This window comes from Eptesicus fuscus, chromosome 12, assembly GCF_027574615.1.
Source record: "Eptesicus fuscus isolate TK198812 chromosome 12, DD_ASM_mEF_20220401, whole genome shotgun sequence".
Lineage (NCBI taxonomy): Eukaryota > Metazoa > Chordata > Mammalia > Chiroptera > Vespertilionidae > Eptesicus > Eptesicus fuscus.
Window position 1 is genome coordinate 3,813,000 of NC_072484.1, and position 128,104 is coordinate 3,941,103.

The window sequence follows — 128,104 nt, forward strand, 5'->3', positions numbered from 1 at the left end:
GTCAGGTATGCCCATCACACACTTGGTTGGGGCAGCAGGGAGTTGAAGGCAACTGGGGGGGTCAGTGCTAGTCATTAGGACTGTCTATGTATATTCCAGCTCTTTCTCTTTCCATAGTCACATCATGGCCATGAACTTAAGTTAGGTGGGACCATGTGACACACTTTGGCCATCAAAGGTTTATATAATTACTAGTGGCCCAGCGCGCAAAATCGCACACAGTAGGCCACCCGCTGATTCCCGGGGAGCCGGTGGGAGCCGTGATGCTTCCATGGGAGGGAGGCAGGAGGGAGTTGCGCTGCTTCCACAGGAGGCGGGAGCAAGCCAACGCCCACAGGAGCCAGGGGGAGGGACCGAGCGGTGCTCCATACATGTCCTGGTGGCTGGTGGCACATGCAGCCCCGCCCACCTGCACACGCCTCGCTGTGCACACAGCTCCGTCCACCCGTGTGCACCTGCTGCACAGGCAGCCTCCTGCTGATCGGTCATTATGTGTGAGGGTGTGATGACCATTTGCATATAGCCTTTTATTATATAGCATAAATTGGGCACTATTTGTTGTTTTTTTTATTTTAAAATATATATTTTATTGATTTCAGAGAGGAAGGGAGAGGGAGAGAAAGTTAGAAACATCAATGATGAGAGAGAATCATTGATTGGCTACCTCCTGCATGCCCCCTACTGGGGATTAAGCTCGAAACCTGGGCATGTGCCCTTGACCAGAATTGAAGATGGAACCCTTCAGTCCACAGGCCGATGCTCTACCCACTGAGCCAAACCAGTTAGGGCTGGGCAGTATTTGTTACTGCAGTGTAATTCACTCTTTCTGACTGACCCCGTGGCCACATGTAGATGTTGGAAGCAATGAACTAGGCATGTACACAGCCTCATGAATAAATCTTTTTTAAAATATATTTTATTGATTTTTTTATAGAGAGGAAGAGAGAGAGATAGAGTTAGAAACATCGATGAGAGAGAAACATCGATCAGCTGCCTCTTGCACACCCCCTACTGGGGATGTGCCCGCAACCAAGGTACATGCCCTTGACCAGAATCGAACCTGGGACCCTTGAGTTCGCAGGCCGATGCTCTATCCACTGAGCCAAACCGGTTTCGGCCTCATGAATAAATCTTAAAAAACATTGCTGGGTTGGGGGGAAAACTGATAACATAATACCATTATGTCAATTAAAAATCATGTGCCCTATACTTTTTTTACATTTTCCAAGTTCACATACACAAAAAAGGATACACATGAAGCATATGCTGCCATTGGTGGACTAGAGAACACACTTAATTCAACTCTCTTCTCCTGAGGTCCAGCAAGGGGGAAAAGATTCATGCCTTGAATCTCTTTCCTGGAGACATCCAATAATACCTGTTCACTGTGCATCATTTTAGGGGGTTAAGCATATGTAAACAAATGTGTATACCACCCCCCCACACACACACACATGTGTATACCCCCCACACACACACACACACATACAGCCTTTCAAACAAACAGAAGCACACCAAAGAATACACCATTTGTTTGTTGCTTGCTTCTCAGGCCATTTTCGATGGTGAAGTTGAGAGATCCAAGGCATGGGACATTATCTTCCCCATTTTCTTAAGATATTTTACATTGAGTTTCAGTTACACATAACCAAATGAATCCTGACCAATGCATTCAAATGCCACTTCAGTGGTTTATTACATTTCCATATACTTGGAGCTGTTTCTGAAATTCCTGTTTTGTTTAATGTTCTATTTATAAAACGTTTCAACCTTAATTTTCAGAATTTCATTTCCTGTTCTTTTATATGATGGTTTATTCTTTCAGGTGAACTATAACCTAATTTTGCCACATTAAAAAGAAATCAGGGTGGCCCGGGCAGCATGGCTCAGTGGTTTAGTATTAAACTATGAACCAGGAGGTCATGGTCCTGGTCAGGGCACATGCCTGAGTTGTGGGCTTAATTCCCAGTGTGGGATGTGCAGGAGGTAGCCGATCAATGATTCTTTCTCATCATTACTGTTTCTATTTCTCTCTCTCCTCTCCCTTCCTCTCTGAAATCAATTTTTAAAATGTGGTGTGTTTTTTTAATCAGGGTGGTCTGAGGTTGCATTAAACTTAGAGGTTAGAGCCCTGGCTGGTTTGATTCAATGGTTAGAGCATCAACTGTGGACCAAAGAGTTGATTCCAGTAAAAGGCCTATACCTCGGTTGTGTATTCAATCTCCAGCCTCATTGGCGCTTGTGTGGGAGGCAACCAATCGGTGTTTCTCTCTCATGTCTATATTTCCCTCTCTCTCCTCTTTTTCTCTCTCCCCATCCCACCTCTCTTCCATTCTAAAAATCAATGGAAAAAAATATCTTCACTTTTTGGGTTAGGATTTTTAAAAAATAAAAAATTTAGAGGTTAGAGAGAATTGACAACTTTAACATGGAGGTCTCCTAACCAGGAACAAGCTCCATACTGTTTTCTATAATGGCTGATTTTTCATTTATTCAAATTACCTTTTATCTATTTCAGTGTTCAATCTAATGAATTTCTGTGCTTTCCTTGTCAGGTTTATTCTTTTTTTTTTAATTTAAACATTATTGTTGAAAGTATTACATATGTCCCTCTTTTCCCCCATTGATCCCTTCTAGCGCTCCCCTACCCTCCACCCCAGGCATTCACCACCATATTGTCTCTGTCCATGGGTTATGCATTATATACTTTGGATATTAACTCAAAGGTCTTTGGTGGATCTCTTCCCACTGACCCACCCTCCCCGGCCTTCTCTCTGAGATTCCACAGTCTGTTTCATGCTTCTATGTCTCTGGATCTATTTTGTTCACCAGTTTATTTTGTTACTTAGATTCCACATATGAGTGAGATCATGTGATACTTGTCTTTCTCTGACTGGCTTATTTCACTTAGCATGATACTCTTCAGGTCCCTTCATGCTGCCTCAAAGGGTAAGTGATCTTTCTTTTTTACCGCTGCATAGTATTCCATGCTATAAATGTACCACAGCTTTTTTATCCACTCACCTACTGATGTCCACTTGGGCTGTTTCCAGATCTTGGCTATTGTAAATTGTGCTACTATGAACATAGGGGTGCATACATTCTTTCTGATTGGTGTTTTGGGTTTCTTAGGGTATATTCCTAGAAGTGGGATCACTGGGTCAAATGGCAGATCCATATTTAATTTTTGGAGGAAACTCCATACTGTTTTCCATAATGACTGAAGCAGTCTGCATTCCCACCAGCAGTGAACTAGTGTTCCCTTTTCTCCACATCCTCCTCAGCACTTGTCATTTATTGATTTGTTCATGGTAGCCATTCTGACAGGTGTGAGATGATGCCTCTTTGTCATTTTAATTTGCACCTCTATGATGATCAGTGACTTTGAGTATTTTTTCATATGTCTCTTGGCTTTTTGTATGTCCATTTTGGAGAAGTATATATTTAGGTCTTTTGCCCATTTTTAAATTAGACTGTTTGTCTATCTTTTGTTAAGTTTTGTGAGTTCCTTATATATTTTGGATATTAACTCATTATCAGATGTATCATTGCCAAATATGTTCTCCTGTACAGTGGGCTCCCTTTTCATTTTGTTGATGGTTTCTTTTGCTGTGCAGAAGCTTTCTATTTTGATGTAGTCCCACTTGTTTATTTTCTCCTTAGTTTCCTTTGCCAAGGAGATGTATCTGTAAACATAATGCTACAAGAGATGTCTGAGATTTTGCTGCCTATGGTTTCCTCTATGAGTATTTGTTCTGGCTCTGTGAAATATAGTGTTGATATTTTAATGGGGATTACATTGAATCTGTAGCTTGCCATGGGTAGTATGGACATTTTAATATGTTGGTTCTACCAATCCATGAACATTTGTTTATGTATTCTTCTATCTCTTTTTTCAATATCCTGTAGTTTTCCAAGTACAGGTCTTTTGTCTCCTTGGTTAAGTTTATTCCTAATTATTTTAATTTCTTGTTGCAATACTAAATGGGATTGCTTATTTAGTTTCTCTTTCTCTGAATTCATTATTGGTGTACAAAAAGAGCCATTAATTTTGGGGTGCTTATTTTATATCTTGCTACATTGCCAAATTCACTTATTAAATCTAGTAGCTCTTTGGTGGAGTCTTTAGGGTTTTCTATGCACAACGTCATGTCATCTGTGAATAATAAGAGCTTTACTTCCTCCTTTACAATTTGGATGCCTTTTATTTCTTCCTGTCTGATCGCTGTGGCTAGGACTTCCAGCGCTATGTTGAATAAGAGTGGTGAAAGTGGACATCTCTGTCTTGTTCCTGTTCTTAGAGGAAATGGTTTTAGTTTTTGCCCATTGAGTTTTATGTTCACTGTAGGTTTGTCATTATGGCCATTATCATTTGAGATATGCTCCCTCTATTTCTACATTGCTGAGAATTTTTATCATAGGAGGTTTTGGACTTTGTCAAATGCATTTTCTGTGTCTATTGATATGATCATGTGAATTTTGTCTTTCAATTTGCTAATGTGATGTATCACGTTTATTGATTTGTGAATATTATACCAGTCTTGCATCTCCGGAATAAATCCCACTTGGTCATGGTGTATGATTTTTCAATATATTGTTGGATGCAATTTGTTAATATTTTGTTGAGGATTTCAACATCTATGTTCATCAGGGATATTGGCCTCTAATTCTCTTTCTTTGTAGTATCTTTATCTGGTTTTGAAATTAGGATAATGCTGGCCTCATAAAAAGACCTTGGAGGTGTTTCTTCCTCTTGGATTTTTTGGAATAGTTTGAGAAGCATAACTGTTAGCTCTTCCTTGAATGTTTGGTAAAACTCCCCTTGATGCCATCTGGACAAGGGTTTTGTTTTCTGGGAGTTTTTTGATTACTGCTTCTATTTCCTCTGTTATTATTGGCCTATTCAGGTTATCTGATTCTTCCTGATTCAGTTTGGTAGATTGTATTTTTCTAGGAATTTGTCCATTTTATCCAGATTGTCCAGGTTGTGGGCATATAGTTACTGATAGTATTTCCTTACAATCCTTTGTATTTCTGTGGTGTCATGGTTACTTCTCCACTTTCGTTTTTGATTTTATTTATTTGGGTCATCGCTCTTTGTTTTATGATGAGTCTGGCTAACAGTTCATCAATCTTGTTTATCCTTTCAAAGAAGCAGCTCTTGGTTTCATTTACCTTTTGTATTGGATTTTTAGTCTTTATGTTATTTATTTCTGCTCTAATCTTTATTATTTCATTTCTTCTACTTACCCTGGGATTTCTGATTGCTCTTTCTCTCATTCTTTAATTTGTAGGGCTAAATAGTTTATTGTTAATTTTTCTTATTTTTTGAGGTAAGCCTGCCGGGTTCTTGTTCCAGCATTACAAAGGGTTCAGCAATCTGAAGAAAGGCTGTGAGTAGATTAAATAAGAGTCCAAAGACGAAAGATAATTTTGAAAGGCATTGGGGGTCAGAGGAGCTTCAGCTAAAAGAGTCAAAGTTCTAAGTTCTTAGTTCTCCCTTCTCTCAAGACCCCTGCTTTTTATTAACACAATTTATCCAAAGGCAAGGTGGAGACACAAATTTCAAAGGGTAGGGTTTACAGAAGCATTGTCAGATTGGGGAATAGCCTACAGCTGTTCAGGTGTTTGGCCAACAGGAGGCAAAAACATGTAGATTGAGAAGCCCTGAGCTGTCTGGCAGCAAACAATCATCCTATTCAGGTTTGGGGGAAGTGCCTTTTAGCCATTCCAACAGGTGATTACATATGTGACTCAGCCCTTGTTGAGCCCCCAAGTTTCACCAATCTTTTGATGAAACTCTTGTAATTATGACATGCTGGTAATGGCTTCTGGCATCTCACCCTTTTTGATTTTTTAAATTTAACAAGAATGTATGTCTTAATATTTTTAAATTCAATGAAACGACAGAGTTCTATCAAGTCCCTTTAAATTGCTATCAGGCATTAAAGGAATTAGCCTGCAGTCAGTTTCTTTCTGGGCCAACAGTTCTCTGAGTCCCAATTTCAATGTCCAACAGTTCTTTATGTGTACATGCCAGCGATGATATGCTAGTTCTGGATGGTGGACAAATGGTGGCAATGCAGGTCCAACCCTCTCTGGTTTGGTCCTGGGCAACCTGCAGCGATGCACAGCTGCTGACTGCTAGCATGGCAAGGTGTCTTCACTATCTTCATTTCTGGACTGTTTCTACTCTGTTCTTGGGGGCCACTGCTATTTCTGTGTCTGGAGCAGTCCTGTCAATTCCTCTCTGGGATCCATTGTTGCAGGAATCCACACGGGTTTGGAGGAATTTTCTCGAAATATACAAACATATTCTCGACCAAAGATTAATAAAAGAATATTTTCTATAAATTAGACTTGGGATCCTTTTTATTTTTGCCCAAACGATTTTCCTTTGGCTTATTTTGACACCATGTATATTTTAATGGGTATCTTGTTATCAGCATTACAAATGAAAATTAATTTTCTTAAAGTAAAATTTAAAGCAATTAAGGCTTGATATAATTTTCTTACAGGATATTTTTCTTACAGGATAATATTCTACTACCCTCCCCCTTTTTTGATTTAAATATTAGTTGGCTTTTGGAAATTTTATAATGCAGTCTTGATAACTTTTAATTTTTTGTACAGAAATATGACTGCTCTGGATTCATTGCATGTTAAGCAATTTTACTATGAGATTAACTATCAGTAAAAAAATTAGTTAATACTTTAGGAATAGTTTCCTGCCTAGTACAATTAAGTTCTCTTGAATATTCACTTATTTCAATTAGCCAATTTAAGTTAATCTGAAATAAGGTTTATTTATTTATTTTTTTACTTCACTGTCCTAGGTTATGGACAATAAATGACATTAATTAAATTTCTGCAATTAATCTTTGAGTAACTTTACATAAGCTTTGACAGGGAGGCAAAAAACACAAATTATTTACTTTTCTTTATGAGGCCAAATATATTAACTTTTAATTACAGTTCTTAAATGTTTGAAGGAAACCTCTCTTTATTTCCTTCCAGAGTAATTTCTAGGCCAGCTTTTAAAGAGTTTCATTTAAAAATCTCTTTCTTTTTTACAACAAGCAACCTACAGGGCTGCTGCTTAAATACTGAGTCATGAGTCAGAATAGCTATATCACAAGTAACTTTACAATAAGTTGACTACTATTTACTGTCAGATTTAATACTTTAACAACAATCTTTGGTTTATCCTATAAATATTAGTGGAAGAGATTTTAAATTTTTCAAATTTCTCCTTTTTATTAAATTTAGAATTTTATTTTTAAGAGTATCTCCTTTGGCTTATTTGGATATACACAGGGATCATGGGAGGTCTCAGTAACTTTCTTAGATTTTACTTGGATTCGTTTACTTATAAAAACATTGGCTTCTCATACAACTTAATTTATATGAGACCTTGATTATATTTTACTAAGCTAATTTATCAAGTAATTTAAGTAGGTATCTTTATTTCAAAAGCAAAGCAAAGCAAATTTAGTAAACTTATACATCTGATTCACAATGCACAAATGCTGCCCCACCTCAGCCTGTTTAAAAATGCAGGCAGCTAGAGGCTTTTGTTAATAAAATTCCATCTTAAAATTCTGCTGTTGGATTTTAAGAAATATTTTGTTACTTAATTTGCCCTTCTTAGAGGCCAGACATTTAAAATATATGAATATAAGTAAAATATATTTATTAATTTTTATTTGACAAAGTTTTCCACGTGATTTCAAGTATCCTCAGTTATAGCCTTGAAATTTAACTTGGAAAGACCATCAAATATATATATATATATATATATATATATATATATATATATGTGATTTAAAGATTATAATACTTTTTATAATTATCTTAAGATATCAATTAAATTTTAACTGGTTATTATATTAAAAATTTTGGTTGGGATCACAGAAATAATCCTCTTTTTTAATTAGACCAATAAACAACATATTTTGAATTCCAATTATTTCAGAGAAAATACAAAAATCATTTTTTCAAAAATAAATTTTATACTTTAGGTATTTAATTACCACAACTATATAATTTCTCCCAATTTAATTTGAATCTTGAACTTTTAGAGCTGGCAAGTCAAATATTTAGATTCTTTAGATTAATAACACTTTATATTTTTAAGAATAAATTTTGAAAATACAAGATATAATCAATCAATAGCTTTAATTCTGTCCTCTAGATTTTTCATGAGGCAAATTTAGATTAATATTTCAGTATTATGTCATTTCAAAATACCTAGATATTTAATAAATTTTATTATTTATATAATTAAGCAAACTTCCAAAATTTTAAGCCTTCAAAAACACATTTCTAGATGGTGAAACAAGTTCGGCAAGGGCCTAGACAATTGACTTTAAACCGACCATATTTTTTCTGCTTGGGGAAGTAGAGAAGCAAACTTGTAGGTATTCAAAGGCAAAATTGTCACATTCCTTAAAGATGGCTGCTGGCAGAAACTGTCCTACCTGCTTGTTCTGCTGGGGGAAGGGCGACTAGCCCCTTCCTCCATTAGAAAGGTGCAGCTAGTTTTTACCTGGGCTACTTGGATCTTTATAATATATTTTTCAACAATTTTTTTATATTCAAATCCAATTCTAATTATTTTAAGGCTTTTTTTTTTTTTGGATAAATTCTATAGCAGAGACAATTGACTGATTTTCTTGGAGGCCTTAAATTTAACTTTTGAACACACTTCATTAGCATTTTTGAAAACGACTCTTTATTGTGGAAATACCAATCTTGTTGCTTGAACCTAGCCTGTATTTTTTCCCTGGGTCAAATCCACCATCTTTCTGAGGAAAAAAACAGTCTTGAGTTTTTATTCTGTAGCTCTTGTAAAGAGATTCCAGCTCAAAACTATCTAATATCCGAAATCGGACGATGCGTGCATTTTGTTTTAAGCTAGCTTCTCTCTCCATGAGCACAGAAATCCCAGATGCATTTCTAAATTTATTTATGGTGAGAAGGAGACTTTAAATTAGCATACTGGGAGAGTGGGCTTCCATATTGCATTGCCACATGTCTCCCTTCCCCCACCTCCTGCTTGGTTTGGGGGAAGCTTCAGTAACAGACCTGGCTGCGTATCTTTTCATGCTTAATAGATAAAGATAGATTTCAAATTTTTTCCTATTTCACTTTCCAAAGTAATAACTAGCACCCAAGGTGAACTTGGCCAAATTTTGCATTTCCCAGCGAGTTCTTCTATATATTTAAACAAAGCTTTAAGTAGTCCTTTTTCGGGAGAGCTGATAGCTCTGCCCTTTCCTGCCACCTTTGAATCTCTGTGATTATATCTTGTATTTTTAAAATTTATTCTTAAAAATATAAAGTGTTATTAATCTAAAGAATCTAAATATTTGACTTGCCATCTCTAAAAGTTCAAGATTCAAATTAAATTGGGAGAATTATATAGTTGTGGTAATTAAATACTTAAAGTATAAAATTTACTTTTGAAAAAATGATTTTTGTGTTTTCTCTGAAATAATTAGGAATTCGGCATCAGAGGTGGATTTGGCAGCGGGTTTTCATTTCTTATTACAGGTTTTAGATTCCAAATACAAATTAGGATTTTAATTTGAACAAGAAACCACATTAAAGATGACCACAGCACTCTTTTTTCAGCCTGATTTTTAAAAGTACCTTTTGATATTCCAATTTCTTTATAATTTTGCCTTCTAACCAAATTTTTCCCCATTACAATCTGACTTAAACACAAAGTATCTCCCAAGCACTTGTGGAGCCACGGGCTTCCAAAGCTGACATGGGCTCTAGGCACAGTTAATCTTACCACCATCGCTGGTGTTGTTTCCGCTCAGGCGAATCCTTCTTTATCCAAATTGTCCATATTTTGGGCCCCATTAATGTTGGTGCTGCAAGGTTCAGGAAGTCCCAGTTCGAGTCACCATTAATGCCGGGGTTCTTGTTCCAGCATTACAAAGGGTTCAGCAATCTGGAGAAAGGCTGTACATAGATTAAATAAGAGTCCAAAGACGAAAGATAATTTTGAAAGGCATTGGGGGTCAGAGGAGCTTCAGCTAAAAGAGTCAAAGTTCTAAGTTCTTAGTTCTCCCTTCTCTCAGGACCCCTGCTTTTTATTAACACAATTTATCCAAAGGCAAGGTGGAGACACAAACTTCAAAGGGTAGGGTTTACAGAAGCATTGTCAGATTGGGGAATAGCCTATAGCTGTTCAGGTGTTTGGCCAACAGGAGGCAATAACATGTAGATTGAGAAGCCCTGAGCTGTCTGGCAGCAAACAATCATCCTATTCAGGTTTGGGGGAAGTGCCTTTTAGCCATTCCAACAGGTGATTACATATGTGACTCAGCCCTTGTTGAGCCCCCAAGTTTCACCAATCTTTTGATGAAACTCTTGTAATTATGACATGCTGGAATTGGCTTCCAGCATAGGCCTGTAGTGCTATGAACTTCCCTTTCAGGACTGCTTTTCCTGTGTCCCAGAGATTTGAGTTGTGTGTTCATTTTCATTTGTTTCCAGGAAGTTTTTTATTTCTTTCTTGATCTCCTTGGTAACACATTCATTTTGTAATAAAATGCTATTTATCCTTTATGTGTTTGAATGTTTTTGTGTGTTTTTACTGTGGTTGATTTCTAATTTCATTCCACTGTGATCTGAGAAGGTTCTTGATATGATTTCAATCTTCTTGAATTGTAGAGACTTGCTTTGTGTCCTGACTTGTAGTCTATCTTTGTGAATGATCCATGTGCACTTGAAAAAAAAAAGTATATTCTGCAGCTTTGAGGTGAAATGTTCTATAAAGGTCAATTAAATCCATCTGATCTAGTGTGACCTTTAGTCATTTTTTCCTTGTTAATTTTTTGTCTAGAAGATCTATCCAGTGAAGTCAATGGGGTGTTAAAGTCCCCTACTATGACTGTCTTGTTGTCAATCTCTCCCTTAAAACCCTTTGGTAGATTTGTATATATTAGGTGCTGCTATATTGGGTTCATATATGTTTGCCAGGGTTATATCTTTTTGTTGGATCAATTCCAATCCTGCTTTTACTTCACATTATGAAATCCTGAAAAGATTGCTATAATGAAAAGAAGAAACAAAGAGAGAAACCCTAGCATACAGAATTAAAATGGCAATAAATAAGTACCTATCAATAAAAACTCTAAATGTGAATGGCTTAAATGTTCCAATCAAAAGGCGTAGAGTAGCTGAATGGATACAAAAATATGACCCAACTATATGCTGTCTACAACAGACCCACCTCAGAACAAAAGACACACAGAGAATGAGAGTAAATAAATGGAATAAAATTTTCCATGCAAATGGTAAAGAAAAAAAGCTATAGTAGCAATATACATATCTGACTAAATAGACTTCAAATTGACGACCATTACAAGAGGCAACAAAGCTCACTACATAATGCTAAAGTGATTAATCCAACAAGCGAATGTAACCCTGGTAAACATATATGCACCCAATATAGGAGCACCTAAATATATAAAAATTATCTAGAGAACTCTAAGGAAGAGATTGATAATATTACAGCCATAGTATGGAACATCAACATCCCTCTGACTTCACTGCATAGATATTCCAGACCAAAACTTAACAAGGAAACAGTGACTCTAAAGGATAGACCACATATTAGGACATAAAAAAAGTCTCTACAAGTTCAAGAAGATTGAAATCATATCAACTGTCTTCTCTGATCACAGTGGGATGAAATTAGAAATTAACTACAGTAAAAACACCCCAAAACATTCAAACACAAGGAGGCTAAATAGCATGTTATTAAACACTGAATGGGTTACCAATAAGATCAAAAAAGAAATAAAAAAACTTCCTGGAAACAAATGAAAATGAACACACAGCAATCCAACATCTCTGGGATGCAGTAAAAGCAGTCCAGAAAGGGAAGTTTATAGCACTACAGGCATACCTCAAAAAACAAGAAAAATCATTAATAAGCTATTTAACCCTACAACTTAAAGAACTATAAAGAGAACAACAAGGAGAACATAGAGCAAGTAGAAGGTAGGATATAATAAAGATTCAAGCAGAAATAACTGACATAGAGACTAAAAACATAATACACAAAAAAAAAATCAATGAAACCAAGAGTTCGTTCTTTGAAAGGATAAACAAGATTGATGAATTGTTAGCCAGGCTTATCAAGAAACAAAGAGAGAGGACCCAAATTAATAAAATCAGAAATAAAAGCCAAGAAGTAACCACTGACACCACAGTAATACAAAGGATTGTAAGAAAATACTATGAACAACTATATGCAAACAAGCTGGAAAATGTGGATAAAATGGACAAATTCCTAGAAAAATACAATCTCCCAAAACTGAATCAGGAAGAATCAGGTATCCTGAATAGGCCAATAATAACTGAGAAAATAGAAGCAGAAATCAAAAAAACTCCCAGCAAAAAAAAAGCCCTTCTCCAGATAGCATCACAGGGGTGTTTTACCAAACATTCAAAGAAGAACTAACACTTATACTCCTCAAACTGTTCCAAAAATCCAAGAGTAAGGAACACTTCCAAGCTCTTTTTATGAGGCCAGCATTATCCTAATTCCAAAACCAAGATAAAGACACTACAAAGAAAGAGAATTATAGGCCAATATCCCTATGAACATAGATGCTAAAATTCGCAACAAAATATTAGCAAATTGCATCCAGCAATATATTAAAAAGATCATACACCATGACCAAGTGGGATTTACTCAAGGGATGCAAGGCTGGTACAATATTCACAAATCAATAAACATGATAGATCACATAAATAAATTGAAAGACAAAAATCACATGATCATATCAATAGATGCAGAAAAACACATTTGACAAAATCTAACACCCATTTTTAATAAAAACTCTCAGCAAAGTTAGAATAGAGGGAGCATAACTCAACATCATACAGGCCATATATGACAAACTTACAGCAAACATCAAACTCAATTGGCAAAAGCTGAAACCATTTCCCTAAAAACAGGAACAAGACAGGGATGTTCACTTTCACCACTCTTATTCAACCTATTACTAGAAATCTTAGCCACAGTGATCTGACAAGAAGAAGAAATAAAAGGCATCCAAATTGGAAAAGATGAAGTAAAACTCTCATTACTCACACATGACATGATATTTTTACATAGAAAAACCTAAAGACTCCACCAAAAAAAAACTACTAGATTTAATAAATGAATTTGGCAATGTAGCAGGATACAAAATCAACACGCAAAAATTGTCTTTTTTATACATCAATAATGAATTCTCAGAAAGAGAAACTAAACAAGCAATCCCATTTACCATTGCAATAAAAAATTAAAATAGTTAGGAATAAACTTAACCAGGGAGGCAAAAGACCTGTATTTGGAAAAGTATAGGACATTGAAAAAAAGAGGTAGAAAGAGATATACTAGTAAACAACTGGAAGAATATACCGTGTTCATGGATTGGTAGAATCAACATCATTAAAATTTCCATACTACTCAAGGCAATCTACAGATTTAACATAATACCTATTAAAATACCAGCAGCATATTTCACAGATCTAGACCAAATACTCAAAAAATTTATATGGAGCCAAAGAAGACCCAGAATAGCCTCAACAATCTTCAGAAAGAAGAACAAAGTTGGAGGAATCACAATACCACGTTTCATGTTATACTACAAAGGCACCCTAATCAAAACAGCTTGGTTCTGGCACAAGAACAGTCATACAGATCAATGGAACAGAACAGAGAATCCAGAAATGGACCCAAGCCATTACACTCAATATATGACAAAGGAGGCAAGAACCTACAGTGGAGTCATGACAGTCTCTTCAATAAATGGTGTTGGGAGAATTTGACAGATACATGCAAAAAAAAAAAAAAATGAAACTAGACCACCAACTTACACCATACATGTTGGGGAACACAGGAAGCTTGGTTGGGAAGTTGTAAGAAGCACATGCTGATAAAAGGGAAGTGTGTGGAAGGCTACGTGCCCTGTTTATCAGAATTCTGACTTAGGGGAGACTTAGGGGAGTGTCCAAGGCGGTACCCCTAATTATTCCTTGACCTTTCCAAACAAGTCTGTGCATATGCAGACCTCAGGTGTTTTCTGGAATCCTTATGCTTATAATCCCTGGATGCCCTTGCCTAGAGTACAATGTAAACATGTGTCCTCCCAAGATTACTCACCCTATGATCATATCTTAAGATAAAAATTCCAATAAAGGCCTAATGAGGCAGGCAATAGAGGCTGCTCTGGCTACTAAAGCCAGGGGCCCCTTAGCCCTCTCCTGCACAGTCAAACTGTGTCTGAGTAATCTGTTCAGCCATCATTCAGGGGCTGCTTGTCAGCTCTGGCAAGGTGGTGCGCCGTGTGAGGAGGACCAAGGAACCCAACGAGAAGCAGCAGGACCCTCGAAAATGAAGAGGAAGGAAATGAAAGTAACTGTGCAGTAAGTCATTGGAGCCCGCTTGGGATTTCCAAGTTCGAGGGAATTGTTTTTCAGCTAAGGTTCCACAATAGGACAGCAACTGTCCACTGAGTAACATCTCTCTGTTACTTAAAAAGTTATTAAAAGCAAACGATGCCTATAATTTATAATACTTGGTTCCCTGATGATGAAGCATTCGATGTTGATCTTTGGGAACAGGTAGGCAGGAATTTAAAGGGAAATCAGGCTCAGGGAAAACGAGTGCCTTTGTCATTTAATTCGAGCTACACTATGCCCACTTCATATTGAGGATCAAAAGCCTACAGAATGCCAGGAGGATTTACCACTGCCTCGCCTCCTGAAGTACAGCCTGTAAAGCCTGTAATACCCAAGGCCCCTGATCCTCCGCCTCCAGTGTGAGAAGGCTCAGCAAGAAAAAATATGGGAAATAATCATTTAATCCCCCAAGTCTTTTTTCTAGGATGATTAGACCTGTAGAAATGCCATCCAGCACGCTATAGAAACAGCAGTGTGGGGGCCACTTCCATTTTTGTATTAAAAAAAATTAAAAAAATAGTACTTTCACATTAAAGCCACTGAAGGCCAGTGAGTTATCTCTGTTACAAAATTTGCCAAGGACAATGCCTTGGGTAATAATAATTGGCTTTAAAATCTCAATGTTGTCAAGGCAAAATAAATATAACTAAAATGAAGGGTACATGATAAAGCTTTTTCAGTGGTAATTATATATGCCTAGACATAGTTTTCCAAAGTGTTTAATAACTTAAAAATTTGGAGTTTGCTGGATTAAATAGTAAAAATTATTAAATATCTAGGTATTTTCAAATAACAGGATACTGAAATATTAATTAATCTGAGTTTGCCTTGTATGGAGAATCTAGAGGATAGTTTGAATCTGTTAATGAATATCTTGTATTTTATTTGAAATATCTCTTAAAATGTTAATGTATTGCTAATCTGAGGAATGTTAATTACTTACATGCCACCTAAAAATTAAGGTTTCTAAGGGTTAAGAATTCTAGCTAATCAGAAATAAATTATGGTTCTGATTTAATGGAAACCATGAGGCATGGAGATGCATTTTGAAGGAAAAAGAAAGTGGTTTCTAGAACTGGTTATTTCTGAAAGTTGTAAGGTTTCTGAAGAAAGATTTGTGAAAGCTAAAGAAAGATCTGTGAAAGTTGTAGAATTTTGTGAAGAGAAATGTTCAAAGGAAATTATGTAAATGATACAGGCCAGTAAGCCAGGACAAGTAGAATAGGGAAATTGAGAAGGTTAAACAGCAATTTGGAGCCATCTAGTAAATCCTATCTTCCCTAAACCAAGGACACTTAAGAGTAAATGATTTGCATTTTGCCTTCCTCACCAGAGGGTATAACCAGATGGTACATAGCTTATATCAATGTACTCAGTAAGACTGATAGCAAAATTCCAATTAGTGTCATTTGCTGACCACACCCAAGAGCAAATGAAGTTAGAAACTTTTTCTTGACCTAGAATTGGCTTTAGATCATCCCAATAGGCCCTGGAATGCTTCGAGTATTTGTTTTCTCTCTCCTGAAGGAAAATATTCTGCTTAAGGTACATGGGAAGCTTTGTCAAATAATAACTATATTATGCTTTTATTCATAGCTCTATTGTTATTCTGGAATATTGTGTTTTACAGAAAGGACAAGATTCTGTTATTTGAAAGTATTGCTGATTCTTAAACTTTTTGTTTTTCAAATATAAGGAAGCATTTTTAAACCAAGTTGGTAAATTATATACTCTCCCCACCTGTCCCTCCAGAATTTGGCAATTCTTAATACATGGCAATACATTTCTTTGCATGAATTCAGTAAGACCTGTTTCCAATTATAGCTATATTAGCCAAGATAAACTGATAATGGGCCTGCCTATAGCAGCCTTGGCTTCACTGCGTTTTGCAGAACTTGGTCCATCCAGCATTCCACAGGAATCCCTTACAATCCACAAGGGCAGGCCATCATTGAACGTGCCCATGCTACCCTGAAGGGCATGCTAGTAAAACAAAAAAGGGGGAATATGGGACTCAAGAACCCTGCTATAATATTATCTAAAATACTCTTTACTTTTAATTTTTTTTTAAATCTGAATTATCATTTGCAATCCTCTGTAGAACGGCACTTTACCTCAATATCCCCATCTCAGAAACCACAAGTTTTGGGGCGAGATGTGGATACTAATATCTAAATGAATTATTAACATGGAGAAGACAATATGTGTGTTTTTCTACCCCCACAGGGCTGCTGTAGATTCCAGCTCGCCAGATTAAACCCTACCATGGCATGGCACAGGACCGATCCTCTTCTAGAAATGAAGATCTGAGCCTGGGGACTCTGCAGCACTGAACCCTGGAATAACCTGGGTAATGATGAAGAAGCTGATGGCAGAGGCTGAGCAGTTATTGGAGCATACTCACACTCCACGCGTCCCAGATAACTAGCCGTTGCTGTTTTTGTTTTCCTTATAGTCTGTAAAATTGGAACTGGAGCAGTTGTGCGCTTTGCAGACACTGACATTCCAAAGCAGAAAGTTCACTACCTCCCTCTGTCTTCTACATTCAGCAAAACAAAAAAAGGGGGAGTTGATGGGGAGCACAAGAGACTTGGTTGGAAAGTTGTAAGGAGGATATTCTGATAAAAGGAAAGTGTGTGGAAGGCCACCTGCCTTGTTTATTGGAATCCCGACTTAGGGGAGGCTCAGGGGAGTGTCAAAGGTGGTACCCCTAATTATTCCTTGACCTTTCCAAACAAGTCTGTGCATATGCAGACCCCCAGGTGTTTTCTGGAATCCTTATGCTTATAATCCCTGGATGCTCTTGCCTAGAGGACAATGTAAACATGTATCCTCCCAAGATTACTCACCCTACTGATTACATCTAAAGATAAAAATTCCAATAAAGGCCTAATGAGGCAGGCAATAGAGGCTGCTCTGGCTACTAAAGCCAGGGGCCCCTTAGCCCTCTCTTGCACAGTCAAACTGTGTCTGAGTAATCTGTTCATCCGTCGTTCAGGGGCTGCTGGTCAGCCCTAGCTCATACACAAGAATAAACTCAAAATGGATAAAAGACTTAAGTGTAAGTTGTGAAACCATAAAAATCCTAGAAGAAACCATAGGCAGCAAAATTTCAGACATCTTTTATAGCAATATGTTTATGGATGCATCTCCTAAGACTAAAGAAATTAAGGAGAAAATAAACAAATGGGACTGCATCCGAATAAAAAGCTTCTGCACAGCAAAAGAAACCATCAACAGTTAATTGTCAACTGTTAACTATCCTGCACCCACCTAAGTAAAAGAAGTGTGTGTCTATCATTTTACTTTTTATCCAATCCCAGAGGTTTCCCCTGTCTGCTTTCTGCTGCCTCCCTAATCTATCACCAATGGATCTCCCAGTTAAGTCTTCTCCTTTGATTATAATGTATAAAAATAGGTGAAAAACGACCATTCCCCAGAGCATTATCCCAATCCATTGAGATTCTGCTTCCCTCCTGGCAATTGTTGAGAGTTTGGCTCAAATAAACTCACAAATATTTGTTATAGGTTTGAATGTTTTTATATTAACATTACTTGGCGTAGTCGGCAGGATTACATAAAAGCTCACCCAGCATTCTTCAGCAGACCCAGAACCGGTGCTAGATTCCAGCAAGGGGCCTATTAAGCTGGCCAATTCCCTGCCCATTGGGTGGACTTGGGAGAGTTGTCTCTTGGATCCAGGACCTTTCCTTGCTTTGGGTTGAGGGTCTGACTTTAACTGAGCTGTGTTTTAAAATCTTTGAGGTGGAACTAAGGCTAAGGGTTGACAGAACCCAGGTAAGCGTTCACAGAACTCAGGCTAAGGCAGGACTGGAGGGGAAAGAAAAGGGTGACTGGTTTTGATTGTGGCTTTTCAATTGCAATTGCTTTCTGAGAGTCTGAGCAAAATACCTTTGCTGTATAAATGAACTGAACTCATTCAGCTGTGAAGATAAAGGGGCACATCCTCTCTCCAGCCCGAATCTCGGGTGTTTTTAGGTGACTACCAATCTTTGTTGAGGTGTCAGATATGCAGGAGCCTCATAAGTAAATCCCAACTCAGCTGTAATTAATTGACTGGCTCCTCTAGGGGGCACCCATAAAGTTTGGTCTGCCAGGGCCCAGCCCCTTCCAGTTATTTTAGACAGCTGGGAGAGAAATTGAGGCCACACTTGACCCACTACATAACATGTCTAGAAAATTTGCGCAGACTACAGATATCCAAAAATAAACAAATAAAATTTAACATTGGAAATTGGGCCTCCAAGGCCAGAAACTCCCAGACCCCAGCCCTCATTTAATACTCCTGATAGGAAACCTTTACTTGTAAGTGCTTTACAGAAATGGGAAGATTTAACTAGAAAATATTAACTTAAAAAGGCCCAAAATGCAATTGTCTTTGGGTACCTCCATTAATATTTTGCTGCAGAAATTATAAAAATGCCAGCTTTGAATTTAAATTGAATGACTATATGGCAGGCATATCTTGATTTAGAAATTAGAAGCTTCTAAGGCAAAGCATAAAGAAAAAAATTCTTCCAAAAAAGATGGAAATGAATAAGAAATATTAGAGACTGTCTCAGAACTATTCTGAAGCTAATAAATGCCTACACCCCATTTCCCCCTTCCTTTCTGAGCTTCCTTGTCCCAATTTGCCCTTTCCTCTCCCTCCTTCCTTCCCCTTCCATCTCCTCTCTTACCACTCACTTGAAGAAAAATGAGAAGAGGGATTCTAACAGCTCCCTTTGGAAAAAGCTGGTCTCAGCTAGAGAGGAACCAGCAATTTTCCCGACTTTATCCAGGACCCTGATGGATTCACAAAATTTATCTGTTAGAACATGTAATCCTGGCTATTCTGACCTGTTCCAATGAATACACCTCCAGGTTTCTGAGAGCAAGGCCACAGAATCACACAGTAAGGTCTGCTGTGAAACTGTAGAGGAGTCTTTTGCGGTAAGAAGCCAGGTCACCATAAGAAAGATTGTTTAAAAAGAAAACCTGAAGTGTGATTTACAAAGAGAAAACAGAAGCAAACATAGGGCTGCTCCAGGACTATGGGAGGGTATTCCCCCTTCTCCTTACTAATATTTTTGGAGAAATGGAAATTAACTTAAAAGGGGAAGTTACTAAGGCCCTTGTAGGTACTGGGGCTACTTTATCTGTTCTTAACCTTGCCCATCTAAGTTTCCCTCTCCCTTGGAGTAAAGCTTCTGTACAAATGGTAGGGGTGTCTAATCAACCCATGATTGTTTTAAAATCAGAACCTGTCCCCTTTCAATTAGGGCATGTTAAGGGGCAACATATTTTACTGGTTAATTCGGTCCCAATCCACCTAATAGAGATTTGTAAAATCAGTGATGCCCACTATGAGGAGGTTTGGCCAATTAATGGAACCATTAAGTTTAATGCAACCCTATAGCTAAATTTGTTTTCAAATTCTCAGGGAAGTGAATGGAGAATGAGGCCTTCTTAGATCAATATGTCTTTTCCATACACGCAAGCCATTATTAGTCAGAAATGGCACTCAGCTATATGCTACCTTTAAACTAGATCTCTCTGTAATTGCTACAGAGCCTCAGAGAAAATATACTCAAATAGAAAGAAACATTTCAAAATGGGTGAATTAGTCCTTTTGCCAAGATTTGCCAATCCTTGAGGAATTAAAGTACTGTCCTGTTTTACTATGCAGTCTTTGCAGGGTCAGAGGTGTAGCTCCAGAATATCAAAGCCCACTGAATCCTTTTACATTCCCCCAAACCTCCCCTGTTCTGCTCAAATGCTCATAGATAACTGGCTTTCCAAAACCAAAGTCCCAGGACCTTTGAGATGCAAATACCAGGAACTCTGGTCTGGGCCATTTTTAAAATATAATCTCTGGAAGATAGCCACCTAAACAAATCACTTAACTTATTTCAACCATTTCTTTCTAAATTAGTAAATTTTAATTAAGGTTATTAAATTTCTAGATATTTTGAAATAACATGAAATACTGAAACATTGGTTGCTAAATAAGTCTTTACATTCTCTTGCTTTTGTCTTTATTGCCGAAAATCTGTAAAATGTATGTAAGCTTTGGATAGAATGTCTGGTGCTTGAAGGTGTGTTTCTTAAAAGTGAGAATTGTTCATAAACGTCAATCTAAAGAATGCTGGTCTGGAGCTCCAGTGGCGCAATCGGTTAGCGCGCGGTTCTTATAAGAATGCTGGTCACTTATTTTATTTTGGTTTATTATTTGAAATTGAGGCTTCTGAGAGTTAAAACTTCAAATTAAATTGGGAGGAATTATAAATAGAAGGCATGAGGTATGGAAATACATTTTTGAGGAAAAAATTCTTGTGTTTTCTCTGCAAAAGTTAGTAGTTATATTATGTTAAGGTCTTTATGTGTATGGTCTTTATGTGGTATGTGTTTGTCTGTGTATTACATGTGGTAAATTTTCAGCCTCCGAATGGCATTACTAGGATATAATCTTTTATTGGCCTAATTTAAAAACAAAAAGATTAAACACTTATATAAATTAAGCAGAATTCTGTGGTCTGGATAAAAATTTTAATATTAAAACCGGCTTAAATTTGATTAATGTCTTTTAGAGTTCTGACCATAAAATATATGTGTGTTTTTTTCTAGATTTGCAAAGAGTTTATGATATAATATTTTGGTTAAGTATATTTGACAATGTTTTTAAGTTTAAATTTTAAGACTTTAACCAAGAGATGACCTTGAGTCATTCCAATGGACCCTGGAATAACTCAAGGATTTATTCTCTCTTCTTAAAAGAAATAGTTTTAAACTAAATTAGGCCTATTTAATATACTTGAAATTACATGGGAAGCTTTGTCAAATAAAAATTAATAATAACTATGTTCTATTTATATACATACTAGAGGCCCGGTGCACGAAATTCGTGCACGGAGGGGGGTTGTCCCTCAGCCCAGCCTGTACCCTCTCCAATATGGGACCCCTTGAGGGATGTCCGACTGCCCGTTTAGGCCCGATCCCGGTGGGATCGGGCCTAAACGGGCAGTCGGGCATCTCTCTCACAATCCAGGACTGCTGGCTCCCAACTGCTTGCCTGCCTGCCTTCCTGATTGCCCCTAACCACTTCTGCCTGCCAGCCTGATCACCCCCTAACCACTCTGCTGCCAGCCTGTTTGCCCCCTACTTCCCTCCTCTGCCGGCCTGGTCACCCCTAACTGCCCTCTCCTGCAGGGTTGATCACCTCCAACTGCCCTCCCTTGCAGGCTTGGTCCCTCTCAACTGCCCTCCCTTGCAGGCCGGGTGCCTCCCAACTGCCCTCTCCTGCTGGCCATCTTGTGGTGGCCATCTTGTGTCCACATGGGGGCAGGATCTTTGACCACATGGGGGCAGCTATATTGTGTGTTGCAGTGATGATCAATCTGCATATTACTCTTTTATTAGATAGGATAGAGGCCTGGTACAGGGGTGGGAGCCAGCTGGTTTGCCCTGAAGGGTGTCCCAGATCAGGTGGGGGTTCCCTTGGGGGGTGGGGTGGCCTGAGCGAGGGGCCTGTGGTGGTTTGCAGGCCGGCCACACCCCCTGACAACCCAAGTAGAGGCCCTGGTATCTGGAATTTATTTTCCTTCTACAATTGAAACTTTGTAGCCTGGAGCGGAGCCAAGCCTAGGGCTCCCTCCGAGGCCTGCAGCCATTTGTGTTGGGGTTATAATTGAAACTTTGTTGCCTTAAGCGGGTGGGCCTGGCCAGGGTGTGCAGAAAGCTTTGCTTCCCCTGTTGCCAGCGGCAACCCTGGCCTGCTCTCTCAAGCTCCATTCTGCCGCCATTTGTTTGAATTTGTTTACCTTCTATAATTGAAACTTTGTAGCTTGAGTGGAGGCTTAGGCCTGGCAAGGGCAGGCAGAAAGCTTGGCTTCCTCTGTTACCTAGGAAACCTTGCTCTCTGTGGCTGCAGCCATCTTGGTTTGGGTTAATTTGCATACTCGCTCTGATTGGATGGTGGTCGTGGCTTGTGGGTGTGGCTTATGGGTGTGTCGGAGGTATGGTCAGTTTGCATATTTGTCTTTTATTAGATAGGATATTTTGTTAAAAATGACTGTTATATAGCCGAAACCGGTTTGGTTCAGTGGATAGAGCGTCGGCCTTTGGACTGAAAGGTCCCAGGTTCGATTCCGGTCAAGAGCATGTACCTTGGTTGCACACCCCAGTAGGGGGAGTGCAAGAGGCAGCTCGTTGATGTTTCTCTCTCATGGATGTTTCTAACTCTCTATCCCTCTCTCTTCCTCACTGTAATAAATCAATAAAAAAAAAAATGACTGTTATAGAAATTTCAGTCTGCTTCAGAAAGGAACTTGCAAAGATTCAGAGCCAAGGTCAAAGAGGAAGCTCTCAGGGATAGTAAGTGTCTAGTCAGGGACACCAGGCAAACCAAGAGTGGTAATTCCCTGTGGGGGTGTGTGCCAGTGATTCTCTGGATATTTGTGTTCCACATACTGAGAGTTTATGAATTATTTTCAATGCTCAATACATGCTTGCAATAGCCATGTGCCACGTTTTAATTTCTTTATTGATTAAGGTATTACGTATGTGTCCTTATCTCCCCCTTACCCTCCCCCCCCCACTCATGCCCTCACCCCCCTGTTGTCTGTGTCCATTGGTTAGGCTTCCTGTGCCACATTTTTAAATCGTACACATTATTTTTCTTTGTGTGCTGAAATTATATATTGAATCTAAACATATACAGATTTTATATCTCTGTCATTTTACAGTAATTATTATTTACCAAGAAATTGTTGTCTTGAATGTTATATCTTATATAAAAGCAAAGTTTTTTATCAATTGCATCATAATCAAATCTATAACCATGTCACTTTTTAATTTTGTCATTTATGGACAGCTGTTGCTTTACTCTGATGCATTTGCAGGTATATTATATCTTTAGAAAAATCCATGAAAAGGACTCTGACCTACTCTACTCTATGTCTAAGCAGGTCATATCTTTGAAGTGGATGAAGATTTATAGGACTTCAAGGAATAACTGATTTCAAAAAAGTACTGGAAAATAATCAGGATAAACAAAAACAACTATGGGACTAAACGAATTGAGAATAATTATTTTTATAACTGTTTAAAATATTGTTGATTTTTAAATCTTTTGTTTCCCAAATATAAGGAAAACTAAAAAGCAGACATTCTGCATTATAGGGACTAACAAATTAGTAACCTTCATTTCACAGTACTCCCAGGAGACAAAGATTCAAAGACTCCGACAACCCAGAGATTTTTTTGTCCATTGGGAAAGACATTAATGAAATACTCTCTCCAACAGTGTTAAAGGGATCTTACCTGGACATGGACATCTGCTCCTGTCTCTGACACTCGCCTTCATCTCAAGGATAAGAAGCCGCCAACTACAGAGGAGGTAGACAGCCATCCTAAGACATCAACAAGGCCTGTGTGCTCACAAATTGATGCTGCTCAAACCTTGTTCTTATATCACCTAATTGTTATTGATTGAATGTATATGAAATGATCTTTATGTTGTTATTATCCTAGTGGAAACCATATCTGTCTCCCTAGACCCCTTTCCCTATTAGACATGACAAATTTAACTTGGGTACCTGCTAATCTTTCCTACCTACTAGACAATTATATTCTGACTATCAGCTATGATAATGAAGTTAATGTTTTGTTGGCCACACACTGGTGGTCTTCCATTATTAATATCAGCTTTGGTACATTTTTTCAGGCTATATCTATTATAAAGGACCTACCTTGGACAAATCCCTCCATGAACACCTCCCTAATAATTCCCCTGGTAGAATTATATATGGATCTAGTCTAGATGAGTATTTTAGATGAATATTATTTAAGTATAGGAATAGATGAAATTAGCTGCCCAGAAGAAAAATTAGAACTTCTGGATAATAGTAGATACTTGTTTCCCCTCAGGTCCTTCCTTGTATAATATTAGACATTTTCTGTTCCTAATCAGTGTCACTGGTTTAACATTGTTACTTTTGTTTCTGGTATGAAAATATTATATTAGATGCACACAAAAAAACACACACACAACAAAACAAAACTTAAGGCAAGCAGCAAGAACACTCGGATTATGGTGGTTCAAAAATTAGAAATGATCCAGAATACTTTTTAACAAGGACATATAGGACCTGACTGCCTCCCATTTACCTGCCTTTTATTTTGAATAATTCAACTTTGAATGCCATCTAAGGTTATGGTCTTGCCCCAATCCCATTGGTCCCCCTGTTCAGCAAGATAGATACTGACATTGAGATATCCTTGGAATGAGCCTTCCTAGCACCATGAGACACAACACTCCATTATCCAACCAAAAGGCTGGTCAGCAATGCATCTTTGGATTGATTTATAACCAAAAGGGGGATGTGTGGATGAAAGGGGCCACATACTAACCTGACAAGCTCAAGGAAGGCTCAGTCTTGCTAACTCAAAGACTTAAAGTAACCACATAGGATGGTCTGAAATTAAACTTTAATTAAAAGCAGTTATGGTGGGTAGTCACCTCTAGGCCAGTATCTTCCCTGATGAGGTCAATCTTTACCTTAACTGAGCTTATAGTCTTTTTGCATCTACCATAATATATCATTAAAATGTCAGGGTAGCCTATAACTTCCCTTTTTTCTGGACCAATCAGGGCACAACCAAATGGGTCTGGGCACCAGGACAGTGACCATAAATTCCTTCATTGTTATTGTTATCATGTTAATTGTTGAGTGTTAACTATCCTGTACCCACCTAAGTAAAAGAAGTATGTGTCCATCATTTTACTTTTTATCTGATCCCAGAGGTTTCCCCCTCTTTGCTTTCTACTGCCTCCCTAATCTATCATCAATGGATTTCATGTAACCCACTTATGTCTTCTCCTTTGATTGTACTATATAAAAATAGGTGAAAAACCGCCATTCCCAGGAGCATTATCCCAATCCATTGATATTCTGCTTCCAGGCAATTTTCAACAGTTTGGCTCAAATAAACTTAGAGGTTTGAATATTTTTATGTTAATGGAACAGAGTGTGGAATCTCAGAAGGAAGACAGGGAAGGATGGGTGGGTTGTAGTTAATCAAGCAAAGACCTTGTATGAATATATGCATAACCCATGGTCTCAGACAATGGGGTGCTGAGGCCTGGGGTGGCGGGGGGAGAGATGGGAGCGGGCTGAAGAAAGTCAATGGGGCGGGGGGAAGGGGACATATGTAATACTTTCTAAAATGAAGAATTATAAAACAAAGAAAAAGAAAAGGAAAATACCAGAGTAAGTAGAAGGAAGGAAATCATAAAGATTCGAGCATAAATAAATGACATAGAAACTAAAAAAAAAAAAAAAAAACAATGAAACCAAGAGCTGGATCTTTGAAAGGATAAACAAAATTGATGAACTGTTAGTGAGACTCATCAAGAAACAGAGAGAGGACACAAATAAATAAAATAAAAAATGAAAGCAGAGAACTGACAATTGACAACATAGAAATACAAAAAATTGTAAAGAAATAATGTGAACAACAAGCTGGACAATGAGCATGAAATTGACAAATGCCTAGAAATATACAATCTCCCAAAACTGAATCAGGTATCCTGAATAAGCCAATAATAACTGAGAAAATAGAAGCAGTAATCAAAAAAATTTCCAGCAAAAAAAAAAAAAAAAAAAAAAAAGCCCTTCTCCAGATAGCGTCACAGGGGTGTTTTACCAAACATTCAAAGAAGAACTAACACTTATACTCCTCATACTGTTCCAAAAATCCATGAGTAAGGAACACTTCCAAGCTCTTTTTATGAGGCGAGCATTATCCTAATTCCAAAACCAGATAAAGACACTACAAAGAAAGAGAATTATAGGCCAATATCCCTGATGAACATAGGTGCTAAAATCCTCAACAAAATATTAGTAAATTGCATCCAGAAATATATTAAAAAGATCATACACCATGACCAAGTGGAATTTATTGAAGGGATACAAGGCTGGTACAATATTCACAAATCAATAAACATGATACATCACATAAACAAATAGAAAGATAAAAATCACATGATCATATCAATAGATGCAGAATAAAACATTTGTAAAATCCAACACCCATTTTTTATTAAAAAGAAATCAGCAAAGTGAGAATAGAGGGAGCATAATTCAACATGATAAAGGCCATATATGACAAACCTATAGTGAACATCATACTCAATTGGCAAATGCTAAAACCATTTCTCCTGAAAACAGAAACCAGATAGGGATGTTCACTTGAACCACTCTTATTCAACATAGTACTGGAAGTCCTAGCCATGAAGAAATAAAAGGCATTCAAATTAGAAAGTAGGAAGTAAAACTCTCACTACTCCCAGGTGACATGATATTGTACATAAAAAAGCCTAAAGACTCCACCAAAAGAACTAATAGATTTAATAATTGAATTTGGCAATGTAGCAGGATACAAAATCAATACCCAAATGTCAATGGCTTTTTTATACACCATAATGAATTCTCAGAAAGGGAAACTAAACAAGCAATCCCATTTAACATTGCCAAAATAATTAAAATTAAAATACTTAGAAATAAACTAAACCAAGGAGGCAAAAGACCTGTATTCAGAAAACTACAGGACGTTGAAAAAAGAGATAGCAGAAGATAAAAACAAGTAGAAGAATATACTGTGTTCATGGATTGGTAGAATCAATATCATTAAAATGTCCACACTACCCAAGGCAATCTACTGATTCAATGCAATCCCTATTAAAATACCAACAGCATATTTCAGAAATATAGAACAACTACTCCAAAAACTTATATGGAACCAAAATAGACACCAAATAGCTGCAGCAATGATGAGAAAGAAGAACAAAGTTGGAGGAATCACAATACTAGATTTCAAGTTATACTACAAAGCCACTATAATCAAAACAGCCTTGTACTTGCAGAAGAATGGCATATAGATAAATGGAAGAGCCCAGAGATCCCAGAAATAGTCCCAAGCCATTAAGTTCAATTAATATTTGACAAAGGAGGCAAGAACCTACAGTGGAATCAAGACAGGCTCTTTAATAAATGGTATTCGGAAAATTGGACAGACACATGCAAAAAAAAAATGAAACTAGACCACCAACTTACACCATACACAAGAATAAACTCAGGATGGATAAAAGGCTTAAATGTAAGTCATGAAGACATAAATATCCTAGAAGAAACCATGGGCACCAAGAATCTTAGACAACTCTCATGGCAATACTTTTACAGATATATCTCCTAGGGCAGTGATGGGCAACCTTTTGAGCTTGGTGGTCAAACTTCACCAAAAAAATGAGCATAACTCGGGTAGTGTGTCACTTTGAGGAAAAAACATTATTTCGCAAATGTTTCATCCTCAGGAGTAGCAAATGTTTCATCCTCGGCATGCGGCCGCCTTAGCGGCCGTGTGTCATCAGAAATGGCTATACGTGTCAGTGCTGACATGCGTGTCATAGGTTCGCCATCACTGTACCTAGGGCAAAGTAAACTAAGGAGAAAATAAACAAATGGGGCTACATCAAAATAAAAAGTTTCTGCACAGCAAAAGAAACCATCAGCAAACAAAAAGAGGTCCACTGTATGGGAGAATATAATTGGCACGGATACATCTGATCAAGGGTTTATATCCCACATATATAAGAAACTCATACAACATTAAAAAAAAAAAGGGAAGACAAATAATCCAATTTAAAAATGGGCAAAGGACCTAAATAGATACTTCTCCAAAGTGGACATATAGATGGCCAAGAGAAATAAGAAAAAATGCTCAAGGTCACTGATCATCAGAGATATGCAAATAAAATGACAATGAGGTATCATCAACTCACACCTGTCAGAATGGCTATCATCAACAAATGACAAGTGCTGGTGAGGATGTGGAGAAAAGGGAACCCTAGTACACTGCTGGTGAGAATGCAGACTGGTGCAGCCATTATAAAAAAACACTATGGAGTTTCCTCAAAAAATTAAATATGGAACTGCCATTTAACCCAGTGATCCAATTTCTAGGAATATATCCTAAGAAACCCAAAGCACCAAACAGAAAGAATGTATGCACCCCTATGTTCATAGCAGCACAATTTATAATAGTTAAGATCTAGAAACAGCCCAAATGCCCATCAGTAGATGAGTGGATAAAGAAGCTGTGGTACATCTATACCATGGAATACTATGCATCAGAATCTCTTACCCTTTGAGACAGCATGGAGGGACCTGGAGAGTATCATGCTGAGTGAAATAAGTCACTCAGAGAAAGACAAGAATCACATGATCTCACTAATATGTAGAATCTAAGTAACAAAATAAACTGATGAACAGAGTGAATCCAGAGACTTGGAAACATGGAACAGAGTGCAGAATCTCAGAGGGAAGGTAGGGTAGGGTAGGTGAGTGGGAGGTAATCAACCAAGGACCTTGTATGCATATATGCATGGCCCATGGACACAGAAAATGGGGCAGTGAAGGCCTGGAGCAATGGGGGGCAGAGGTGGGCTGGAGGGGGTCACTAGGGTAAAAAGAGGGACATATGTAATACTTCCAGCAATAAAGAATTATTACAAAATAATAATATAGAGTATAATGTAATATGATACAAATTACATATCATTTAATGCATAAAATTATATCTCACTATGTATATGTAACTATAAGTTGATGCAAAATATATAAGTATGTAATAATATAATATAACCACAAACTACATTAATCTATCATCCTATCTAATAAAAGAGAAACATGCAAATTGACTGTACCTCCATTACTCCCACCAGCCACGCCAACCAGCCAATCAAGAGGGAGTATGCAAATTAACCCAACCAAGATGGAGCAGCAGGAGGCTTGGGTTGCCCCCAGCGATGGAGGAAGCCAAGCTTCCCGCCCACCCTGGCTGACCCTGGCCTCTGCTCAAGGCTACAAAGTTTCAATTATAGAAGATAAATAAATCCCAGATACCTGCTTCCAGCTGGCCTTGGCCTCTGCTCAGGGAGGCGTTGAAAAAAAAGGAGAGGCTGGACAAAGCCATGGTGGCGGGGCCGAGGTAGAGGCGGTTAGAAGCCAAGAGGAGAGGGCAGTTGTGGGTGATCAGGCTGGTGGGGGACGGGGCTGTTGGGGGTAAGCAGACCAGCAGGGGGCCAGTTGGGGGCAAGCAGATCATCAGTGGGGGTCAGTTGGAGGTGATCAGGACAACGGGGGGGGGGGGGCGCAGTTTGGAGTGAGCAGGCCAGCAGCAGAGCAGTTGGGTGCGAGCAGGCCAGTGGGGAGGAGAGGTGGGGGCAAGCAGGCCAGCAGGGGGGGCAGTTGGGGGTGAGCAGGCTGGCGGGGGGGCATTTGGGGGCAAGCAGGCCAGCGGCGGGGGCCAGCTGGGGGCGAGCAGGCCGCCAGGCAGAGTGGTTAGGGGCAATCAGGCAGGCAGGCAGGCAGGTGAGCGGTTAGGAGCCAGCAGTCCCAGATTGCGAGAGGGATTTCGATTGCAGGTTTAGGCCCGATCCCTGTAAACCGGCAGTAGGACATCCTTTGAGGGGTCCCAGATTGGAGAGGGTGCAGGCCGTGCTGAGAAACATCCCCTCCCCTGTGCATGAATTTCGTGCACCGGGCCACTAGTAAAACATAATATAGTATTGTATAATGAATTATGTATAACTTCATATGTAATATATCACCTTATACATGCTTGATTATAATATATGAAATAATATGTAAATATAAATGTGGTAATATAAAAATATGACAATATTAAACACTTATAAATTTTGTTATATAGTGTTGTATAACATTAATTATATATAATTGAATACATAATATTTCACATATATCTGTAATTATAAACCATCTTACCTTATAATAGACAAATATGCAAATTGACCGCACCTTCGCTACGCCAACCCACGCCCACCAACCAAGCCACGTCCATCAACCACGCCCACCAGGAAACCGTTGCAGGGAAGCCCAAGGCCCGGAAAGCCGCCCCAGGCTTTCCCGGCCTTGGGCACCAGCGGGGTGCCTGCTCCAATCACAGGAGCGAGCCGACCTGGGGGTCGGCTGGCTCCTGAGATTGGGTAGCAGGGACGCTGGGTGCAGCCGAGCCCAAAGCCACTGCCCAAGGCCAAGACTGGACCCTGAAAGAAGGCAGAAGGCGGTGGCCACAGCCAAGAAAAACTGGTGCAGGCAGCCAGGTGAATGAAAGTCTATTGCACGAATCTTCGTGCAAACGGGCTACTAGTATTGTAAAAGTATGGGTACTAATGTATTATTAAAAATCTATAATATCATGTAATCTGATACAAACCGGATTTAAGCCTCTTCCAATTATTAAGAGTACTAAAGTACCTTGACAGGGTCTGGCCCTCAGCAGCATCAATTTGACTGCCAAGCTGTGGAATACAGGAGTAGGGAGGGACCCCAGGCCCGGCAGCTGTGGGAGCTTCTGCAGCGCTGCTCTCCTGACTGCAGTTCCGAGCATGTGAGTGGAACACAGAGCAGCCCCTGGCGCGCAGCGTGGGTGATGCACACGACACTCAGTGAATGTCTTCGGGGTTGTCCTCTGCCACGTAACCGTATCCTCCACAAGTCGTGTCCCCATCACCTTCTACGTTCTCATGACGTTAATTCCAATATTTAGCAATTGTTTAAACTGTCCTGGAAGCAAAACCTGACCTTCAGAGCAAAATGAGTTTGTCGTGATTGCGGTGGGCACTGTTTTGTTCTTCCCGGCCAAGAGCAGTAAGACTATTGCGGCTGTTGGATTCCTACCCAGACCCTAGGGAAGTGCCCAGGGCTTAGGAAACACCCAGAGGGCACCCACAGCTCTCAAGGGCTTTCCTGTCCCTGTGGGGCTGGGAGGGGCCGGCCCAGTGAGCCCCGTGGTAAGGGAGTGGTGTTGACCAGGTCACCATGCTCACCCTCTGCGTTCCAGGGCTAACACCCTCTCACCAGGGTCTGGGTCCTGTTAGCTGTGATTCAGTTCCTCTCCTACTTTGTAGAGAAGTCTGTCAAGGCTCAGGCTCAGGAGACAAAGTCTCAATTTCATTTTAAGAAGAACCAAATGAGCAGGAAGCACTAATCTACATTAATCTATCAGAAAATAGAACTAATGTAGTATAGTATAATAAACTGTATATAATTCAATGTGATGATCACCTTATACTGTGTAATTATATATGAAATATGTTATAAATAGCAATGCATAGTCATATAAAAATATACTACATTAATAATCTATAAAATAAATATAATTTATACTTTTATCTATATAAAATGCCCAACATGACAGCATTCTTCTAAATGTTACCAACTTGTTGAACCAGCTTTGACAAACCCAAACAACCATACATAAGAATAAACTCAAAATGGATTAAAGCCTGGCCAGAGGGCTCAGTTGGATGAGCGTCATCCCGTGCACTGAAAGGTTGCTGGTTCGATTCCTGGTCAAGAAACATACCTGGGTTGTATGTTTGATCCCCAGGTGGGGCAGGTATAGAAGGTAACCAATTGATGTTTCTCTCTCACATCAACATTTCATTCTCTCTCTTTCCTCGCCCCCTCTCTCTCCACCCCCATTTTCTCTTTATGTATGTCCTCAGGTGAGGATTAAAATGTAGATTAAAGACTTAAATGTTAGACTTGAAAACATAAGAATCCTAGAACAAAACACAGGCAGTAAAATCTCAGACATTTCTCATAGCAGTATATACAGTATATATTTCTCCTTGGGCAAGGGAAACAAAAGAAAAAGGAACACCAAACTAAGAAGGTTTTCACAGCAAAGGAAACCATCAACAAAATGAAAAGACAAGCCACTGAATAGAAGAATATATTCACCAATGATACATCTGATATGGGGGGATTAATATCCAAAATTTATAATGAATTTATAAAACTCAACATTAAAAATCAAACAATCCTAATAAAGGGCAAAGGGCCCCAGCCGGTTTGACTCAATGGTTAGAGTGTTGGCTCATGGACTCAACGGTGTTGGGTTTGATTCCAGCCAAGGGCATGTACCTCGATCACAGGCTTGATCCTGGCCTGGGTTGGGGCACATGTCAGAGGAAACCAATCAATGTATCACTCTCACATCAGTGTTTCTCTACCTCTGTCTCTCCCCTACCTTCCACTACTTCTAAAAATCAATGGAAAAATATCCTCATATGAGCTTTAACTTAATTAATTGATTAGTTAGTTAGTTAATTAATTAATTTTAAAAATACAGGCAAAAGACCTGTAAAAACACTTGTACAAAGGCACATAACGATGGCTAATAGACATATGAACAGATGCTCAACGTCACTAATCATCAGGGAAATGCACATTAAAACCACCCTGAGCCTGGCCGGTGTGGCTCAGTGGTTGAGCATCAACCCATGAATCAGGAGGTCAGAGTTCCATTTCTGGTCAGGGCACATGCCCAGGTAGTAGGCTTAATCCCCAGTGAGAAGCATGCAGGAGGCAGCCGATCAATGATTCTCTCTCATCATTGATGTTTCTCTCGCATCCTTTCCCTTCCTCTGTTTGAAATCAATAAAACTGTATTTTTAAAAAACCACAATGAGATATCACCTCACACCTGACAGAATGGCTATGATCAATAAATTCACAAAGAAGTGCTGTTAAGGATGTGGAGAAATGGGAACCTTAGTGCACTGTTGGTGGGAATGCAGACTGGTGCAACCACTGTGGAAAGAAGTATGGAGTTACTTCAAAAAATTAAAAATGAAATTGCCTTATAATGCAGTAATTCCACTTCTGGGAATATATCCAAAGAAACCGAAAACACTACTTCAAAAGAATATATGCACCCCTATGTTCATCGAAGCATTATTTACAATAACCAAGATGGGAAGCAGCCCAAAGGTGCATCAGTAGATGAGTGGATAACAAAGCTGAACATTTACACAATGGAATACTACTTGGCCATAAAAAAGAAGGAAAGCTTACCCTTTGCAACACCATGGAGCGACCCGGAGAGTGTTCTGTATATACCCGAAATAAGCCAGTCAGAAAGACAAACACCAGATGATTGCACTCAGATGTGGAATCTAATGAACAAAATACACTAACAATCAAGATGGAAACAGACTCATAGACACAGAACAGACTGACAGCTGTCAGAGAAGAAGGAAATTGCGGGGCTGGGTGAAAAGATGAAGGCAGTAAGGAGGAGACAAACAGCTCAGAGTCACAACGTGATGGAGAGTTGGGGGAGGTGGGGGAGGGTAAAGGATGATGGAAGGAGACTTGACTTGGGGTGGTGAACACACAGTACAGTATGCAGATGATGTGTTATAGAATTTCACACCTGAAGCCTATATTTTATTAGCCAATGTCACACCAATAAATTCAGCTAAAACTTAGAAAATAAAAATAAGGAATACAAAAGAAAAATGGACACAATTGCTTATTTTGAGGCATGGAAAGACACTGACTCTCAAAACTCATTTGAATTAAAACTCTCACAATGCAGGTGTGGGTTTCAGAAGATGCTCTGAATTATACCTGCAGAAGCCCTCGTCTTGATCGGAGATGTGAGTTAATTGTATGTCCAAATTTAAAACTCCTAATGGAAAAGAAAAAGTAAGTGACTTGTAAATTCAACACTTATTTGAGACAGTTTGAAACAAATCCTTTCTTTTTTGTAGAGAAAGAAATACAAGACTGAGCTTTTCCTTTCAACACAGAAAAGGGGTTTCTCCAGGGGGAACCTTGAGTGCATGAGCTGACATTGCCCCAAGTACACACCAGGGACTCCTCTGGTTTCTCCACTGCTGTTACTACTTATAAGTAAAGGCCTTGTCCTGGCCAGTGTGGCTCAGTTGGTTGGGTTTCATCCCATGCACAGAAAGTCACTGGTTCCGTTCCTGGTCAGGGCTCTTGCCTGGATTTCAGCCTTGATGCCCGGTGGGAAGTGTGTAGGAGGCAGCCAATCAATGTTTCTCTCTCACATCCCTGTTTCTCTCTACTCTCTCCCTCTCCTTTCCTCTCACTCTTTCAATAAAAAAAAAAAAGAAATAAAGAAAAAAATTAAAGTAAATAAATTAATAAATGCAAGGGCTTTAGGACAAATGATAAGGTACTACTGCTACCTTCATTTACTAAAGAAACTCTTATGAGAATATTCCCATTTCTATTTGATAATGAAGTGTTTATAGTTGTGTATGGAAGCAGTTTATGGAATTCTATTTGGGGTAATTTCTCAACCGGTTGCTCAGTGAGCTATCATTTTAGGGTTGAAGGCTTCATACTTTGTTATCATGAACTGTTGTTTGGGATTAACCTGTGTTACATTTTGATTTCCGGTTACCAATTAAGGAAAGGCCTCTTCTCCTTGTGAAATACAGCCTTTTCACTTGGACTCTTGTTCCTGGAGACGAATAACCACTATCCTGGCTGTTCCAGTGACTGTAATTCCATTTCTGGGAAATGCAAAAAACTTGAGTTTTTTCATTAAAACTTTCTGTCCCAATAGTCTGATTTCTCTGTCATATATATGTTGACCATTTCTCTCTCTTCTTTCACTATTTTCATTTAGACTCCCAGCCACACCCACACTGGAAAGCTTGTTAATTACCAGCCAATGTGCTCCTACTCTCCCCCTCCCCCACTCCACAGTATTATTTTGGAATATCACAATATTTTGTTTCTTTGCGTACACCTAAAAGATCACAAGTCCCTAAAAATATAACTAAAATTTTCCAAACATGCATAAAATGTTAACATTAATCACACATAAAATATTAACATTAATATTTTAAAAAATAGAATCAAATATCCAGTTTACTATTCAGATTTTCCTGAGAAACTATAGTTTTCTAAATTGTCGGTTGTTCAAATCAAAATTCCACATAAGCTGTATTTTGGAGGATGCAATCAGCAAAATATAAAATGTTCTAGAGGCAAACAACCCAGTTCTTTCAACTACTAAATTTTAAGGGGGATTTTGAAAAAGACAAGGGGAGAAGCATACAAATTAAAACAATTTTAAAAGACATTTAGACCAAATGCAGCATGAAGGCCACACCCACCGAGGGTCTCCTATGTTTTCTTCTGAAAGCTTTATTGTTTACTTTTCACAGGCTATTGATTTCCCCCATCTTGGTTGAGGTATCACTGACAATTATAAAAATGTTTACGTTGTACAGCTTGATGTTTTGATATATGTACACATTGTGAAGACATCACTGCAGTCAGGCTAATTAACACATTATCTCACATGCTTACCATATATTTTTTTTCTTTCTGGCAACAACACTTTAAGATTTACTTTCAACCAAAGAACTTATGTGCATATATACATAACCAATGGACACCGACAATATTGTGGTGAAGGCCTCTGGTGGGGCAGTGTTTGGGAGGAAGGGAGTAAAGGGAGAGAAATTGGGGCACACCTATAAGACTGTCAACAATTTTTTAAAATATATCTCCAAATGTATATTTGGAGATTAAAAGTGGTGGTGGGGTAAGTGGATGCAGCACGGACATGCTCCCAGGACCAAACTGGAATTACAATTAAAATACAGAAAAAAATCCTGAATAATCAACAGAAGACTCCCAGGAGAGAACCCTGATAACCGAGGACAAAAAGTGGAGACCATGTAGAGACTGGTGGGAGAGTCAGAGGGATGAAATGGCTGGCAGGCTCCCACAGAGAGCAATTGAAGTTCCTGAGAGATATCTCAGCTGTGGGGGGTTGCCACTGAGAACTCTGGGATTTCATCCCTAAGCAGGGCCCCCATCAGAGTGCACCAGAACTGAAAACGGTGTCCACATAACATCTAGCTGTGAAAAGCAGCAGATGGCTGGAAATTCAGGTACCTTCTTAAATGGCCAATGCACAAAATTTTCCATAGTCACCCCAGTTTCCTGTGCTGAGTCATTCCCTCACACTGCAGAATTCATAATCTCATGCAGACATTTTATTTTGTTGTGATCTATTAATTTTTTTAATTTTATTATATTGTTTAAAGTATTACACATAGTAGTACATATATCTCCTTTTTTTTTCCCCATTGACCTTCCCCCAGCCTCCCCTAACCCCTGTCACATGCCCTCATCCCACCCCCCAGTGTCTTGTGTCCATTGGTTGTGCTTATATGCATGCATACAAATCCTTCGGTTTATCTCTTTCCCCCACTCCCCAACACTCCCCAGCCTTCCCACTGTAATTTGACAGTCAGTTCGATGCTTTACTGCCTCTGTATCTATCTTTTTGTTCATCAGGTTATAATATTCTTTATTTTCCATAAATGAGTGAGATCATGTGGTATTTTTCTTTCATTGCCTGGCTTATTTCACTTAGCATAATGTTCTCCAGTTCCATCCATGCTGCTGCAAATGGTAAGAATTCCTTCTTTTTTTATGGCAGCATAGTATTCCATTGTGTAGATATACCAGTTTTCTAATCCACTCATCTGCTGATGGGCACTTAGGCTGTTTCCAAATCTTAGCTATTGTAAATTGTGCTGCTATGAACATAGGGGTGCATATATCCTTTCTGATTGGTGTTACTAGTTTCTTGGGATATATTCCTAGAAGTGAGATTACTGGGTCAAATGAGAGTTCCATTTTCAGTTTTTTGAGGAAACTCCATATTGATCTCCACAGTGGCTGCACCAGTCTGCATTCCCACCAGCAGTGCACAAGGGTTCCTTTTTCTCCGCATCCTCGCCAGCACTTGTCGTTTGTTGATTTGTTGATGATAGCCATTCTGACAGGTGTGAGATGGTACCGCATTGTCATTTTGATTTGCATCTCAAGGATAATTAGTGACTTTGAGCATGTTTTCATATGTCTCTTGACCTACCTTCTGTCTTCTTTCAAAAAGTATCTATTTAGGTCTGTTGCCCATTTTTTTTACTGGATCATTTATCTTCCTTTTATTAAGTTGTATGAGTTCCATTTTTTATACAGACAACACAGCCTTGGGGGGAAGATAGTTGATCCACCTTATTGGAAAAAAACCTTGCCCCACAGTACAGAGTTGCTCAGGCCCATTAAGAGACTGAGAATAACAATTAGCCCACAGGCAGAATAAATTGCCCCACCCTGTTTAATAAAAAAACTCTTGCCACAACTATGAATGATTGCCTGAGCATGGTTCAAGACAAAATCCTATCAGTCTCTAGACTGAGGTGGTCTCTGAAGGCTTTGAATCTGCCTGATTAATTAGTCAGAAACTATTTGACACTCTCCTGCACTACAGATTGAGAGGCATAGCACATCTACTTAAGACAGGTGGTGAAAACGAGGTGGCAAAGAAACAACCCCCAATTGAAAGAACAAGGAAATTCTGGAGATGAAGAGATTAATGAAATGAGGATAAAAATTTTTTTATCTGATACAGAGTTCAGAGTAATGATGGTAAAGATGCTCAATAGTCTGAGAAAAGATGTAGTAACTATGAAAACAGAAATAAAGAATGACATAGCACAAATAAAGAACACATTATAAGGATTATACAGCAAATTAGGGGAAGCTGAGGATAGGATTAGGGAATTAGAAGACAGGATTGAAAAAAATCACTCAATCAGAGAACCAAAAAGAAAAAACAATTAAAAAACAGAAGGACAAGAGAATCCAGATATCGACCCAAACCACTATGCTCAATTAATATTTGACAAAGGAGGCACGAGCATACAATGGAGTCAAGACAGTCTCTTCAATAAATGGTGTTGGGAAAATTGGACAGATACATGCAAAAAAAATGAAACTAGATCACCAACTTACACCATACTCAAAAATAAACTCAAAATGGATACAGGACTTAAACATAAGACAGGAAACCATAAAAATACTAGAGGAATCCACAAGCAACAAAATCTCAGACATAAGGGCAATGGAAGCTAAAGAGAAAATAAACAAATGGGACTACATCAAAATAAAAAGCTTTTTTACAGCAAAAGAAACCATCAACAAAACAACAAGAAAGCCCACTCTATGGGAGAACATATTTGCAAATGCTATCACTGATGAAGGTTTAATCTCCAACATCGACAGGCAGCTTATGCAACTTAATAAAAGGAAGATAAATAATCCAATAAAAAAATGGGTAACAGAACTAAATAGAATCTTTTCAAAAGAAGACAGAAGGAAGGCCAAGAGACACATGAAAACATGCTCAAAGTCACTAATCATCCGAGAGATGCAAATCACAATGACAATGAGGTACCATCTCACTCCTGTCAGAATGGCTATCATCAACAAATCAACAAATGACAAGTGCTGGCAAGGATGCAGAGAAAAAGGAACCCTCGTGCACTGCTGGTGGCAATGGAGTCTGGTACAGCCACTGTGGAAAACAGTATGAAGTTTCCTCAAAAAGTTAAAAATGGAACTCTCATTTAACCCAGTGATTCCACTTCTAGGAATATACCCCAAGAAACTAGTAACACCAATCAGAAAGGATATATGCACCCCTATGTTTATAGCAGCACAATTTACAATAGCTAAGATTTGGAAACAGCCTAAGTGCCCATCAGCAGATGAGTGGATTAGAAAACTGGTATATCTATACAATGGAATACTATGCTGCTATAAAAAGGAAGGAACTCCTGCCATTTGCAACAGCATGGATGGACCTAGAGAGCATTATGCTCAGCGAAATAAGCCATTCAGTGAAAGAAAAATACCACATGATATCACTCATTTATGGATAATAAAGAACATCATAAGCTGATGAACTAAAAGATAGATACAGAGACAGTAAAGCATCAAACAGACCGTCAAATTACAGGGGGAAGGTTAGGGAGAGGTGGGGGAGATAAGAGATCAACCGAAGGACTTGTATTGCATGCATATAAGCATAACCAATGGACGCAAAACTCTGGGGGCTGAGGGCATATATGGGAGTGGGGTGGGAGGGGAAAATGGTAAGATATGTACACATATAATACCTTAATAAAAAATTTAAAAAAAAAACAACCAGAAGGACAGCTCAAGGGAGCTGTGGGACAATATGAAATGTAACAATATTCAAATGCAGGTGTGCCAGAAGAGTTAGAAAGGGAGAAAGAGAACAAGTTTGAAGAAATAATGACAGAAAACTTCCCTAAACTAGTAAAGGAAAATTTCACACAAGTTCAGGAGGCACAGAGAACTACAAGCAAGAAGAACCAAAACAGGCCCACACCCAGACACAACATGATGAAAATGCCAAAAATTAGAGACAAAGAGAGAATCTTAAAGGTAGCAAGAGAAAAGCAAACTGTTACCTACAAAGGAGCTCCCATAAGGCTGACACCTGATTTCTCAACATAAACTCTACAGGCAAAAAGGTAATGGCATGAAGAACTCAAGGTAATGGAAAGCAAGGATCTGAGATCAATATTACTATATCCAGCAAGTCTCTCATTCAAAATAGACGGTCAAATAAAAAGCTTACCAGATGAGGAAAGGCTGAAAAAGTACATCACCACCAAGCCAACATTACAAAAAAATGCTAAAGGGACTGCTATAATGAGAAGAAGAAATAGAGAGAGAAACCTAGCCACACAGAATTTAAATGGCAATAAATAAGTACCTATCCATAATCACCTTGAATGTAAATGGATTAAATGCTTCAATCAAAAGACATAGGGTGCCTGAATGGACACAAAAACATGACCAACTATATGCTGTCTACAAGAGACCCACCTCAGAACAAAAGACACACAGAGAATGAAAGTGAAGAGATAGAAACAAATTTTACATGAAAATGGAAAAATAAAGAAAGCTGGAGTAGCAATACTCATATCCAACATTATAAACTTCAAACTGAAGGCCATCACAAGAGACAACAAAAGTCACTAAAGGGATCAATCCAACAAGAGGATATAACCCTGATAAACATATATACACCCACTATGAGAGCACCTAAATATATTTTTTTAAAAACTTAGGACTTTAAGGGAGAGATAGACAACAATACAGTCATAGCAGGGGACTATAACACCCACTGACTTCCCTGCATAGATTTTCCAGATAAAAACTTTACAAGGAAATAGTGACTCTAAGGGTCACACTGGATCAGGTAGATTTAACTGACATTTATATAACATTTTACGCCAAAGCATCAGAATATACATTTTTCTGAAGTGCACAAAGATGATTCACAAAGATAGACAACATGTTAGGTCACAAAACAAGTCTCTACAAGTTTGAGAAGATTGAAATCACATCAAGCATCTTCTCACATCACTGTGGAATGAAATTAGTAAAAATACCCCAAAACATTTACACACATGGAGGCTACATAGCATGTTATTAAACAATGGATAAGGGTTACCTACGAGATCAAAAAAGAAAGAAAAAAATCTTCATGGAAACAAATGAAAAAGAACAATTACCCAAATCTCTGGGACACAGGAAAACACTCCTGAGAGCAAAGTTCACAGCACTACAGACCTACCTCCAAAAAAAAAAGAAAGAAAGAAAAATTAATGGCTACCTATTTAACCCCACAACTTAATGAATTAGGGATAGAAGAACAAAAAAAGGTCCAGAGTAAGTAGAAGGAAGGAAATAATAAAGATTACAGCAGAAATAAATTACATAGAGCCAAAAAACTAATACAAAACATCAATGAAACAAAGAGCTGGTTCTTTGAAAGGATAAGCAAGATTAATGAACCCTCTGCCAGATGCATAAATAAACAAAGAAAGAGGACCCAAATAAATACAATCAGAAACCAAAGCAGAGAAATAACCACTGACTCAACAGAAATACAAAGGATTGTACTGAAATACTATGAACAACTATATGCCAACAATGGACATATGGATGAAATGGACAAATTCCTAGAAAAATATAATTTCCCAAAACTGAATCAGCAAACCTGAATAGGCCAATAACAATGGATGAAATAGAAGCAGTAAACAAAAAACTCGCAGCAAACAAAAGCCCTTGTCCTGATGGCTTCACAGGGTGTTTTACCAAAGAAGAACTAACACCTATACTCCTCAAACTATTCCAAGAAATCCAAGAGGAACAAACTCTTCCAAGCTTTTTTTATGAGGCCAGAATTACCCTAATTCCAAAACCAGATAAAGACACTACAAAGAAAGAGAATTATAGGCCAATATCCCTGATGGATATAGTTGCTAAAATCCTCAACAAAATATTCGCAAGTCGGATCCAGTAATATATCAAAAAGATAATACACCATGACCAAGAGGGATGTGTTTCAGGGATGCAAGGCTGGTACAGTATTCGCAAATCAGTAAACGTGATACATCACAAAAACAAATTTAAAGACAAAAATCACATGATCATATGAATATATTCAGAAAAAAACATTTGACAAAATCTAACACCCATTTTTGATAAAAACTCTCAGCAAAATGAGAATAGAGGGAGCATAATTCAACTTGATAAAGACCATATATGACAAACCTACAGCGAACATTATACTCAATGGGCAAAAATTAAAACCATTTCCTCTAAGAACAGGAGCAAGACAGGGATGCTCACTTTCACCACTCTTATTCAACATAGTACCAGAAGTTCTAGCCACAGTGATCAGACAAGATGAAATAAAAGGTATCCAAATTGGAAAGAAGGAAGTAAAAATCTCATTATTCGCAGGTGACATAATATTTATTGTACATAGAAAACCCTAAATACTCCACCAAAAAACTACCATATTTAATCAATGAACTTGGCAATGTAGCAGGACACAAAATGAACACCCAAAAATCAATGCCTTTTTTATACACTAATAATGCATTCTTAGAAAGAGAAACTACACAAGCAATCCCATTTACCATTGCAACAAAAGAATAAAAATACTTAGGAATAAACTTAAGCAAGGAGGCAATAGACCTGTACTCGAAAACTACAGGAGGTTCAAAAAAGATAGAGAAGAAAATGTAAACAAGTGAAAAAATATACCATGTTCGTGGATTGGTAGAATCACCATTATTACAATGTCCACACTACCCAAAGAAATCTACAGATTTACTGCAATACTTATTCAAATACCAACAGCAGATTTCACATCTCTAGAACAAATACTCCAAGAATTTATAGGGTACTAAATGAACCCTAAATAGCTGCAGCAATCTTGAAAATAAAAAACAAAGTTGGAGGAATCACAATACCAGATTTCAAGTTATACTGCAAAGGCACCATAATCAAACAGCCTGGTACTGGCACAAGAACAGGCCTATAGAGATCAATGGAACAGAACAGAGAACCCAGAAATAGATCCAAGCCATTATGCTCAATCAATATTTGACAAAGGAGGCAAGAGCATACAATGGAGTCAAAAGACCGTCTCTTCAGTAAATGGTGTTGGGAAAATTTGACAGATACAAGCAAAAAAAATGAAACCAGAGTACCAATGTACACCATACACAAGAATAAACTCAAAATGGATAAAATACTTAAATGTAAGTCATGAAACCATAAAAATCCTAGAAGAAAGCAGAGGCAGCAAAATCTCAGACATCTCTTGTAGCATTATGTTTAGGGATACATCTCCCAGGGCAAAGGAAACTAAGAAGAAAATAAACAAATGGGCCCACATCAAAATAAAAAGCTTCTGCACCACAAATGAAACCACCAACAAAACGAAATGGGAGCCCAACATATGGGAGAACATATATGGAAATGATACATCTGAAAAAGGATTAATATCCAAAATATATAAGGAACTCAGACAACTTAACAGAAGGAAGAAAAACAATCCAATTGAAAAATGGGCAAAGGACCTAAATAGACAGTTCTCCAAAGTGGACATACAGATAGCCAAGAGACATATGAATAAGTGCTCATTCACTATCATCAGAAAGATACAAATTAAAAGCACAATGAGATATCACCTCACACCTGTCAGAATGGCTACCAGCAACAAATCAACACATGACAACTGCTGGTGAGGACGTGGAGAAAAGGGAACCATAGCACATGGCTGGTGAGAAATCAGACTAGTAAATCCCTTATGGAAAATAGTATGGAGTTTCCTCCAAAAATTAAATATGGATCTGCCATTTGGACCAGTGATCCCAATTCTAGGAATATATCCTAAGAAACCCGAAGCACCAATCAGAAAGAAGGTATGCACCCCTATGTTGATAGCAGCACAATTTACAATAGCTAAGATCTGGAAACAGCCCAAGTGCCCATCAGTAGATGAGTGGATAAAGAAGCTGTGGTACGTTTATACCATGGAATACTATGCAGCAGTAACAAAGAAGAATCTCTTACCCTTTGAGACAGCATGGAGGGACCTGAGAGTATCATGCTGAGTGAAGTAAGTCAGTCAGAGAAAGGCAAGTATCACATGATCTCACTCATATGTGGAATCTAAGTAACAAAATAAGTGATGAACGGAGTGGATCCAGGGGCAAGGAAGCATGGTGCAGAGTGCGGAATCTCAGAGGGAAGGCAGGGGAAGTAATCAACCAAGGATCTTGTATGCTTATATGCATGGCCCCTGGACACAGACAATGAGGCGGTGAGTGCCTGGAGCAGGGGGGATGGGAGCAGGCTGGAGGGGGTCAATAGAGAAAATAAAGGGACATATGTAATACTTCCAATAATAAAAAATTATTTTACAAAATAATAGTAAAATCAAATTAAATATAATATAATACAAATTACTGACCATTTAATGCAGAATATTATATCCCACTATGCATATGTAAGTACAAGATGATGCAAAATATATAAGTATGTAATAATATAATTATATAACCACAAGCTATATTAGTCTTTCATGAAACATAATATAGTATTGTATAATAAATTATATATAACTTCATATGTAATATATCACATTATACATGCATGATTATAATACATGAAATAAGATGTAAATATAAATGTGGTAATATAAAAATATAAGACAATATTAATCACCTATAAATTATGTTATATAGTATTGTATAACATTAATTATATATAATTGAATATATATTTCACATATTAAACTATATCATAAAAGTATATGTACTAATGTATTATTAAAAATCTATAATATCATGTAATCTGATACAAACCGGATTTAAGCCTCTTCCAATTATTAAGAGTACTAAAGTACCTTGACAGGGTCTGGCCCTCAGCAGCATCAATTTGACTGCCAAGCTGTGGAATACAGGAGTAGGGAGGGACCCCAGGCCCGGCAGCTGTGGGAGCTTCTGCAGCGCTGCTCTCCTGACTGCAGTTCCGAGCATGTGAGTGGAACACAGAGCAGCCCCTGGCGCGCAGCGTGGGTGATGCACACGACACTCAGTGAATGTCTTCGGGGTTGTCCTCTGCCACGTAACCGTATCCTCCACAAGTCGGGTCCCCATCACCTTCTACGTTCTCATGACGTTAATTCCAATATTCAGCAATTGTTTAAACTGTCCTGGAAGCAAAACCTGACCTTCAGAGCAAAATGAGTTTGTCGTGATTGCGGTGGGCACTGTTTTGTTCTTCCCGGCCAAGAGCAGTAAGACTATTGCGGCTGTTGGATTCCTACCCAGACCCTAGGGAAGTGCCCAGGGCTTAGGAAACACCCAGAGGGCACCCACAGCTCTCAAGGGCTTTCCTGTCCCTGTGGGGCTGGGAGGGGCCGGCCCAGTGAGCCCCGTGGTAAGGGAGTGGTGCTGGCCAGGTCACCATGCTCACCCTCTGCGTTCCAGGGCTAACACCCTCTCACCAGGGTCTGGGTCCTGTTAGCTGTGATTCAGTTCCTCTCCTACTTTGTAGAGAAGTCTGTCAAGGCTCAGGCTCAGGAGACAAAGTCTCAATTTCATTTTAAGAAGAACCAAATGAGCAGGAAGCACTAATCTACATTAATCTATCAGAAAATAGAACTAATGTAGTATAGTATAATAAACTGTATATAATTCAATGTGATAGATCACCTTATATCTGTGTGATTATATATGAAATATGTTATAAATAGCAATGCATTGTCATATAAAAATATACTACATTAATAATCTATAAAATAAATATAATTTATACTTTTATCTATATAAAATGCCCAACATGACAGCATTCTTCTAAATGTTACCAACTTGTTGAACCAGCTTTGACAAACCCAAACAACCACACATAAGAATAAACTCAAAATGGATTAAAGCCTGGCCGGAGGGCTCAGTTGGATGAGCGTCATCCCGTGCACTGAAAGGTTGCTGGTTCGATTCCCGGTCAGGACACATACCTGGGATGTGTGCTCAGTGCCCAGTTGGGGAACATGCAGAAGGCAATCAATCCATGTGTCACTCTCACCTCAGTGTTTCTCTATCTCTGCCTCTCCCCCTTTTTCCACTCCCTTTACAAATCCTCAACCAAGGATATGATTTTATTGATTTCAGAGGGAGAAACACTAATGTGTGAGAGAAGCATCAGTTACTCCCTTCCATATGTGCCCCGACTGGGAATCGAATCCACAACACAGGTATGTGCCCTGATTGGGAATCAAACCTGCAACCTCTTGGTGTATGGGACAATGCTCCCAGCCAGAGGTCTATTTCTTCTTGATCCAGTTTTGGTAGGTTGTATGTTTACAGGAATTTAGCTATTTCTTCTAGGTTATCCAATTTGTTGGCATATAACTGTTCATATCATCTCTTATGATCCTTTTTTTTCCCTGGTCATCTGTTGTAATGTTTCCTCTTTCATTTCTGATGTTTAAAATTTGAGTATTTCTTTTTTTCTTAGGGTAGCTAAGGTTTGTTGATATTGCTTATCTTTTCAAAAAATCAATTCCTACTTATTTCCTATTGTGTTTTATGTTCTATTTGATTTATTTCTACTTTAACTTTTTTTTTCTTTTTCTAACTTTCAGCTTGGTTTGTTCTTTTTCTAGGTTTTTGACATGTAACGTTAGGTTGTTTATTTGAGACCTTTCCTCTTTTTTAATGTAGGTTTTGTCACCATAAGCTTTCCTCTTAATATTGCTTTTGTTGCATTCTGTAAGTTTTGGCATACTATATTTAATTTTTGTTTGTCTCAAGATATGTTTTAGATGTCCTTTTAATTTCCTCTTTGACCAAATAGTTATTCAAGAATGTGTTATTGAGTTTCCACATATTTATGAATGTTCTCATTTTCTTACAGTTATTATTTCTAGTTTCATTCCGTGGGAATCATTTGATGGGACAGATACTTGGAATGATTTTGATCTCTTAAATTTGTTAGGACTTGTTTTGTGACCTAACGTGTGATTTCTCCTGAGGATGTTTCATGTGTACGTGAAACGAATGTGTATTCTTCTACTGAGCAGAAAGTTCCGTCTATTTGTTAGATCTAGTTGGTCTGTAGTGTTGTTCAAGTCAGCCATTTATTGACTTTCTTTCTGGATGTTCTATACATTATTGAAAGGCTATTGATTTTTGCATGTTGATCGTATAAACCTGTACTTTACTAAATTCTCATTTTTTAGTAGTTATTTTTCTGTGACTATTTTGAGGGTGTTATGGTATTTAGTGATATCATTTGCAGTAAAAGATGGTTCTACTTCCTCCTTTCCAATTCACTGACCTCTGATTGCTCTCTTTTGTCTAATTGAGTTGGCTTCTATGTTTGATACAGTAAGTAGTATGGGGATATGAGGCACCCCTGTCTTTTTTGTTTCTTATTTCTGACCTTAGTGGGAAGGTTTTTAGAGGTTCATTGTTAAGTAAAATTTTCGTTATTGGAGAAAAAATATTTTATGTATGTATGTTATATATGTATATGCATTGTACTATACAAATTAGATAGATAGATAGATAGATAGATAGATAGATAGATAGATAGATGTTATATATAGTATACATACACTGAGTGGCCAGATTATTATGCATTCAGAGATCATAATAATCTGGCCACTCAGTGTATATGTTACATAGTCATTAATGACACTTTCATTAATTACACTGTTATTGAATTTCTAAAAATATAAATGGGTATTAAATTTTGGCAAAATTTAATTTTGCTAATATTGAACCAACCTTGAATTCAAAGGATATATCTCATCTAGGCATAACATATATTTTTAAAATCTAATATTGTATTTTGCTTGCTTGAATTTAAAGATTTTTATATTGCTATTCATAAGTGAGGTTAGTTTATCATTTTACTCTGAGATGCAGTCTTTGACATGGTTTAGAGTCATTGTTATACTTCATAAAAAATAATTTTGAAGTTTTCCTTTGGTTCTACTCTGGAATAATTTAACTAGTATTGTAATTATTTGATCTTAAAAGATTTGGTAGAATCCCCTGTAAAACTATGTGGGCCTGGTGCCTTTTTCCTTTTCCTCATTAAAAAACTTTAAAATATAATATACATACTGAAAACTGCACAAACCATAGATGTATTATAGTTCAATGAATGTTCTCAAATGGAATATGCTTATTTCATAACCTAAATGCTGATGAAGCAGACACTTGCACCCAGAGCCTCCTTTAGGCTTCTTCCCAGCTTCCCACTCCAAAATGCCTGGATCCATTTTATCTCGCTGCTCTCAAACTATGCTCTGTGTTTTTTTCTGTGGAAACTTGGATTCAATTTTGATAAACAGTATTTATCTGGACAATTATCTATTTCATGTAGGCTTTCAAACTGACTTACACAGAATTACACAAATTAGTCTCTTATGATTTGAAAGTTTTTTACCTGTTATCTTCCATATTCCTTACAAACTATAGGCAGTGCATATATCTTTCTGGATATTCTTTCAAGATCTAAGTGATAAATCCCCGTGTGTGTGTGTGTGTGTGTGTGTGTGATGTGTGTGTGTGTGTGTGTGTGAGAGAGAGAGAGAGAGATAATGCTATTGAATAGACATTTTTCTGTCAGTCTAGCTAGCTGTGTATCTATCCATATACCAGTTTATCTTGCTATCTGGTGGAGAGAAGGAAGAGCATCAACAAAGCATTTGCATTCCTGATATAGGAAAGAGTTGACTGAGCTGTCCTTTTCCTCATCTTTCTGCCTTGGGCTAATGACATGATACCATCTTACAGCCTTGAGAGAGAAGCCAAAAGACTTGTGGAGGCATTGGTGCTGCCACTGATGAGCTGCTGAAATCACACCAGGAACCACCTACCTGTGGAATGCTCGGCGAGTGAGATGAAGCCTCTGTTTTTCTGTGTCACTCCAAGTAAAGATTCTGTTATTTGCAGCTGAACACATACCTAATTGATACAGAGAATGAAATAGGTAAAACCAGAAAAGTTTACTCATTTATAGTATATGAATGTTTGAACACAGGAAAATTATGGTAGAGACACTAAATTACCCAACCCCAGAATAGCAATTACCTGGTAGCAATTACTCAAATTAAATGGTGATTGCAATGGCCTTTTAGTGTAACCATTGTTGAAAAACTAATTTGCCTGAACTATTCACAGTGTTTTAGATGTAATTTACCTTTTTCATTTTTGTGCAGTGCAGTGCAAACTTGGGTACATCTTGTAGAAATGTTCAGGGTACATTCTCATAGTTTCAAAATAATTAAGTGAGGTAATCCATATCAAGGGCCTGGGACAGTTCTAGGCACATCGTAAAGTGCTCCAAAAACATTAACTATAATGTTTTATTAATTGATATTAATCAGAAATAGTGCTACTTGTCCTTGGATGTCTAGCTCCTTCTTATCCTTGTACTCCCATAAAAAAAGTCACCTCCTCCAAGGGATCCTCCTGGCTATTATCTCTAAAGTGGAATCCCTCCCTAGATATATCCCATTTCCCATTGTCCCCAACTTTTTTATGAGCTCAGGCACCTTGTCATCATATGTAGTTCTTTTGATTATTTATTTGATAAATGTATATCTCCCCTAATCCAGTATAAACCCATGAGAGCAGTACTCCTAGTGGCTGGCAGTGATTACGGATCTCTACATTTGTTGAATTATAAGATGACTAAAAATGTCCAAGAAAACACACATTATGGTAACAGAATGTCATTTGACAAAGAAGGGACATTTATTTTTATGTAATTTTGCCCATATTTAAAAAAACCTGAAAGTGGGTAAAAACTCTGCCCATTTCTAGGCCCTCCTTATATTAGGCCTCATCCAGGGACTTAGTCACTTATTATTACTATTATTATTATTATTATTATTATTATTATTATTTCTCTAAAAGATCAATGAATAGACTTCTGAGGTAGAGGACGCAGTTGACTGACCCATGGATGTCGGCAGCTCCCAAGTTAAAAATGGTAGGGGAGTTAGTGGATGCTGCACAAACATGCTCCCAGGACCAAATTGAATTACAACTAAAATGCAGAAAAACTTCCTGAATAATCAACAGAAGACTCACTGGAGAGAACACTGATAACCAAAGACTGAAAGTTAAGACTGTATAGAGACTGGCAGCCAAAATGAGGAAGCAAAGAACCCACAAATGAAAGAACAAGAGAATTCTCCAGAAGAAGAGATAAATGATATGGACATAAGAAATTTATCTGATACAGAGTTAAGAATAATTATGGTAAAGATGCTCAACAGTATGAGTAAAGATATAGTAATTATAAAAACAGAAATAAAGAATGACATAGCACAAATAAAGAATACATTGAAAGGAATACACAGCAGATTAGGGGAAGCTGAGGAAAGAATCAGTGAATTAGAAGACAGGGTTGAAAATATCATTCAATCAGGGACCCAAAAAGAAAACACAGTTAAAAAACAAGAGAACAGCTTAAGAGAGCAGTGGAACAATGTGAAATGGAACAATATTTGAATAGCAGGTGTGCCAGAAGAGGCAGAAAGGGAGAAAGGGCTAGGGAACATGTTTGAAGAAATAATGACAGAAAACTTCCCTAAATTGGTAAAGGAAGAAGTCACACCAGTCTGGGAAGCACAAAGAACCCGAAGCAAGAAGAACCAAAACAGGCCCACACCCAGATACATAATTAAAATGCCCAAAATTAGAGACAAAGAGAGAATCTTAAAGGCAGCAAGAGAAAAGCAAACTGTTACCTACAAAGGAGCTCCCATAAGGCTGACACCTGATTTCTCATCAGAAACTTTATAGGCCAGAAGGGAATGGCATGAAGTACTCAAGGTAATAGAAAGCAAGGATCTGAAATCAATATTACTATATCCAGCAAGGTTCTCATTCAAAATAGACTATCAAATAAAAAGCTTCCCGGACAAGAAAAGGCTAAAGGAATATATCATCACCAAGCCAGCATTATAAGAAATGCTAAAGGGAATGCTGGTTTGAAAAGAAGAAATAAAGAGAGAAACCTAGGCTTACAGAATTAAAATGGCAAATAAATAAGTGCCTATCAATAATAACCTTAAATATAAATGGATTAAATGCTCCAATCAAATGGCAGCTGAATGGCTAGGAAAACATGACTCAACTATATGCTGTCTACAAGAGACCCATCTCAGACCAAAAGACTCACAGGATGGGGGTGAAGAGATGGAAAAAAAACTTTTCTCTGCAAAAGGAAAAGAAAAAAAAAAAGCTGGAGTAGCAATACTCATGTATGACAAAATAGACTTCAAAATGAAGGCCATCATAGAAGATAACAAAGGTCACCACATAATACTAAAGGGATCGATCAAACAAGAGAATATAACTCTGGTAAACATACAGGCACCTAAATTAGAACCACCAAAATATATTTAAAAAAAAAAAAAACTTCTAGAGGACTTTAAGGGAGAAATAGATAACAATACAGTCATATTATGGGGCTTTAACACCCTGCTGACTTCACTGGCTCGATCTTCTAGACAAAAATTTAACAAGGAAACAGTGACTCTAAGGGACACACTGGATCAGATGGATTTAATTGACATTTATAGAACATTTCACCCCAAGGAAGCAGAATATACATTCTTCTCAAGTGCACATGGGTCATTCACAAACATACACCACATATTAGGACACAAAACAAGTTCCTATAATTAAAGAAGATTGAAATCTTATCAAGCATCTTCTCAGATAACACTGGAATGAAATTAGAAATCAACTACAGTAAAAAATATATATATTCAAGCTCATGGAGGCTAAATACCATTTTATTAAACAATGGATGGGTTACCAACAAGATGAAGAAACAAATCAAAAACTTCCTGGAAACAAATGAAAATGAACACACAACAATCCAAAATCTCTGGGACACATGAAAAACATTCCTAAAAGGGAAGTTCATAGCACTACAGGCATACCTTAAAAACAAGAAAAATCAGCAATAAACTATTTAACCCTACAACTTAAAAAACTAGAAAGAGAACAACAAGAAAAGCCCAGAGTAAGCAAAAGGAAGGCAATAATAAAAATTATAGCAGAAATAATGAAACAAAGAGCTGGTCCTTTGACAGGATAAACAAAATTGATGAACCATTAGCCAATCTCATCAAGAAACAGAAAGGACCCAAATAAATAAAATCAGAAACAAAAATGGAGGAGTAACACTGACACCACAAATATACAAAGGATTGTAAGGAAATACTATGAACAGCTATATGCCAGCAAGCTGGACAATGTAGATGAAATAGACAAATCCTAGAAAAATCCAATCTCCCAAAACGGAAGCAGGAAGAATAAAAAAACCTGAATAGGCCAATAACAACTGATGAAATAGAAGCAGTAATCAAAAAACTCCCAGCAAACAAAAGTCCAGGTCAGGACAGCTTCAGAGGGGTGTTTTACCAAACATTCAAAGAAGAACTGACACCTACTAGTATACTCCTCAAACTATTTTAAAAGATCCAAGAAGAAGGAACATTTCCAAAGTCTTTTTATGAGGCCATCATTATCCTAATTCCAAAACCAGATAAAGACACTGCAAAGAAAGAGAATTACAGGCCAATATCCCTGATGAACATAGATGCTAAAATCCTCAACAAAATATTAGCAAATTGGATCCAATAACATATCAAAAAAATCATATACCATGACCAAGTGGGATTTATTCCAGACAAGCAAGGCTGGTACAATATTCGCAAATCAATATATGTGATACATCACATAAACAAACTGAAAGACAAAAATCACATGATCATATTGATAGATGCAGAAAAAGCATTCGACAAAATCCAACACCTACTTCTGAAAAAAAAACCTCAGAAAAGTGGGAATAGAGGGAGCATATCTCAATATGATAAAGGCCATATATGACAAACCTACAGCCAACATCATACTCAATGAGCAAAAACTAAAACCATTTTACCTAAGACAGGGATGTCCACTTTCACCACTCCTGTTGGACATAGTACTGGAAGTCCTAGCCATAGCAATCAGACAAGAAGAAGAAATAAAAGGCATTGAATTGGAAAAGAAGAAGTAAAACTGTCATTATTTGCCGATGACATGATATTGTACATAAAAAACCCCAAAGACTCCATCAAGAAACTACTAGATTAATAAATGAATTCAGCAATGTAGCAGGATACAAAAATAACACCCAAAAATCTATGGCTTTTCTATACACCAATAATGAACTCACAGAAAGAGAAACTAAAAAACAATCCCATTTACCATAGCAACAAAAAAAATTAAGATACTTAGAAATAAACTTATGCCGAAACCGGTTTGGCTCAGTGGATAGAGCGTCAGCCTGCGGACTGAAAGGTCCTGGGTTCGATTCCAGTAAAGGGCATATACCTTGGTTGCAGGCACATCCCCAGTGGGGGGTGTGCAGGAGGCAGCTGATCGATTTTTCTCTTTCATCGATGTTTCTGACTCTCTATCCCTCTCCCTTCCTCTCTGTAAAAAATCAATAAAATATATTTAAAAAAAGAGAGAGAAATAAACTTAACTAAGGAAGTAAAAGGCCTGTACTCAGAAAATTACTGGACATTAAAAAAAGAGATAGAGGAAGACATAAACAGATTGAAGAATATACTGTGTTCATGGATTAGTAGAAACACCATAATTAAAATGACCATACTACCCAAAGCAATTTATAGATTCAATGCACTCCTCATTAAAATACCAATGGAATATTTCACAGACCTAGAACAAAACTCTCCAAAAATTCATATGGAATAAAAAAAAGACCTCAGATATTCACAGCAATCCTGAGAAAGAACAACAAAGTTGGAGGGCTCACAATGTCAAATATCAAGCTATATTACAAAGCTGCTGTTCTACAAACTGCCTGGTACTGGCACAAGAACAGACACATAGACCAATGGAATAGAATAGAGAACCCAGAAGTAGACCCAAGCTATTATGCTCAATTAATATTTGACAAAGGAGGCAAGAGCATACAATGGAGTCAAGACAGTCTCTTCAATAAATGGTGTTGGGAAAATTGGACAAAAAAATGATACCAAACCACCAACTTACACCATACACAAAAATAAATTCAAAATGGCTAAAGGACATGAATGTAAGATGGGAAACCATAAAAATCTTAGAAGAATCTATAGGCAGCAAAATATCAGACATATGTCATAGCAATATCTTTATTGATACATCTCTTAGGACAATGGAAATTAAGGAGAAAAAAACAGATGGGACTACATCAAAATAAAAAGCTTCTGTACAGCAAAAGACAATCAACAAAACGAAGAGGGAGCCCACTGTATGGGACAACATATTTGGCAATGATACATTTAATAAAGGGTTAATATCCAGAATATATAAGGAACTCATACAACTTAGCAGAAGGAAAATAAGCAATTCAATAAAAAAATGGGCAAAGGACCTAAATAGACACTTCTCGAAAGAGGACACACCAGTACAGATGGCCAAGAGATATATGAATAAATGCTCAATGTCCCTGTCCCTGATCATCATCATCAAGATGCAAATTAAAATGACAAGGAGGTATCATCTCACACCTGTCAGAATGGCTACCATCAACAAATCAACAAATGTCAAGTGCTGGTGAGGATGTGGAGAAAAGGGAACTCTGGTACACAGCTAATGGGAATGCAGACTGGTGCAGCCATTATGGAAAATGGTATGGAGTTTCCTCAAAAAGTGAAATATGAATCTGCCATTTGACCCAGTGATCCCACTTCTAGGAATATAACCTAAGAAATCCAAAGCACCAATCAGAAATTATGTATGCATCCTGATGTTCATAGCAGCACAATTTACAATAACTAAGATCTGGAAACAACCCAAGTGCCCATCAGTAGGTGAGTGGGTAAAAAAGCTGTGGTACATTTATAGCATGGAATACTATGCAGCAGTAACGAAGAAGAATCTATTACCCTTTGAGACAATATGGTGGGATCTGGAGAGTATCATGCTAAATGAGATAAATCCGTGAGAGAAAGACAAGTATCCCATGATCACACTCATATATGGAAAATAATTAACAAAATAAATTGATAGACAGTGTGGATCCAGAGACATGGAAGCATTGAACAGGGTGTGGAATCTCAGAGGGAAGGGTGGGTGGTTGGGAGGTAATCAACCAAGGACCTTGCATGCATATATGCATGACCCATGGACACAGACAATGTGGGAGTGAGGTCCTGGGGGGGCGGGGGGGACAGGGTTGGGTTGGAGGGGATTAAAGGGGGGGGAAAAGGGACATATGTAATACTGTCTACAATAAAGAATTACATATAATATATATATATATATATATATATATATATATATATATATATATATATATATATATGGCTAATATGCAAAGTATCCCCTCAGGAGTTCGACCGGGAGACCGGGAATTGAATCGCTCACTATGACGTGCGCTGACCACCAGGGTGTGGTGTGGAATGAAGGAAGGCCCCAGCCGGCAGCCAAAATGCCCTGATTGATCCTGATCACCAGCCAGGCCTAGGGACCCTACCCGTGCATGAATTTCAGGCACAGGGCCTCTAGTCTATATATATAAAAGCCCAGAGACCAAACAGCAGAATGACCAGAATGACCAGTTGACCAGTTGCTGTGACGCGTACTGACCACCAGGGGGCAGATGCTCAACACAGGAGCTGCCCCTGGTGGTCAGTGCACTCCCACAGTGGGAGCGCCACTTGGCTGACTGGGATGAGCGGCGTTCCCACAGCTAGGCTGATCCCCGCAGGCCACGCCCTCACCAGTGCAGAAATCCGTGCACCAGGCCTCTAGTAAAAAAATAATTTAAAAAAAAGATCAATGAATATTTATTTATAATAATTGGCCTTTGCACCTTAATTAATTGTGGCACGGATTGTTACTTTTATAAAAACATGTTGCTTTGTGAACTCATGGACATGTACAACAGTGTGATGATTACAGGGGTAGAGGGGGATGGGCAGAGGTGGAAGAGGACATCTATACTAATAAAAGGGTAATATGTTAATTAGACTGGGTCAACTGGCTATCTTCCAGATGTCCGAATTCCTTCCAGACAAAGCCATGGTGGTGGGGGCTGAGGCAGAGGCAGTTAGGGGAAAGATCAGGCTGACAGGGGGTTAGGGGTGAGATCAGGCTGGCAGGTGGTTAGGGGCGATAAGGCTGACAAGGGAGGGCAGTTGGGGGGAAGATCAGGCCGGCAGGGGAGGGCAGTTGGAGGCAAACTGGCCTGTAGGGGAGGGCAGTTGGGAGTGACCAGGCCGGCAGGGAAGGGCCATTGGGGGCGAACAGGCCAGCAGGGGAGGGCCATCGGGGGCGCAACCAGGCCAACAGGGGAAGGAAGTTGGGGGCGAGATCAGACCGGCAGGGGAGGGCAGTTGGGGGCGACCAGGCCAGCAGGGGAGGGCCGTTGGGGGCGCAACCAGGCCGGGAGGGGAGGGCAGTTGCGGGCGAGATCAGACCATCAGGGGAGGGCAACTGGGGGTGAGATCAGACCATCAGGGCAGGGCAGTTGGGGGCAAGATCAGGCCATCAGGGCAGGGCAGTTGGGGGCAAGATCAGGCCAACAGGGGAGGGCTGTTGGGGGCAACCAGGCCAGCAAGGGAGGGCAGCTGGGGGTGAGATCAGGTCAGCAGGGGAGGGACGTTGGGGGCGACCAGGCCGGCAGGGGAGGGCCGTTGGGGGCCACCAGGCTGGCAGGGGAGGGCCGTTGGGGGCATGATCAGGCCAGCAGGGGAGGGTCGTTGGGGGCCACCAGGCCGGCAGGGGAGGGCCGTTGGGGGCCACCAGGCCGGCAGGGGAAGGCCGTTGGGGATGACCAGGCCGGCAGGGGAGGGCCGTTGGGGGCAACCAGGTCAGCAGGGGAGGGCATTTGGGGGCGCAACCAGGCCGGCAGGGGAGGGCAGTTGGGGGCAAGATCAGACCAGCAGGGGAGGGCAGTTGGGGGCAACCAGGCTGGCAGGGGAGGGCCATTGGGGGTGACCAGGCCAGCAGGAGAGGGCTGTTGGCGGTGCAACCAGACCGGCAGGGGAGGGTAGTTGGGGGCGAGATCAGACCAGCAGGGGAGGGCAGTTGGGGGCGAGATCAGACCAGCAGGGGAGGGCAGTTGGGGGCGAGATCAGACCAGCAGGGGAGGGCAGTTGGGGGCAACCAGACCAGCAGGGGTGGGCGGTTGGGGGCGCAACCTGGCCGGCAGGGGAGGGTAGTTGGGGGCGCAGCCTGGCCATCGGGGGGGGGGGGCACTTGGGGGCGACCAGGCTGGCAGGGGAGGGCTGTTGGGTGCGACCAGGCTGGCTGGGGAGGGCAGTTGGGGGCGACCAGACCGGCAGGGGAGGGCGGTTGGGGGGACAACCTGGCCGGCAGGGGAGGGTAGTTGGGGGCGCAGCCTGGCCATGGGGGGGGCACTTGGGGGCGACCAGGCTGGCAGGGGAGGGCCATTGGGGGTGACCAGACCGGCAGGGGAGGGCCGTTGGCAGTGCAACCAGGCTAGCAGGGGAGAGTAGTTGGGGGCGAGATCAGACCAGCAGGGGAAGGCTGTTGGGGGCGACCAGGCCGGCAGGGGAGGGCTGTTGGGGGCGACCAGGCTGGCAGGGGAGGGCCGTTGGGGGCGAGATCAGACCAGCAGGGGAGGGCAGTTGGGGGTGAACTGGCCTGCAGGGGAGGGCCGTTGGGGGCGACCAGGCTGGCAGGGGAGGGCAGTTGGGCAAGCACACAATTTTTATGTGGACTGAATATTTCATAGGAAGCTTTGAGAAGGTTTATGGAAATGGTATGTTTGGTACTTTTTGTGCCCTCCTAGGGGTTCATTTTGCTTGATGTTTAATGCTTGATTTTGTTGGGATTCATTTGATTTGGGAAACAGGAAATGGATTTTTGGCCTGAATTGCATAATCGACTTGGTTAATGATCCATTAGGCCAGTTTCAGAAATGTGCAACAGTTGATGGCTGACCCTGGGGGCAGTCTCAGGTGCAATGCTTGATGCTGTGGCTCCCATCCACCTGGGAAATCATGCAATGGGTGACCACATGCTTAAGGGATGATCCTGGAGATGAAGTACTAGGGAACCCAAGTGGACCTTAGGTCCAAGCACCAACCCACCATGGCTTCATGGGGCCCGTGAGTATGGACAACCACCCCCTCCCAACAATGGCGAAAGTTTTATTTGCGTTTCATTTATGACTGAGGTTCCGTGTTTACCCCAATGTTATTTGTGTATTTTTTAAGTAAACTGCTTGTTCATGTACTTTGCTCATTTTTGTGATGGGTTTGCTTATTAATTCTTAAGAGCTTTTTGCTTATTAGGGAAATTAACCCTTTGTTACCGATTTTTATGTAGTCCCCACCCCCATTCATATTTTATTATATGTGATTTTAATTTTTGTAGGCTCCTTCCTCTCCCTCCTCCCTCCCCCACTTAAGGCTTTTGGATCTTAGGTCATGTTTAGAGTTATAATCTAGAAACCAAGATTTTAATTGTAAAAAATAGCCATTTTAAAGTATCTTTTCATATTTAAACATGTAACTGATTCATTTGTATATGGAATGAGGTAGGGATCCAGCTTAAAATTTTCCCCAATGGCTAGCTAGTTGACTTAATACCAAATCTATTTGATAGCTCTTTGTACCACCTGTTTTGGGGAGATTCTGGGTCAACAGACACACTGGAGTGTAAGTTAGTAGAACATTTGGATAGGGCAGCAAAGATCAAAGTGGAGAATTATTGATGGGCCTAATGGTTTTTATGGGGCATGGGTTTGGGAGGAGGATGGGGTGGATGTTTTGTATTTTCTGCAAATTGTCCTCAGAAACCCAAAGATTAAGAAAGTGGCAAAATTTTATACCCACTTATAACCTTGGGGCCTTGTCACCTCAATGTGGGGCCTCCCAACTTTTCATCACCACCAACACTACGAACAACGGCATTTGCTCGAAACCGCAAATAAGTCAAAGGAGTCCCAAACTGCTATTTTTAAATTTTTATTGATTTTTTAATGCTGCACAAGACAATATTTAATTCATTTAATTCATTTAATTCATTTATTTCTTTTATTTCTGTTTGCTGCTGTTAATTTTAGTTACTTAAAGAGAGAGGGAACCATTTTGGCCTTTTTTTCTTTTTCTTTATCTGAAGGCCGCCTTAAGCTTTCTAAATTTGGAATATTTAAGCAAGCTGAAAGGGAAAAGGGGGTTTCGCAAAATCACTCAAGGGGGAAAGGAAAGGTTGCTTTGTTAATCATGCCCTATGGTGGGTGATTAACTGCGTGTACAATTACATTTCATTTTTAATTAATTGTGCTTAAGGCTTTAATTAAATTTGGGGGTTCCCTTCTTAGAGCAGCTCATACTGACGGAGGTGCATGCGCTGGATGATGTCGCGGCAGTCGTTGAACACACGGCGGATGTTCTCGGTGTCCACAGCGCAGGTGAAGTGGGGGTAGCAGTAGTGGCGCCCATCTCCACTGGCAGTGCTGATTCTCTGTGGCACAGACAGGGACACTCGGTTAGCACCCCCTCTACACAAACTCCCCCCCTCCACCAAGGATCCTTGACCAGCTACTAACATTAATTAAAACAAACCCAAGTCAAGGGGCACAAAAGCTAAAATTCACAGGGCAACCCATGAAATGAAATGGAAGTACTGGATAGTTTAATCTCCAAGTGTAGAATTAAGTTAATTTCCATCCTTGAGAATAAAAGCAATCAGAGAGAGAAGTAAATAAAGACCGCCTACTCACCAGAAACTCATCGCGGATGAAGTACTTGGCCCGGGTCACGCGTGGGTCCTCTCCAGGCTCGGGAGTCGCTAGGAAGAATATAAATATTTTGTTAATATACACATGATTGTATATAGAAACTAATATGCCAATTAACTGCAGAAGGTCATTTGTACCATCCTCAGGAGTAGTGTAGCGAGCAAATTCTGGAAAGTAGTCCTCAATTTTCGATTTTCCAGCGAGGACTTTCTCAGCGAGCAGGTCTTGCTTGTTGAGGAACAGAATCACAGAGATGGTGCGCAGCCATCTAACAAAGAGGGGAGCAGGGTTAAAGCCCCGGAGAAGAGATTTCTCCTTCAGGGGCTGGCGATGCCTTCACAAGGACTTGGACAAGATTCTGCTCTAACACTGGGCAAATACAAGGGCCGGACATCAGTCCTAGGCCTCCTGGGCAAGTGGCCGGGAGATAACCTGAGGGCTGCTCCACCAACCTGTTGTTCCAGATGCTCTTGAAGAGGTTCAGAGCCTCCTGCAGGCGGTTGGTCTGGTTGTCCTCCCGAATGACCATGTTGTAGCTGCTGCTGGCTACCACGAAGATGATGGCAGTCACATCTTCAGCACAAGAAAGCAAGGCAATATGTGTTAGAAGCAAAAGGATCCTTCACAATTACAAAAGCAGCAAGTCCTCAGACAGGAGAGAAGCTTCCCTACCATTGAAGCATTGGATCCATTTGCGGCGTTCATCACGCTGGCCGCCCACGTCAAACATGCTGTAAGAGAAAGGACACCTGGTTACTCTCAAGGGCTACCAAGGGCCTACCATCTAACTGCCAGAGGGAACATCTAGACACCAGTATCTCTGTTTCTGAAAAAGGGAACCCATTCACTTACTGGAAGTTGACTTTGTCCACCTGGAACTTGGTCTCAAAGATTCCAGAAGTCAGGACACGGCAGCGAAGCAGGTCCTAAAACATAACCAAGGTCAATGGGTCTCACCAAAGCCAACCGAAATGTTAAAAATCGCCAATCTAGAGCATAACTCTTGAATGTGTACCTGATCGCTGGGGACATAGTCATCCTGCTTGATGACATCAATCTTGTCCAGGAAGCTGGGAGGGCAAGAAAGGAAGACACGGGGGGAGTTGAGCGTCATGTCAATTTGCCCAATATTCCCACCCCTGTACCAAGTCAAGCTAATGGAAATGACCACCCCCCAGTTAAATCAATGGGCATTCTGCTTGTGTTGGTTACATTGATGACTTGAAGCTATACCTTAGAGCGGTTAGAGCAAACGCAATTTAAGATAAATGTATTTGGCTGACCAGTAGAGATCTGGGAACCAGGCCTGGGCTCCCAGGACCCCTGGCCTACAGCTGCAGTCTGAAGTCAGGCCTATCAGATTGTGTGCCTTTGATAATATCTAAGTAAAAACATTTTAAATGTAAAATTGTTTGGCTTGGACTAAATTAGCTGGTAACTTAAAAATGGTATACTTTCGCATCTCTCAATTTGGAGTTCCTCCACAAGCTAATGAAAGGGAGATGTTTGAGTTACTCAGAAGGGGTACCCCTTCCTTCTGCCTTTTAAGAACCTCGATAATGAAAGAGAACAAAAGAGGTTGGCACTCAGGGGCCCTTTTTGCCCTGACCACACTGAGCAGGAAGCTCACACAGTGTTTCCTTCCCGTCTGTTTGGTCCACCAAATAGAACAGCCCAGATATGAATTTTGTAGTTTTTAAAAAACCTCAGGGCCACCCAGGTGGCGGGGAGCAGGCACGGGGCGGGGTCTCAGGGACCCCCATTAGGGCGCACCTCCTCTCCCCCCAGCTGAACTTGGTGCTTTTGTGTTGCTCGACTGGAAACACCATTAGGAAAAATAACTTTTGAAAGACTGGATTAATTTAATTAATGTTTAGTTAAACCCAGTGTTTTGTGTTTTTTTTGTGTTTTTTTTTTTGGGGGGGGGGGGGAGTCGGGTGGGGGATGGTTGGGATTGTTATAAGTGGCTGATCAGAAAACAAAGTCCAAAGGGGGAAAAGTCTATTTAAAGAAGTTCTGTAAGTTTTCCCCCTTCCTTTTCACCAGGTTAGAGTTAGTCTGGCTCGAAGGATACACTAACTTGCCCAATCAGTCTTACATTACAGCACCAGTCCAGAAATAGCTCCCCAGCCGCCCTGGCCTCCAGCGTGTTGCCATGGCAACAGAACCACAGTTCTATAAATAGCTCAACAGCACCAAATCTTGCGAGAGAGACAGCTGGAGCAGGGCCAGCCCAAACCCCAGCTCAACAAATAAAAATAGGCAGCTTAAGACATGGGCAAGGCCCCACTACCTCCACTTTAAATGAACACAAAGCCAGTGGAGCAGAAGCTGACTGGTCAAGTGCTAGCCAGGGCCTCGGGGTCCTCCTCCAGGGAAGACATTTTATAAGCTATGTCCTCTTTTTCCCGAGTTTCTTAAAACTTTCCATAAACTGGGGATGGTGCCACTTTCATCTGAAGTTGCAGGAGTCATTTAAAGTTGCATTAAAAAAGAAAAACTTTGAGTGGGCGGGGAGAGGTCAATGGGGGGAAAAGGAGACATATGTCAGACTTTCAACAATAAAGAATTAAGAAAAAAAAAAGAAAAACATTAAGATGGTGGAAGATTAAAAAACAACAACAAAGCAGCCTAAACTGCTATTAATGAGGCTGCCCCGCCCCCGGGCGCACTCCGGGCCCGTACCTGTCCTCTGACTTGGATCCAGGGCACAAGCAGAAACAATTCCAGGATTTCCATTTGTTTTTCGTTACTATAATTAGCACTTCCAGCTTTTAGTTCAAACTTTTTAGAAAATCAGGGGCTTTGTTGAAGAAGGGGTGGGGGTCGCAAGGACTGGCCAAGATGGGACTGTTTTTCTGTCTGTTGTGAAAATATACAAACTTGCTTGTCTATTAAACCCGTTGCAAAGCAATTATCAGCTACCAAGGAAGGGGAGGGGGGCGGGAGGGGGTGGTGGCATCTTTTTGTCATGTTTTTAAATTACAGCGATAAAATAAAATATTTTTGCATTATCCAAAGTATGAGAGCTGCCCTGTCTACCTAATGCCTGGAGATCAAGCCAATTAATTTCTTTAAGCTAATTAATTATAAATGTCACCTTATTGCTAATAATGATCATTTTGGCTAACAGACATTAATTATTTATATAAAATAATGTCACTGCACTAAAAAGTGCAATTAAGGGCTTTGAAAAGCAAGTGAATGAGCAGCACTCTGGGTGCAGGGGGGGCAGCTGGCCGGCCACCACCACAGGTGACTTGGTGTGGACTGCGGCCGCGTCCTCAGGTCCTCAGTGGGTGCCCACGTGGTGCTGACGTGGCGAGGTCACTTACTACTGGGCACAGTCAATCAGCTGGTACTCGTTGGAGCGCTCATAGCAGGCGCGGACGCCCTCGTCCTCCCACAGAGCCTTGGCGTGCTCGTAGAATTCCTGCAGGGCACAAGAGAGGCCGTCAGAGGCGGAGCCCGCACCCGGGCTGCAGCAGAGCTCGGGGTGCAAGGGATGAAGGGGGACACAACTCCTGGCTTTTCTCGCGCAGACTTTTAGTGTGACGCGTACTTGTGGGGATGGGAGAGCCCAGATTTACAAGGGGGGACAGACTTTTGCTCACTCATCTTGAGCCACGCCCTAGGGATTCTTAGTGGTTTTTTGTTTTTATTTTTTTGAATATATTTTTATTGATTTCAGAGAGGAAGGGAGAGAGAAACATCAATGATGAGAGAAAATCATTGGTCGGCTGCCTCCTGCACACCCCCTAAAGGGGATCAAGCCCACAAGCCGGGCATGTGCCCTTGGCCGGAATGAACCCGGACCTTTCAGTCTGCAGGCCGACGCTCTATTCACTGAGCCAAACCGGCGAGGGCAATTGTTTTTTGTTTTTAAATACTAAGGATCCTTATGGAATTAACTCTTTCCTAAGAATCACTGAGATGTGTTCGGCAGGACACAGGCGTGGCTCTGCCACAGGTGAGCCGTGTCACCTGGAGCTCTGTGCACCCCGAGGGGAGGGGCGAAGCACTGCAGGGCGGGGCGAAGCTTACGGGAGGGAAATCAAAGTCTGGCACGTTCATCACACTCAGAATGTAGTCCACGCGGAACTGGTTCTCGGGGTTGGCCAGCTCCACGGGCGGCACCAGGTTGCTCATGGCGGCCACAATGGTCTGAAAGGGATTTAGCAGGCGGTCAGGGGCAGTACTGTCTGGTAGGGGGCTAACAGAATGAGAAAGAACCGAGCACATACTTCAATGGCCTCCTTCAGGTTGTTTTTGATGTCCTGCACTTTGGTGGCCTTCTCACTACAGTGGGGTTGAAAAGGAAAAAGAAAATCATATGGCATCATGTTGCCTAACAGGGCCGTTTTAGTCAACACATTCCACTAAGGATAGTATTCTGTTCTTGAAGGAGGGGGTGGAGGGTCCCGAGTAAAGGTGGTCTCAAATCACCACCTCCCAGCTCTGTCTGGAGGCCATGCCTGATTGGGCTCCATCAGCAAATTGGCATCTAGGTAGTGACCAAGGCCTACTGTACCAGAGGTTGTACCCTGTCCATTACTCCCCTCACATGTGGTCCTGTTTGCTCAAAGCCCCCACCACACACTAGCGTGTGCTCAGTGTTAGCATCTCTGCTTGGGGCGGGGGCGGGGGTCACTGTGTGGCCAGGGAGAAAGTTTCATGGTTCCACTTGGGGCTTCCTTCCCACTGAATCAGGGGCTGAATGAGGTGGCTCGTAAATCCCACCTCAGGGCTTTTGCGGCCCTGGTCATTGACTTATTTGATTGATTGTGTACTTATTTAATAGTCATCGTGTCTGTCACTGTAGCCAGCAGCAATGATTGGTTGCTCTGATGTGGATAGGATTGAGACTCTGCCCCAGAAGTCTTTTATGACCTGGGACTTTTGCATTGGAAGGCAGGTAGGGTGGGGAGGGGAACAGAGGTTAGAAGCCTTGTTGCTTTAAACTCTTGATTTTAATTTGGACCTATATAATGGCCTCATGGAATTAACTCTTTCCTAAGCATCACTGAGATGTGTTCGGCAGGACACAGGCGTGGCTCTGCCACAGGTGAGCCGTGTCACCTGGAGCTCCGTGCACCCGAGGGGAGGGGCGAAGCACTGCAGGGCGGGGCGAAGCTTATGGGAGGGAAATCAAAGTGTGGAATGATCTCGTCCTCCCTCACTGGTCAAGGCCACACCCTTGGGCTTCTGGGTATCCTTCCCCAACCCCCCTGCATAGCCTGTACCCCATTAGGTCAATTAAAATGCTATCTTCCCAAAACTGCCCTTAACTAGAGGCTGGGCCAGCGTGTTTTTTAGGGGAAAGGGCCCCTAGCTTGGGGCATAAATCAAGCCAGGCCCATTGCCCCAACCCTGCCTCTGGGCTTGGGGGGGGGGGGGGCAGGTTTGGAATAAAAACACACCTGCTGTGCATTAGACCCAGGGACATGACTGAGGAGGAAACTGAGGCCGAGGGAAAGTCTGCGTCCCGCAGAAGGGACGGAGCTTATTCCTCCTGCTGTAACTTTTAAAAGAAGCTCTTGAGATTTCCTATCTTTGAAGCCTTCACCTGGTTGCTTCGTCCAGAGTCAGGGCGTGGGGGTGGTGACCCCTCAGGAGGAGAGGACAGAGCATAAATAGGGGAAACGCAAAGGGGTTAATAGCAGCCAGTCCGCCTGAGTTAGTGGGGGAGGGAGGGGCCTCGGAGCAGGGAGCTGAGGGGGCCGTGTGCTCACCAGCCAACAGCCTGCCCCCAAGAACCTGGTCTTTTCTGTCTTATAATATTCCCCGATCATCTGCATATGAGGGGCGGACTCTCATCTTCCGAATGAGCTCATGTTGCCCCCTTTCCAGAATGCCCCCTCCTCCTGTTCGGCCAGCCTTGGAGGCCCTGCTCCTTCACAAGAGGGAGGGGCTGCGCTGCAGCTGGGGGGTGGGGTGACTTGGGAGTGGGGCGGGGCTATTTGAGCCAGAGCTGCACTCTGGGGGGCTCTGGGAGCTGTGACGCGGGCGGGGAGGGGAGGGCCTGGGCCGCTGGCCCCACCCTGCGCGGGAGATTGGGAGTATGAGCCCTCTGTGTGTTTGTGCAACTTGAAGCTCCTTCCTGCAAGCAGGGTGTCCAGCTACCGTGTGCAGACGTCAGCACTTTAACAGGACGTGTGTTTAGCCCCTCCTCCCCTCCCCCCGCTTTATTTAGGGATTCAGCTCACCTAAGACCCCACAGGACACATTCACTCTGTTCATTAAAAACAGCCCCACAGGACTAAAATGAGCTGTGTCGGGGGACGCAGTGCCCGGAGGCCCCCAGGGCCAGGCCCGCTCACTGGGCGGATTTTCGGGTCTGAGTAGTGGTATGGTAATTGGGAAAGTTCCCGCCTTAAAATACGGATATTTTGAGAACGTGCTCAGTATTCTGCGTGAGTGGATGTGGGAGTATATCAAGTATAAGGCCGCTAAAATAGGAACCCGAAACCTAACTCGGGTGTGGAATACTCCAACCTAAAAGCGCTGCCATCCAGCAATTACTATGTAGATGGAGCTATTACACTGGGGGCTGGCAGGTGCGTCGTCACCCTTAGTGTTGCTTAATGAACTGAGCTCTGATGGCAAGACTCCGAGAAAAGCTCCTCGGGCGTCTCCGTATGGAACGGTGACAGGTGACAGGCCACAGCCTTGGGGCTGGGAGCAGGGGGCCACGGCAGCTCCTCCCCGTGTAGGAAGCAGAGGGCTTGGTTCAAATCCTCAGGCCCCCCTCCCCCTCCCCCTCCCTGGGCCTCGGAGGTGGGGGTTCTCCATTCTTGTGCTTTTATGGGGGACAGACAGACAAAAGAAGAGAGACAGAAGACAGACAGGGACTGCTGAGACATGCAGAGAAGTTTTATTTATCACTTATGTTAATACTGTATTTACTGCAGAACAGTCAGAGAGAAGAGAAGGCAAGGATTAGCAGGGCGGGGTTAGGGCAGCATCTAGCACACAGGAGTTGTTCAGTAAGGACTTGTCACTACTTCTCAAAGGCCAACTTTTGGTACAGTAAACTGACAATCAGCCACTTGTTACATAGATGCCTATTTTGATGTCACACTTCATTTTGAACAATTAAGGAGTGTCTAGTTTGATGTCACACTACATTTTGAACAATTAAGGAGTAAAACGTCTATTTTGATGTCACACTACATTTTGAACAATTAAGTAGTAAATGTCTACTTTGGATGTCACATTACATTTTGAACAATTAAGAATTTCATTCCATTTTTGTTTTTGTGATTTTTTTGTATTTTTCAATTTTTTTGTGTTTTTTATTTTTCTCCCCCCCAGTTATCTTTAGATGTTAGGTGTAGTCCCCCCTCCCCCCTCCCCCCTCCCCCCACCCCCCACCCTCATCCCCCACAACAGAATAGTATTCTTATTAGAAGTTCCTAAAACGGGTAATCCCAGCATGCAAGGGTGACAGGACAGTCGGGGAAGGGGGAAGAAGAGAAACGGGGGAAGGGGAAGAAGAGAAACCGGGGGAAGGGGAAGAAGAGAAACCGTAGCCATCATCTAGAGGTAAAATATTCTAAAAGAAACAGATGAACAAACATGTGTCAGTCACTTGGTCCCGACCCCCATCTCCTTTGCCCCGCCCCTCCCAGCCACTCCTTTGAGGTGCCCTAACTCAGTCCATGGCCCTGCATGGTCTCATGAGAAAGCTGCCGATGACAGCATGCTGAACGTGCAGGCACAGCTGGAGCAGGTTACCTGTCATGCATGCATGTGTGTGCTGGCATGTGATGGTGGTGGTGATGCAGGAAGTGAAGAAAAAATAATTCGATAATGAATGGGGGAAAAGATGGATGCCATCACTCATTTTCTGTCCTGCCCACTAGCTGACATACAGGCCTCGGATTAAATTGGTAACTTTTTGGCCAGAGGCTTTTTGAGATCAACTCACCCCCACGTGCCAAGTACTTCTTTTTCCCAAATTAAGGAGGGTGTGGCACCTCGTATTTTAGAGATTTTTCTCAGAGAGGTCTGAAATTTTAAAATCAGACCCACTGGGTGATGGAATTTAGTAGTTTTTTTTTTTTTTAAAGTAGCAGATTCAAATGAAGAGCTGGGGGGAGGGGGGGCAGGTAGGAGCGGGGGGCTGGACTGGATAGGAACCATAAGGAAAAACAGCAATTCTCCAAATCTTAAACTGATGGTCTAAGGCTGGCAGCTACAGCTTTCCCCCAGCTGGATCTAATCATACGTTAAGGATGGCCAAAAGAAAACCCACAACACAACTGTTTGGCATTGCCCGTGCCATGAGATGAGGTTATGTGTTGTGTGCAAACGTATATCAAGATGGATGATGGCCCTTGAATGGTTTTTGCATTCTTCCTGGGGCTCTACCCTCAGTTTCCCAGTATGCTCTTCATGCCTGTCTGTTTAGAAGTTTTTCTGGTTGTGAATGTGCCTACCCTTCGCTGTTGCTCCTGGCAGCCTGCGGGTCCTCTTTGCCGCCCCATTTAAAGAGAGATTGAAAGCTCACCTAATCTGCAAGGCACTGCAATTTCACAAAATCCCCACCCAGCCTCTCTCCATTCCTCGGCAAAGGGCCGCCATCCCGTTAATGCTTAGGTCGCCTTCTTGGCTACCTAGGAAGGTCTCCTGGGGCTGCGGGCCGTGGAGGGAGAATTCCACACCTTGGCTGCAGTGTTAGCAGAGCCCTCTGGAGACTCTGGTCGGGGACAGAGGGACTGCTAATTATTTTCTTGTGCTTTCACTAATTGTGCATGCACCAGGGAGCCAGGCGGCGATTTCTCTCCATCCTCTGGAGAACACAGCAGTACCTGCAAGGTCCTCGTGCTCCCAGACCTCCGTCCTCAGTGTTGGACCTGAGCAGAGGCAGCACACGGGTGACGTCTGCCTGTGACATCTGCTGCAACAGTAAGACCTCCCTCCCTGCGGCCCAGAAACTACCATATGATGTCACTGATGAGTAACTGCTCCCCGTAAACTGTCATCACTTAAAACCGTAAAACCAAACCAAAAACACCTTTCAAAACCTAGTCTTCCTGACTGGTGGGCACCCCACCCTGAAGGTCTGTGGTTTTTGTCATCGATTAGCTGATTAGCTCGGCTGGCATTAATGGTGCTGTTTTTTCTGGCACTCGGTGTAAGAAGAGTTAGCTGTGCGTTAGGGAAATCTGACTTTGACCTCTATTTCTGAAAGTCAGATTAGAATTAAAAGTTACTCTACACAGGTAACCCGCACGCAGTCTGCGACAGTTAAGGCAAGTTGAACAGCTCAGCCCCGCACTAAGGAAGCGCACATGTACTTACGGAGGGCAAGACCCCGCACCCGGCGTCCCATTTCCTAGGCAACCCCCGGCTAAGAGGGAGACTGTCTGTTGCAATACCACATCAAGGAAAAAGAAAAAAAGAGGCTCCTTGGACAAGATAAAAATAAGGTTTCTAGACTCACACTGAGAAGAATTCCCTATATGTCACTTTCGCAGGCTAAATTTAACATCCTTGAAGATTACCTATGGCTTCCTCTACGAAGCAGGCAAACTGGGAACTCACTTCCTCTTTTTAAAAAAAGAAAATAGAAAAGAGAAGTTTTGGTTTAAATGCCTGGACTGCGTTATAGACTGGCTCACTGAGAGAGGAAAATCCTTTCTCTAAAAATAAATAAATAAATAGGGCAATTAGTAGGGTTATAAAACTTTAAATTATTTTCAGAATGTCCGACCTTCCATCGGACAGAACTAAGGTAAGCGTGGCTGCTGCGTCCCTTTAAAATGCGAGCCACGTCGTGCCAAACAGAATGTGTATCTCGAGGGTCCGCAGGTGGGTTTATTTCGGTTAACTAGCCTCCTGAAACACTCCCCGTTAAGTTGCGGGGGGCGGAGGGGGGATTATGCAAGGTTTTTCTTTAAATGACAAATTCCTATAACTGGAAGTCTGTCTCGGGTTCGTGTATTGACCGGTGGCCATCTCTGGGGGCAGGGTTCACTGAAGGGCGTGTAAGGAATTGAGGATTTCAGATCTGGCTTCTGTGAGGCGACCCGGCCCGTGTCAGGAACAGCATGCACGGGCGCACGCCCGCCCCCTGGGAGTCAGCCCATCCCTCTGAATTCAAGGGGGAAGCCTAAAAAGCACCTCAACTAAAATAGCCATTTGTATGACGTCATCCTTTTCTTACCCCCCCCCCCAATTGTTTGATCTAAGGAATTCTAGAATTTTCCATAAAGAGCTGCCTTCAGTGCAGTTTAACCTCTGAAAGGTGGTAAAATTCATTGTTTCCCTAGTACTGCGGGGCGGCAGTAGGGCTTTTTCCTGGATGTTTATGGGGTTTGCTTGTTTTTTCGGATGTATAACTGAATTAAACTATGCCACCGTGACTCGGTGATCCCCCGTTCGGAAACTAAAGGGAATGCAACGAAGGGGTCAACTTGCACCAGGGTTAAGAGGGGCTGGAACTGCTAACCAGCTAGTAATGGTGAACCAGTGCCCTTACACCAGGAAAACAGGCTGGCCAACTTAGCTGGGGTCTGAGGGGAGCAACTCCCTGACTAGCCGGAGGCTCGCTCCCCTGTCTGCGCCCCGCCCGGCAAGAATGACCCCGTGTTTTTCCCATCCCTAGCACATGCGTTTTCTTTTCATCTTTATTCGCACTGCGGTTTCGTCACATTGCCTTAGACCAAGATGCCTAAAAGGACGTTTCAAAGACAAAAGTGCCCCTTGATCCAGCTAGAAGTACCTACCTCCTAGCCTTCCCATCACTTAAATACCCCCCCTGTGTCCCTCAGGCACAACTATTGATTTTTAAAAAGGGAAACAATGATTTGCCCGTAACAGTGATTCCAAGGGTAGGGGGATGAGTAATTATTAACCAGGGCTGCCTCTTCTAACTTTGTTTGGTGAGAATATTATTGAAACAATGTTTCCTTAATAGTTAAAACATCCTGCCTTGGTGCACTGCGGTGAAATCTGCTGGGGGGGGGGGGGGTGTGCTCTGCAGTGGGGGTGTCACCTGACTGAGGGGTGGCCACAGCCCGTGTCGGCCATGTTGGGGACCCACTGCACCACAGCCTGCGGCAGACCGGTCCCGGGCCACCCAGGCGATCTTTTCCCGGGGAAGGGGCGGTGTTTCCTTCGCATGACACTGTGCTTTACTGCTATTACTGTGATCACTTGTGGCTGCACCAGATATTAAGAGGAGGGAGGGGGAAACCACTCAAGAGCTCTCCTTAGGATTTCCTAATATGCAGGCTGAAAAAATTAAGTGAAAATTGGCTGCCCAGTCTCCCAAGCTACCTAAACTTCCTAAAGGTTAGTTAGCATCCAGCGTGTCCTGTCCCTGGTGCGGCTTAGACACTTACTCTCCATTAAACCCATTAACATGCAGAATCCTCATTTGCTTGACAATGGTGCTTTTACCAGACTCTCCCGCACCTAGAAAATGAAAGTAAGTCTCAGGTTATGAAGGAGCATTTTGCACACTCTGGGCAGTGAGAGGACTGCTGTTTTCCATAGAAGCAACACACAGAGAAACAAACAAACAAAATAAAGACGTGCAATTTTCATTGACATTTCGACACATCAAAAATATAATAAATGTCCAACTTTGGGTCCCTGCAGTATTTCACCATTAAATAACAAACAAGAATTAAAGGTTTTGTGGGTGTGGGCTGTTTTAAAATTTGTGGGGTGGGGAAGCAAAGGGGGAGGGGGAAGTGATGCAATTTTGTCATTTTTGGGGAGGGGGTGGGAGAAAATTGAAGTCCAAACTGTGAAACTGAATCCTTGAAACAGAGAATTCAGGTAAAATTGCACAGGTGAATGTGTAGAACCACATAATTCATTGTTTGTCACATGTTTCATGGTGAAAATACCAGGGCCCACACCAGCGCCCGATACTGCAGCCTGACGCAGCACGTGCCTCCCAAGCACTGTCCGAAGCAGATGCTCCCGGGCCGCGGAAAACTCAGCCCTCAACCCGCAGGGGGCCTTTTACCAACCCCCGCTCCCCATGCTCTCTGATTCAGCAACCATGTCACAGGGGAGGGGGGAGTGGTAGAAGACCACCAATGTTATCTTCTGGAAAAACACATTTTAATATCAAATATAGCGTTTGAGAACGACATTAACATGCAGCAACTCTAATAAGAGTTAAAAACTTTAATATAAGGAAAAATATACCTGGAAACCACTGCATTTTCAAAGATGTCAAGCCCTTCCCAACTAAAGGAAGGGTGACATATCTCCATTTAAAATGACCTTACCTTTATGCGAATAGTGAAAAACCACATTTCCAAGCTAGAAGGAGGATTGCTATTGTTTTTTTTTTTAATTTTGGGGGGGTAAATACACACTGTTCCACAAATAATTCTTGTGTGAATCATTTTTTTTATCTTTCTCTCACACAAACTGTTTGGGTGGGTTTTTTTTTCTTTAACCCCCCCCCCCTTACTTTTCTTAATTGTTTTGTTTTACTTCCCAGAGAATAAAGCATTCCTCCTTCTCTTGCCTTTTCACAAGGCTGTAATCAATACCTGGGAAAGTTAAAATGTTTCTAAAGAAACATTGATTTCAAAGCAAACACTCTTTCTTAATGAGTCTCACACATTAAAATATTAAAATATTAGGAGATTCCATGAAGAAAAAACATAAAATTAATCATAATCTCCAATATTCTTATTGCAGAGGTGTTAGGATGCGTAATACTGCTTTTAGAGGCACAAAACAGATCGGTGCCTCAGTTTCCACATATATGAAATAAGAGAATTGGGCTGGAAAAGTTTTTTTGTGGCACTGTAATTCACTATTAAATTAAGACGGATTACAGAGAGGACTTGGGACATCACTGTTTCCTCTTGCGGGGGGGGGGGGGCGTTATTTGGTGAGAATCACCTTAAAAATGCAAAATGTCTTGCACTGGCTAGGGCTGCAGACACCTGTGCCAGCGGCTATCAATCAGCTGGGATAAAATGTAGGGAAGGTGAGCCCAGCAGGCAAGGTGTGGCCAGAAGTAACAGTCTCGACGCAGTGGAGACTTGGTGATTACTGCCAAAGGTGCTAGAAATTTAAGGCACCATTAGCATCATACTTGTTTCAAATTAGTATTCAGGTACGGCTAGCATCCAAGGAAACGGTTCTAGACTTTTCCAGGCTTACACTTTGAAATCAAGTTTATGCATATTATTCTTCACATAGTAAAATTCTGCCTTTAGGAGTTTTAAATAAGACCTCAACATATGTGTCATTTAATTACTGAAATTGCAAGTGCAGAAACACCAAAAACACTTATTTACACTTAATAATTTTCTGCTTTATGTAAACCTGGACTCAGGAGAACAAAGACATAACCCATCCAAACAAGCAAAGCAAACACCACAGAGAAAAGCAGGCTTTACACTTTATTCTTTATAACTAAGCTGTTTTGTTGAAGTGTTCCCATGAAACTAGGTCTTAACCTACCAATTCACCAATTCAGATAACCAAATTACTGAGGAAGTGGAAAACTTCCATACTAATTAATGCTTGTGTAATTCTTCTGGTCATTTCACCACTTTTTTTTAATGCTTTTTTTAATTTTTTTTTATTTTAACTTCTTTCCCCCTCCCCAAGGCAGCACCTTTAAGAAAAAGGAGGAAAGGTCATCTCAAATTCCACCCCCCTTTCTGGCCAAAGTAAAAACCGCAATCAGGAGAGAAAACCCAGAACCAAACAACCAAACGTCACTTGACAAACAACTAATTAACGTCTTTTCATCTCCTCCACCTGGAAAAAAGTCTCCTTAAAGCGCAATCCACCTCCCTACCCCCTTGAAAAGGACAAAAAACGCCATTTCCAGACCCAGAAGCCATTTCCAGACAAATGTCATTTTCCAGTTCTGATTTGTGAATGCCCCCCCTCCCCTTTCCACAAAGTACTCTCAATGTGGAGGACTAACAGGAAAATGTGTGTGTTAATTTATTGGGGGGAGGCGATGCTGCGGGGGGGGGGGGGTGAGGGCAGCTGCTACAATTAATTCTCTTCTTTGCTTTTCAAAAAGCCTGCATGTCTGGAAGGGGGGAAAAAGGTCATACTGTAAAAATGACGTGTCATTTGGCTTCACTGGGCACTTAGCGTACCAACTCCATTTTTTTATTTTTTTTATTTGATTCTCCTTCCCTTCTTGCCACGGCCTGGCCGGGCCCAGGACACGTCTGCTCCGCGCGCAGTGTCCGGCCTGAAACGCACCAAGTCGCGCCCAGCGCCGCCGCGCTCCCGCCTCCCCCACCCCCACTCCGGCGCCACGACTCGCCCGCGCCCCCTCCCCCTCCCGCACCACCTTTACACTCGGAACCCTTCCGAGGGGCTGATGTCACCCGCCCCCCCCCCGCCACTTCCCCCGCCAAAGCCTCCCTTTGGGGAGGCCCTTGAGGCCACTGCGGCGTCCCCCCGCGCCCCCCCTCCTCCTCTGGCCCCTCTTTCTTTCTCCCCTTCCCTCTCCGAACAAATCACACACCCCACGGAGGCGGGTCCCCCTCCTTCAGCCCGCCACCCCATTTCCTGTCCCCGAAACCCTCTTTTTGTCGCAGTCTCCGGAGCCCGGTGGGGCTCCCCCTCCCCCTTCCCAACAAGCACCCAAGTCCCCGGCGTCGCGTAGGCCTCGCGGAAAGAAAAAAGAGCGAGGGGGGAGGGCGAAAGAGAAGCCAAGAGCGAGAGCCGGCCAGGGGAGGGGGACCCGCGCCCGCCTCGCCAAGCCCCCCGACCCCATTTTGGGCCCCGCCCGCCGAATCTGCGCCCCGGGGTCCCCCTTCCGGCCTCGTCCCCAGAGACAGAGCCCTCGGGCGGGCCACGGGCTCGGGAGCGCGCGCCCGGGCGGGGGACGGGCTCGGCGCGCGCGGCCTGCGGGCGCCCCGAGGGGCTCCCGAGCCGGGCCGGGCCGGCGCCCCCCGCCCCGCCCTTACCCAGCAGCAGCAGGCGGTGCGTGGCCCGGTAGACCTGCTTGTCCTTCTGCAGTTGCTTCTCGATCTTTTTGTTGGCCTCGCGCTGCGCCTTCTCCTCGTTGCGCTGGTCCTCGGTCTTACTGTTTCCGAGACAGCCCATGGCGGCGGCGGCGGGGCACGGGGCGCGGCCGGCTGCGGCGGGTCGGGCGCGGGCGGCCTCAGGCGGGCCGAGAGGGCTGGGGCAGCGCCGGGCGGGCGGGCCGGGCGCGGGCTAGGCTCCTCGGGGAGGAGCGCGCGGGGCGGACTGCGAGCCGCACGGGGAGGGTGGTGTCGGTCGGACGGAGGGGAACGAGCCGCTCCCCGCCCCTCGAGCCGAAGCCAAAGGGGCTGATGGCCGCTCCGGGCCGAGGCGGACCAGAGCAGGAGCTGCGGGAGCTGCTGGAGCTGCTGCCGCCGCCGCCGCTCTTATTGCCTCGGCCCGGGCCCGCCGCCCCTACCCAAAAGGGCCCCGGCGGGCGGGGGGAAGCGGGGGGAGAAGGAGGCGGCGGCGAGGGGGGTGGAAGGAGGAGGAGGAGGGATGAGGAGCAGCCGCGGCGGCAGCCGCGGCGGCGGGGAGGGCGGGAGCTGGCAGAGGGAGGCGCCCCCCGGGTGCCCGGGGAGGGGGGTCCCTCCGCCCGCACCCGGCCCGGGACGGGACGGGGACAGGTCGGGGAGCCGCCCCCTCGCCCCCCAGGCTTGGGCCCCAAACGGGCGGGCCGCGGGGGGAGAGGGGGCGGCTCCGAGCCAGTGACGACCCCTCGCACGACGCCAACGCTCCACCCTCCCCGGGCCGCGTAGCCTGGCGGCCCCCGAGGCCACCGCCCCCCTCCTCCCGCAGGCGCCGCCGAGGGGCCGGGGTGGGCGGAAGGGGAGGGAGGCCGAGCCAGAGCCCGGACTTCGGAAAATTTTCTAAAAGAGAGAGAGTCACAGAGAAAGCCAGAGCGCAGAGTGTGTGGAAAAAGCTAGGCGAGCACGAACCAAAGGACAGAGCAACCGAAAAGGAAAATGTGTTCACACAAACACACAAACTTAATAAACTCCACACTACACAGCGATGGTGGTGGTGATGGTGGTGTCTGGTGGTGGTGGTGGTGGTGGCGGGGGTGGGGGGCGAGGGGGGGCGGGCTAGATGAGCCTCTCCCCGCGCCCCCGGCGTCGGGCGCCCAGGCCCGAGCCGAAGGGCCCCGTGGCCCCGGAGCGCCCGCGGCCTCTGCGCTTGGCGCGGCCGCCCCAGTAGGAGAAGAAGGCGCAGCCCAGGAACATTCGGAAGCAGCAGGTAGCCCCGAACACGAAGCCACAGCCACGGCCATGCTCCGTGCGCTTCTGTAGCAGGAAGTCGAGCACCCACGAGGGGCTGCGCACGGAGAACATCAGAAAAACCATGAGGGGCAGGTGGGCGCTCAGCTCGCTGGACTTCGGTGACCCGGGATGCCACGCGACGCCCCCCACGCGGGGCTCCGTGTAGTAGGCGTCGTCCTCGTCCCAGTACCACTGGGCCCAGACCCTATTCGTGCCCCCGATGCCGGCGCCCTCGCCGGCCCCTCTTGCGCCCTCCGCGGTGCCCGCGGCGGCGGCGGCGGCGGCGGCCTCCGGGCAGCGGGCCGCCTCCCGGGCCGCGGACCCCTTCTTCTTCTTCTTCTGCATCTTCTCCAACTTCTTCCTCTCCTTCTCCTTCTTCTTCTCCGCCTTTCGCCTCTGCTCCAGCAGCTTCTTCTCGAGTTTTCTCTGCTCCTTCTCGGTCAGGAACTTCTCCGGGGGCACCTCGCACGGCAGGTTCTTGGGGTTCTTCCAGGTCTTCTTGGGGTCCCCGCTCTTCCACGGTGCGGGCGGCTCTCTCGGTTCGGCCAGCGCTGCAGCCGCCGCTGCAGCTTCGGCAGCCACCTCGGCCGCAGCGGCCGCCGTCTTCTTCCCGCTGTCCAGCGCCCTGGCTTTGATCTTCCTGGCTATCTTCAGCATGGCTGCTGGGCCACCTCGGGTTGCCTGGTTCCCGCCTGGCCCGGGCGCCCTGCTTGCCCCTGGCCTCGGCCTGGCGGAACCCCGTGCGCCCCGTGTCGGGGGTCTCCGCTGCAATGCCCGACGCGCTGCCCCGGGGCCGCGGAGCGCGGCTGCCCGGCTTCGGGCTGCTGGGCTAGTTGCCTAAGAGTTAGCGCCAAAAAGGATGAGCAAATGAAAAAAGGGCGAGAACACACCAAAAAGCACCCAACAACAGCGAAAAACCAAAAAGCACCGAGAAATGTCAAACAACTAAAAAAAAAAAAGTGCAGAGACGCGATGGCACGAGTTTGCTGTTACCCTCAGACGCTCCTTAGGTTGGCTCTTGGGCGCGCCAATGGAGAGAAGAAAAGAGAAAAGAGAGAATTGGGGGGTGCCCGGGAGCCGAAGGGCAGGGAGGCAGCGCCTGGGCGCCCCTGCCCTGCCCCAGCGGCTCTTGCCCGCGCCAGGCCACTCGCACTTCGCGGGAAGCCACGGGGCACCGGGACTTACATGTGAGTTAAGTGCACTCACACGCAAGGCAGTGCCTGCCGGCCGCCCGCAGCCGCCCCGCGCCGGGACAGGGGTTCGCTCCAGCCGAGGCGCCGCAGCCCCGAGCCAGAGAGCCGGCGAGTGCCGCGCAGGGCCAGCCACTTGACGCAGCCCGCTCCGCGGTGCCGACGCGACTGACTGTCCCAGCCGAAGACCAGCGCTCCTAACCAGTCCGATGACGCCCCAGCCTCTTCAGAGGACTGACCCACAGCGGTGGCCCCTATAAACCGAAGGGGAAGCCGAAAAATCGGCCCGCCGAGGACTTACCCAAATGGCCCGCCGCGCACCCTACGGGTGTGGGCCGATATGCGGACGTCACAGGAGTGGGCAGGGGGCGTGAGGGGTGCAGTAGTGGGGGGCACGGGGGCGCCCAAGTTGGTGGGCACCGGACCCCGCCTCCCAGACCTGCCTCCCAATTTTCGGTGAGTGGTGTAGCCCTGGGCGGCGTGCAAAGTGTGCGACGGCGGCGCTTACCCCTGCTGCGCGCCTTACCTCCAGCTTCCCGGTTAGTGCACGCGGGACCGCTACCCACCCCTCCCTCCTGGCGGCGCGCGCCCGCCGAGGTAGGTGTCGGCAGCCTAACTACTTTCGACGCCTAGAAAGGTTTCAGATCGGAGGAGAGGTGCTCCGTGAACGCAAAACTAGCATTGCTGGAAGCTGCCGGCAGCCGGCCGGCTACACGGGAGCCGAGCGGTGTTGGCCAAGGAGGCGGCGGAGTCGGCGCACCGGCGTCTTCCCAGGCGGGAGAAGTGGTGGAACCGGGTGTCCCGTTCTCCAGCCCCGGCCTGGGGGCCGCGGTGTGGCTCTGGAACAGAGGGAAAAGTAGTTTAGTGAACACGAATTTGTTTGCAGAATGTTTAAAAACTCTGGCGTCCCCATTCCACTCCTGTCCCCACACTAGCATGTGGCAGAGAGCACTGGGTTAAGAGCAAGGACACAAATTCTCAACCACTGGGCCGCCCGCTCGCTTCCTGGGACCTCGGTTAAATCACTTGCCGCCACTCCGGTGTCCGCTTAGGGACAGTCCATTCATTCAATAATGTTTGGTCCATGTGGTCCACCTTTGCCCAGGTGAGCTGGAGTCGCAGGTGATCAGGCGAAGACATGGCATGACTCCTCTGCTGCCCAGCAGACCTAACTGCCAATAAACTCAGATGGACACAGTGATGGTAAACTCTCTCTCGCCCACCTTTAAACTTTTTTGACTTCTAAAGAGTCAGTAAAACTTCGGATGTTTGGGAAAAAAGAAAGGACGGAAGCCACCTGTAAACCAAAACACACAACACACCTAAGGTCCCGGGGTGATGGTTGGACACTTTGGAGCAAACTGTTGTGAATAGGGTTAAGTTTTCTTTGAAAATAGAAAGACACTATTAGCTATTCCACAGGACTATTGAAATTGCCCCCCTCACCCCTCTGTTCAACCCAAAGTAAAAGGTGTGACACCGAGTCACACACTTGGGCTTCAGAACAGGAAGCAAAAGCTTCAGGTCAGACCCCATACCCTGCAGCCCCTGCTCTGCCCAGGTGGCCTCATTTCCAATTACAGTGCACAGCGGTGCCTGACCTCCCCCACACCAAACTAACCTGAGCGGGACTTTGTCACACTTTGGATTTTGGCCTCTCTTCCACACACAGATACAACTTTGGGAAAAAAAGCTCAAAGGCACGACTGTTCCAGGTGACTAGGTGATGCTTTGAACATGAACAGCAGCAGATAAAGATATTGAACCTGAATGTGCTGGGAAGCCAAGCGGCAGTGGCCCTCGCAATCAATAACGATGTGACCGAGACAGAGACTCCCAGTCACCGACCCCTAGCTCAGAAACAGCTTGACAACGGCGCCCGCGCTTTATGTCTTTACATACTAAGTAAAACTTCTTGGTTACATTTCATTGATCGGTTGTCTTAAAAAATAATTGGTGAAGACTTGGAAGAAGGAAGAAGAGAGGTCAGAATTTCTTATTATGCTCCATTTGTTCAAAAGCATCTTCCTCCCCGTTTCTAATGTGTCAAAGCACAAACACACTGTATTTAAGAGGAACAAGGTAAATAGTAACCAACACAACCTCCCTATATTTGCCAGTAGCTACACATTACTACAAGGAATGTAATGAACAGGTTCCCTATTGGGAACCCCCCGACCCCCTGGAGCTGGGTCACCAGCTCCCCTTTTTGAGGCGTATCATGCCTAAACTTTGAAAGCAGTGAATCTGTGCCACATCACACACTGCCACATATTCCAGGCAAAGCATGATCTGGATGGGACTATTGTCCTAGAAATGTATGAAGCAAGATGAGGCTTTAGTCATTTCACCTTCTAACCTATCAGGCCACCCTTGAAAAAAGGTGTTTTTTTTTTTTTTAATGTAGATTTCACCTATATTTTATTATGACCAACCACTGATGGACAGATAAGCATTTACCTTGTAAATAAATGACAGCAGATGGGACCCAGGGTTTACAGGTAAGCAAACGATACTAAGAACTCGGGAACACAAGCCCATTTGTGGTCTGGTTAGCTTTCTGTTTTCACTCCACACAAAGGGAAAGATGAGATTTTACTTAATTAGTGTGGTGAGCTGGCACTGCATACAGTTTTCAGTCTTGCATTTGACCTACCCAGGCTTTAAAAGTTTAAAAAAAAAAAAAAAGCCTTTCCAATTTGAAGGCCACCAAGTGTGACCTTTTCATATGAATTAGTAATTTATTTTACCAGGTCATTACCATTTTAAGTACCTGGTTTATGCTTTAAAAGTAGAACAATGCATTAACATAATTCTTGGTACAGTGCAGGCTAGAGACTTTTGCAATGGAAGGGGCCTCTCATTTGGCTCAGGGGGAGATGGAAGTGGTGGAAACTTCAGGCTCCAGAGAAGAGCAAAGGGTCAGAATGTCCTGGGAGGACATGGCCAGGGAGGGCACAGGTCCCTGGCTCAGGTGACTTGCTTCATGCCAAAGCCCGCAAGTTGGGATAATAACACACCCCAACCTACAACACTAGGTCACTGAGTGATACAACCCGGTCAAACAGATGGGGCCCCGTGCTGCACAGAGGGACAGCCTAGCAGTCACCTTTTCCAGCTGCATGCTTTACCACAACGGGCGGATTCACACGGCAGTGTCTGCGTGGGAGGTCTTGGGAGCTTCATGTTTATGAGTGGATGTGTTCCTGGGCTCTTTTGCACCTTCCTGAGACTGCCTTGTCTGCTTTTAGAAGCAATAGACTCACCACGGCTCAGAATCTTAAAAATATTATTATACTTAATGATGTAATTCAGGTTTTGGACCAGAGTGTTCTTGACCTCCCATTAGTTTGGGTCTCTGTAAGAGCCCAGAGAAAATATAATAGTATTTCAACAGCACAGGAAACAATAAACAGTTTTCCACTGAAGCAGAAACCTCAGGTGTAAGGTTTTAATAGTATTTAGTGCTTTCACTATCTTTAAAGCACTTTCTGCATTTTTATTTAACTAGAATGGCTGCAAGTGTGGTTTGCAAATGAATGTGACTTGAAACCTGTGTTGTATAGATGCCAAAAGCAAGTATTATAAAACAAATAAACTAAAAAACCTTCTTCCTAGGCCCAGTTAACCATGGTTAAGAAGGTTCTATTCCTTAGGACCATAACGTTCTTCAAACTTTAAGGTAATGATTATCTAGGGCTCTTCTTTTCTTGTCATATTCACTAGGCTAGTAACTCCAACCACTAGTACCCCTAAACTTGCATTCTAAACTAAGCACAAATGTTTAAATTAGCAACACTTCATTTCAGAAGACTTAAAATCAAGGCATTAACTACATGGTCGTATGAAATGTCCTTATTTAATGTTGATCAGCTAATTTTAAAATAACTTTTATGTAATCTAATTCAAACAGAGTGGGGGGCACATTGCCCACTGTGTTTGGACTGTTTCTTGAGCCCCTGGCTTTGAGATACCGCTGAAGCATCTACTTAAAACCACGGCTCACAACATGAAGTCCACTGGGGTTTGTGCACCTTTCCTGACCCTGAAAGGTGGGCCCCAGCTATCAGAGGAGCTTCCTGGAACCCACAGATGCCCTGCGCCCAAGGCCATTAGTGCCTTTCTCACGACACCCCCAGGAGCCAGCCCCAGAGTGGGTGAGAATAACTTTTAACAAAGCCACCCCTTCCTCAAAATGGGGAAACAATAAAAAAAGCACTAAGTGCATTACTCTATTCCTTTTAAAACTTAAACCTAAGTAACATAAAGCCCACAAATGTCAGCCCTGGTTGAAGATTCTAGATGGATAGTTGGGACTAGGGGCATAATGACATCAACCATAGACCAATGGACCCACTTACTAGAGATTTTAATTGGGTAAAAGAAAAAGATGAGGAAGTGTCCCTTTATAGCAGGGCTATTGACTTTCCTAAGCTAACGCGTCTCTAACTTCCCTTGGGGGGGAGTTTCTTCAAGAGGATGAAGGTGAAGGGACACCTGCTGCTCAGAACGTGTAGCTTGGCCTTGGGCATGGGGAATGTAGAGAGAGGGCCAGTTAAAAATAGTCGGGCCAGCTACCTTCTGGTTTTATTTACAAGGAACCTTATTTGTATCACATTTTGATCCAACATCTTACGAAACAAATAATAACAAGAAAAAACCAGAAAGCAAGTTGGCGCTGAAGTCCCACCAGATCTCTTTAGATAAAAAAAGCCCTGAACTGCTCTTATTTCACAGTTTCCTTTTTCATTGTATTCAATTCTTCAAATGTAGCCCCACAGAGTTAAGAGTTCAGAGAGTTAAACACTGTGGCTTAATCAGGTAGTAAGTTTCCTTTCCTTAGAGCTGCTCTGTGTATACATATATATATATATATACACAAACCAAACAACGGCTACATACAAGTTTTACTTCTTGGGATTTTACTTTATTTACCTACCAACCAAAGCGGCTGATCATTCTCAAACAGCCTGGCAATTAGCTACTGCCTCAGTTTGGAACAACAGAGACCACGGTGCCATTTGCCTTCGCAGCTGAAACCCCCTCTCCATCTGCTGTTGGTAAACCCAGAAGTAGGCAATTAATGTGACAGTTAGTCACACATTTAATTCATCTAGAAACGTAGGTACCTTTTTATCTGTGTGTGTTTTGCCCACACACATTTAAATTGAAATAGAAAATGTGTCCCTGAAGTTTGGCCCCACTACTTCCGAGTTTTATTTTGAGGGACAGCCCAGGGCATAAAGGCAAGGCTCCCGGTGAGGGTGAGGACCGCTTCCTCCTTTGCAGGTGCCTGCACTCAAGCCCCATCTCCTCCCAGGGGGACTTCCATGTGGCCTATGTTTGGTCAAAATGCAGTGTTTGCTGGGGATCCCAGAGGCTGCGCCCCCATCCCTCACTCAGCACTTTCTCAGCGGCTTGGCAGCGCTCACAGCATGCTCCCTGGCCTGTTAGGAGCCCACTCAACACCAGCAGGGCCCGGATGGCTTTCTAAGGTTTTTGCCGACCTCTGGAAGTTAGGAGGAGAAAGTTATTCAGCCAAAGTATCAAGCATTTGCAGCCAGCCGGGGGATCAGATGAAAAGGAGATGTTTTTATGAGCTACAGGCTTCAGGCCTGCCCTGAGCCTCTCCCGCTCTGCACCCGCCCAGGGCTGGGAAAGGGCCGCTGCCCACTTTCTTGAACATTCCTGACTTTAGGTCGGTGGCTTTAGTCTCTGCTACCTTCTCATATTACGGCTCCTTCTGCGCTAATTACACCGAAAAAAATGGAAAGAATGTCACTGACTTTACAAAGAACACAAAGCAGGCTTGCTTTAAACACGAAATATAGCCCGTTTCTTTGCGAAGCAGACAACTCAGCCCTCAAACGCACTGCAGGTGGCCAATTCACTTACTAAGGCCCAGGTGACAGAAGGGCTCCCTGGCTCCGGGAGGACAAATTAAAAAGGTGTGTTGCTTCTGGGGGCCATTTACATAAAATGAGAAGATCTGACTAAGGGCCAGAACTCTTCTCCTCTCCCACCGGAAACTTAATTGTAAATTAAGATCTGCCCCAAAACAACAAAACACCCCCCAAAACAACAAAAAGGTCTTGCCAATGACGGCAGGCCAATTCTCAGTGTGAAAGAGGGAAGAGCTAGAGGCTAAGGACCAGCAGCAAGCAGCACTGGGATAAGCACGTAAAAATACACCCGGGAAGACAGGCGGGGAAGGGCCCAGCGGGTTCTGGAGGACACCCCTCCTGCCTTCCATTCTATGAAATCCTCTAAGGTTACCAGGTGAGCAGCAGCAGCTCGGATTGCCTTCTTTTCCTAAGAAACGTGAAATCCTGAACTGCTCATGCTGAAATCATGCTACAGCTGTGACCCTCAGGGCTGACGGGGGACGCCTGCTCAAGTGACAGGTGTGTCCGATGTGTGCCCAGCTTGGCTGAAATGGCAAAGCCTAACTCAAGTTTTCCCGCCCGATTAACTGGTGGGCACTCTGCAGCCAGCCAGGAACGGGACTTTGCCACACAGAAGACCATGTGTGCTCAGCCGTCAACAAAAACGGCAGCCCGGGGGGAGAACAGAGGCTCTGCGGCCTGAAGGGAACAAGAAAATCAAGACAGACCGGGGAGGCAGGGAAGAGAGAAAGTGGGAGCCAAGATAGCCGATCAGGACCAAGCCCTTCCAGGTTTTGAAGCAAACAGGTCTATCCTATAATCGGCTTTTGGAGGATTTTAGCAATCGAAGCAAGTCCGGGATTCTAGGAAATGTGTCACCACCAAAATTGGTCTTATTAGAGGAAGTGGCACAAAGCTGGAGCTCGGGGTGTAATCCGTAACACACTCATCACACCTGTTTTTATCCGGGGTTGCAGTGACCCAACACCAAGAACCAAAAACTCTAGGAAAGGAGCCCTTCACAAAAGCAAGACTGGAGGATCTGGGGATGGGGCCACAGGGCAAAGGTCACACTGAGTCCCTCGGTCCAACCAGGGGGAGAAGTCAGGTGATGTTTGAGGGGCCTTGGCAACAGGGAAGGGAGGCCAGTGGGGCCCTGGAGTAAAGCTGGGGAGTCCTGCTGTGACCGCTGTGTGCTGGTCGCAGGGCAAGCCTGAGAGGTCAGAGGTCAAAGGCCAGCCTGAGCAAACGGCTGCGGCCCACAGGTGTCCTGGCTGCGAGGGGCCTGCGGCTGGGCTGTGGGTGGAGCCGAAATGGGTCCCAGGAAGCTTTCCTGGGTCCATTCCTCCCCCAGCCGCAAAGGCCCTGGCAAGAAGGTGGCCGGTAGAGAAGAGCGCAGGGGGTGCAAATCCCCCACTTTGGAGTGGCTTCCAGGAGGAGGACGGGGAAGGTCATCCCGCCAAGCACTGCTAGGGTTCTGCTTCCTATCCTGAGAAGATCACCTCTACCTTCTGAGTTCCAAGACTTTTTACTTTTTATTATTTTAAGTCTTCACTGTTGAAAGTATTAGATGTCCCCTTTTCTAAAAATCTTGAGTTCCGGGACTTTGTAATAATCGTACTCCCTGGAGCTGCTTCTAGCAGCCTCTCCAGCTGTGCGAGGATGCGGGTGTAAACTGTAGTTGGGCCCCGAAGCACCTAATCTTCAAGTCCAGGGAACACTCCTGATCTGACCCACAACCATGAAAAGCACCCCCAAGTCAGGGACAACCTGACCCCAAGTTCCTACGGGGGTGACTAACCCTGGCTCAGGGGGCACCCGAGCAGGGCACCTGGGGGTCATTCTGGGCTTTAAAGTGAGTCCCTCCCTGGCTTCCTGTTAATGCACCGCACGATTCCAGGCACATCATCTGAGTGCGTTGCGATGAGTTAGCTGAGTGCAAAATGTGAAAAAATCCCAAACAAATGGCGGACCCGCAGGGGCTTCATGTTTTAATCTTAGATAGGAAATACCTTTGTATTCTGTTTACCCTGCACACTTTAAAATGTATTAAGTAAATGTCTCTTCCTCAGCCGGGCATAACAGCTATCTGTTGGATGCTCTGGGGGTACAGAGGCAGAGAGGGGAACCTCGTAAAAAAAAAAAAAAAAAAGCAGGGTGGGGGACTGAAGAATAAACTCCACAACAAAAACTCAGTTTCTAACGAATGCTGTAGAAGGGATTTTGAGAGGAAGAATGTGAATAATTTCTAAAACTGGTAAAAAAAAGTAAAACCCAGAGGAACAAAACCTGTCACTTAGAGCGCAGCCCCCGGCCTGTCCCTGCGGCCCCGCCGCTCCGCTCCGAGGGGCTCCCAACACCCGGGGCCGTCCCCTGTGGCCTCCCCCGGAGCCCGGTCTGTGGAACCGCCGGGAACACGCCCCAGGCTCTGGGCCGTGACACAGGCACCAAGGCTGAGAGGCGGCCGGGGGCGAGCACAGACATGGGCCGCCGGCAGCGGGCGGGGAGGTGCAGAAGCAGCCCCTGCTTTGGGCTGAGCTGTTTGCAAATGGAAATGAAGAGCAGGAGATGGGAGGCCGGAGGGAGAGGCCCAAAGCTCCAGGAGCTAAGATGGAGGACGGGCGGTAAGATGGAGGACCGGAGCTAAGATGGAGGACCAGAGCTAAGATGGAGGACGGGCGGTAAGATGGAGGACCGGAGCTAAGATGGAGGACGGGCGGTAAGATGGAGGACCGGAGCTAAGATGGAGGACCAGAGCTAAGATGGAGGACGGGCGGTAAGATGGAGGACAGCTCAGGGGCTAAAATGGAGGACGGGCGCGAAGATGAAAGCACCACCTCAGGCTTGAACTACAGACGTCCTGGTCCCACCCTCTGGACACAAATCTAGACACTGAAGGCGTGGTCGGCCCCTAGAGCCGCCGCCCTCGGAGACCCTGGAAGGCATATCTGGCTCCAGGTGGCGCATAGGGGGCGGGGTCACTGGGCCGGCCCAGACCCGGAAGTGCAGGGGAGACTGACCCGGAAGTGCAGTGTACGGGCCCAGACCCGGAAGTGCAGTGTGCGGCCCAGAGTGTCAGCGGCAGAGGCTGGCCCTGGCCTCCCGGTTCGCACGTTGAAGAAATGAGTGGAGGAACGAGCGGATGGAAATGCCCGGAGGAGGCAGACTCACCGCCCGGCGGATCGCGTCCTCCCGGCTGCGGACTGGAGCGCGGCGAGCTAAGACGCTACTAGAAAGGCAAACGCAAACGGCTCCTCCGCCCTCACTCGGCCGGGCCGCAGGGACTTATCAGTAAGGAGCAATGGGTGCATGTCACCAAGGACTGGGATCCCATGCGCTCTGCCAAGTTGGACACCATCTAAGATGAGGTAAACCTCCCAGCTGCCGGTGGTCAAACATCTGAAAAATGAATTCGTGACAACTGTTTTCATTCGGAAGCATGGTTTTCCTCAATTAGGCGCGCCATTTTAGGCTAAGTTCCCGTTAAGCACTTCCCAACAACCTTTCTTTTTTTCGGAAGCACCACCCGACCCCTTTCCCCACCCCCGCGATGCCCCGTGTCACAGAGGCCCGTTTCATAAACATACTGCGAGTCCCTCTCCTCGACGGTCAGAACAGCAGCTCCCCCTGCACCCCACCGGCCCCTCGCCGGCCATTCTGCTCCGGCCGTCTGCAAGCAATACAAATGGAGCTCAAATCAATTAGCAACGCATTTCTAACTCTGGGCCTTGGGAAAGTGAACTTTTCCTGGAGGAGAGAAGCTAAACCTGGAGAACAAATGGAAGCATGGCAACCTAGCAAACCGCCTCTGTCTCTGTGGGCCACGTTGTGTTTGGGTTGTTGGTTTGTTTTTTAAAAAGGCAACACTTGGGAGAAGGGGGCCCCACCACAACAAAGGAGGACAAGACTGGTTTTGCTGTTCACTCTTCTCCAGCCCGAGAGAGGCATGTGGGTGCCATGTCCATTCTCAGGCCCCCTGCACAGAGCAGTCCACGTGGGCCCAGAATCTCCCTCCTCGCTGCCCCTCCCTTCCTCACTGCACAGAATTACCGCCCCCTCTAATGAACATGCCCAGGAGAATAAAACTTATTTTTCCAAAGTGGGGGAAGGAAGGAAAAAAACAATGCCTATCTCCTGGGTCTGGCTGGAGCCAAATTCTGGAGGCCAGCAACCTGTCCGCCTCTAAGGATTTCCTACCCATCAGAGCGTGCATGTGGTGTACAGCGTCTGCCTGTAGCTTTAGGATTTGCAGTGTTTCCTTTCGAGTCATTATCGAATAAAAAAAAATCCATGAAAGATTGGATTTTTTTTTTAAGGACAAAAAGTCCACTGTGTGCCAAAGTTCTTCAAACCAAACTACTAAGTGGGGTAAGGCATGTGAAAACACTTGGGAAATCAGGTTGTGCAAGAAGGGGGCTTATTACTAATTTAAACAAAAAACAAAATGGAATGATCATTTTAGGATCAGGAGAGGGACATTCGCGGAAGCTGTGGGAGATAGGACAAGGGTCAGGGCTCAGCAAACAACGGTCAAGGGAACCAGGGGCCTCTTCCCTGGCAAACACACCGGCCTCCCAGGCCCCCTCCTACTCAGTGGGCTCCTGGAACCAACATGGGACCCCAGGGGGCGGTGGGATGGGGAGATGACGCCCCCAGCTTGCACTCCTCCTCCAGGCCACGCTCAGCCTGGTCCCTCAGCTGTGCTGGCCGCTAGGCCTGGTGCTGGCAGGCCTCCAGCCTCTGCCTGGTGCAGCCTCCATGACTTGCAACCTGATCCTGCCTTCCAGACTAGAAGTTCCTAGAGGGCAGGAACCCGGCTGGTGTTGAGAGCTAAATTTAGCAAAGATACTCTTTCTCCCTTTCTCTCTCTTCTTTTCTTTCCTTCCTTACAAAGAATTTAGTCTCTGTGTTTATTTCTCTCTTAGGAGACAAATGCACCTTCTCTCTCTCTTTTGACAATGAAGACCTGGCTAAGGGGAATTGGTTTGTAACCTCTTAATAGTTCACAAGGATGCTGGGATTTCAAAAGTTCAGAGAAGGAAAAAGAAAAGAAAGGAATTCAGATTCCTGCCCCCTTTTCCCACCCCAGTGCAAGGACTGAGCAGGCGAAAGAATCATGAAATGGAGAACATGGGCAGACCTTGAAGGAAATCAGTGTGTGTGTGTATGGGGGCGGGGAATGAAGACCTAAATACCAAAATGTTCGCATGCCATCGTTAATACCTTCTTTAGAAATATCTGTCCATCTGGGTCAAGAAGAAGAGATAAGGAGAAATCAAATCATGGCAGGATAAGGGTAGGGAATTTCCTGTAATATTATAATGTAATTTAAACAAATACAACTTCTGGAAGAAAAAGGGAAAGGGCCAGGGGAACAATGGGACACAGATTCTCAGTCCCAGGCAAGCACAGAGTGGGCAGCTTGGCCCCAACTGGGAGCCCCTGACCCTGAGTTTTAAGAGGGCTTGATTCCCTATGAAGAAAAGATGCGTGTGTCATGGGGGGTGGGTACTGGCAAACAAACCCACTTAATAAACAGATCAAAGCCCTCTGTTCCCCCAAAGCACAGAATAGGACTGGTGTTAAGGCTAAACCGCCAAAGGTCCAGGGCAGGATGAAACCTCAACCTGAGATAATAAGATGCAGGCTCCCCCTCTCCTCTCCCCCTAAAAACAAACAACAAACAAACAAACATGGGCCTCTTTTCATTTTGGGCTTCTTAATTTCATCTAGAGAATTCTAAGTGATCCTACTTCCTGTGCGCTGCTCAGCTCTCTGCTGACCTCTGGTGGGAGAGGAGGCCTCCTGGCCCAGAAAAGGTGTTAGAAACAGGGGTGGCCCACCTGCCCAGCAACCCCCAAGAGCCAAAGGGCCAGCTGCAGGGGGTGCTGTGGTCAGTGGCCTTGGTCAAGATTCAGGACTACAGACTGGGTGGGTGGAGAAGGAGGAGAGCAAGGGGGGCTTTAAAGAGGCCCAAGGACATCATGGACTTTAGGGAAGAACGTTGGAATGAAGTTTGTCAACTTAAAGAATTTTAGTAGCAGGGTTGGGGGAAGCTTTTACCTGAAGTTAATGTTTTATTAGGTTTCTTTGACTTTTCAACTATCTAAGATGGGAGAAGAGGTAGCTAAGAATGGTGGATGGAGGGTAAGTTCCACAGGAGAGGAATAAGTGGCCATTACAGGACGTTGAAGGCCCTTCTCAAATAGACGATGTCGTGATCTTACAGTTGCAGCAAAGAGGGGAGGGGAGTGAGATGGAAAGAAATGGCAAGGATGCCTGTTCTTTCTGGAACCAAGGACCTCTGCCCAGCCATCAGCTCCAACTGCCCCTGCACTGAAAAGCTGGCCTAGAGAAGGCAGAAGTGACCTGCCCAAATGCACGCTGGGCCGGAGAGGAAGGGTGGGGGTCCCGTTCTTAGCCAGGGAAGACCCTTCTGAAAAGACTGCCCTCCTGCGCTGCTGGTTTGCAGCACCGAGGAGTAGAGAGATACTGAGAAGGGAAAAATGAGAACTAGCCCTGAATCCCAGAGACCCTGAAAGCCCCAATGATGCTCTTGGAAATGAGCAAACAGTAACGGATTCATCCTCCGCCAGTATCTTCACTGTAAACAAAGCACTGATAACCACCCACAATCCTACTCCCTCCCCTCCCGGCATCTTCCCAGTTTGCATCAAATGCTATCTCCTCCAGGAAGGCTCCCTGGGTTTTCCTGCGCACCTTTCAGTTTCTTTCCTAGCCCTCCATTAGGGTGGAATTATTAATTATTTATATAAAGGACAAAAAAATTGGCCTAAGAGTCCCTGCACAATGTCACTTTTGAAAGGATGCTTTCAACAAGAGTGGGGGTAGCATACCTGTGCTAGTTCAACTTTCCGTAAGCAAAAGAAAGCTTGAAAGTGAGAAGGATTTGTTTTCCCTATGAGCAAAGCTGGGACCCAGAAGACAGAGCCATGTGCCTGAGGTCTCTGACTGCGGAGTGTGGGCTGGCATTTGGAGGTCACTGACCGAGTGCTGTCCTGCACTGGCTGAGGTTTACAGAGCCACTAGTCAAAGTGACGGGATTTGTCCCCAGAGATCAATTGCTCAACTGAAAACCCTTTCAAACTCTCCCAGGGCCTGGGCAGTTGGCTGTGTCCTGGGGAGAGGATTAGGGGAGGGGGATGCAGAGCAAGCCTGAGGCGCCAGCAGACTGAATTTACAGCCAGGCTCTCAACAGTGAACGCCGAGCGCCATCTGCCAGCCAACTCTGAGCAGCCTGGCTTATTTTATTGTTTTTACTTCCCAGCCCTAAATAGTTGGTGTTCTCATCTCTTTCCCTAATAAAAAAAAGTATTTCCTGCTCAGAACCGCCCCCCCCCCCCCATAAGAATCTTATTAATTTTTTAATCTCAAGGGAGAAAACAAAACAAAACGGAAAGCAAGAAAGAAATGAGGGAATTCCTTAGGGGGCTGGTTTCTGCTCCCCCATTTCTGTGCCGAGTGGACCTCCGAGGGGCGGGGCACAGCCCCTCTTCTCCACCAAAGGCAGACGGACTGATGGTCTTTTTCCAGACCCTGTGTCCTGGCAGAATGACAGATAGGCTCCAAATTTTGAGCCCATCTTAGTACCTGAAGTGAGACCCTACCTCTGGGGAATCAAGGTTTTAGGGCCAAGAGAGAGAGGGAGGGAGAGAGGGACCTGTGTACCTAAGAGTCAGGATAAGATGCCTGCCTGTGTGCCTGCTGAGAGAGTAGGGGGCTCTGCCCAGAACCCCCTTTCTCACGCCTGTTCACCTGCTCACCTGGGCCATTACCTCTTTATGCAAAAAGCTGACCACAAACCCCACACATTTAAGTCCCTGCACTAACCATGGCAGAATTATCCCCAAATGGAGTGTTGTCAACATGTTTAAGAATAACTGGCTTTTCTGGATGTCACTTGGCAAATTCGTGGAATTCTTGATTAGAGGGCTAGACTCAACCAGGTCCCAGGAATGAGAACTCCTAACATCTAAGCCAGTGCTCTCTTTCCACCATCCTAGACCCTCAGGAAAAGTTGGGGCTCCCCACTCCATCCCCCACTAGGACAACGCAGGAAGATAGCAAGGAATAATCACCACAAGCTCACCCCATGCCAAAGAGCCCTGATATAAGTGATTTCCTAAGACCAGTCCAGAATGACTGGATCCCATCAGGAAAATTTCCAAAGGGAGCCCTCTCTCCAGTGTCCATCTTAAAACCTGTCCTGGCCGTTTGGGTGCAAAACAAAAGTGACCCACTACGCTTCCCTTGTAGCGGCTAAAAGGGAAGAAATGAAGTCACATAAATGTTTAATGGTAAACAACTATTAGTTTTCTGACAATCCAACTTTCAAAATCTTCCCCTAATGTTTGCCATTTGTTTTGGGATTGGCCCGGAGCCTTCTAAACATTTCCTTGGAAGGATGCACTTGGTCCCAGACAAAATGTCGAAATCAACATTCAGTAAACACCCCTTGAGTAATTTCGAGGATTCTGCAATAAGGAGTTATTAGTTAGAGGAAACCTTGCTTAGCTGAGCTTGGAACGTTTTAAAACATATTTCTAATTTAACATATCTAATACATAACATCAAACTACCTTGCCATAAAAAACAAAAAACCTAATAGTAAAAGCTAAAGTGTTTAAATTCATAATAGATGTCTGAAGTGTAGTAGGTCTCTCCCCCACCCCCCGCTAGACTTTACAATTACCTTAAAGGCCACAAATTCTAAATGCTCCGAGAAAAAAAACTTTAAAAATAAATTAAATCTCTGATGAATTTGTAACATCTGAAGGCTTTATGGAAAGACCAGATGGGGACAAAAATGTAATGTTTTAGGCTCAAAATATAATAAAGGAGCAATCTAGTCTTCTTCCGTAATGATGACTTGGGAGATAGGCTGGGTAGGTGCACATCGAGGGGTTAGACAACTGTTTAAAAGTGAAATCATGACTTAGTCCAGTTATGATTATTCCAAGGTATTAGCTATAGCATCTGCCCTACGAATGGGGAGGCGTCCCCCATCCTATCAAAGACCAAGTGCAAGCCTCCTGATCAGGAAATGTCCTTGCCACAACTATGTTTTATTCCTGAAAGATCTAAGGTTGCCTTTCTCAGGACAGTCACCAATAGGCAACCTTTCCACTTTCCCTCCCAACCCACCCCTGCAAGGTAACTTCCTGCCTTGAGAAAGCCACTGCTCAGGGTTATGGGTCACCTCCATGCAGTGGGCTGGCTCCCTATGGGACTGGGACCAAGGTGACTCAGCTGATGGGGCCTACAACCTTGCTGCGATATGTACACATTGCCACTACAAGGCTCCGCGGTGCCTGTTGGACTCATGCAGGGTGGGCCCCACTGCCGGCTGACCTGTTCCCAGTCCTTACAACCTTGGCACCCTCCTCCATGATGCAGAATCAATGAATTCAGCGCACAGAGCGAGGACCCCAGCCTGCTACGAACTCCGCCCTCTGAAGCCCTAAAAGGTCGATGTGATCACCTAAGGGTTAAAATCTACTTCAGCCCTGCTGTATCCTGACCCACTGATTAGCTACAGCAGTGGTCGGCAAACTGTGGCTCGAGAGCCACATGTGTCTCTTTGGCCCCTTGAGTGTGGCTCTTCCACAAAATACCTCGGCCTGGGCGAGTCTATTTTGAAGAAGTGGCATTAGAAGAAGTTTAAGTTTAAAAAAAAATCTGGCTCTCAAAAGAAATTTCAATCATTGTACTGTTGATATTTGGCTCTGTTGACTAATGAGTTTGCCGACCACTGAGCTACAGGGTTGTCTCAGTTAATCAGAGTCTCAGACCAATTCATTATTTGCTTCCCTAGAATAATTTCCTTTTTTATCCTAGTTTGGATCATCTGGGTCACCTTCTTTTCTGAGATTTCTGGAAATTACTTCTACCCAGGAATGCAGGATCACCAACACTAGAATAAATGCTTCGTGCCAATTACTGTACTGACCTCAACCTTTCCTCTGAAGATGACTTTTCTTTTCTAAGGGGTTGGAGGTATGGCATGTATCATTGCTCCCTTTCCCAGAATTCAATATTGATAATGTTAGCGCAGTAGTTATCAACTACAGATGATTTTGACCTCCAGGGGACATTTGGCAATAATTAGAGAGAGTTTTGGTGATAACACTGTGTGTGTAGGTAGTGGAACAGGCTTCATGTGTGTATGCACATATGCATATACGTGTGTGCACACTTGTGTGTGCACACACGTGCATGCATATGCACATGCACACGTGTGTGCATTGTGTGTAGGTGTGCAAACATGTGTACATGTGCATATTTTGTATGACCATGTGTGCATGTGAATATGGGTACATGTGCATATCTGTATGTGCTTGTGTCTATCCATGTGTGTGCACACATGTGCAAGTGTACATGTGTGCGAGCATATGTGTGCGCATGTAGGCAGCGCACATGTGTGCACATATTTTGTATGCTCGTATGTGCATGTGAATATGCGTGCACATGTGTGCATACACGTGTGTGCTTGTGTGCGTCCATGTGTATGTGTGTGTGTGTGCATATAGGTGTATGTTTGTGTGTCTATACATGTGCATGTGTATGGGTGTATGTGTCCATATGTGTGAGTGTGTATGTGTGCATATGTTGTGCTCATGAATATATGTGCATGTGAATATGTATGCATATTTGTGTATGTGTCCATGTGTGCACGCATCTGCATACTTGTGTGCCCATGTGTGTACACATATGCTTGTGTACGTGCTCATATGTGTACACATGCAATTCATGTGCATGTATGTTATGTACTCATGTGTGTGCATGTGAATACGCATGTATTTATGTATATATGTGCACTTGTGTGTATGTGTTCACGTGTGTGCATGTGCAAATCTGTGTGTCCATGCATGTTCAAGAACATCTACTGTGTACACGTGTATGTTTGAGTGCACATGTGTGCGCACAGGCACATGTATGTGTGCACATATCTTGTATGCTCATGTGTATGTGTGCATGTGAATATGTGTGCACTTGTGTATATGAGTTTGTGTGTGTGTATGTACACATGTGTATGTTTGTATTTCTGTGTGTGCACAGGTGTGCATATTTGTGTATGTGCTTGTGTGTATATACATCCATATGAGTACATATGTATGAAAATGCGCATGTAGGTTTTGTGTGCTTATGTATATGTGTGCCTGTGAATATGTGCGTATGTGTTGGTGTGTGTTCATATGCATGTGTGTAATCACATGTCTGTCCATGTGTGTGCATGCACATGTGGGTATGTGTATATGTGTGTGCATATTTGCATGCATGTGTACTTGTGTTCATGTTTTGTGTGCTCGCATGTGTGCATTTTTGTGTGTGTGTCCATGTGCCAGTGAATGTGTGTGCCCATGTGCATGTGTGTATATGTGTGCACAATTGTGTATGTGCATATGTCCATGTGCTCATATTTTGTGCATGCATATTTGTGTGCTCATGTGTATGTGTGTATATGAATACGCGTGCGCATATTTGTGTGTACTTGTGTGTGTATATGTGCACATGGGCGTGTGTATATGTGTGCATACTTGTGAGTGCATAATTGTGTACACATGGGCATGTGTGTATATGTGCACGTGCACGTTTGTATTTCTAGGTGTGCACATTTGTGTATGTGCTTGTCTGTATATACATCCATATGAGTGTATATGTATGCACATGTTCATGTGTGTATGTTTTGTGTGCTCATGTATATGTGTGCATGTGTTGGTGTGTTCACATGCATGTGTGTATTCACACGCGTCTGTCCATGTGTGTGTGTGCATGCACATGTGGGTGTGCGCATATTTGCATATATGAGTACTTGTGTTCATATTTTGTGTGCTCGCATGTGTGCATTTGTGAGTGTGTCCATGTGTCAGTGCATATGTGTGCCCATGTGCATGTGCTTCATGTGCATGAATGTGTATGTGCATATGCCCATGTGCTCATATTTTGTGCGTGCATATTTGTGTGCTCATGTGTATGTGTGCATGTGAATATGTGTGCACATATTTCTGTGTACGTGTATCTGTACGTGCGTATATGTGCACATGGGCATGTGTATATGTGTGCATACTTGTGAGTGCATGTGTGTACATGGGCATGTGGACATGTGTGTATATGTGCACATGTACATTCATATTTCTATGTGTGCATATTTGTGTATGTGCTTGTGTGTATATGCATCCATGAGTGTGAGTGCATATGTATGTGCATGTGTGTATGTTTTGTGTGCTTATGTATATGTGTGCCTATGAATATATGTGCATGTGTTGGTGTGTGTTCATGTTCATATGCATACACGTGCATTCACACGTGTCTGTCCATATGTTTGTGTGCATTCACATATGGGTATATGCATGTGTATGTGTGCACATGTGTGCATATATGTGTATTTGTGTGTTCATTTTTTGCATGCTTGCATGTGTGCATTTGTGTGTGCTTGTCGATGTGTGCCCATGCACGTGTATGTACATGTGCACATGTGTTTTGTGTGCACAAGTGTGTAAGTGCAGGTGTTCATATTTTGTGCGTGTATATTTGTGTGCTCATGTGTGTATATTTGTGTGCATGTGTACATGCATGTATTTTGTGTTTGTGCACGTGTATGTGTATATATTTGTGCATATATTGCACATTTATGTGCGCTCATGTGTATGTGCATATGTATGTGTGTTTGTGTTGCATCTAGTGGGTGGAGGTCAGGGATGCTACAAACGCCCTATAGTGTAGAGGACTGGCCCCATGATTAAATGTGGTGGAGCCACTGTGGAGGACCTCTTTGTTAGACAGAGCCTGCTCAAATGCTACTAAAATCCCAGCACAGAGCCAGCCAACAGGGAGAGATCACAGCTAAAAAAGAAAAGGCTGGGTCTGACTAAAGTTTTGGGGCTATGAAACCCCGGTTTTGCCCTGGGGATCATGGGAGTAAAAGTGAAGTGGGATTCTCCCTGCCTTGCTGGCTCCTTCCCTCCCTTCTCATTCCTACCATGGCTGTGACAGGTCTCCTCTACCTTATCCCACCTCACCATCTAGTGGCCACCTGCAATATCAGCTCACAGTCACCATTTCTGGGCCCTTGGAGAGTCAGTCACTAAAAAGGTCACACCTGAGGTGGGCAGTGGGCTGGAGGACCCTGGAGGGAGGGTGAGATTTTATGAATAAGCTAAGTAAGCATCTTGTAGGCCTAAAGACCTATACAGAGAATGGCTGCAAGGAATTAAGATGGACACTTTCTAAGATTTCAGAAAGCCATGAAGGCCCCAAAACTCAAGGTGCTAATGACAAATAAACCTTGACTTTTGGACGCCACAGGGCTTCTCCTAGGTCCTTAGGACATGTAGGAGAAGCATCGATAAGCATAGATAAGAAAATGGCACCCATTCAAAAGGATGTGATCAGATGGTTAAGTAATTTAAGTACCTATATCTTCCTAAGTGATTCTGTCTATCCTTGACAGCTTGGTGGTTTTTGTTTGTTTGTTTTCAATTGGACCCATTAGCTACTTTTATAGCTAAAGAAGCTGAGGCCCAGGCATATGGTCCCAGAGGTTGGGGCGCTGGCATGGACACCTGCTGAGAGCAGGCCCCTCATTTCATTTCTTGTGGCAGAGCACTGGCTAGCAGCCCTTCCTGGTGCTGGGCCACATCACAGCGCGTGACTTCAGTTTTTGTGCGTCATTCATCCTAAGCCTTAAGTCTTTTCGGAAATCCCACAGCTGCAAACTTACCTGGATGCAGGTGCCCTGTTAAAAAAAATCTTCACAGTCATTTGCACATCAGCAGGCAGTGTGATGAGAGGCAGAGTGTTCAAATAGGACAGAGGAGAGAGGTGATGTGGTCTTTTGACTCAGGGGAGGAGCAAGAGCCGGACAATTAACCAGAGGCTCTCACTGCCCAAGTTCATAGTTCCTTCTAAAAATCCATTCTCAGCACGACACCCCGCCCATGAGAGCTTCACTGTGGGCACAAGACATTTCCTTCCCATTATCAACTCATTAAAGGAAGCTTAAGGTGCCGACTTTGTCCCACACACGAAATGTGTGTGACAACGTCGGAAATGCTGACTGACTCATCATAAATTCAGGATCGGATAACAATCGGTACCTTTTTACCTCTCTCCTCGCCCCAAATTGAATCATTAAGAAACATTTAGTGAAAGCTAATGTTCAACTTCTGTGGGCAGAACTCCATGAGTCGAAATGCTCACGAACTCTCCTGAGGTTTAACAAATTACTCTGCAATGCAATTTGGGATTTTCGCTCTAAGTGAGTAAAACAGAGCCACCCTCCCTTAATTGTCAGTGCTCTGTCACAGATCAGTTACCTAACATCCCTCCCTTATTACAGCCCCAGTAGCTGCCTGTGCAAAACAGCCCGGATCATCCTAACCGGATGATCGGGGCCCAGAGAACCCTGTCTCCACTGAGCGTGACGGTCAACCACACTTCAAAGCCCGACACTGCATTTTCGTGTTGTTCCCTACCTTCTTCGCGGTCTCCTCCTCTTCCATCCCAAGGGCTGGCCTTTTCCACCATGTGGCTGTCCGGAAGGAAACTGGAAACTAAAGACAATCTTTTTTTTTTTTTTTGCATGTGTAATACGCATAGAGCAATCTGCACTCAGGTCCCAGGGCTCGACCCCAACACTGATTTGATTTATAGAAAGGGTCTAATAAAGAGGTGTCGGGGAACCGGGGCCAGGTGACACTTTTTCAGGACAAGTCAAAAAAGTTCTCTCATCCTTGCTCGGCCACGCCACTAATCTGAGAGGGACTCCACACAATCACCAATTTGATAAGGTGTCATCCGTCTACTGCTTGAGCTCACCTTTGTTTACAAAGTGTCCGAAGAGTGTATCTGAAACCGAGCGGCAGAACAAGTGGGCACCCGGACTCCTCGAACTTAGCAGTGATCAGTCTCACGGGGAATACGGAAAACAAAACAAAACAAAAAACCCTCACCGGGAGCAAAAGAGTTGAAAAGGAGAAGTAAAATTCTAAAAATGCTGGTTGCCATTCACTGGGCACTTCCCCGTGCAGGCCCTGGGTTGGGGACACCCTCTCGAGGCTCCTCTCACTCGAGGGTAACTTCACTTCTAGTCTCTGGCCTTCTTTTGAGAGGCATGAAGGGCAATGACATCTCCTCCCTGTCTCGAGGCTGGCAGGCCAGTGCAACTGGGGCCTCTCACTGGCCTTCCACACTTTCCTGAAGGTCTCCTGCCCAGGGTGACCACAGGCCAGAATAGGGCTCCGATGGGACAAAGACCCTTTCCGTCTAATTCAATGAAATCCGTTCAGGTGGGTGTTAGCAGGGCCATTGTCTCAGGGTCCCTGTTACCGGAGGGCCGCCAGGGCTGGAGAGGGTTAATTAGACTGACCGACTAATGCAATTAGTTCTCTCCTGGACCACCTGTTTCCATGGATTGGGGGGACCCTGTTGTACCAACTGACCCTGCCCTTTGTTTTGAAAAGTGCTACATCACCTGACAAATTTGATTTTAAAATGGACAACTGTCAGGTTAATTTCACAGTCCACTGGGACCCGGGAGAACCGCACTTGGCCCCTGGTGAAAGAAACCAAGAAGCACAGAGACCAATTTCCATCGGCTGTCACATGCTTCCTAAAAGTCACCTGATGCAAAGATTTTAAAAGGCATAATATTGCTGGGGGTGAGGGGTTTGTTTTATTTGGTGGGGAAATCAATTCTAAAAAAAAAGAGGCATGGCCAGTATGGAGAATTTCAAATCTAGTCAATTAGGTTATCTTCCTAAAAAGAAATTTATTTTCTTGCTTAATACCGACCTTCCTGCATAAAAATCAAAGGTGATTTCTAAGATTATGCACTGACTCTCACTAAGCAGGAATTAGCCCTTACTAAAAGGGAGAAATACTTTTAAAAAATCACTCTGAAGGACTCTGAGCAACAGTTATTTTAATAGGGTCATTAGATCCAAGGCAGGCTTCTAAATAGTCTATTATACCAGAACACTAAAAATGTAAGGAAGCAATGCATAAAAACAACTGCATTTTAAAATTATTATTATTTTTAGTGGAAACCTGAGTCAGTAGGAAAGCTTTAGATCCTGAAGAAAACCACAGGGGGATTTTAAAAAGACTCAAAAGAAAACCTGCATTTAAAAGAAAAAAAAAAAAAAGAAAAAAAAAAAGCCCAACAAATGAGCTAAGACTGCAGTGTTGGCTGATGAGCTAAAGCAAATGGTGGAAACTGGATATCACCATAGCAATGACAGGTGTCTCTGGAATGGGGGAGCTCGTGTTTCACATACACTCCATGGACATTTATAACCAGGAGTCTGTCAGGCTTTGGCTGTAAATCAGAAAGCAGAAGACTGCTGGTCACCTGTCATCTGACAAGGGATTTTCAGAGCACACAGCACACTTGCAATCATGCTGTACATTTAATAATGTGATACAGCTACTGCCACGTTTTTGGATAAGCATGGATTCCTTCACTTACCTTGTAGTCCTTGAGCAAAAGTCCCTGACATTCAATCTCTGATTTGCCTACGAAATGGGGTCCTAGCGTGTTTTTATTGCCCAAGGCTGTTTCAAAGGACAAATGTGACTCTATGAAAGGCTTTTAGAAATACAATGAGAATGTGTTGTCCTTATGCGGAATCATTGCTGTGACTGGTTACTAAGAACTCCAGGGCCATTGTGTATCCTCTTCTTTGGGGTCAGCAGGGGACACACAAAACAGCTTCATACCAGTTTTTCATGGTATATAGAATATGGTTAAATTATAAAATTTAACCTACCTGGATAGGAAAAAACACACAGGTTTTTGGGTTTTTTTAAAGAGAAATCTAGGGGAAACTGGATTTTAAAAGACAGGAAAGAACTTCGGCCTTTGAGAAGCTCAAAATACTATGGGAAGACAGAGGAGGGAAAATAATAAAAGTCTCTCTTAATTCTAACAAGGTTGTGGCCAGATAGGCCATATCCTTTCCATGGCACCGAACAGCTCAGTGAAGGCATTTTGAATACAGAAAAATGGGTGTTTTTTTGGGGGAAAAAATAGCCTCCTGCAAGATGGCTGCAATGCAGCACTGTTGCACCTGGTGGCTGGTAGCATAAATAAATCATCAATTAATTGAGACTCACTGTATAAATGAAGCATCATGGCAGAATGGCCATTAGTACATAGAGCGTTTTGTCTGCACAATTTTAATAAATGCAGCAGCTACTAAGAAATTCTAATATAGCAGCCCCTTCAATTCTCAAGACATGAGGAAATTTAGGTTCCAAAAAATGGTAAAGCCACCAAAATTATCCAAAAGGGCAACAGAAACATGGAAACAGTCTATTATTGGACAGTGTTGAATAAAAAAAAAGGCTTCAACACTTTAGATATTCTAGAATTCTAGTCATGTTATTGATTCTTTCTACCTACCTGCCTACCTACATACCTACCTATCTTTTCTCCTTTAAGATTCCCTGAATACAGCAGAGGTGACATAGTAATATGATAGTAACTTTGTATGGTGATAGATGGTTACTAGGCTTTTTGTGATGATCACTCCATAAGGGATATAAGTGTCGAATCACTATGTAGTACAACTGGAATTAATATTATATAGTATGTCAACTATCGTGTTGTGTTTTTTTTTTAAACCCCTGTAATGTTAAGCTGTTCGGGCAATAAAAACACAGGGTACATATACACAAATGCACACACACATTTTTAAAGCCACAGATGAATCTGCATGTCACAAATTCAGAGCCACATCAAAGGATGGTCATTTGTTCTGTATTTTCAGTGGCAGGAAGATGGATGTCTTGTTTTATGTGTTAGGAATAGACTGTTAGTAAAAGGCTTGTTCTAAATATAAGGCCTCATTCTCCCTACTCTCCCCCTCCCCAGTGAGTGACTCAGACCCAGATGGGGTACCTCTCTTGGCACTTGGGCAAAATGAAACCTGGAGAGAAAGTATAAGCCTGGCTATCTGAATTTAGGTTCATGCCACCTGTGGCTGAGGTTTGGTCTGCTGGACCACCACCCTGGAAGCAGAGCCAGGATGATGGCAAATTTCCTGTGATTGAGGTTAACACCTCACACCCCTCCCCCCAATATAAAACAAGGGTGACTTCTAATATTCTTAAGACTCCGCCTCAGACATAGACCATTTGCTAGTGGGTTGATGTTTGTATTATCTATGGTATAAGCCTCCAGTGCTGATTTGAGTGGACTGTGCTCCCTGCTCTGCACCCCCCGCCCCCCCCCTCCCCCCGGCTCAAATAGAGGACCCAAGACATTTCACAAATGAGGCAACTGAGGCCCTAGAAGGCAAGGGACACTGTGTGCCCACTAGGGGCCAAGTGCACTGTAACTGACTCTCCTGTCTTTACCCAGTTGTGTCTCCCTTCCCCATCATGGGCTTGCTACCCAGAGCTATGCTTGGAATATTGAGATGGGACTGTTGTGGCAAAACCAGCTGTTTGCAGGAAAACAGTGCATTGTCATTTGAGGCTCAGTGGCTTTAGTGCAGTGGGACATCCGAAATTTAAGCTCCCTCTCTTCTCTATGTTCTTGGGAAAATGATGATGTCATTATCTCTATGGGTGGGCATAAATGACCATCACATTTAACACTGTGATTTGTGAGAGACGCACATCACAACAGCATACAGCCATGTCCATGATGTCATTAATTAAAACCAGGACACATTATAAAGTGCTTAACAAACATTTAGCGAAGCCTTAGAAATGGTGATCTTCAAATCCCTTGAAAGGTCGTAGAGAATAAAATAAAGAAATTCACTTTGGAATTTCCATTTAAGCCACACATTCAGACCATTGCTAATTACTGCTTTGATTAACTGTGGCACAAAGATTTGAGCTGAAGGAGTCTTGAGGAGGCAAAGGGGGTGGAGACTGGGAGGGGCCAGGGAAGGACTTGAAGACAGGGGAGGGGTCTTGTTGTGGTGGAAGATGTGCCCCCCCCCACCCCCAAAAGGGAAGGGGGCAGGCAGAGGGCCCCCAAAGGCACCTTCTAATATGATTATGGACACAAGACCTTTTTAATTTTTTTCAATCATCAGCCCATTTGCAGAGGATCTTACCTTTGAGCCTCTTTGCCCCCAGCTAAAGCTGCCTGAAAAGATTCACATGCAGACATTTACAGATTTCACAAGTCATAGTCAATTTTATCACATTTTGTCCACACACTTAAAATACACTCAGAGCATTTTAAAAAATGATTTATTTTAATTGCATTTTAAACATGACTGCGGTCCACTCCCAACGCACCCCTCTTTTAACTAAGCCCCTCCTACTGCATGAGTGTGAAAGTGTAAATGATTGGCTTACCTCGGGCTTGTCCGTAAGGAGGGGGGAGGGGGGAGGGGGGAATTATTTCATGTTTTTAAAACAGCCACGCCCACCCCCTCGGAACCAACCCCGTGTGGTTTGGATCCAGACTTGCCTAGAGCAGGTTTGCGTGCTTTTCCCTCCCCCACCCCCTCCCCCCACCAGGTGAGCCGAGTGTGTGCAGGATACCGAACTTCTGTGTGCAGCCCCTGACGCCCCAGATACCTGAGTGTCTGGTTTTTCAACCGTAAAGGCGGGAGGGTTTGGCGAAGGAATGAGAAGAGAGGAAACGCTTAGCGCAAAGGGAAAAAAGAGAGAGAGACATATAGAAAAAAAGGTTATGGAGGCCATCAGGAGGCGGCCCCCTTCCCCTGAGCGAGGTGCCCAACATATTACCCAAGATGTCCCACAGCCTTCTCTCCGCATTTTCCGTGCCGCCCGCTGCAGAGTGCCAGCTCACAGGTACCACCAGAGAGTGCGAACGCGTAAAGTTTTTGCCCGCGCCATGGCGCACAACACAAGACAGCCCATTCCCCGTACAAGTACACAGTCGGCGGGTAATCTGGGGGTGCCAGGGATGGGAACTGGGGAACACTTTAGCGCATATCATGCACAGGCGGACACAATATGGACACCAACACACACCAACAACAAGCTGTCTGAGTTCAAGCAGCCGTGCCAGGCGAGGCGGGGCGCGCCTTTCCCAACGACCCCATCCCACCACGGCCACAAACAGCTTAGCCGGGAAACCCCGAGGCCCCTCCCCGGCAGCTCCTGGCTCACCTGTGGCCCCCGCCTTTCTTGCCGTCCCCCACCCCAGGATTCCGGGTCTTCCCACGGTCGCTGGCGCTGGTTTGTCCAGCTGGAAACGACCCCCAGTGTTGTACACCATCTCTTTTCCCCACGGAGGGCATATACTCCGGCCACCCAAGCCCACCCGAGACCTCCGCCCCCCACTCCCGGGGCAAAGTTGGGGCCCTTACTGGAACTTCCTAGCAGGCTCTTCTGGCCTTAGCCCAGCCACCCTCCTCCCGCCGCTAGGCCCTGGGCCCCACGGGCAACCCTTCCACCCTTTCCCGGGTCCCGGGCGGCCCTGCTCCCCACGGGCAGAGTCCGCCGCATTACCTAGAAGCAGCAGGCGGTGCGTACACATGTAACCCATCTTCTCCTCCTGGAGTTGCTTGTCGATGAGCTGGCTGTGCTTCTTCTGTTCGCGCTGCTGGGCGAGCCGCTCCTGGAGCTCCTGGCGCGTCGGTCTGCCCCTCTCCAACATGGGAATCGTCGTGACCTTGGGGCTGTGCGGGGCTCCGCGCTGATGGCCGAAGCAGGCCGCGAGGGTCCGGTCGATGAAGTTGCGGAACAAGTTACGCTTCGGCTTTCGGCGGCGGCGGCGGCGATTTCGCTTTGAGTCCCAGCAGACGGTGCATCCGAAGGCCCCATCGCTGGACTCATCGCTGCTGCTGGCCGATCCTCCGTCGTCGGGGTCGCGCTCGCGCTCGGACCTGGCCCGCCAGGCATGTGTGCGAGCAGGTTGCGGAGTAGGCGGATCGGCAGCCTGGATCTCGGGGCTGGGGGGTCTAAGGAAACGGGGGTTGGGACGGGCTCCTCTGGCTGAGGTTGCCCAGGAAGCAGACACGGCTCGAGCTGCTTGGGCGGCTCGGGCGGCTCGGGCCGCGCGGATAGCTGGGTTATTTGGGCCGTAACAGGAGGCTGGGGCTGCCCAGGCAGCTGCGGCATAGGGCACTGGTCGGGGGGCAGGAGCGGGCCGGGCGGCGGGCCGGGGGGCGACAGCGGGTGGGGCAGCGGGCTCTGCCGCGGCGGGCTCTGCCCCGGCGGCGGGCTCTGCCCCGGCGGCGGGCTCTGCCCCGGCGGCGGGCTCTGCCCCGGCGGCGGGAGCTGCCCCGGCGGCGGGCTCTGCCCCGGCGGCGGGAGCTGCTTGGGCGGCTGGGGTGGCTGGCGCTGCTGGGACATCGGCAGCTGCTGGGGCAGTTGGGGCAGCTGGAGCGACTGAGGCATCGGTGGCTGCCCCGGCGTCTGGAGCTCCGGCGTCTGGAGCTCCGGCGTCTGGAGCCCCGGCGTCTGGAGCCCCGGCGTCTGGAGCTCCGGCGTCTGGAGCTCCGGGGGCGGCAGCTGGGGCCCCGGCGGCAGGAGCTCGGTCTCCGTCTCCGGCTCCGGCTCCGGCTCCGGGAGAAGGGAGTTTGTCTCCCTCTGCGGCTGTGGCTGCGGCTGCGGCGGCTGAGCTTCCTTCCATCTCGGCTGCTTCGCCTTCAACTGGGGGTCTCTCTCCCTCTGCTCGCTCTGTCTCAGCTGGGGCTCCGGAGACCTCGATGGGCGGGCTGTCAAGCGCGATTGGGGGGCTGTCCATGTTGACGGGAGCGTCGTCGACCCCAACGGGGGCGCTACCAATCTCGAGCTGGGGTCCGGAGACCTCCATCGGGGGGCTGCCGCCCACGAAGTGTGGAGGAGCTCTGACAGCCGCTCCGGATGTGCTGACGATGGCTCCTGGGACCCAGAGGGGGGGCTCGTTCGCGGCGGGAGCGAGGAGGATCGCACTCGGCTCCGCGACTGCCGCGAAGTGGCTGCCGCCACCGTCGTGGATTTGTAGGACAGCTCGGGGGAGCCCAGGGGGTGGGCTGTCGTCCCCAAAGGCTGCTCCATCAAACGCAAATGGCATCGCCTCCTCTGGGGGAGGGCTGCAGTTTCCGCCGCAGCCTGCGTAGGCAGGTCTGAGGACTTGGGGCTCCTCTGAGGGGGCGCTAAAGACCCCCACAGCCGGGCCTCCTGGAGCGAGCTCTGAGAGCTGCACGCGAGGCTGGCTGCACGCTCCCTGGGCGGGCTGCTCACACTCGAAGGGCATGGCTTCTTCGGGCGGAGGGCTGTAGCTTCTTCCCAGGTCTGGTCTGGCCTCACCGCTGGCTCCGGGCTCCACGAGCGCTGGGCTAATGGCCGGGGGGCCTGCAGGGGCCCCCCTGGCGTCTGCAGGCGGCCCCGGGGCAGGCCAGAAGCCTCCCACGCTGGGCTGCTTGACCTCGAAGGGCATGGCTTCCTCGGGAGGTGGGCTGTAGCCTCCATGGGCTCCGACTTCCGGGCCTGCCTCGCTCTGGAAGTCGGGTCCGGAGGCCTCGGGAGGTCCACAGGCCTCGCCTTCAGTCTCGATGGGGATGGGCTCCCTGGGAGGCGATTGGGTCTCCATTTCTTCGGCTGCGCCAGGCCCAGCACTGGGGGCAGCTGCCCCTGGGGCCTCCAGAGGCGGTTGCTCGGGCTGTTCCTCGGGTTCAAGGGGGATATCGCGTTGTCCTGACATATTATTGCCGTAGAGGCAGTTGCGCATGCCCATAACACGGTGGCGGCCTCTTAAAATGAATTTGGGGCTCCGTAAGACGGAGCACCCAACCAAACTAGGGTGAAAAAAATATTTCCAAAAAAGTGAAAATAAAATGACCAGCCAGACAGTTCTTCAGCCTCACTTTCCAACCCCTGTTGGTCTAGGGGTTCAGGCCCTCAAATCCTAGACTGTGGTAGAAGCAGCCCTGTTGCTGCTGGTGGCGTCTTAGCTCCTTCCTAGCCACCTTTTCCCTCCTCAGGCTGCTCATGGCCCCCTCTTGACCCACCCTGGCCCCCCTCCTCAGTCTCTGTCTCTGTGTCTCTGTGTCCTCCAGGCCAGCCCCGCCTGTTTGGATGTGAGGAGCGTGTCGATTCGGTCCGAAAGTCGCACGTAGTGCTCCTTCTCAGCCGCCAGAGGACGCCGGCCGGGTGCCCAGGCGGCTGCGGGAGCCGGCTTCTGTCGCCGGCAGCCCGGCCTTGGGGTAAGGGGGCGACGAGCGCAGGCCTCGCAGGGATGTTTGGGCTCCTCCGCTCCTCTCCCGGACTGCTTTGGAGTCTGTCTCCTCTCTTCTCCCCTGGCCAGAGCGGGAGCTCTCCTGCGTGGTGGGACACGTGACGCAAGACGTGGGCCCGGGATGCTGGAGCGCAGGAACTGAAACCCTCCCTCCCAGACGCCACTGACTCTCCTTGGAGGGAGGGGGGAACTGCATGAAGGTTTCATAACCCCAAAGTACTCGTGAGCCCGAGTCGCAGCCCCCAGCTCTGAGCAGCCTTCGAGCCTGGGCCCCAAATCCGAGCACAAGGCTTTAGGAAGGGGGCGGGTGCGCGCGCGCGAGGATGCGACAGGTGGTCGTGAGCCCACCGATGGAGAGGACCGGAGGCAAGGGGCAAGGGGCTGCTGAGTGTGTGCACACAACTTGTTTTTAAAAAGCCTTGGGGCACTTTCCATCGCCGCTGCAGCTTCCGTTTGCCGGCTTGCCGAGGCTGGCTCCCGTAAATCACTTCAGTGTCCCCCATCCCCACGGCGCTCTGAGGGTCTCCGCCGGCGCCGACGGCCGCGCGGGCCGGGTTCCGCGTGTATGTGGACAAACGATTCCGGGAATAAGAGGGTCTCGGGGACGTATCACGGAGACCCTCTCCAGCGGTCGCCAACCGGTGGTCCACAGACCACTGGTGGTCCGTGACGTCTGAAAGGCTGGCGACCGCTGGAGTAAGGGAACCTTGGGAGCAGCGGTCGCCAACCGGGGGTCCGCGGACCACTGGTGGTCCGTGAGGTCCGAAAGGGTGGCGACCGCGGCAAGCGGTAACCGCGGCAGCACGGATGGGAGGGAGGGGACGCGGGACAAGGAAGGGGGGACCTCATAGAGAGCAGGCCTCAGACTTCCGGGGGTCCTACTGTTCTGGGGAAGGGTTAAAGGGGGTTTCAGTTGGGATTTATGGCTGATTTGGCGTGCTTTCAGAGACTGGTCAACCCTGTGCGCACTGAGCCCAAAGGCACCCATCATGCCGCGCCGCGCCGCGCCGCGCCGTGCCGAGCCCACAAACAGCAGCCGTGATGCGCTGCTTCCTGCCTCGGGCGCCCGCCGCAGTGTCGATCAGTCACCTCCCTCCCCTGGCTCCTCTCCAGCCCCCTTCCAGCCCCTCTCCAGGCCCCGCTCCAGCCCCTCTCCTCTGGCTGTGGGTATCTGCAGGTAGCCGCTTTATTTTCCAACTGCTAGAGCCCGCAGAGGCGGCAATAAGCCTGGTCATGCACCCCGCGGCCGCAGGCTGCGCTCCCGTCTCCGTGGCGCGTGGTGGGCTCACAGCCGGAGGGGAGAAACAAACACTGCCTGGGTGGGCTCCGCGCATGTGTGTACTGCTCGGGCTCTGGGGTCTACAGTCAGATTAGAACCATGGGAAAAAAACTGCTGCTTGCGGATCACGTAAAATCGGGGACACGGGCATCAGGTCTGTCTTGCCAGCGGGTGACACGGGCTTGCGGGTCACCTTTAGGTGGCCAGGGGGCTTGTGGGTCACCTGGGCTGTAGAGCGGATGCAATGGGGATGAGTGTAACACAGGGGAGGCTGCGGCAAGTGAGGCGCACCGCCTGGATCCCTGTATCGACGCGCCGCGGGCGGATCCCTGTATCGACGCGCCGCGGGCGGGCGGGCGGGCGGGCGAACCACTCACAACGCGATCTCATTAAATCTAACACTTCCCTTTCAGAACGAGGAGACCACCGCCGCCGCGCAGCATCGCCCCCCTCGTCTGCCATCCGGCGTTGCTGCGCGGAGGAACGCCGACAAAGTCCAACCCTGGGTAACGCTTGGGTCCCTCGACAGATGTATCGTCTCAGTTCCGTGGGTCTACACACTTCCAAATGTCAACACTGAACTTTGGTCTAAACTTTGGCCAACTACACCCACGCGCAGTGGCTCAACCACTTGAACAATCACTCAAAGTGCCAACTGGGTCCCAACAGTCAACTCGCTCCCCTTCGACCCCCAGCGCTGGGTCAGCCATTGGGCTGGGGTCACGCCAATCAAGGCTGCCTGGCGAATGAGCAGGGGGCGTCGAACCGGAAACCGGATATGAATGGGAGGTCCCTTAGGGGGCGCCGAGTTGGAACGCCCTAAGAGGTTGTGCCGCTGGGGTGCTTGGAAGCGGTTGGTAGGCGGGCATATGGCGGCCAGGCCTGGGACGCCACGAGGTCAGCTGGCACCGTGGGGTCCCTCTTCCTGGCTCCAAAACTCCCAAGGCTGGGAGGGGAGGTCGCGGCTCACAGGGGCCAACCCTTGGTCTCACTGATAGCGGTGGGCAAACATACCCAACATGGGGACCGCGGCTGGGGCGAGGACGAAGATTTCCAGGGCCTGGCGGTAGAGGGCCAGGACCCCGAGGACAGAGAGAGCTGACTGCCCCCATGCACATGAGCAGCCCCAGATGGATGAGTTGAGGCGACGGGGATGCGGAGCTCTGCCGAAGAGCAAGGTCAGTAGATGCTGGGGTTGGAGCCCCAGGGAGGCCGCGCGCTGGGGTCCCCAAAGGAATGATTGCTGTCCTCAGGCCTGGCTCTTTCCCAAAGCACTCTGCATCAAGGAGTGGGTACGGGGTCCCTTTGTTCGACACCCTCGTGGGCCTGCGGGACCCCTTTGTTCCACACTCTTTCTGGTACCTTGGTTCTTTAGCAGGAGAGCACATGTTTTGAGGGGATAAGGATTGGGCAGTTGGCCAAATCTCCATTCTAAAGGGTAAACAACATAGACCTGAAACAAAAGACCTTCAACTGGGGGGACCTTGAGAGTCTTGATGAAGATAATGGCATTTCAAATGAGCTTCCAAGGAGGGACAGAGGGCTTGCTTTACTATGAATAGGAGGTGGGGGGTGGGAGGTGTTGGCTGGCGGTGAACTAAGATGGTTGGAAACCAGGTGCAGGGCTGGGTAGAGAGAGCAGTCCATCCTGTGGGGTCTTGGAGGAGCAGTTGGAGAAAGCAGGAAAAGTTAGATAGATGGGGGTCTCTCCAGGATATCATGAAGTATCAGGGCAAGCAATTTTGAGGCTATTTTGGTAGGAAATGCAAGTGTTTATTTATTTATTTATTTTTGTCCTGCAAGTGAGGATTTGAGGCTAGTTTCAGGACAGGCTGAGGCAATGTGGGGGATGGTCTGGAGGAAGAGGATACATAGATAGGGGCTTGTGTCTGGTCATGACCTTTAAATTAAAGGAGGGAAGCCCACAACTTGTGAAGGAAGCAGCAAGGCCGAAGGAAGGGACTTGAGAGATCCCAAAGGACCGGTAACAATTTATGGGCTAGAATGGCACAAGAGGTGGCGGAGCCAGCGTTTGGCACCTGGATGATGGGACAGGAGTGGGGACGGGAAGTCGGGGAGGATCTGGGGAGAAGTTGCCAAAATGGCGGAGCTGGTTTGGTTTTAGACAGAGCAGAGGCGGAGGAAGGATGGGCCACTGGATGGAGATTGTTACAGCCTTTTTAGGAGGATGGGTCTGAAATGTAGAAGAAAGGTAAAGACCCCAAATTCAAAGTGACAGTCATCCTTGTGAGGATATGAAGTCACCAGATCAGAGTAGAAGACCCTCAAGGGGAGAGTTACATTTGGTGACAGAATCTTGAACACTGTAGTACTGGAGAGGATAAGGGAGCCACTACAGGACACAGCAAGAGGCTAGGAGGGGACTGGTGGCATACATCAGAGGGAAGAGGAGGAATTGGTCAGCTTAGCTAACCTAGCGGAGTTTTCTTAGCCTCTGCATTGTTGACATTTGGGGCTGGGTACTTTGTTGTGAGTACTGTAGGATGCTTATCAGCATCCCTAGCCTCTACCCACTAGATGCCAGTAGCATCTCCTTCGTCATAGCAACAACAAAAAATGTCTAGACTTTGCCAAATGTCCTCTGGAGGGCAAAATTGCCCCCCCCACTACCCCCTCACACCCCACCCCACCCCCCGTTTGAAACTACTGCTATAGGCTGAGAAACAACCTTTAGCCTTGAGTAGAAATCACCTTAAAGGCAAATTAGGACTGAAGAAAAAAGTCCAGTATTGGATTCTGATGTGTCTTTTTGCCCATTTTTACTTTTCTGTAGTGACTCCAGACTCTGAAACCCCCAACTGCTTGGGTGAGTGGGGCTCAGAGTTGAAACTCCACTGCAGATCAGAAGCGAGACTCCAGAGACCCCATAAGTGTGGCCAGATGTTTAAGGAGCTAACTCAAAATGTAGCTGGGAGCCTGCCCAAAGGACCTGAGGAAGCTGGTATGGTAAGAGCTGGGGGTGGTCAGGTGGTGGCTCGACTGGGCCATTCTGATGGATGGGACTACCTGGGAGCCTGCTCAGAGCTGGCAATCTTGTTGGCTTAAAGACAGAAATGTGATCTTGACTTAGATGGAGGTGGCCAGTGACGAGTGGTAGTATGTAGCCTAGTCCACGCCTAACCCACCAGGGCCTAGTTTTTACGATTTGCCACTGTAATTTTATAATAGCAAAATATTTGAAGCACAGGATTCCAAGTCTGGATGGTTTTCTATCAAGGAAAAAGGTCAATATTTCATAGGGATGAGAAGGAAGAAAAGTCAGTTCACGTAGCTCAGGAGCTTGGCTGGCAAGACAGGCTGGTCAGAGTTCCTGAGAGCTGGCTGAGTTGGGGGGAAGGACCACAGCTGAGTGCCAGGGTCTGGGCCCTGTCCCTTCAGGGAGTGTATGACTTGGAAGGCTACAGGGAGATGGTGTGTCCATCAGAGGAGGAAAAGGATTGGCTGTCAAAATCCAGGTGAGGGTTTCCTGAGTTCCAGCTACTGAAGAAGAATGGGAGACACTACCATGTCTCAGTTAAACTCCTCAAGTGGCTCGGATGCCACAGATAGCAAACCGGCTGACTTTTTGTAAATAACTAACCCAAACGCAAAGAACTGCACACTACCCTCTGCAAGGATATGGCGCCTTCATTGCAGGCCCCAAGTGACACCCTGGGCTTCCCAAACTCAGTCTTAACCACTACACCGACACCTCCATGCCAAATGTACAAGGCACATCCAAATTTTAAGGAGCTGCCTGTCAATCTTAGTTCATCCCTATAGCCAAGAAAGCCAAGGCAAAGTAGTGGAAGAGGGTCCTTTGTCAGGGAGTGGAGGGCAAGAGGGAAGGGAGCAGAAGCCAGAAAAAACATGTTTTTGGGTGGTGGCATTTTGGCGGGGGGTGGGGGGTGGGGATTACTGCAGAAAAGCTCTGCAGCCCCGTCATGTCATTAGTTGTCAGTGGGTTTCTTTCCAGTGAGGAAAAGGAGAGTCTCTTTACCAGTTGTGAGGAACTGGCAAAAGGAGAGAAGGTAGGAAGGAGAATTCAGGTGACTATGACGTTTCTTAGGCTCCTAGTGACAAGTGTTTTCTGAGTGCTGACTTAGTAGCAATAAGACTCGAAGCTGTTCAATTAATTACTGTTCAGTTAAGATGCGCTGCATCCCTCCTTCTACCTCCCCGCATCTCCTCTGCCAGCCTTGGCCGGTGGAGGCAGCAGCAGCCTACTGCTGTCTGCAGAAGGGTCTGTGTGACCAGGCTGTTTTAGGCAAATGGCAACTGAAGGGAAGATGCTTCGAAAGGATGAGGGTTGGGAGCAGATGCCGCACTGATTTAAAGGCAGTGGAACCCAGACTTGGGAGAATACTTGCTCTACTCAGATTCAGAGGCCCCATGCTGGAGCCCAGACGGGGTCCTCCACACAGAATCTGGATCCCTTCATCAGCTGCCCCCTGGCTTGCTCAGCCCTCATCTTGGAGGGGCCAACCCACTTGTGCTGCTGCTGGGCTAGAGGCTGTCACCTGACCACCGTGCTTGTGCAGTGGGCCCAGGCAGTCTCCAGCCTGTGGATGCCTCGCCAGGCTCCCTGGTGATGCAGCAGAGAATTCTGGGGGAGAAGTGGCCACTGCAGAAAAGATGGACAGTGCCACAGGAAGGGGACTAAGACAGGGGCAAAGTAGGATGGTGAGAGGGAATCCTGGAAGATAAATTTGGCTTTAGTGGAAGCTCTGTTTAAAATTTCAGTAATTCATGGTGGAAATTCCAGACACCCTGGGGGCTTCTGGGCACCATAATTTGCATGTAAGGGGAATGGTATATTTCACCTTTGAGCAGAACCCCAATTACCTAGAGTGAATTTCCTGATGAAATCTAATTGAGACAGTGACATAAGCCAGGCACTCAGAAAGCAGCTCCTGCCTGGGGGGAGGACAATTGTGTCCCCTTCAGCTGGTTGGCAGTCCTTGGCCCTGTGCCCCCCACACCCCGCAAGTTTGAGAGGCAGGGTCTTTCTATGAACTGAGCTCTAAGATTTAAGATTTGAACTATAAAACAAGATTTCCTAGGGTTTAAACCTTTCTGCTTGGTTGAAGCAGTTGAGCAACATGTATGGAAACTCCACTGCACCCAAGAAATGGAAATTTCTGTAAGAGACTTGGGGAAAGCAAGGTCAAGGGTAGCACATCTGAGCTCCCTCCACCAGTGGCCCTCCACTGCCGCCCTGCCTATCAAAATGCTCTCTCAAACGCTGAGCGAAGCCTGCCACTAATGCTTCTCCCCCCAGTCTCTCACTCAGACTGCGCTGGAGAGCCCTAGCATTTGCGGGCTGTGGACTGCCATCTCCACATCTGCTGTTCCTCCCTGGTGGTCTTGTCTCCTTGCATCCTCCAGTTTTCTCTGTACCCCCCGCTCCCCAAATCTCAACCCTTTTCCTTTTGCTATCCTCAAATCTACCCCCACATTACAGCCATCACTCACCCTCTCTCTGTCCACGAAGCCCAGTCTTGTTTACTCTGGGCTTTCTGATAGCTGTAAACTTGTAGCATGCTCATCCTAAAGTAAGCCCATAGAGTAAGAGCTGGCCATGTCCACACACACAGCCAGGAAGGCAGCCTCCCCAATTCTGCCCTGGGATAGGGAGCTGGCGAGCTGGCATGCAGGTGGCATGACTCCTCTCGGATGCCCTGTCTCTATGGGCTGAGTGCTGTCAACTCGTGGTCTCGGGAGGACTGTCACTAGGCAGCTTACTCTGGCTCCTCTGCCTGTGAATTCACTAGGCACTAGTACCAGCATCTGTACAAGGGCTTTGGGGAAAAAACAAAAGATTTAAAAAGGGAAAACAAGCATCAGTAAAATTCACCTTCTGTATAGCCTTGTAATAGGTGGCAAAAAAAAAAAAAAGTTAAATAGAAAACAAAAATGAAATGTTAAATCACTTAATTTGACATAACCAGTTTTTAAAAACAGTTTCTTGGCTTAACCCATGCATTGGTAATAGAGGCAGAATTGGTTTGGGGCAGTGCAAATATCTTAGTCATTACCAGGTTCTGCAGTACAGAAACAAACAGTACAGCATATGGAAGTATCTGTCTGTACTAAATTTCATGGGAAAGGCGAAATTAAGAAGAAATGTCTGAAACATCTCCTGGGAGGGAGTGATAATGAAAAAGAAAAAGGTTGAGAAAATTGGTTTATCCTAACTGGCTGCAGCTTCTGAGCTGGTTTTTCAGGCCTGGCCTAATTAGGACTCTTAGAGGTGTTAGTGAAGAATGTGCTCAGCACCTGTGGTCAGTTAAGACTCGTGGTCAGCGTGGCTGTTTGTCTGCTGGCCCATACACCGCCCCCCACTCTGAAAGGCTTGTTCTCAGACACATGGGGGGGGGGGGGGGAGACAAGCACACATCAGACCAACACCTAATATCTGCCCACTTTTCTCATAGGTTAGTCACGGGACACCATGGAATTCTGTATTCTCTAACTTACCTCTTTAAATCATTTGCCACCAGTTCAAACACAGATTTGACAAACTCAAATGAGATGAACACAACACAGATTTCTTCACAACTGGTGCTTTTGATTTGATCAAACATTGAAAAAATGTTTTATTCCATTTAGTATTAAAATTGATAAGCGTCAAACTGGGAACTCTGCTGAAAGGGATGCCGGAAACATCTCCTTCAGAGATTTCATTTTCCCTGTGAAGAAACAGGCAGAGGGGTGCTGGGTCTGAGCCAAAGCAGGCCGACTGGGACCAGTCCTCAGACCTTAGATTTCACTGCCCATCTCTGCGCACCAGGATTTAGAAAAGAGGCATAATGTCAAACCCTGAAGAGCAGGATGAGGAATTCCATCCCTCATTCTGGAACTTGGGGATTAAAGACCTAATTCGAGACTCATCCCCTTGGCTGGGCTGTGACGTCACTCGCCTCTGGAAGCTTCGTTTGACTTTAGTGATTTGTTTTCTGCTAAGAGACATGCTTTCCCCACCACCGTGCTTTCTGTTTCCTCAACAGCTTCCCTCTGCGTGAAGCGCAGCGATACTCAAATACATTAGAAAAATTCATGCAGTTCTTTAAAGAAGACCTCACTCTTACCCTGAAGTTTCCACTTTCTTCATTAAACTTCTATCACAGCTGCTAAAATCCAGGGCTAAAGAGTCAAAGGGCTGTAAGCAATTGGGGAGTGGGGGGACTTCTAGCTCATTAAAGACACATTATCTTACACAATTCCAAACTTTAAAATTCCCAGTTCATGAATTCTGATAAACAGATGAAAAGTTGCCAAACTTTTAGAAGTAAGCCCACAACAGATTGTTGATACCACACAATATTTGAACATATCTACATGATTTTCCAACTTAGGAAGTTGTAAGAGCATCTTTATCAAAGAAAAAGCAAATTTCCATTAAGCAAATGATTAATGTAGTAAAGGAAAAAAAAAAACCAAACCCTAGATATTGGAGCATACCATCAACTTAACTAACGTGATTCTCCTCTTCCTCTCTCTCTCCCCCTTTGAAATATTGCGACTGGCTGGTAATTCCCCTGTGTGGTCAACTACAGGTCTGCACTTGGGAGAATTTCCTCAGCGCCCTGGCCCCACCTAAGCTGAAAGGGCCAGCAAGCCCATTCAAATGCTAACTTCAGTGTAGCCGGTGAGACAAAGGGTGGCTGGGAGACTGTTGAGTTGGGAGTGCTTGGAGAACTTGCCAGAAACATCTGGAAAAGAAAGGCAGCTAGCTGACCCCAAGTGGCTCAGGTAGAAAGAGGGTTTGAGTGTCTGCAGCAAAAATCCCTGTTCCTTGCGGGGTGCCTGTGGCTTTCCTAGGGGGTTGGCATATTCCTCAGTTGTTTTGTGTGGTCCCTAGTGGCCTTTGCACCCTGGAGCCGGGATAGAAGGAGGAAGTTGGGGGAGGGGAGATGAGTGGAGGAAGTGTGGGGGTGGGTAACAGGTTTTCACAGTTTGTGAAAAGGAGTGTCTGAAAGATGGCAAAACTATTTGTGTGTTCCTAGATGAGATGGGGACAGCCCAATAATGAACCTATATATAGCTTACGGTTAAGAAAGCCAGCGCCCCACGTGCAGACTTACTGTTTAAAAAAAAAAACCCACCAAAAAACAGACTAAGACTAGGGATGGAGGTATGGGTTAGGCAATGAGAACTTTTTAAAAACTCTGTTCATTCATCCTGCAACAAGTCAACATACTCTGCAGAAAACCTGGAAAACCCAGATGCCCCAACCTGTGAAAAGAGCTCCCACACTGAAAACCATGCCCAGAGCCAACCGGGGCCCCAGCCTTGTTACTGGAGACCTTTCCGTAGTGAGCTCAGGCTACTAAGACTCTACCAAAGGAAAAAACAACACTTAGTGCCATAGGAAGGAACCCAGCACCACTGTTTAAGCAGGAATGTCAACTTTAGGGAGCTTCCTTTTCACTCAGGCAATTCCACTCTTTCGAGACCCGACCCTCCTGTAAGTCCACGGCCGCCTCCAGGCTTCTGACACTTCCACGCTGCCTCGGGGAAGCCCCTGGCTGACAAATTGCCCGCCTGGTATTTACTAGTGAAAACCACAACCGCAGCCGGCAGTCATTAGCCCGCGCTGCCGGCGCAGCCGCGCATAACTAAGTCCCCGGGCTCCGTGCCCCCTTCCCTGGGGAAGAGACCTGGAAGGAAGACCACTGAAAGTGTGTTCCTTCTGGCCGCATGCTTTTCTTCGTGGAGCCTAAGAACCCGACCGTCTTTTCACGCCTCAAGACGCTTCACCTTTCCCCCAAATCATTCCCATCATTATAGTTCAAACTGGCACCTCAAAACGAGACGCGCGCGCACGAAGAAAAGATCCGTTTCCAAATCGGGAGAGGTTTTGCAAATACATTTCAACTTATCGGTCTTTTCCCCCAGGAAAGGGGACACTTTCCGCACCGACGAGGTGTTACCAGACTGCGGCCAGTTAAGTGCTCTGACACCAGGGCACTTTCACCTCCAGGTTGGATTCCAAACTTGGCTCCACCGAGCTGAAAATGGCCGGTGTGCGCCGCATCCCCGCCCCGAGGCTGCCGAAGCCGCCGGCCCCTTCCCCCTCTGGGCCGATCGCCCAAAGCCTTGCCTCGGTTCCAAAAACCTTTCCCCAGCTCGGCGGATGCCGCGCTCTTTGGGGACTCTTTCTAGAGTATCCTGACGATCAGTGCGACCCCCGGTCCAGCCCCTTTCTTGTCCTCTTTACCTTTCCGCAGGCGAACACCTCGCGGGTCTCGCAACCCTCTCTCTTCACCTCCAGAGCCTTGCGCAACAGCCCAGGACCTCTCCAGGCAGGCTGCACCCGGCTCCGCCTCCGGAACAGCTGCGCCAAAGGGTAGGCGATACCCCGACGTGACCAAGCCCGCGCCACCAACCCTGGTAGCCTGTAGAGGCACCCCCCGAGACGCCTATACCTTCTCTGCCAGACCTCCAAGGACCGGTATTGGGCTGGGGGGACCGCCTGCCGCTCTGAGAAGTCGGCTCTAGGGCGCCCGGGCAGGTGCGCACGCTCTTTGCGGCGGCCTCCCGCCCCGCGAGCGCACGGAGATGAGTGGTGCGGCCAGGACTGGCGAACAGCCTCGCAGGGCACTGGCACCGAGGATCCCGAGGATCCAAATTGGCAGCCCCGCGACTTGGGCTCCTGGCCCTGAGTGTCTTAAGCGCGGCGCGCGACTTTCCCGCAGCCGGCTGTCTCCGGAGTTCTCACCCAATCCCGGCCGGTTACTCTCCGCACATTGCAACACTGTCGCTACGGCGCGGCTGCTCTGGCTTTGTGAAAGTTGGCCCGCGCTCCGCGGAACCACATATCCGGCGCCCGCTAAAGCCAACTCGGTTGAGATTAGTCTCTTTAGGAGGGAAAAAAAGCGCAGAAAACAAGTCACTTACCCGTGCCTTTAGGGTGTGCAGTTAGAAATCTGGGGCGCACCCGGGATTCAGTCGTGATTCCTGGAGACCTCAGGTTGTCTCCAGCGGGGCGCCAGGTGCGCCCGCTGTCTAACAAGCCTTTGGCCATCCGGGCGCCCTCCGGCGCCTTGGGGAGATTTGGGGAGCCCTTTCCAGCTCTCGGAGACCTCAGCTGTCTCTAACGGGGTGCACCCACCGTCTAACAAGCCTTTGGCCATCCGGGCGCCCTCCGGCGCCTTGAGGAGATTTGGGGAGCCCTTTTCAGCTCTCGGAGACCTCAGGCTGTCTCCAGCGGGGCGCCAGGTGCGCTCGCTGTCTAACAAGCCTTTGGCCAACCGGGCGCCCTCCGGCGCCTTGGGGAGATTTGGGGAGACCTTCCCAGCTCTCGGAGCTCTCAGGCCGTCTCCAGCGGGGTGCAAGGAGCACCCACCGTCTAACAAGCCTTTGGCCATCCGGGCGCCCTCCAGCACCTTGGGGAGACTTGGGGAGCCCTTCCCAGCTCTCGGGAAGCCCTTCCCATCTCTCGGAGACCTCAGGCTGTCTCCAGCGGGGTGTGATGAGCACCGGACTTCTAACAAGCCTTTGGCCACTTGAGCGCCTTGGTGAGGTTTGGGGAGCCCTTCCCAGCTCTCCTGGCCTCCCACTTCCCTGGCTGGCTAGCTGAGCCCGCTATCTTCCCGCCTTCCTCCTAACCTGCATTTCCTTCTCTCTCTCTTCTTCCCGCTGCTCCCACACCCACCCCAGGCTCCCCAGTTCCCCGGTGGGCAACCTACCTGAATCAAAGAAAACAAGGAGAATCTGGACCGTGTCCTCCATTAGAAACGCCGGATGGGGATGGGTCCCCTTTTGGAAGGGGACTTCGGGGATGGGTCTCGGCGGGTGGGCTTCCTGGGCTTGCAGCCGCCGCGCTGCTGCTGCTTCTCCTTCTTGGGCTTCTCAGACTCTTCGGGGTCCCTCGGATCCCGGTCCTGGGGCGCGGGCTGAGGCTCCTCCCCCTCTCTGGGGCTGCGGGGCTCCTGGCTGCGGGGCTGGGCGCGATTCGGGGAGGCGTCGGGGCTGCGCACCCGCAGAGCTTGGAGGCGCTGGGTGAGGGACTGGGCGAAGGCGCTCTGCCTGGCCGCCGCGGGTCCGCGCTCGTCCTCGGGCTCTGTCTCGGGCTCAGTGGTGGGGGCGGTCTCCGTCTCGGTGTCGAAGTCGATGTCAGACTCAAGATCAGATTCAGACTCGGTCTCAGATTCGTAGTTGAACTCTTCCTCGTAGTCAGGGCACTCGGGGCGGGACAGGTCTTGTTCTGCCTCCTCCTGATCCGAGTCGGAATTGGGGGGCTCGGGGATCACCTGAGCGGCGGAGCGGTGGTGGGCGTTAAGGAAGCTTCGGCGGGCAGCCGCGCGCTGTTGGGCGCGGTTATTGGAGGTGGCGAGGGCGCGGAGGAGCGCGATGGAGCAGGAGAGCCAGAGGAGCGCAGTGGCTGCTCGGCGGCCAATGGGTGGGCACAGATCGTTGTAATTGTGGCGAGCTCGGCGCCAGTGAGCCCGGGACCTGCGATCCATTCTCTTAGGCGCACACCAAGAAGCTGGCCCGCTCTCTGTCTCTGCAGAGAGCGGCTCCGGTGCGCATTGGCTGCTAGAGCCGAAAAAGATGCACCTTACGAGGTGAGAACCTGGGTCTGGCGGTCCCAGCCCCACCTCGGTGTAAGGGCAAAAAGGGAAGCACCTACCGCTCTGACCACTCAACTTTCTAAAGCTCCGCGCCTCTGCTTGCCTCTGAGCAAAAGGAAGGGATGGGGGAAAGTCTATCTCCTCCTAGGCTCCTCTCTCGAAGTCTCAGACTCTGCAGTCTAAGATTCGGGGAGGTGCCTCCGCAGATCCTCTCTCTGGGAGAGGAGAGAGGAGACTGAGGCGAGGAGAGACTGGTGGAGAGGTTCTGCAAAGTTGCGCGCCCGGACTTCTGCCGGGCATGTGCAGAAAGGAGGCGGGGGCGCCTCCCCGCGAGCTGCGCGCAGCGGTGTTGAGTCTGTGGCGCAGACCCTAGTGGGCCGGCAGGTGGCAGGAGGGAACCTTGTTTGAAAGGATTTGGGGGAATCGAGGGGGCGGGGTGACGGGTGCCCAGGAGCAAGCAATCGAGCCACAGGTTAGCAGCTGGGCATGGGTTCTCCATGGGGTTCATACCCTCTCCCCAACTTCTCCAGTGTCACCCTTAAAATGAACAAAGCCGGAAGCAGCTCATTCTAAACCTCAGACTTGCCGACATTCAGGGGAAATGAGGGTCTGTACGGGAGTACTAATGATCCTGCCTGGGCATTTTCCAAGGGTTTAATAAGGATGGTAATCTCAGGCAGTCATTAATCATGAAACCACCTTTGGCAGAACTGTTATAGTGACTGTAATCTGAGAAGTTTCTCCAAAATCCCCCCCATCCCCTGAGTCTCAGTCTGCTAATTACTTCCTTAGGAAGGGTCTCCATAGAGCAGTGATGGTTCTCAAACCCATGGGTGTACCTGTAGGAGCTCTAGTGGAGAACGTGGCGGGAAGACAGACTTGGATCAGCTGGAACCACCACTTCCAGGCAGTCTTTCCTGCACTGATAAGCAGTAGGCACAACCAAATGTGCCCTCTGGGGGAGGGGGGGCGGTGATTCAGGGTGTTGGAAACCTCATTGGGTATTCCTTAAAGCTCTCATAGTTTTTCAACAAAATTAATTCATTCAGCAAACATTTATTGAGTGCCAATCTCTGTTCTAGGTGCTGAAGGTAAAGTTAAAAAAAAAAAAAAGACGAGAAAAAAAGGCTTAGATTAAGGAAAGGATGTTTAGAATTAATCTGCTGTGAATCAGAGCATTGAACCACTCAGAACATCTTACCCACCAACATTGTGAGAAACGATTGGATCAACCAGAGCATTAGATATAGGGGACAGCTAAATATCCCTGGAGCATGTTGTTGGACCTCAGAGGCTAAAACCTTGGAGGAAGTTAGTAGGCCTCTTTCTCTGCCCTGGAAAGTCCAGTGAGCACAAGGCCCTCCGGGAACCCTGGAGTGAGTGGTCCGTGCTCAGGAGAGCGTGGTCCTGTGGAAGCTCTGGAGTTCCATCTGCAGCCCGGACGCTGGAGTGCCCCTCTCTCATTGTGACAAGACCAAAGGTGGTGAAATCAAGGCAAAAGCCATCTCCTGGAGTCCATAGAAGTATTAACAAGGTTGCTTCACTCGGGACACATGGTTTCTTTGTGTTTGAGTCAACATGGGGAACACTTGAAGAGCCACAACCCCCTAAAATTCTGCTTTTCCCTTTTAGTCCACCTGGCAGCCTTCCTGGTGCTCCTTCTGGTGGCCGGAGAGTCCTGCGCCCCAGCAGGTGGGGTTCGCCCTCAGACCTCCCAACGCCGTGCCTGTGTGAAGACCAGCAAACCCAGAGTTAAGACCCTAATAAGATTCTAGCCACTGCTTTGGATGTGTTGAGGTTTTGTTTCTGCATCTTGGATGCCGGCATTCTTGAATGTTCCTGACCTGGCTTCTTGGCTGCGTCTCTCTTACATCTTGTGTTCTTCGAGTTAGTTTGTAGCATTAAAATACTGATTGGTCTAATAAAGTGGGATTGATTTGGCAAACCCCATAAAAGGCTAATGTCTGTATTCTAGTTGTGCCGTACTCTAACGCTTTCTAGAGAACCTGAAAGGGGTTTTATTATCCCAAGTTCCTGGATGGCTCCAGTCCCCATGTGGATATTGTTATGGGACACGACAGGGAATTTGGAGCCGTACATCTCAAATGTGATTGCTCTGCCATGAGGGGGTTGTTTTCAAGGTTCTGCTCTATTTCTCTCCGTTAGCACAGCCCATTGGCAGTGTGTGGCACATACCGACATTGTTCGGTGGGTTTCAGGGTACACTGGGGAGAGAACCAGGAACGTGTGGGTGCTGGTGGATGCCCTTTGAATGGAGGGGAACACCCGCTATCGGCGACGACATGGGTTGCGGTTCTTTAGGATAGGTACGGGGAGGCGCTTGTCTTTTGGAAGGAGTGCTTTATGCTGTACCGGAGATGGCAGCCCGGAGCTGGTCCGCTCACAGACACACTGAGATTGCCTGCAGTTTTTAAAATGTGTATTACATAATACATATTTTTGGATTCGATTTTGCATTAGTAATGCACGTTCTTTGCAAGATTGATTTTAATCGACAAACGGACGTTGAATAGACGGTGCATTCTCAAGCCCCAGATGCGTGCCCGTGTCCAGCCGCCAAGGCTCCAGGAGGAGCAGGAGGACCGCGCTGAAATGCTGTTCCCTCTCCCGCTCAGGCTGAGGCCGAGCAAATGGATCTGTGCAGAGATGCTCTTTAAAATGCATTACGTGCATGACTTTAAAAGTGCTTGCTGCAGAGTGAATTTCAAAAAGGAGCAAGCGGGTGATGAACGACCTCGGCTTGTTAGCAGGCTGAGGAACAAGGGGCTGTGTCTGTCTGCCGGTAAATAACGTGTGGACATCTATCACCTGCAGGGCTGTGCGGGGAGGGCCCAAACCTGTTGGGCAGGACAGCGCAGTTTCCCACCGTCCCAGTGTCGTGCAGCCGGGTGCTTATTTGGATGAATTTGAAGAATGTTGTCTTCAGTCCCTTCAAGGATCGTCCTGTGGAAAGGGCATTAAGATGTGTTTTGTGTGACTCCAGAGACTAAATTAGAACTGATGGGTGGTAGTTAAAGCAGACAGGTTTCGGCCCAGCCCAAGGAAGAATATTCTCACAGTCAGGGCTCTGTTGTCAGGAGGTGGTTGGCTCTTGGTCAGGAGCAGTCTGAAATCAAAGGACAGGTGACCACATGTTGGAGATGTTTTCCGTGGGACTCATGAGCCGAGAAAGCCGGAGCCCGATGCCGCACAGGTTCTCATTCCATGAAAGGCGTGTGGAGGCCCTGGAGACGGGCTGGGGGCTCTTCGACTCCACTTCTATTTTAGAAGCACTGGGAAGTGCAGTGGCTCAGTGACAGGAAGGAATGTTTGGGTGGCGTTTCAGGACACGAGCAAACAGGTGTATGCTGTGGAACTTTCATAACCAGGCCAGAACTCACTTGTTGAAGCAAAGAAATGAGACAAGCCTGTCTGTTCCTTATATCAGCCCTCGTTGCCTCCCCACCAGGACGGGTCTTAGAAATTAACAGTTACATTGGCTGTTTAGCAGTGATGCATTGAGTCACTTCTGAGACCAGGACCCTATTCCAGACATTGTGGGAAGTTGAGGGCACAACCGTCATCCACAGCATAATGCGCAGGTCAGTGTGAAGTGTCCCAAATACTCAAAAGGGGATTGCCGGCAGGTGCCGAGTCATGCATCCTGCAGCAGCTACATGAACCCGGGAGGGACGTTGGGCACGATGGCAGTGATGGAGGCCACAGTCAGAGGGAGAGCTCATCTGGTGGTTTCTGAAAGGTGTGGGTTTCTACCTGGTCTAGTTTGGAGATTTTCTTTTCTTTTAAAAGTTTCTGGGAATATTGCTTGCCATCCTCCATCCCTGTATGACTACCCTGTGTGGTCGCTCAGGGCAAGACAGATGAAGCGCCCCAGTTCTCTAAAGGCCTGCCCGGCCTTGTCACAGGTCCCGTGGACACCAACACATTTTCCAAGATGAGACACAACATGAAAGGTGGGTTCTGCTCTGCCAGGCGAGTGGGTCTGATCACTCTTGAGCATATTTTTTGCACAGTCATTGGAAAGGACCATTGTGGAGATGGAGAGCTTTTCCAACTTTCCTTGGGGCAGGAATGTGCTTGGGAGTTTAAGGGGCTCCCACCTTAACTGGCAATCGGCCCCTCCCACTGCCCCACCCCAGGAGGTCTGGGGACAGTAGGCGCCTGTGGCTCATTTCTTGGATGCTACCTCGCCGTTGTTCACAGTGCACTGATATTGACAGGTTCCCACCAGTAGAAATGGTGACAACCCTGAGCTGATTTTGTGATTTTGAGGGAATGCCATCTAAAGCCACAAGCAAACATTGGGGGAAATAACGGTCTTTTTGACATGACTGAGTTCTGTCTGGGCCGTTGTTGGGATGACAATACTCTATCTGTGCCCTTCATTTTAAAAGGAGATGGGATCGTACATGGAGCGGATTCCCGCGTCCACAGCGGTTAGCAGTTGTCTCTTTTAGGAGTGGCCTTACCTTCCTCTCACCATGTCCTCCATCAAGGTTCCCCCTCCCTCCCTCTGCCAGGGGAGGAGCAGTTTCTAGGCTATTGATCTACCAGGAAGCTTCTGGAAAAATCCCTCGGGCAAAGCATAAACTGGGGCATGCAGGTCCTCCTTGGGCATGCTGCCTCCCATTCTCTGCTTTCATGTGGCCCCTGGTTTACCCTCTGAACTCTTGACCCTTTGCCTGGCTTTGTCCTGTCCATAAGTGGGCACGGAGATCTGTCTGTCTGCCTAGCCCCAACTTCCACTCCAGCTGTCTGGCTCATGCCCATGGCCAGCTGAGACATCAGTGTCCAGAGAGGCCCGCAGCCCAGGGGATTATCTCAGATGACCCCCTGTGCCCTGCATACAGCTTCCTCCTGTAGCTGGGGGCTCTGGGTGAAAACACGGCTGACTACAAAGGATGACTCAACGCTCAGTCCCTCAGCTCATGGCTGTAGCTTTTGTCCAGCTCTCCTGGTCATCCCACCTTTTCCTCCAGCCAGCGGCACTGACAGAGGGCCTCAAAGTTGTTTTTCTCTCCTCTGCTAAGGCTCTGTGACTCACCCCTTCAGACGTGGGGGGGGGGGGGAGCAGGAGTGGGGGGAGAAAGGCTTAGTGGTGTCATGGTTCAGGCACAAGCTCATAGAAATCCTTTCAGCTTCAGCTCTTCAAAATATGATTAGACCAATTTTACATGTCTAGTCACTGAGGCTGCGGTAGATTGGGACTGTTGCTATATGTGCAAAGTGAAGTGGAGAATTGAGGCAATTATCTTCCGGCAAATGACTCTGGGCTCTGTAATCAGTCCATCCCGATAACCACGGGAAGTCGGCGTCGTTCACCGCAGTGGTGCGAGGTAAAGAGAGTTCTAAGGTATTTGTTTGTTTGGGCACTTGCTTTGTTTTGCCAAAAGGCAGTTGGTAGTAGGGTGAGTGGTTCTCTCAGGTGCAGGACCCCGACAGCCGCGCGGGTGTGTGGGAATTCGCCTGCACGGGCTCGTGCTTAGCCACGCGCGGCACGGTGTGTGCCCACCGCCCCACCTCCGCTTCCAGGCGCTGGCTTCACTCCGTCTCCTCTGCCGCCCTTCTTCCTGTCCATGAGGCTCCTGAGAGGTGGGCCGGATGACGGACGAGGTCACCTTTCGTGCCAACATGATACCGATTCTAGTAGGGCCCGAGGTTCGACATGTACCACACACATTAAAGAAAACGTCATGAAAGTAGGAGAATAAAGGATAGGGCTCCTCAAAGTCAGAAATGAAACTCATAGGCTGGTGATGACTTCCAGACCCTTCCTCCTCCATCCATTGTTTTGGGCTAAAAATCCATGTGAATTGTGAGTTTTCCCTTTGCTGGTTTAGAAATTTCTTATAAAACAACCATGACTTCCTGCCAGCTCTCCACTTGGGAAGGATAAGGAAGAGAAGCCCATGGTTTTTCTAAATCACCATTGCCCTTTGGGACGATCTGGGTAGTTAGGAAGCCAAGGACGGGCAAGAGGTCTGTGAGGACCTGTGGGCGCCAGGTGGGCGGGCGGGCGGGCGGGCAGGGCCCTTGCTAGGGAGCCCAGGCAGGAGATCCCTCCCCCGCCCCCCCCCCCTACACACACACACACTCGCACATACTCACACGAGGAATCTGACCTAATGTGAATGTGCTTCTGACTACAGGCTCTCTAGGAACGGGGCTTGAGATGACCCTAGGAAACGATAGGAATTCCAGAGTTGGGTTTTTTAAGACTGTCGAGAAATCTTCATCTTTGTCACTTTGAAATTTTCTGATGTTGCTTAATTCATTAGGAAAGAAGGAAGGAAGGAAGGAAGGAAGGAAGGAAGGAAGGAAGGAAGGAAGGAAGGGCCCAAAGTTCCTGTCCGCAATCGAGATGAGGGTTTTAAAAAAGCATCTCTCTGTCCTGAGACTATGGAGGCATAATGTCAGTAATATGTGTTCTTATTAATAGTGGTTTATTCTGGTTACATTGTCACGTCTTCCCTTGAGTTCTGCTGTGACTTGCTTACAGCCTTAGCCATCATTGCTTACACTGTATTTTAGGATCTGCTGGGGCAAGTGCCTTCTACCTCATGTTATCTCAGAATCCTGAGAATTCTGCCCATTTATTTTTCTATAGAACCTAACCATTTTTATCAAGTTCTGTAATGGCCTGGCTGATATTTTGACTGGAATTGCATTATCTGTAAATTAAGTTGGGAAATGTCATCTTTTTTGCATTTAAGCCTTAAGCCAGAAGTATGATCTCTCTCTCCATTTATTTGCATTTCTGTTTCTCCCAGTAAGGTTTGTGTTTGGCATTATATAATCCTAATAAGTCAGCATGGCGTCTGATGTGTGGCTGTGTGTCCTAGCTCCCAAGAATTGCATACTTCTGTTGCTGTTGCGAACAGGCTCTCTGTTTTCATTCTGCGTTCAGACTGTTTATGATGTGTTTATAGGAATGGTATTGATTCTTGTGCATTTTTCTCAAAGTTGGCTCCTGTGAGAATTGGTGGTGGATGCGGCAGCCCGAGGCCTGCTGGTGAAGACACTCGCTAGAGGCTTTGGTAGCAGGGATTCCCGAACCAGGGAGAGAGCTGGGCTGCATCCCAGTTGCCAAGGCCAATCCGCAGTGAAACAGAAAAGAAAAAGAAGGTGGAGCTTCTGGCGGCCTGCACTGACTCTGGGGAGGGGAGGAGCTGCCTGCTCACAGTATTTCAGTGGCATTTATTTTCTAATGTTAATAGATAGTAATTTGGGCTTTTTGTTTTGCTTTAAGATAGTGGTTTTTAAAAGGCTAAATTTTGTTTTTAAGATACCAGTTTTTTTAAATTAAATTATTTATTTACTTTTATTTTTTTTAAAGAAAGACTTTATTTAGCATATTTAACAAGAATAAACCAGCTGGCAACCCAGATTGGCACCCACATTTCTTTTTTTTTTTTAAATATATTTTATTGATTTTTTACAGAGAGGAAGGGAGAGGGATAGAGAGCTAGAAACATCGATGAGAGAGAATCATCGACCAGCTGCCTCCTGCACACCCCCTACCAGGGATGTGCCCGCAGCCAATGTACATGCCCTTGACCGGAATCGAACCTGGGACCTTTCAGTCCGCAGACCGACGCTCTATCCATTGAGCCAAACCGGTTTCGGCTGGCACCCACATTTCTTTTGAAATTTTAGCACTGTCTGAAATCTCAAAATCAGGAGCTTCTGCTGGTGCCCTCTTGCACTTGAGTTTTGTGATATTTGTTAATCCAGGACTTTATTTTTTAATTTAAAATAATTTTTGGTTTATTCTTTTGTACTCTAGTTAGTCACGTCATTTAGTTTTTATTTTCTTTTTTATCTTTTGCCAGTTTCTCTGCCTTTCCTTTGTGTCTCACCATGTTCGCTGGAAGTGCAGGAGGGAGAAGACTTCACTCCTTTACTTGGTGAGAGTGAGAGGGATGGAAGGGGCACCCTCACTGAGTTCTCTCTTTTTTTAAACTGTTCGTATTGATTTTGAGAGAGAGAGAGAGAGAGAGAGAGAGAGAGAGAGAGAGAGAAACATCACAGTTGCCTCCCATACATGTGTCGAACTTGCAACCTTTCGGTGCATGGGATAACACTCCAACTATGCCATCTGGCCAGGGCTAGGTTTCTATTTTAAAGGGATTTCTTTTAATGTCTTCTCTCTGACAGTATTTAGGTGGATTTAAAAACAAAACAAAACAAAATCAAGAGAGTGCCCTGTCAGGGGCTGGGAGGTGAGAAGTGAAGAGCCAGATTTGGGGCCACATGGGCCTGAATATACATCTTGCCTCTCACTGGCATTACCGATTTGGGTTTCTGCCTCCTCAAATGCAAAATAAGGTCCTTCTAGAGTCCAAGAAAAAAAAACCAAAAACAAATAAAACAAAAAAAACCAAACCAAACCAAACCAAACAAAAACACCCTGCCTTCCAGGGATATGGAGATGGTCAAATAAAAACAGACAAAGGGATAGAAAGTGTCCAGCAATGGTCAGCCCGGTAATTCAAGTGTCATTGTAGCTGTCACTGATGACGGTGCTGGTATCGGTGGTGGTAGTGGTGGTGGTAGAGGTGGTGGTAGTGATGGTGGTAGTGGTGGTGGTGGTGGTAGAGGTGGTGGTAGTGGTGGTGGTGGTGGTAGAGGTGGTGGTGGAGGTGGTGATGGTAGTGGAGGTGGTGGTAGTGGTGGTGGTGGTGGTAGAGGTGGTGGTGGAGGTGGTGATGGTGGTGGTGATGGTGGTGGAGATGGTGGTGGAGGTGGTGGTGGAGGTGGTGGTAGTGGTGGTGTGGAGGTGGTGATGGTGGTGGAGGTGGTGGTGGAGGTGGTGGTAGTGGTGGTGTGGTGGTGGTGATGGTGGTGGTGATGGTGGTGGAGGTGGTGGTGGAGGTGGTGGTAGTCGTGGTGTGGAGATGGTGATGGTGGTGGAGGTGGTGGTGGAGGTGGTGGTAGTGGTGGTGTGGAGGTGGTGATGGTGGTGGAGGTGGTGGTGGAGGTGGTGGTAGTGGTGGTGTGGAGGTGGTGATGGTGGTGGTGATGGTGGTGGAGGTGGTGGTGGAGGTGGTGGTAGTCGTGGTGTGGAGATGGTGATGGTGGTGGAGGTGGTGGTGGAGGTGGTGGTAGTGGTGGTGTGGAGGTGGTGATGGTGGTGGAGGTGGTGGTGGAGGTGGTGGTAGTGGTGGTGTGGAGGTGGTGATGGTAGTGGAGGTGGTGGTGGAGGTGGTGGTAGTGGTGGTGTGGAGGTGGTGATGGTGGTGGTGATGGTGGTGGAGGTGGTGGTGAAGGTGGTGGTAGTCGTGGTGTGGAGATGGTGATGGTGGTGGAGGTGGTGGTGGAGGTGGTG

General features: G+C 45.6%; 2 protein-coding genes across 8 annotated transcripts; both read right to left on the reverse strand.

Annotated features, from left to right (window-relative positions):
• Positions 1-58,607: 58,607 nt before the first annotated feature.
• Positions 58,608-116,508, reverse strand: GNAS (GNAS complex locus). 7 transcript variants are annotated; one of them, XM_054723592.1, is made up of 14 exons: positions 104,228-105,396; positions 103,185-104,065; positions 70,751-70,823; positions 64,820-64,822; positions 63,644-63,698; positions 63,444-63,563; positions 62,735-62,832; positions 60,415-60,469; positions 60,252-60,325; positions 60,072-60,130; positions 59,852-59,972; positions 59,537-59,667; positions 59,382-59,449; positions 58,608-59,122 (listed from the first exon to the last, which is right to left on the reverse strand). In XM_054723592.1, the coding sequence occupies exons 1-14, from the start codon at positions 105,394-105,396 to the stop codon at positions 58,976-58,978; spliced, it is 3,054 nt and encodes a 1,017-aa protein (XP_054579567.1). In that variant the 3' UTR covers positions 58,608-58,975. The 7 variants fall into 7 exon arrangements, with proteins under 7 accessions (XP_054579567.1, XP_054579566.1, XP_054579569.1 ...); XM_054723591.1 differs by lacking the exon at positions 64,820-64,822 and having other exon boundaries at positions 103,185-103,735; positions 103,856-105,396; XM_054723594.1 differs by lacking the exons at positions 64,820-64,822; positions 103,185-104,065; positions 104,228-105,396 and adding an exon at positions 116,400-116,508 and having other exon boundaries at positions 63,644-63,701.
• A 1,404-nt stretch (positions 116,509-117,912) lies between these two features.
• LOC103285922 (neuroendocrine secretory protein 55-like) lies at positions 117,913-118,681 on the reverse strand. Its single transcript, XM_054723595.1, has one exon. It carries the CDS (start codon positions 118,645-118,647, stop codon positions 117,913-117,915), a length of 735 nt encoding a protein of 244 aa, XP_054579570.1. The 5' UTR covers positions 118,648-118,681.
• Between the last annotated feature and the right edge of the window lie 9,423 nt (positions 118,682-128,104).

What these genes read in the sequence shown, in the direction of transcription:
- GNAS (XM_054723591.1), bottom strand. Translation starts at nt 105,396, where the DNA reads ATGGGCATGCGCAACTGCCTCTACGGCAATAATATGTCAGGACAACGC. An exon ending in GCACCGCCTGCTGCTTCTAG is followed by an intron (nt 70,824 to 103,184) that starts GTAATGCGGCGG and finishes TTCATTTTCTAG; the next exon opens with GTGCGGGAGAGTCTGGTAAA. An exon ending in CTGATTGACTGTGCCCAGTA is followed by an intron (nt 60,470 to 62,734) that starts GTAAGTGACCTC and finishes TTGCCCTCCCAG; the next exon opens with CTTCCTGGACAAGATTGATG.
- LOC103285922 (XM_054723595.1), bottom strand. Translation starts at nt 118,647, where the DNA reads ATGGATCGCAGGTCCCGGGCTCACTGGCGCCGAGCTCGCCACAATTAC.